The 133,736-nt window shown below is 36.1% G+C and overlaps 13 protein-coding genes across 23 annotated transcripts; 6 read left to right on the forward strand and 7 right to left on the reverse strand.

Annotated features, from left to right (window-relative positions):
• Positions 1–16,848: 16,848 nt before the first annotated feature.
• On the reverse strand, positions 16,849–23,293 carry LOC113781989 (membrane-bound transcription factor site-2 protease homolog). Its single transcript, XM_027327901.1, has 10 exons — positions 23,072–23,293; positions 22,870–22,935; positions 22,517–22,583; positions 22,243–22,341; positions 20,772–20,875; positions 19,833–19,980; positions 19,642–19,722; positions 19,101–19,559; positions 18,635–18,958; positions 16,849–17,094 (listed from the first exon to the last, which is right to left on the reverse strand). The coding sequence occupies exons 1-10, from the start codon at positions 23,170–23,172 to the stop codon at positions 16,936–16,938; spliced, it is 1,608 nt and encodes a 535-aa protein (XP_027183702.1). The 5' UTR covers positions 23,173–23,293; the 3' UTR covers positions 16,849–16,935.
• A 2,719-nt stretch (positions 23,294–26,012) lies between these two features.
• On the forward strand, positions 26,013–32,265 carry LOC113783406 (actin-related protein 2/3 complex subunit 2A). Of its 2 annotated transcripts, XR_003469905.1 has the most exons (11): positions 26,013–26,219; positions 27,836–27,902; positions 28,035–28,242; positions 28,936–29,105; positions 29,738–29,815; positions 30,306–30,438; positions 30,526–30,617; positions 31,411–31,467; positions 31,611–31,682; positions 31,784–32,111; positions 32,151–32,265. XR_003469905.1 is itself a non-coding variant. In XM_027329532.1 (10 exons), exons 1-10 carry the CDS (start codon positions 26,158–26,160, stop codon positions 31,823–31,825), a joined length of 981 nt encoding a protein of 326 aa, XP_027185333.1. In that variant the 5' UTR covers positions 26,013–26,157; the 3' UTR covers positions 31,826–32,116. The 2 variants fall into 2 exon arrangements, 1 of the variants encoding a protein (XP_027185333.1); XM_027329532.1 differs by lacking the exon at positions 32,151–32,265 and having other exon boundaries at positions 31,784–32,116.
• Positions 32,266–42,085: 9,820 nt separating this feature from the next.
• Positions 42,086–44,234, forward strand: LOC113782829 (glucuronokinase 1-like). The gene is made up of 2 exons (XM_027328759.1): positions 42,086–42,351; positions 42,864–44,234. Exon 2 carries the CDS (start codon positions 42,893–42,895, stop codon positions 43,964–43,966), a length of 1,074 nt encoding a protein of 357 aa, XP_027184560.1. The 5' UTR covers positions 42,086–42,351; positions 42,864–42,892; the 3' UTR covers positions 43,967–44,234.
• A 465-nt stretch (positions 44,235–44,699) lies between these two features.
• On the reverse strand, positions 44,700–51,869 carry LOC113783819 (putative protein TPRXL). Of its 2 annotated transcripts, none has more exons than XM_027330049.1 (5): positions 51,572–51,869; positions 49,720–50,316; positions 47,818–48,361; positions 47,534–47,611; positions 44,700–45,280 (listed from the first exon to the last, which is right to left on the reverse strand). In XM_027330049.1, exons 1-5 carry the CDS (start codon positions 51,580–51,582, stop codon positions 45,230–45,232), a joined length of 1,281 nt encoding a protein of 426 aa, XP_027185850.1. In that variant the 5' UTR covers positions 51,583–51,869; the 3' UTR covers positions 44,700–45,229. The 2 variants fall into 2 exon arrangements, with proteins under 2 accessions (XP_027185850.1, XP_027185849.1); XM_027330048.1 differs by having other exon boundaries at positions 44,700–45,283.
• Positions 51,870–57,110: 5,241 nt separating this feature from the next.
• On the reverse strand, positions 57,111–59,030 carry LOC113783110 (pentatricopeptide repeat-containing protein At2g01860). Its single transcript, XM_027329147.1, has one exon. The coding sequence runs from the start codon at positions 58,822–58,824 to the stop codon at positions 57,232–57,234; it is 1,593 nt and encodes a 530-aa protein (XP_027184948.1). The 5' UTR covers positions 58,825–59,030; the 3' UTR covers positions 57,111–57,231.
• A 748-nt stretch (positions 59,031–59,778) lies between these two features.
• On the reverse strand, positions 59,779–63,929 carry LOC113781966 (transcription initiation factor TFIID subunit 11). 3 transcript variants are annotated; one of them, XM_027327863.1, is made up of 6 exons: positions 63,845–63,929; positions 63,268–63,602; positions 62,002–62,089; positions 61,397–61,496; positions 61,050–61,212; positions 59,779–60,293 (listed from the first exon to the last, which is right to left on the reverse strand). In XM_027327863.1, exons 2-5 carry the CDS (start codon positions 63,591–63,593, stop codon positions 61,085–61,087), a joined length of 642 nt encoding a protein of 213 aa, XP_027183664.1. In that variant the 5' UTR covers positions 63,594–63,602; positions 63,845–63,929; the 3' UTR covers positions 59,779–60,293; positions 61,050–61,084. The 3 variants fall into 3 exon arrangements, with proteins under 3 accessions (XP_027183664.1, XP_027183665.1, XP_027183663.1); XM_027327864.1 differs by having other exon boundaries at positions 61,058–61,212; positions 63,806–63,919; XM_027327862.1 differs by having other exon boundaries at positions 63,806–63,919.
• A 6,035-nt stretch (positions 63,930–69,964) lies between these two features.
• On the forward strand, positions 69,965–74,466 carry LOC113782904 (leucine-rich repeat receptor-like serine/threonine-protein kinase BAM3). Its single transcript, XM_027328857.1, has 2 exons — positions 69,965–72,763; positions 73,597–74,466. The coding sequence occupies exons 1-2, from the start codon at positions 70,135–70,137 to the stop codon at positions 73,932–73,934; spliced, it is 2,967 nt and encodes a 988-aa protein (XP_027184658.1). The 5' UTR covers positions 69,965–70,134; the 3' UTR covers positions 73,935–74,466.
• A 1,222-nt stretch (positions 74,467–75,688) lies between these two features.
• LOC113782916 (methyltransferase N6AMT1) lies at positions 75,689–92,097 on the forward strand. 7 transcript variants are annotated; one of them, XM_027328882.1, is made up of 3 exons: positions 83,386–83,556; positions 85,602–85,817; positions 91,097–92,097. In XM_027328882.1, the coding sequence occupies exon 3, from the start codon at positions 91,167–91,169 to the stop codon at positions 91,932–91,934; it is 768 nt and encodes a 255-aa protein (XP_027184683.1). In that variant the 5' UTR covers positions 83,386–83,556; positions 85,602–85,817; positions 91,097–91,166; the 3' UTR covers positions 91,935–92,097. The 7 variants fall into 7 exon arrangements, with proteins under 7 accessions (XP_027184688.1, XP_027184683.1, XP_027184686.1 ...); XM_027328885.1 differs by having other exon boundaries at positions 91,110–92,097; XM_027328886.1 differs by having other exon boundaries at positions 91,158–92,097.
• LOC113782071 (uncharacterized RNA-binding protein C17H9.04c-like) lies at positions 77,034–78,347 on the reverse strand. The gene is made up of 4 exons (XM_027327982.1): positions 77,850–78,347; positions 77,687–77,753; positions 77,272–77,372; positions 77,034–77,198 (listed from the first exon to the last, which is right to left on the reverse strand). The coding sequence occupies exons 1-4, from the start codon at positions 78,345–78,347 to the stop codon at positions 77,034–77,036; spliced, it is 831 nt and encodes a 276-aa protein (XP_027183783.1).
• On the forward strand, positions 79,286–82,033 carry LOC113782072 (endoglucanase 24-like). Its single transcript, XM_027327983.1, has 6 exons — positions 79,286–79,514; positions 79,614–79,897; positions 80,049–80,486; positions 80,639–80,786; positions 81,229–81,395; positions 81,601–82,033. The coding sequence occupies exons 1-6, from the start codon at positions 79,286–79,288 to the stop codon at positions 81,931–81,933; spliced, it is 1,599 nt and encodes a 532-aa protein (XP_027183784.1). The 3' UTR covers positions 81,934–82,033.
• A 3,935-nt stretch (positions 92,098–96,032) lies between the features above and the next one.
• On the reverse strand, positions 96,033–97,882 carry LOC113783018 (plasma membrane-associated cation-binding protein 1). The gene is made up of 5 exons (XM_027329024.1): positions 97,740–97,882; positions 97,196–97,346; positions 96,974–97,063; positions 96,790–96,874; positions 96,033–96,683 (listed from the first exon to the last, which is right to left on the reverse strand). The coding sequence occupies exons 2-5, from the start codon at positions 97,310–97,312 to the stop codon at positions 96,325–96,327; spliced, it is 651 nt and encodes a 216-aa protein (XP_027184825.1). The 5' UTR covers positions 97,313–97,346; positions 97,740–97,882; the 3' UTR covers positions 96,033–96,324.
• Positions 97,883–104,462: 6,580 nt separating this feature from the next.
• Positions 104,463–111,260, reverse strand: LOC113783279 (DNA replication licensing factor MCM6). The gene is made up of 18 exons (XM_027329368.1): positions 111,121–111,260; positions 110,856–111,008; positions 110,329–110,454; positions 110,052–110,214; positions 109,451–109,644; positions 109,170–109,365; positions 108,978–109,052; positions 107,659–107,888; positions 107,438–107,552; positions 106,984–107,058; positions 106,738–106,878; positions 106,342–106,545; positions 106,101–106,262; positions 105,956–106,011; positions 105,722–105,867; positions 105,496–105,621; positions 105,188–105,318; positions 104,463–105,073 (listed from the first exon to the last, which is right to left on the reverse strand). Exons 1-18 carry the CDS (start codon positions 111,201–111,203, stop codon positions 104,936–104,938), a joined length of 2,514 nt encoding a protein of 837 aa, XP_027185169.1. The 5' UTR covers positions 111,204–111,260; the 3' UTR covers positions 104,463–104,935.
• Positions 111,261–119,172: 7,912 nt separating this feature from the next.
• LOC113782073 (probable purine permease 4) lies at positions 119,173–120,487 on the forward strand. The gene has a single exon (XM_027327984.1). It carries the CDS (start codon positions 119,173–119,175, stop codon positions 120,442–120,444), a length of 1,272 nt encoding a protein of 423 aa, XP_027183785.1. The 3' UTR covers positions 120,445–120,487.
• Positions 120,488–133,736: the final 13,249 nt, after the last annotated feature.

Raw genomic sequence — 133,736 nt, forward strand, 5'->3', positions numbered from 1 at the left:
TCCTCTCCATTTCATTCCCTCCCATACCTTCAATCCAAATGGTGACTTCAGACTTTTTGTTTCGTTCTATATTCAACAATTCAAGCAATCTTCACAACAGGAACGACATTATCCAAAAAAGAAAATTCCAAATTTCCAAGTTCTAAGAGCATAGAAAATAGTTAATACGTAATTATCAAAATCCTTTAGATTTGATTTGGTGGGATCCACAAGGTTGGAAGAGTGAAGGATTCGAAAACGAGACGTGGACTATGCACTTGATGATTTCCACGCATCCACCAACCGCCCTAAGATGCGTCATAATTCTCCCCTCCCGCCCCCTACATTTCCTTCATAATAGTTAACGACCAAGTAATCTTATACTAATAATAATTAAAAATATCGTCATTTTATTAGGCTGTACGTACTTAGCATATGCTCCATCTCTTGCTGGTTTATATGTGGCCCAATAGGAATTATTGAACACTTAACAACTTTTCTTGAAATAGATTTGTCATTTTGCAAACTAACTAGCTTCTTCTTGAGTACTAATATTGCAATTTTATAATAAGCCTCTACATTTTAAAAATGTTCTGGATGAGGAATACAAAAATTGAACCCTATCCATCTCTTAAGACGAATAGATCTTTTGGGGGTTAGTTACACCTAAAATTTCCTAAGTTTTTAACAAGTATACTCTAGATTTGGGCTTTTATGACTCAAATTTAGAGCTTAATGCTCGTTGCTTGCTAGGTATTGACTAATGAGTATCTTGGGTATCTTGAATAGGTCTCAAGTGTTAATTTTTTTTTAGTAAAGGTGAAACTATTTTGAAAACGCATTCGAACTGCAAGGAATGCAGTAAATGTAAGTGTGTATATTCACGTGATAATTAAGTAGTATAATTTAGACGTACTAACGACAGTTCTCGGCGCATCCGTTAGAAAAATTCGTTGTATAATAATACCTTAGGGTTAGCTTCAAGAAATTGGTTGTCCAAAAATAGCAAACAGTACAAAACTAAAATAAAGACAATGGAAATTAAATTGCATGTGCAAGATCCAACTGTTAAGCAACCAACTGTGGTCACTCAAAATCTTAACATGCAACCAACTTCTTTCGTCTTCGTTTTCCTATTATAATAGATTAGGGTTCTCATACATAGCTTAATGTATCACTACAATTAGATTGAATAAGTCTCATTTGACAAAATGCAGGCATGCTTTTGAATGTAATTAGTCATCACACTCTAGATTTGGCCGGCTTAATTGGCCAAGAAACATGCACATCTAGATATTCAAACATGAGATCCAATAATGCTCGTCTTAAGCAGATGTGGCAATGACTCAACTATGACTTGGATTAGCTCTTTTTCTAAGTCATCAGTCCAAACCTTCAAACTTTTCGTTATTGACTTTCAGGGTGATGCCCCAAAACCCCTGCCAATTCCAATTCTATTACTCCATAGCAGTCAACTGAAAAAGAATGTGATATAAATAAAAGAAGAATCAGAGCTGATTATATTAAATTCTGGTGGTCACCTGTGTTTGCCTAGGATGGAGGGTCACTGACATGCTGGCTGGTGACTCATTGCTCTCTCGTCTCCCACACACTGCAGGCATGATTTAACCAACATTGAAGCCATTCCTTTCGCAAGTTGACAACTGAGTTTGGTTTGGACTTTGGACTAGGCAAAGTAGAAACAAGTCACGCATTATCAGGAGAAAATTTTCTTGATGGAATCTAGAAGCTGATGGCATGCATGAAGGCGAATGAATGAAGAAGATGGAATCCATGAGCATGAAATTCTCTTGAATTTACTTTTTCCATTTCAGGGGTGTTGAGCCGAGCTTTTTGAAAGTTCACCAAAATGATGGATGACGTTGCTACCAAAATTATTTCATTGACTACAAGAACAACATTTTCATGTGGTAGCTAGGGCTGTTTCTTGTTAAGGAACAGCAAGGGAGATGTATTTAAATCCAAAATTCAAAAAAACACACACAAGCCAGCCCAAGTCAATCCGCATCTCACCGTAATTGAAGGTGTTTATTGTGTAGATTTGCTTTTGCTTTTGACTTCAAAATATCGAGCATGTTCCGATCAAAGATTATTCGAAAATATTTTTTGTATTGACAGTGTGTTTGGTGATGTTACGATGTATGTAAGATAAATAATCGATAAAATACAAAATGCGACCGGCAAATATGTAAGGAGAATATCGAGAAATTATTTGTGCAAAAAAATAGGTATTTTAATCATTTTGTTTTGTTATGTTGTATGTAGTATGCTTTATTAATTTGGACATCAACAAAACAGAAGAAGAAGGTCTCTTTAGCTGAAGTTGTTCACTCAAAAAAATCTCTTATCTAAGGTGCCTTTCTCGAATTTTCATGTAAAAGTAGCTCTAAAAACTCGCTTTTGAAGGGTCTTGCAACATCCTTCTTTAGAGATAAAATCCTCTCTTTTATTTGTATCTTTGATAGTCCCTCCAACATTTGTTTATTTACTTGCTCAAACAAAAATCAAGTATCCTTGCTAGCTATAAATATTACAATTTGCATTGCCCTCTAGTCATATAGTAATTAATTTGCATATCTGAATTTTCAACAATTCAACTAAGGTCCAATAAACTTTAATATTCACATTTAATTAATTTGCACCAGGAAAGTGGAACCAGGCAGCTTAGAGTTTTCACTTAAATGGTAAGTATGATTTGTATTTTTCTGAAACTATTTATGATTTCATTCTAAAAGCGAATAGGATGTGAAATCGATCACATCATATCATTTACATCCCCATCGGGAGGCAGTTTACCAGCACCACAGACCTGCTGCTATGGTGGATCACAAATAATATAGTACGTGCATACACCTGAGTTGATTGAAGGGAATTTAATGGTAGCAGAAGTGGGGTAACCTATCGCTTTATCTGCCCCAAAATGCATGTTCTTATCTTTCTTTTCTAGGCAGGTTTTAGTGGAGCATTCAGCAAAATGGTCGAGGTTGTAGAGAATTGCTTGAACTTGAAGCAAAAGAATTTAAAGTTAGATGCTAAAACGTGATAAAAATAAAATTTCAATATATAGATAAAATTACAAAAAGATACATTAGTTTTTTTTTATAACAAGAATGAATTAAATATAGAGCAGAGATGAGTTGAAGAGGTGATTTTTGGACGATCAAACCGAGTTGACCTAATACGTCATTTTCCTTAGCGAAGTGACTTTGTGATGTACTCTTCCTAATACACACATTAGACGGGGCTTTTTTCCCCTGGAATAACTTCGAAGATTAAGTTTAGTTTTCCGGTAAATGGGTAATGGGAATGGAAATAATAGAGTTCTTACTTTCGTTCCCCCTTTTTTTGAATGAGGAAGAGTGGTATTTATAGGGGATAAGTTGGAGGAAGAAATAATGGGCTCCAACTCCCTAGGACCTGGCAAGGATTGAGCGTGTCCAGTCTGATTTTACAGAACGGAGCAGTAGACAGGTCCCGTCAGATGTCTTGTCCGTCATGCAAGTGTCAGGTTCTCCGATAAGATCTCGGATGTCGTGTCAAGCACAGCATCAATCCGAGGTACCAATGGGTGTGGGAGTCATCTCAGTTACCCGCACACGAAGTCAAGCCGAGGTGACCAAAACTGGTGGCGACCCGTCCCAAATAATAAAGGATCAAGCTCGGTATGGCTGAGTCGGGATGGCCATCCTCACGAGTCATATGGAAAAGGAACAAAATTACTTCAGAGAATTGAATACAGTGCTGTGTTTGGATTGAGGGATTTGACGAAGAATCTGAAATCCTCTCAAATCCGTCTAATTGTTTAGATTATTTACAAGGCATTTAGATTTGTAAGTCACCAATTATTTTAGTATTTAAAATATATTTAGATTATTGGCAAATTATAATCCCAAATGCTTCTTAAACAATTCAAACAGCTATAGCGACTTGGGTGAATTTCAAATCCTTTGACAAATTCTTCAATCCAAACTAAGCCGAATTATTCATTTGATATCCTTTTCTTTAAAGAGTTCCTAAATACAAAAAAGAGAACAGCTAAATTATCTATTTTTTTATGTAAATGTGATACAAAAGGATCTCATGGACAAATATTACAATTAGTTCTTTCATTGACACTTCGTCTTTTCTTACAGAAATATAATTCATTTTGAAAGTACTTTTAAGTGAGAAACAACATAAGTTTAAGATTAGAAGGATTTTTGCATACTCTTTTAACAAATGGTGGACCCTGAAAGTTAATCGAAAAGCTAATCAAGGACCAACCCAGTGGGGAAAAATGAGGATTTGTCATGATTATCTGAGGGATAAATGTTTGAAACTTTTCAAAAGCAGTTTGTCGGAGGGAAAAGGAAGAGGGGAGGGGGGGGGGGGGGCGGGGAGGACGGAAGTTGTGAAAAACATTAAAGATTGCAGTCTCCTATTTCAAGAAACTGCTGCTATTAAAGTAGGGTACCGGTGGTTTATTTTGCTCGACAACATTTGGGACATCATTCTTTTAGGACCCAAACCCCATTATTTTAGTGCTCAGATGAAACCACGTTGTAGAGAGAAAGCCATTTTGCATAATCTCATGATCAAACCATCCAACCACCAACAGACCCTTCATTTTTTTAGTGCACACGTCATATTTGGTGGTCAAGAATTCAAAATTTTGCATTTCATCTAAAAAACAGGCCACTCAATATGAAAATCTAAAATATAGTGTATCACACGTACTTCCTAATTTTCCTTTTTCCTAGTTTAATTATATGGTAGCTTTTGTCTATACAGACCATTGTATTGGTGTATGTCATGTGTACGTGGAAATATGATCGTCATAAAATTCAGTTTGAAAATCCTATACTAAACGACGTACGAAAATATCATTGAAAGTAAAATATCAAGGAACAATCATATATGCATGGACTTAATGGACAAAAAGAAATAAGATAAATCCAAGAACAGGGACGAAGATCCTCCTAATCATCCTAATTATATATATCATGACAAATTTCAACGACTGTTTGCTTTCCATCTGAATTCTGAGTCGTTAAAGGTTTTAAGCATTGGAAAAGGTGATCGTGATATTACCACAAAGTGTTGAATCAAACAATACTTTTTTAACATTTGAACGCCTAGAAAATTATTTGTAAGTTTCTAGGCTATTTCACTGCTTAAAGATCGATTTTGGATAAAAAGGTGATCGTCAAGCAAAAGAAAACGAACACAGGCGATCGTCAATTTTATTAGTAGAAGTTTCCACACGTTCACATAGGCAAAGGCTTAAAGCGACCAACTGAATATCAACGGTTCATGCACACATCAACTTATTAGACAGCGGTTCGGCAAGCATCAACTATCAACTTATGTGGTTGTTTCTTGAAAAGGACCTACTCAGTAATTAACTTTTGATTTTCTCAATTGAACCCCTAAAGAATTGAATGTTGCTCTTTTCTAGTTCTAACCAGTCTTGCACCTATAGTGAAAGGACTTCATTACGAACTAATGTCATTCTCCTCCTCCTCCTTTCTCTTCTGGGTGATGATCCATCTAATTTCAATTCCTCATATTATTAATCGTTTGCAGCAACCCTAAAAGATGGCAAACTCGCAATCAACTTCTTCCCAAATTCACTCCAGTAAAAATTGGGGGACTCTTTAAACTCATCTACTGATGGAGTAATTATCTGAGGAAAAAAAAGAGTGGAGTAATTATCTCCTTGATCAAATGATATTGCGAAACGGTATTTGGAAGGACTGAAATAATCTGAATAGCAGTAGGTGTTTCTTTTTCGATTTCTTGTTGTTTTGTCAAAAATAGTTGTTGTCACTTCATAACTGATTATACGTGTTTAATTGTCAATCCATTCAGTGATATAAACTCGAAAATTTTCCGTGGTATCAAAACTTGCTAAATTTTTTGAAGAAACCTACCACTCTAAGCAATTATAAACTAAATTGAACGTCGTTCAATCGGTTAACTTTCATTTTCCATTGTTTTCCTGGTCACATCACGGCCACTTTTTCAATACTTGAAGGACCATATTGCAACAACCCAATAAGCTTCCAAAAGATTATATAAAATGACGGTGAAGTGCTAAGATGGCTGAAAACACCTGGTTTAGTTTCTTATCGTACAAGTATATTGAAAATGAGGACCTGAATTGACAATTTGATAAAATGGCCCCCCCGGCTGGAAATTAGGAGAATGGGACTTTTGGAAGCTTGTCCTTTAGTGCGGACACGGAACACCAAACACGAGAGCGAGGACCAGGACACGGTTATTGTCCGTTATAAGCAGTTTGCCACGTTAGGGACACGTGCTTTTCATACTTGTCGTCACCCCCACCTTGACCGTTGACCGTTTTATCCGTACAGCGTTTTGGTTTGGTGGTCCCGCGTTCTCGTTTTCCACAGTGGTAGTTTTTTTCTCCAATCTTCCTTGGCTAACTTCTCTTCTGCCGACAAATTTCTTTTATTATTCTTTTTATTATCTTAAACATTAAGCCCAAGGTTTTCCACTCCTGTAAGTAGAATTGAATGATGAATCAAATTATTCCATAATCAGATTCAGTTTAGTTTGATAAAATCTCGTTCGAACTTAATTCACCAACTATCAAATTCGATAAAATGTTCGTTTAAATTTGATTCGTTAAATAAATAAATTGAAATTAAATAACATTTTAAACTCATTAAAATAATCAAATAAGTTTGAATACCAGAGTGTTCGACTTGATTAGGGCCGTTTACATCTCTACGTAAAAGATACAACTGTGTCATATTAAATTTATTTCTTTGAAATAAATAACATATTTCTGATTTCTTCTGGATGTAAAGTTCCGTTCTTTTCTTAAGCAAGTAAAGTTTGGTCCTTAATTTAATTTGTTCAACAATAATTAATAGCAAACATAACCGGGGAAGGAATGGGTTGGTTTGGGGGAGGGACAGCAAGTGTGAAATTTTGAATTCGAGCTCTTCCATTTACGCAAAAAAAAAAAAAAAAAACCATTTAAATAGCAAACATAACCAACTCTTCAAATTGAAGTCGGCAGAAGTTAGTGGCCCGGCCGGGAAAAGGGGTCCTTATCATAGATTGGAAAGAAGAATGGACAGTCAAATTAGGTTTGCCAAAAACTCTAGTACAAAATGATCCGTAGCTAATCTGGTAACGTATTTCTGTGTTGTTTTTGTCTCTAAATTCTCGACGGCAGTTTATGGGGTGGTGACGTTAACAGTTACTTTCGGCTATTTAGGATAATTGATTCCTGGAAGATTCTTCAAATCCTTTTTTTTTTTTTGTTTCAAGATTAGATAGGTGGCAGGGGAAATTTTGGAGCTATTGAAGGCTTGAATTCAAGGATAGTCAAAGGGCAATCGAACCATTTGAACAACTCCAGCTTAATAACCAAACTTCTTTATCGTTTGCTTCAGAAGTTATGAGAAAATTCATTCCATTGAATTTCTTTTTCTTTTTTTTTTCCTCCCATCCCTCCCCAAATCCGTCCCAACCCCAACCGACAAGTCAGGATTTGAACATTGAACCTAGTAGCAGAAGAGAGATCTTAACAGTCCTCCCCTGACTATTGGAAGTTCCATTGAAGTTCATGTGGATGTTAGTTGTTGTAGAATTAGCCGTAAAGAATGGGATTTCAAGAATGCTACAAATCTACAATATAGCAGGATGAAAATTACAACCAAAGGATATGGTCACAATTTATGAATAGTAAGATAAGTTATATCTATGTGTACGTATCCCGTACCAGTTATGTATATTAGTGGATTATGAGCGTAAACTTGAAATCTTACCGTATAATAAAGCGTGAGCAGAGATTTGGTATTAACGAAAGTGTTAACATTTACCCTTCCGATATTTTTCATTATCTATCCACATCTTATTTGAAAAACCTTACGCTCCTACGTAACTATCACTAAACTAAACTTCCCGGTAGATTAATTGACACCCTCGAAAAATCTCTCTAACTAATTTTTTAGTCTAAGTATATATTATCTATTATTTGCTTTTTCCTAAAATATGCACCCACATTACATACAGTGTTTGCCCCACCCACTAGTTGCAAGAAAGTGTCAGGGTAATGTTTACACCAAATAATTGCATACATACAAGTGCTTTATTATTGTAGAGACATATGCATGTGTGCGCGTGTGGCGCCATAGCAATAGCAGCAGAAGTATAGATGCAGTAATAAAAGACTTGCCGTCTCATCAACGCCATGGCAGAAGTGATATAACCCTAATTTTTATGCTTGCATGGCAGAACTTCAACCCCCTGAATATATACCGAGCAACATTCGTTGTTTCAGTTTAAAAAAAATAAAATAAAAATCAGCAGGGTAAAAGCTGTCGACTAAAATGAAAAATCAGCAGGTGATCGATCTTCCATGAAAGCTGTCGAGTGTCGAGTGGCGACTGCTCCCACTTTTTTCCAAATCCTTGTACTGTTAAACATCGTGCAAGCAGCTCGACTGTTTAATCTCACTTGGATTCGATATATGAAAAGAGAATGCACGTGGCAGGGTAAAACAAAATAGAACAAAGACATTAAAACCAACAAAAACAAAAGTCCCCCAGTCACGAGCACCGTGATTATTTGCATCGGACAAAAAAGTGTATCTTATCTATCTGATTGTATTTTCAGGAAATAATTCATACCTGAAAGAAGATTGCTTAGTCAAAAGGGACATATATATACATGTATAGTACCATCTCGGTTGGTTTCGAGTTAATCATCCCGGGGAGTAATAAAAATGAATGGGTGATGAAAGTTCAATGTATCAGAATCTACAATCTCATAGAAAAATTTCAATCTTCTTGACCTTCTCGTAGAAAAGTTTGAATCTTCATGTGCCCTTCTTTTATGACTTGTCGAATTAGAGCAGTAATGTAGGATAGATGGCAGGAAGCAACATGACTAAATTGACTAGCAATAGTAAATGCGTCCTCTCCTGGGGAGGTTTGTTTGTCCCTTACTCAAGCTAGCGGCTAGCCCTTCAATTCTGATTGAACATATTATCAAAGAAAACGTCTGATATTTTCTTCAAGTGATTTCTTGAGCTGTGCACTACGATGGATTTGAATTTCAGAAAGTATATATCGTTTGCCTCAAGATTGTCGGAAAAATATTTCTTAACTTAAGCTAGCTACACTTGGCATGATAAGAAAGCAAAGCAGATGATATCTAAGGTAACAATAATGAGAAATCATATTGTCAAGAAATGGGAATAGATTTCAATTACTTAAACAATTCGGGTATGACGTGCCAAGATCCTAACATCAACTTGAGGGGTGGTCCAATCAGCTGGGACTGATACCTATTTGTGCAATTTTTCAACTTCCCTCTTGAGGGTCTAACATGAATAATCCGAAGACCAAGTCTTGGGGTGGTCCTGAACAAACTCAAAATGCCCTATTAGAGGTTCACCACATGGAGTGAAAAGGTACGTTAGATTGGTTGGATTGTCATTTTTTTTTTTTCTAAAAAAGTTTTAGATTTTTCGTGAACATATTTTCTAATTATCTTTATATGTCACATATATCACATCATTACAGTATATTTTTCTACAAAAAATCGAAAAAATATCAATCCAAACGAGAAAGTTTTTTAGAAAGGAGAAGTCACGCATAGCCTGAAACTGTCCATTTTTAATCTTTTGTACAGTATGTCAACGTGAATATTTTTTTACGCTAACAGATATAGATGCATACCACTTTGCGTAACGAGTGTATTTCAAAACTTAAATAACGATAATATGACATGTATTAAAACCCGCTAGTATGGTATAAAAAAGTTTGATCCTTTTATATAAGTAGATTATGTCAAGAATTAATACAAGCATATGCTCGCATTTACAGCAGAAATTCAGACACTTATAAGATTTTTATTAAAAGGAAGTGAGCTGGTTAGAGCTGATTACTCCAAAATTTCTCGTTGGGATCTTAGGGCTGTCATTATTTTATTCACGAAAGGACCAATAGTCGACTGTACTAACATGGAAAAGTATATCTGTATAACCACGTTACTAGTACTTCGACAACAAGATTAACGGTGATTCTAGAAGTGCATGAACGGAGGCTTTTTCTCGGTGTTTGGGTTTTGGAAGGGAGGGAAAAAAAAGACCAACTTAAAAACTCTCTTTGTTGAATATATTTTTTAGGGATGAAAAGGAAAAGAATCTGCTCGCGATCCAAGACATTGACTGATCAGTAACATGCAAGATCCTTCTTCCAATGCTGGAGCATGCATAATCAGTCCCGTAATTCGTGAATATCAATCTGAATCTCCGTGGTGCTCGGCTCAAAGATTTTCAGATAACAAGTTTTCAGCGACTTTTTACTGAGCAACTTTCCCACATTTATTGGTAGAATAAGCAAAACATATGGAAAAGATATCTAGAAACCAAGTGAAAGTTGTTGGGTTAATGGGGAAAAGATGAAAAAAAAAAAAAAGAAAGAAAAAAGATGCAAGCAAAAGGCTCGAGGTCGAAGGAGCTGCTAGCACTATTGCAATTCAAAGCATACTAGTACAGATCTCAGGGTACCATCCTTGTCTTCAAGAAAATAAAAGTTGAACTCAAATCTTATATATTTCACCTGGACGATGACGGGAAAACACTAGTGTCATGTGTACATTAGTTTATCAGAATTTAGCAAGCCTTTCTTCTTATGTTGTTATCTGTTTTAAACCACCGGAATAAATTGATGTTCTCCACTTTCTTCAAGTTATCTTTTCTTACTTTCAACGATTGGAGTTTTATGCTGTAGGGAGACTTTAGTCTAGTAATTAACGTTGAGAGTTCGAAAATTAGAGTCTTGAGCTCAAGCCCGTTTCTCCCTCTCCAATTCTAAAATCCCACGATCCCCTACTTTATAAAGCAAAAAAAAAAAAAAAAAAAAATTGGAGTCATATGCCTCTGGCTTATATGTCAAGATACATCATTGTCGTTGGCAAAAAGTGGCAGTGGCTAGCAGTACTTATTTAAAAGATTCAAAAGAAAGGAAGGATTTGTCATTGGTCCTGCTTTTCTTGCATGTGAGCGGCTATGGGATGGTCATGTTCCGCTGCTTCCGCACAGGCTGATTTCTTGAGCAGCAGGAGGTCAGGGACAGACACCTGTTGACAAATGATAAATGATCATGATCCCCTGCAATCCAAAGAAAAGCAAAGCAAAGCAAAAAATAAAAAAGTGCACGTACGTTGATTTTTCTGAAAAGTAAAAGAGCTTTTTTTTAGCGGTTTTGGTAGTTAATAACCACCGAAACTGGTGCCCACATGGTAGGAGCAACTTTACCCCCCCGCAAGCTCCTCTTTACTTTCACTAGCTCACTACTTCTGCAGCTAAATAGGAGGGGGAATTGATCGAGTCTTCGACTGATTAAACCGACCACTGGATTGAAGTGGCATTGCCTGAGAGCAATGGTCTGCTCTTTTCTTTACTTTATCAAGGCATGCAAATCTTTAATCTGCACATTGTGGATTTCTGGCCTATCAAAACTATTATCTTGATCGAATTGGACCGAAATTTGTATAGCATAAAGTGTAAAACCCCATGTGATGCCTCTGATCCAAAGTACTACTTCCCACTTGTCAATTCAGTCTCTTGCTTTAACTGGTACGTCATGATCGGACAAGGTCCCTAAAATTTTAGGTATCTTCTTCGCATATGGTAATTTGTACTCATAAAACTTATCTAGTTTGTTGGTGGCCTTGGATTCCAAGTTCCTTTTTCTCCAATAAAAAAAATTGCTGAGTGCCCAAATGTTTCTAACTGCTAGAAACTGTAGAATGGATGGAGAAAAAACCAAAAGATTGGAGGGAGAGGCGCCTGAAATTAAGGGCACAGCAAGCCATTTCTTGTACCATATATAGCAAGTACATCAGGGATCGATCTATGTCTGAACCAGGAATCCTAACGAGTTGTCCCACAAACTATCAGCCCAGAAGAAATGGTTGATGCATTAGGCTTGTTACCTAAACGTTTTGGTTTCTTATCTTTAGTAGCTTTTTTTTTTTTTTTTCCTTGAATGCGTGCTGGATCAAGGTGATAATAATTATGCAAGTTACAATCCCAGCCCTTAATTTAGTATAAGATAAGGGCATAAGAGACCACCAAATCTTGACAAAAGCAGAAACCTAGAGGTCGCATGTCATTTTTGTTATCCAATTACCTTACATTATTTATGAATTTATGCATAAATCACATCTAATCATGAATAATCTTTGTCGGTATATATACATATGGGGTAAATTTTCACCCCAACCAATTGCATTTGCATGGGGAGTAAGGACTACAATTTGCTCTAACAAGCCTTTGTATATCAGGAAGAGCGACCTAACTTGCATGTTCTAAATAAGCCAAAATAGTTCGACCAGCATGCCGAGTGATGAGTTAGGCACATATTCTCAGATAGATCAAAGCTCGAACAACACTTTGGTAATTGTTGAGAAACTTTGGTCAGGTTCATGTGGATGGCCAAATCGTCCACATTAATTCCTCTTTCAATTAGGACATTTAATCTAATCAAGAGTTTAAGTTTCTAGGCAACTCCAATCCTTACTAATTGATTTTGAGACGAAAGTTCAACTTCATCGTGCCGAATTTTTGAGTTCTATCGTTTTAGTCTAAAGCCATGTATGAGTAAAATTATCCTGAGGAAAGAAAAATGCCCAGAATTCCTAACTTCTCAAGAATTTCCACGAGCATCTTTTCTAACATCGATCCTGCAATTATCTCTTCCAACAACATGCTTTGAATGGAAGATTTTTGGCATCTTGAAGACTAGAAGTCAAGGAATCCAACTATCAAAACAGAAAGAAGTAGGTCAGTGGGGTAAAAGAGAGTCCAGTTTATGAATCATAACTTTGATGATGCTGCTTCGGTGGTGCTTCATGGGACTGGCTCTTGAATCTTGACTAAACGAGGGCCAGGTAAATTTGATGTTGATTTTATGGTGCTTAGTCAGCAACGACGCAGCTGATTGTTACACCTGCTGCTGTACAAGGCAGCCTTGGAGAGAAAAAATGGATGCCGTGTCCGACCATAATTTCTCATTTTTTTGTGAACTTTTTCTTATCAACAACAAACGATGGTCCTCCTTTCTTCCTTGCTTCTTCCTTGCTTCTTTCCTTTGTTCCTTTTATTGTTTGTTTCGTTTCCATGCACAATAATATCTTCTGTAATTAACCAACGCCATGTTATACAGTACTATCATGTCATCTACTGTGAGAGAATTGGTGTGTGTTTTTGGGAGTTGGTCGGTTCAACACCATAAGAAAAGAGACTTCATAACTACCATTACCTAACTCTCTTCCGACTGCAAACATTTGAGAAATTGAGTATGTGTTTGTGTGTCAGAAAATGGAGGCAAACCATGTGGGTACTAGATATCAATACCCCACCTCTTATTTTTGTCAATCTTGAGTGATGCTTCCATTGCTTTTATGATCTCATGCCTGTTTGCCAAAAAGAAAAAAAAAAATATATATATATATATATATATATATACTTGAAAAGAAAGCAATGATTCATCTGAGGAAGGTGGTGGGAATTATCCTAATTCAGTGAGAAATAATTGAAGATCATTATTAATTCAAGGGAACCAATTAAGACAAGAGCATCGGCCATTTTCCTCTATATTCGTTCGTTCGTTCGTGTTGATTTGGAAATGTTTTGGGAGGTTGAGAACTTGATTTAGCAAATTGATCGTACATTTAGCATTGGGAGTTTGGTAAAATCTCGATTCATTGTTCAGGAAATTTGCAAATTCATTGTTCAAGAAGAAGAAAGAAAGAAAGAAAGAAAGAAAATAAAAGAAAACCATTGTTCTTGTTAAAAATAATGAGGACAAGATTATCTCCCAAACCAACATCAAGATTTCTGCTGAGAAAGAATTTGTTTGACCCTATTTAGGCAAGGGAGATAATTCAATTTTGGCTAATCAAATCGACAAATTATCTTCGCACTAAACATGAAACCTAAAGATTTCTTTCTCCCACTGATATTTATTTAATCATGGCCCCCAAAATATTTTTGAACAAAAACGATACATTTCTGTTGCTTGTTTCTTACCAAAAAACAGAGCTGGTACAACCATATAACTCTCCTGAAATTTTGAAGAAAAAAAAAAACCCCATGTCTCTTTCCTAGAGATTTGATCATCATTTCAACCAATATATCCTAGATTGAATGATTAAGTTGAAGAACACATCCTAGTTTTGAGTCATCTGAGTCCTCCTCTGAACAAATTGGTGACTTGCCGACACCATACGTGGGCGATGATTTCACAACAAAAACAAATCCGACTACTCATCCTTCATATTTTCCTGTGCTAATAACCTCATTAATCTACAACACGTACGTACGTACGTGCGCGCGCGCACACATACACACACACACAAACAAAAAAAAAGACACAGTACGTAGCAAACAATTTCCTATCTGCGTCAATTGTCATTTCATCCATATTCCAAAGAGAATTAAAACCGAATAGGGATATAGTATTTGTTATCCCCAGCTGGGATTAGCCAATTGTATTTCGATGGTTTGTAGTTAGCAGATAAGGATTTGCGTAGCGTCCTAATTTGACCATTATCCATTCAAGGCAGCAACAAAAAAAAAAAATTGTAGCAGAGAATTTTGAACTCATGGGCTGCTGTATCCTGTGGAGCCAAATGGGATGATGTTTCTTGAATCCTCATTTCCACCGGCCTAAGATACTTTTTCTCCCTTCAGTCTCCATCTTCGTCTACCATTCATAGTACTACGTACTATTTTATATACATATAGTTTTGAAGCTTTTCATTAGTACCACATAAATCCAAACACATGCACACAATTTGTAATGATAAAAAAAAAGTTTTTTTTTTGAGCCCCGGCCCATAGTATACATAAACCAAAATATATTTGAGAGTCCAATGAAAGACAGATACATAGATATTGTCATTGTCCAAGGGATAATGTGTTCATCTATGCATAAAATCATAGGAAGAACAGATGTCTACCGTCAACAAAGATAACTGAATCAAAAAATATCTCGTGCGCAGGATTTACTGCCTCTTTTCAGGGTCATCGCTGATGAAAAGCAACCGCCAGAATCATGCTTTACGAGCTCGTAGAATTAGTAGGTGAGATGGTGATATGTGGCAAAAAAGAGAAATATTAATCGGCATGTTCGGATAGGTAATTACTTACACAAAAATTATTTACTTGTACCACAGACATTAACGAGGACGACGACGACGAAGATTACGTGACAAAATGAAAATTAAAAAGAAGCACCGACTTCTTGTTCTCAGGTATTGATCCACTCCCAGAATGCCCCGTGGCAATGCAGGGTTGACACCTGGCACAGTGTGCGCTCAACATTTGTGCACTTCCTAGGACATTTTTAGCCCTTTTATCAATTTCAACTGTAAAAGCCATCCATATCAAAAGTAGTTTAGATGTTGCTTCTCTTAAGGGTAGCCATTCGAACATACACAGGAGGACTCATTCCCAATTCCACTTCAATCTGACTAATTCTTAACATAATGAATGTGTCTGGATAGCTAAAGTTTTGCCAAATAACATTTCGCTTGCATCGTAAATACATTTTCAACACAATTTTTTTTATAATATTTTCAACCAATCTTTTATTTCACATACGTCAAATCACAAAAACGAAAAAGTGTTACAATAATCGTTTCAAATAACATCTCAAATAATCTCCTATCCAGACGACTCGACTCAAATTTACGTCCCGAGAAGATTACTTGTTGGACTTTCAGTTTTACTTTTCCAAGTTTTTTCCATGAAGATGACGTTGCAGCTAAAACACAGGGACATCCTACTTTGCATGCACCATGAGCGCTGTTCTTGTGCAGTCACCAAAGTCGGGGGGACGTTAGAGTTAGACAAGGAATGGACTTTCCAGCAATAGCTATCCGTGTTATCCATGTCTGCTGGAGGTTTGTTCATCATTTCTTAGGGGGGCAACTGACCCAGATTATAAGGTGGTTGTGCCTGTCTTTTCGTACAGTGGCCATGGCCGCGCAAGCCATACCAGGATAGATTCTGGGAATATTCATTAATTGATCAAAAATAGACCTTTGAACTTGGCCAATTTTGTGACCAACACCTTGATGTCCTATTCCGACTAAGACATATTTCCACCGCCCTTAACAGTGGGGGACCCTATGTTACGTAATGAATTGATAGATCCCGGGCATTCCTTGGGCCCAAATGACGCAAAACATACGAACAAACCACCAAGACTGAAGGTTTCTTTCTGGTTGCTGGACGGACTTTCTCAGAAATTTCATCTTGCTGCACCAGGATGGGATGTCCTGGCTAGAAGGGAATATTTTAAGCTAGCCCAAATAACTAATTACTTCAATCTCAAAGCAGTTCAGTAGACCCAAAAGTAACAGTCCGGCCACATCAATATGGGCTTGCATGTATCACTTCACTGGACTTATATAATTTTAGTTAGCCTTCAAATATGTAAACACCATACGAAATGGACACTAATTTATGGTACATGCAAATGAACGTATTGAAAAATTAGGAGTGTAAACGAGTTTAATCAAGTCAAACATTCTAATATTCAAATTTGTTTGATTATTTTAACGAGTTTGACATTTTGTTCAAGTTTGGCTTGTTTACCTACAGAACCAAATTTGAACGAGATTTTTTTATCAAGTTTGAATGTTATCAAATATAAAATGCTGTTCAAACTCAGTTTGACTAGTTAGCTGACTAAGTGTGAACGATCTCTTACCAAGCTGAATTTGATTCATGCATCGAGTAGTTTGATTCATCTTTCAATCCTATGAAAGACACAGGAAAGAACCGATTGATTGCCTATCGCCTCCAAATTCTCAAAATGAAAGATACTTGTATGCACGAGACTTTTAGAAGAGACATCAAAATCAGTGGCAAGGAGAGTTAAAAGGTTGATCAGTCTAGAATTTAACAATGAACATCCGCAAGAAAGTATGTATAGAAAGAATTGTCCCTCCAACTAGGACCCATTGAAGAACTTTTCTCCTTGCCCTTGGCCTCAAGAAATTGAAGTATTGCAGTATCACCTCTAAAATGCATTCACCATCAAGAAAATACACCTGAGATTGTAGGAGATGAGCATATCAAATTTCTACATCAAGATAATATGCCACAAAAGGTAGAATATGATTATATCAAGTTTCTCCATATGTGATACAAATCATGTTGTACATTAGAGAGGATGCCGCCTGAGGTGATACCATTTCATTCTTTGGAGCTAAACTTCATTATCTCAGCCCTGTTGGATTACTTACCATGATTTTGCTAATTCTATTTCAGATCAAAAAATTAATGAGGCTTTTATTACGTTACCATACATATAGAGGTCGATGTCTTGGAATTGACTTTGGAGTCCATAACTGAGAAATGAACTCCTCCTACTTCCCGGTTACCTTCCTCTTCTTCTTTTGCAATTCACACCAAATTCTCACACATCATCCAACAGCATTGGATGTAATCATCCCAAAGCATATGAAAATTCAGGCATACAACGATTCATCAATGCACCTCCAAAGCCGACGTATTTCAACCTATAAGCCTTCTTTCATTCCAATTCATGGGTTTAGACCAGCAAGGGTATGGCTATTGTGCCTACAGTACTTCACACATGAATTTGAAGTACGCTCCTGACCTCATATTCTTCACAACTTCCAAGTCCAACGAAAGGTCTGCAGTATTAGAAACTGTTTGTGTGGGAGGAAAAGATTGGTGTCAATGACTACTTAGTTATTGGGACCAGTTAAAGCGGACTTGTGACGTACCACATGGATGACGTGTGTGTTTGATCGTGACTCTGAGAATGTTGTTTGAAGTGCAGAAGAAGACAGAGAAATAAACAGGGGGAAGCAAAAAAGGAAAAGTGGATTTCTTAGAGATCGTTCTAAAAGTCAACCGTCGATTATATTAGGGAACCAAATAAAAGAATCAACATATCTCTAATTTGGTACGAAATAGTAAATTCATGTAAGTAGCCCCAGCCCTGTTTCATCATTTTTAAACTTTATTCTCAGCCAATTGAACCTTTAAACCAATATGGTACCAGTTATGAAGCATAATAAATTCATGAAAACACAACAATTCTTTTGATAAGAAACTGGAGCAAAAAAACAAAGGGGAAAAAAACAATAGAGTAAAACAGTACAGGTTTCAACAGAATGGAAAACTGACAGAAATCTTAACCTAAAATGGTATCTACCTTTATGTTTAAAGAAAATTTAGACCCTAAATTTCAGGAAAAGATGCTGAGGTGTAGCCTATTTATAATGGTATTCCTGTCTGATATTTTTGTCATTCTAAAAGCTGAAGTGCTTAAGCAGCCTAGCTGATTCACACCGCCCCTCACACAGCACACGAACCCTCAACAAAATTAGACCTCAAAGACTTACCCTAAAACACGAATAAGGGACTTAGTCAACTTATTAAAGCATCAGGCATCCCATTTCGATGCTAAATACTGCTAGGATAAGTTTTAACACCAGAGTCATTTACAAGGTCCAAAGCAATCTTGCATTCATGAGGTTTCCTATAAGCAACTTATCAGCAGAGAAGTAAAAACAAAAAGAGGAAAGTCCAATAAGTAATAAATTGCAGAAGACATACTGGTAAACTGTTGAGAAGAGCAAGACTGAGAGATACATGGAAGGCGCATATAAAGAGCTTTTCCAGCATATTTGGAAGAGATGCACCAACATCCATCAACCAACGAGGTTCATATGAAGTCAAATGAAGTGCATGTCCCAGGGTAATTAAATCACCCACAAACGTGAAACTTGAAACGCAGCTCGTTTCTCCAGAAACAGAATTCTCATATCTTGGAAGCCAATTTCTTGCAAGTTTCCGGCATCCAGGAGAAGCAGGCCTTGAATACGTTATTTCTACCCATGCTAGACCTGGCATCTGGACTGGAGCGAAGCAATATTCTTCCTGCATCCACTACCATCTTATCAGCCACATTGCAAGTGCCAAAAGAGAATACTTTTTATTCGGCGCATCTATGATATAGACACAAATCTTACTTTACTCATAATAATGTACCTACTCAGCATGCTAAAAATGAATTTCCTACCTCCAAACATGAGCATCTTCTTTGGTCGCTAAGGGTTCTCACTCCATCACCACATTTTCTTAGCTTTATAACATCCATAGGATTGAGGCAGTAAATGCTTTCACTTCCCCTAGCACGATTATCTTCAATGCTTACATTATCTAGCACTGCTGGATTTAAGCAAGGGCTAGCTGCAAGTGCAAAAAGTTCATCCGGACAACTTGTATAATTGCCTTCCAACTGAAGCTGCATACTGTTCCTAATCAGATAAGAGGGCACACAATACCCTATTCTGCCATTGATTTTCGTGAGGCCTTTGTATTCGCCAGAATTGTGTAAGTTTTCAAGCTGCCAATTTAAAAGAGCAACCTTCTCCTTCCACTGTTGTACATTATGAATGCGGGTGCCATCTAATGATATAATTAAGTCATGGGGAGAGAGATAACCAAACAATGGTGACATAGGAGACACATACAGGACCTGTTGCAAGATAAGAACTTGTTAGGCTATACACATCAAGAGTTTATAACAGATAACAAAACAGATATGTGCGCGAAGTTACCATGGGACTTTCACCGTGTATGTAAAATGGGTCCAAGATCGATGGCAGTAGAAACAAAACCAAGGCACAAACCACACAAAACTGCAGGAAGTTCAATAAATCAGTTCAAAGTAAGTGGTGGATATTAGCACAAACATGAATGACTAAACGTCAGAGAAATTGAAAGAATTTTAATTACATCCAGAACCTACAGTGGCATTATGCCAAATTCCAGCACAATATATACGAAGGGCAGCATTTCTTGGTAATGCCTGCAAGCACTCCTCATTTAAAGCCACCAGAGCTCCTGGAAACAACACCGCTAGAAAGACAGCAATATACTCCATCTGTATACCCTCACTGCTTCACCCATAAGTGGCACCTACAGCAACATATTGTGAGATCATATCAATTATAATAATCTGACTATATTCTAATTTCTCTTGGACAAGGTACACAAGTAAAGCAACTAGGACATGTTGCTAATCTCCTGTAAAATGAGGAGCCTAACTGCAAAAACTATGAAGTCAGCAAGAAGCTAGTCCAATCATGCAGTAAAAGCAAGTCAGGGATGAGGTACATACATAATTAAAATCCGGTCTATTTTAAACTATGGTAAAGTATAGCCAACAAGAAGCTATAATATTTTATAACACACAAAGTTCAAGTTCAAACTGTTCTTATAGATTTAAAATCCCATACTAATTAGATAAAGGCACTAGTATCCATCATGAAGCATCTAACATTAACAAGAAGCAGCCTTCCTAGTTTAACTTATCACTCAGCATCTCATGGAAGAGGAAAGGGGATGATATTTGGCATGTATACCTGATCGTTTAGTCAAAAATACCTGCTTAGGACATTGACATCATTAACATTATTTACTAAATGACAGAAAGGTCAGATCATCTGCCGCGCTTATCCCATTGAGTTAGCAAATAAAAGCATTTCTTTCAAAACAGCATAAACCAGCAGGTGCCCAGTTGATCCACGTGAGCTGGTATTCATAAATATGGTTTCACATACCACAAAGAGAGGTAACATTGACATGACAGAGTGTACTTAAAAATCATTGAATCAAACAAAATATATAGGCAACATCATGCATGATATCACATTGACCCACAGAAAAGAGTGAAGAACATCTTAACCTTGCAGCAGCAAGAGCATGCCCAACTTCATGGATGAATACAGACAGAATGGAGGACAGAAAGATGTATCCAATATCAGGAAGTGACATGATTAGACCGGAAATCTGCAGAAAAAACACAAGATTAAAATGCTTTCAAAATCTGAAACTGACAGGCAAAATAAATTAGTCTCAAAATGCTTGTTCAAAATGTGGTAGTTGGTCTACAAATCAGGTGTGTATGTCCGAAAGTGATTTGGAATTATTTAAATAAATTAAGAGCTGAATACATACAAACAGTGTTCATAAGGTTGTATTTAAGCAGAAGCCCAGCTTTAATCATTTAGATCTCATCTATTTTAGCTAAAGCTTTTGTTCACCTCAACCATTATTAGACAAAAAGATAAGCTTAGCTTACTCAACACATAGAGATAATGAAATGAAATAGCTTGAGGACAATACAAATTTTAGTTAGTGAAATAAAATCTGTTTCACTTATATGTTTACTTTTCTTTGCTATAAGCACAGATTAATGGATCTATTCATCTATCAAAACGAACTCCCCACACGAACTATTCTACTATTGGACTATTTAATTAACCACAACATTTCCAGCTCAAACTGGAAAAAACAAGTTGAACATTTGACTTTTTGGTTGTCTGCATTCTGTTCATTTAGCAAAAAGTTTTCAGAATTAGCTTGAATACAGATCATTTATCTAAAACGCTACGAAAAGAACAAGGAAGCACGTTGAACATAAGTTGTTTGATAACAGGTTTTAATCAATTTTAGCTGCACATTATAAATAACATGGAGTCTATGGTTCTTATAGAATTAGAAATGAACTGTCGCATTTCTAATACACAGACACAGAAGACATAAAGAAAATTGAGGATAACAATCATGTTGGTTTGGATACTCAATGTTGAAAGATGATTTCAGGTGTCCAACTCTATGAAGAAGATCTCAGTAAGTCTAGAAACCAGTGTATTTACAAAAAGCCCAAGTCTTTAGTAAAAGCAGGAGACTATTATCACCTTGCCCTAATAGTGAAGAATAACAAGATGCACCTAACTAAATTAATGTACAATAAAGGATACAAATAGCTGGACAAACAAGAAAACAATATGGTTCTCAGTAATAGTTTTGGGCACCAATGCCACTATAGATCCAAAAACAACTTAACCAACAGCAATGTATCAGACAGCAATAGGCTGCTAGAATATTCCATTACCAAAGTTGTATTTATAGTGAGTCAAAACCCCAAATGTTATTCATTAACGTACTAAATCAGGAACCAAGAACTGCAGAAATAGACAAATTCCATAAAGCTAGGTACCAGCACAGAAGATACAAGCAGCTGCACAGCTATAAGATCTAGATCATTTTATTAAAAGTGAATCTTTCCTTGGGGCTGGTCCTAACAAAAACTTATCAGTAAATTTCATGGATGCCTAACTAACTTGAATGACATGGCACACTTGAACACTAACCGAAGAGGAAAACCCAAATAATGATCCGTTGAAAAGACTGATCATCCCATCATTCCCTTTATACAGATGGATAGCTCCTCCAAATTCCCATAGAAGAATCTGCCTCACAACACACAGAAAACAAGAAAATCAAGTCATTTGCATATCACAGAATTTGATATAGTACCAGGAAGCACCATTTCATGTCATCTTTACGATAGCAGTCCTTTTTACGTTTTTCATGACTTCCACGGACCAATTCCATAGTGACAAAATTTCTGGCGCAGTGACTAACCAAAATTACTCCAAGCAATGCAGTAAGACTAAACCCGAGGCCCACCGAAAACCAAACTCTCAAACACCTAAAACAGAAACGATTGTAAATAAATAAGCAAAGGAAAAAAAACAATCTTGTCTCCAAAAAAAAAATGTCAAAGTTCGTAAAAATGGAAAAAAGGAAAAAAAATCTAAAGTGACTAAGTCAATCTGCCACATAAGTTTCTGATGCAGGCAATAAAGCTCTCAAGCAGTTCTGCAGCATATCTTTCAACAATGTACGTTTAGTCTTTCACGATTCCCTTACAAAAAAAGCTTGGAGAAATTCCTTCTTTTTGCGTGTGCGTGTGTGTGTGTGATAAAAAGGCAAACCTGGAATGACGACGACCATATCGATATAGAGGTTCATTCAAGACAGATGTTTTGAAGTCGCAGTACCTGTATTACACATAGTTGTCAAGTATTTGTCATCTGTACGTGATATAGAATTCCATTGAATTCAAGCACAACCCAGAATTCTTTTAAATTCAAGGAAAGGTTTTGATCGATTTTAATATGAGAGAGATGAGCATACCAACAAGAAACAGCGTTTGTAAGGCGAGTGAGTCGAAGTGGCAGAAGGGTCTGACTGCTTTGGCTGCCTCTCCCAAATCTTCTTATGCGTCTGCCTTCCATCACACCTAACAAATCACTTGCTCAACTCTGTGATTCCAAATCTTCAAGAAATGATTCAGGAGGGTAGAAAAATGGATTTAGGGAGTCCATAGGCTCCAAGATTTTTGTAGAATTTCACAGCAGTAAGAAGGAAAGGCAGCATAACCCATTTTGTCAATTGAGCCCCCTACAAAGACCAATATCTCAATTTAGTCATCTTGGACTTGGACTTGGTTGCAAACAACAAGAGGGTTTTGGGTTTACCAGTTTTATCAGTCTTTGAGCTTTTTCATTTTTTTTAGTAATTTATTTTTTAAAAAATTGGTTTATTAATTATTTATTACTTCTCTGTTGTTTTTTTTTTATTTGGTGTTTATCCTTAAACTTTGTCATGTTATTTATGGAAGAAGTGGAATCTTGGGTAAATTATGTTACATTTTGCAGCAATTAGATTATATATGTTGCTACATCATGTTTATCTTAGTTAATTTGCTACTATAAAATAAAACTACCAAATATATGTCAAAAAAATAACAAATATTCATTGTGTATTGCAATAAATTTTTAAAAATGTAAGACATACCAATACTTTTCACAAGACAATGATGCTATTTTGTCGAAAAAAAATTATAGTTATTGTTACAATAAAAGGATATTATCTCTAAAAGAAAGGAAGAGTGTTTCTTGAAAAAAAAAAAAAGAAAAAGCAAAAAATGCTTGTTTTATTAATAAAGGCTAGAGCATAAGAAACAAAATGGTATTAGGTGAGGTGATGATAGTTGATACTTTAAACATAGAAATTCATATTCCAAGTATCTCAATACCCGTACAAAAATGATCAATATTAAACAAGTTACTCTAATAATTTTATTAGCCTAATTTCACTTTGCATCGTTGAACTTGTATCACTATTTTATTTTGTACCTTAAATTTCAATTTTAGATATTTTACATTCTAAAGTATCAAGGTTATTCAATTTAAATTCAATCAATGACTACTTTCGCAAAATTAATGAGTATACCTGACAATTGAGTGGGTTTGGTTGTTTATATTGAGTTTTCATTTAAATTGGTTATACCCAACTTGTTCAATTTTAGATTGGGTTAATTTTGGATTGTATCATATTCGGTCATCTCAAACTCATGACCCAAATATGACCTAACATATTAATTAATACATTTTGATACATAAACTTTCTCGCATACATTTTAACAGATAAAAAGATTTTGTTCACACACATAAATGTATTGTAAATTATAACACCTTATTTACACTTTATTTACACACGCTAACTTGCTTGCATCATTAACACATTTTCCAATCACCTTTTTATCTCATATACATCATATTAAAAAAGTGCAACAGTATTTTTTTTTACAAAATTATCTCAAATAATTTACTATCCAAATACACTCATATTTTTACACACTAACACACTTTCACATGCACAAACACCCACTCACTTCTTAAGTTCCTTAGAAATACATCATAAATAGAGTAATATTTTATATTGCTTGTATTGTGAATTTTAGATAATAAATTGTACATTTAAATAGATTAGCTAAAAAAATTTGTTTTACTTTATACTTTTTAATACTAGTAATTGATTGAAACTTATTTTTTGTCATAACTTATTAACACTTTTACTATTCATATATGTTTTATTGTAAGTTTTAATATTCTATGTATTTAAATTATTGAATGCTAGATTATATTATGCTTGAAAATGTAAGTAATAGACATATAATTTGTTGTATTATAACATTGATGAGGAATTATTAACGATGAAATAAAACAAGTTAGAGAAAAGTAAAAGAATGTAATTAGAACAAATTTAAAACTCTATTCTATGTACACGAAATATTAACAAACAGAAATAAGTAGTAACCTGAGAACAACCACAAAAAAAAGGGAGAGGAAAACAACATACTCTTAAAATGCATAATAAATTATTATAAAAGTTGAGCAAGTTTAACTATTGTTATAAAAGTAAAATAACTATGAGTTTTATTTCAAGTTTCTTTTTTTCTTTTAAATAAAAATTTAAAAAACTGATTGAAAACATATATATGAGAATTTTAAATGCAAATTGGTCAATGAATTATTAACACATGTCAAAATGCAAGTGATTGGGCATATGTGTATTTACTTTCAAGTAAGTTGGGTATTGGGTGCCTACATAAAAAACCCAATCCGCCCAATGAATAGGTTGGATCTTTCTTACACAATCCAACAAAATCCATAACCCAATTGATCCAACCCATCATTTTAAATTAATGAACGGGTTGGGCAGATTGTTGGATTTTGCGCTTTTTTGCCCGCTCTAGTAATGAGATAAACAGTTATGAAAATTAATGACAATGTATCTTTTTGTTTTAACTACTATCCCTTAGTTTTTTTTATTACTGTTAGCATATTATCCCTCGATGTATAAGGTCTCAATTACTATTATTGTTAGCAAAATTAATGAAATAAAAGTTGATGTAAATTAATGATAATATATTATTTTATTTTTAATAAATTATTTTACTATGTCTTATCTATCATCTATTATGCTATGGTCAAGATTTAGTCACATTACTTGTCAAATAGACTCAAACAAAGAAAAAAGAATGTTGTAGCTAAACCTTAATGAGACGTTTAAAAAAAAAATCCATAAATTGAGTCCAGTAACTAATTACTGCAACAAAACAATTACTAATAACTTACAAAAACTTTTATAAAAGGGCAAGAAGCTCAAAAAGTAATTGAAATGAACTTGAGGGAGCCCGGTGTAATTTGATTAAAGAAAGTAAGCGGTAAAGTTAGGATAAACAGTCTAAAACGGTAGCTCTGGAATCTGGGCGTTTTAAGTCCTTCATCTTAGATCACACGGCGTTGGATCCTTCCCAGAAGAATTTCCTTTAGCCTGATAAGACCCACGATCTTGACAATCATCAGTTTCCCAGAACAAGAATAACAGCATTTGAAGGTGACAGAAAAGAAAAGACTGCAAGCCTACCACCCATGATACTCTTGCAGTCCCCTTCCAAGTATCTCTTACAGATCTTGACTACTCGCCTTGAAAAGTACGCTCTCTCATTTTTCTCTTCCCAATTGTGCTTCCCTTCAAATTTTTCCTTCTGGGGTCTTTGTTTTCTTGTCTATTTAGCAATTTTGAATGGTATCTGTTAAATTCAACTGTTCAATTTTATGTGACTGCGATAAAGTTTTGTTCTTTTCGTTTTGTTGGTCTTTTTTTCGTGGCTTTGGTAAAGGAAAGTGTACAAGAAATGAAGTATGTTTTTCCAAGCCATTTTGTATGGCTTTCATGGTTAGGACAAATTGTAAAGCTTCAAACTTGAGTAGTTTGAGGTTTGTTTAAACCAGAAAAAGTGGGCATTTTGCTGTGATGCTTAACACTCAGGTGATTCTTCCTCTTCTTCTTCTTTTTTTTTTGGGTTTTGCAAATGTCGCCTGGAAATGGGTCGAAAAACCTCAATTCATCGACATTACACAGGAAACTATCGTGTTTATGCTTTTCTTAGATATGGGATGAAGGGAATAGGTATAAAGTTTATCTTTTAGGTAAATAGTGGCTGAAATATTGCTGTCGCAGACATTTAAAGTTATGAGACTTGGTATTGCTTTATGAATATTTAGGTTCTGATTGGAACTTTTCAAGTTTTCTTCAAGTGGTATTGCCTATATTTTAATTGGCATTTTCCTTTTCCTTACCAACCAAAAGATCTATTACACTCAAGAATCAAAAGGGTGGTATAAATATTAGTCATTTCCAAATTTATGAGCTGAATTTTGTGAATGATATGACAAAAATTATTAAAAGGCCAACTGCACTTGCTACCAAATGGGGACTCTGATGCTGGTAACATGTTTTGTTTAAGAACGTTGATTGCTCTTTGTTGAAGTTCATGCCTTTGGAGAAGCTGCAAGCATTTGATACCACAATCAAACTATTCCCTTCTCTTTGCTTCTGTTGGGAAGGAAACAATCAGCCTCTGTTAAGCTTTTAAAGACTGGGAATTCATTTAGGTTGTTGAACCTTTTATTTGTTTGTTGTTACCAAAATGCTATGGATGATTAAATCAAGATATTGTCTCTGGCAATGAAACGTCAATGCTGTTCTGAGACCAACATGTCTACTGATTATCATATCGTCTATGTTCTGAATTATGCATTGTCATAATAATTTCGTATTGGAAACTGTGGCCAAAATTATTTATGCGATTGTGAAACTCATTGACCCTTCAAAAGCATTTTACTCTCTGATGTTGTTCTCGTTTGGTTTGAAAATGCACCAAAATGTAATCCTTTCTTTGGCATGGAGAGCACAATCTTTTCTTATGCAGTATTTTCTTTTTCTTCATATCTGGCTTTGATAGAACATGCATGCAACCAAACCATAATATGATTTACCAGAAAACTAACTTCTGGGTGCCTCTGATGACTGATGATAAATGTAAAGAGATTCAAATGCTTCATTTCTTAATATAAGGACTAAAGGAAGATTCTTCAAATACTTGAATAATGATTTAATCTCTTTGTATGTACTGATGGATTGGTTATAAACTATTTGTAACTTTCCTGTTACGGACAATGATACTTTGAGGATTTAATTAAAAGGAGATGACCAATCTTTTAATCTTATGATGAAAATTGACAAAACATACCTGCTTGATTGCAGTCTTGACAAAGGAGTTGAGCTGGATTCCTATTGGATTGAATTCAATGATGTCCGTTACCATGTTCAGGTATTATTGGCATCTTAGTCAAGTTCTTGGTAAATGGGCAGCCATTAGATACAGATCGGCTGACATGCTTCCTCCCAAATAAGTGTTACTGAATGATTAATTTACATGTTTGATGACCAAAATATTTTTCAGGCCTCTATGAAAAATCCCAATCTTCTCTTTTTATCGGTGAGTTTACCTCCACCACCTCCCGAAACAGTATCCTTTGGTGGGCTACCTCCAGGTGCCATAGAAGCTATAAAAGCAGCATATGGAGTGGTTGCACAAATTCTTGATCCTCCAAGAGATGGATTCAGTCTCACATTGAAATTGAACTTGTCAAAACTTCCTCCAGATGAAGGTTCAACGCGTTTTCTTTAAGGTCATTATGATCTTGCCATGGTTGTGCTGAAAGAGATAGGATTTTTTCTCGGATGCCTTCATCTGTGGTTATTTGCTTTATTAGCTTTTGTCTTTGAAAAACAATGGCTTTTCATGTTATTTGTACCATGTTACTGCCCAATTGTTATTTTTGGATGTATGTATTCTTTTGTCCTTTGTCCTTGAGTCAAAGATCTTTTTTAGGTACAATATGTGGTCATGGAATTAGGTGCTCTCTGGGTAGTTAATGAAATGACGTAAAGCTTTGAGAGTCCGTCATCCTTTTGGCTTGGAATTAGTTAATGTATAATGCATTGTTGAATTATCTTCCCTAGAATTGTCAAATATGTACAAACTGAGCATGATTTTTACAGTATTAGAGTTTCTAAGAGTTCTCTAAGCATTTTTTATATGATCTAGATTTATTAGTTCTTTGAGCATCTACAAACAACTCTAAACATGCTTTGCTACTGATATTGGACATAAATTGCCATAAGCTCAAGTTGCATTTGCTTGCGTGTTTGTGGCTTCAACTGTAGTAGCTCAGTTTTCACTTCAATTGTCCTCCAAGGCTGTTGCTCTCAGTTTCCTTCTCAAGTTCCTGCAGTAAAGAATCCATCCATATAATACTTCTTGTGGTCTTTCTCTGAAGTGTTTCCTGGAACTATTACAGAGCATAAACATGGGGTTTTGACGAAGATTGCATCTGTGAGGGAAGTGGTATTGGGTGCCCCGTTAAGAGTATTTCTTAAACAGCTTGCTTCTAGGACAGTTGCTTCTGACATTGACAAGGTTGTTGCTCTGGTGCATCGGCCCATGGAATCCTTTTTTCTCATCCCTCAGGTAAATCTGTCATAGAGTTCATCTTCTGTTGACTCTCTTGCAAAATTCTATTGGATTGGATAATCTATTTTAATCTGAGCTTATCTAATATAAACATTGGTTGGCTTGTGACTGAATAACCCTCATTCCATCTTCTCTGTGAATGGTTTTCATATCCATGATTGTAGAAGTGCATATACTTTGGTCTTTTCCAGGTATTTGCAAGTCATTTCATCCCCTAAGCTAATTATGGATACTAATTTGTGTACTGGAGCACGAGGGAAGAAATCACACTTTGATTCATTTAGGCTGAACTGATAGCAAAACCTTGTGAAATTGCTGATTTTTGCAAGTACTTTGGTTCTTAAGAGAACTGATTGAAGAAATAATCTCAATAAAGTATGGAATGAAATCAAAATGTTAAGAATCACATATGGCGCCTTATTACTAAAGTTATTTTAGTTGATTATTCTTCTTATCTTCCTTTCTAATATTCAAATACAATTGAGTTTCTTCCTTCTGATCTAATACCATTTTTCTTGCATCACTTAGCTTGGAATACTTGTAATAAGTCAAGTTCTCAAAATCACTGTGACTCTTTGGGGTCAAGTATGCATATAGGGTTCTGAATGTTTTAGTACACTTGTCTGCAGGTGGAAAAGGTCACTGTGGTATTTCCTATGAGATTCAAAGATTCTATAGATATTCTTCTGGCAACTTCTTTCCTAAAGGTAATGTTACACTTTTGACTGGATTCTAAGTACTTATTTAGTTGGTTTCCATTTTTGTAAGCAAAAATGCTTGAAAAGGTGCCAAGAAATGCTAGAAGTCTGTTGGGCATTTTTTTTGGTGTTGGTTGTTTATGATAAAGGAAAAAGGACCTGGGAAATTAAGTTGCAGTTCTGAGTTCTATACCGTTTCACTTTAACTGTGGATATATGGATGTGAGGTCACAAAATTTGGTTTCTGATCTGTTTTTGCTCTTTGAGTTTCAGAGATGATGCAATCAATAGGGGCTTTGAAACTAATAGAGTTGGATCGAGTTGAAACACTTCATTTAATTGCCATTAAGAGAACATACTACGATTGGTTTCTATCTTGAACTGGCTAATTTATTGCACTGTCTTCATCTTTGTGTGAACTTGCTTTAGTTTGCATTGTTTGGTTTTCTTTTTCCAGTGCAGGGGTAGTTTTTTCAGCGTTCTTTTTGTCATATTTCAGGAATTTGTAGATGCTAGGCGTACTGCTGGTCTCAACAATGCCCCTCCTTGTTCGTGGTCTCCATCTCCTCCCCCCGAACTGAAGGGAGCTCCTCCAGAAGCATTATCATCAAATGCTGGATTTGTTAGTTTTGGTAGCAGCAGAATTTTACATCAGTCCCTTCCTCCATTAGAAAATTTCCACTTTCTCCTTGACCACTTTGACTTTTAACTCACTGCAGTAATTTTCCCTCGTCATGTGGAAGGCAGAAAATTGGATAGAACCGTTTGGAGTCTATCAACATTTCATGCATATGTGAGTTATCATGTTAAGGTAAGACTCTCAGTACATAATCTGATGCCTGATTGTTTACAAACTCATTTTTTTAACCCTTTCCCTTGTCAATGTACATTTTTGCTCAATTTGAATAAGTGAAGATCTGATGGGAACATGGGGAATGTAACTTAGAATTTTCATGCCTGAGGTTGAATGCACTTGACTAAGACGAAAACTTTTCATTCGCAGAAGTTGTACTTCGTGTTGTCAGTTTTCCTTTTTGTTTAGCCAAAATTTTGCGAGTTTGTTTTGCAGTGTCAAGTATTTGTACTCAGTTTTTTAATGTAAAACAAGGTGTTAACTTTGTGTCTGAACTCCTGAGAAATGGCTGCAAATGAATGAAGAAGATGTGAAACGTCTGGACTAAATGCATTGATGGAGAGTATCAAGCATCTAGCTATCTCAGTCAAAATATGAATTCTTTTAACATGAAACGTCGGTGTACTGTTTCTCTTTGTGGAGTGGGTAGAGGGGTGGGGGTTAGATGAGGTGGTGACACATTGTTCTGTGGAGCAGGGGAAGAATTAGAGTTATAGCTAAAACCATTTGGATGCCATTTAACTAATTTTGATGATTTTATTGTGTAAGCTTCATCAAATGAGAACCTTTTTTCATATCCTTTGGACAACGTGGCTTGTCCTTTGGTAGTGATGAGCTCTTAGTTGACTCATACAGTATTTAACATCAATTAATTCCTGTAGGTTTGATTCATAGATTGACTTCTGTGTACTGATTTTTATAGTTGTTGACTGTGAGAACTCAATTTTACATAATAATTCTCTGTTGGCAGTGCTCAGAAGGTTTCATGCATACACGGATGAGACGTCGGGTAGAGTCCCTAATACAGGTAAAATAATTTCTAGTTCTTCTTTTATGTGGTGTTTGTTAAATCTACTTTCTGTTTTGTGCACTTTGCTGTTTCAGTTCTTAAATTCTTAGAAAAAGAACAAGTAAACCAAGTGGTAACAACATGAATATGTTCTGCCCCAGGCCTTGGATGGTGCCAAACCAGATTATGAGAAGGCAGTGAAAGCTACACAAAACAGATCTTTTAAGCGATTGGTGCGCCATCAAGATATATCTTTGGAACTTTTAATATGTTTATTCCCTTGTTTTTTTAACCCTGACCGGTTTCTATTCTTTCCTGCTCGGGTCCTCTGTAGAGCCTCAAGGATGGAAGGAGCAGTTTGAAATCATTTAGCTGAGAATGCAGGATGTACTCGCTGATACCGTGAAAGGCTTGCACTAGTAACTGTGTTCTGCTTCACTCAGGGAGAATTTAGCTGGCGCCTGGCAACAACGAGGAGCCCTCCTATGGTGTATATTTTGAAATCTTCCTCTGCGTTTATTTGCTTATCAGCAAACCAGAGCCTTGTAATCTATTATGTTCTGCATTTCTGGGCAGCAGCAGCAGCAGAAAGCATAGTGGTTTTGTACTTTGTAGGGATCATATTTTATATCATTCATGTTAAGATAAAGATTTTGAGCCAGGTTCAGTCTGTAATTTTTTTTTTTTTTTTTGTCAAAAAGGTTCAGTCTGTAATTCATGATGCATAGATATTTCATTTGGTAAGTGCATAATTTTGGTTGAATGAGTAAATTGCTGCACCACCACAGAAACCCGATGCAGAGAGAGGTGCCAGTTTCTGGGCTGTCTCGAGAGCTTGGATACCTTTTTAAGAGATTAATCATGTAACAAGAAAACCAAGAAAACTTGAGGCCATTGTAGCTCAACAGAGATTTGCAGGATGAGTTGAACCCTGTTCCAAATGACTGTACATGCGAAATGCATTCTTGTGAGTTGTGATCCATCCATCTTTTGCATCACCAAATAAGTGATTATTAGAACAAGGAAGAGAAAGAATTAAAAGTTTCCGAGGCCATTTTGGATCACCCGTCTTTAGCCATTATTTTCTGGACACGAGGTAATATTTGTATTCAAGAAAATTTCTTGGAAAGTAAATAGTTCACCAAAGCAGTAAAGAAAACAATTGACAAATTGCAATTAGCATGATATTTCAAGGAAGATAATTTCAAGTAATTTAAACTTGTTTTTTAAAACCCTTTTGTCTTAGGCATAACAATAATATAATCTTTCCCCTGATGATGCTAAAAGAAGAATTTACATAAAAACAAAAGGGTAGCTATTATTCAAAGGAAAACAAATAAAAAAAAAAAATATTTAAAACCAACATACCCAGCCTAGTGCCTCTACTTACATTTAAAAAACTCTCACTCCAAGCAAGCATAGAGTTGAAAAATAAATCAAATTACTTAAATAGTTGAATCGAGTTCATTTCAATTTGGTTATTTGACTAATCAAGTCAAATACGATTCGAATTTGGTTCATTAACTAATCAAATTAAATTTAAATAGTATTTTATATTCGATAACTTTTAAATTTTATACAAATCTTATTCAAGTTTGATTTGACGAAAATTTTTTATTTTATTTTATAGGATTTAAATACTAAAATGTTCACTTTAATCAGTCTCGTTTATACACTCTAAATAGGCGTTGGAGGTTCAAAAAATCCAAAATAAACTAAAGTTAGAAAAGGGTGCCCTTAAAACCAAAAGATTCTCGAGACAAAACAGTGAAACATGAAAGCTGTGTACTGCACAAAATACCAACTTCAGTTAAAGAAGCTAAAATCCTTGAATCTTAACCAAATCCAAGCATCTGAACCAGTTTTCCAAGAATAAATTTTGTGGGTTGCAACAACTTTTGCCTCTCATGTCTCGCTTCAAACCAAGATTACCATTTGCTCACGACCCAGGTTAGTCTTGAACCCCCGTTTCATACTACCGGATTTATCATCGTTACTTAAATTATTATAACTTATTTACCATTGAACGTTATGCACCTCTATTTCTTGTGTTTCTCAATGTAAAATGCCTGTTAATGTTTGATGTTCTGGGTTTTTTTTCATTCCATGTTCTTTTTTACCGGTTTTCTGTTCATTGTTTTTTCTATCCATAAACTCGCATACAAGAATTAACTATTACATCTTTCTTTTCTAAGCTATGGATTCGTCAAATTATGCGGGGCTTTTCGGAAAATGCACCTATTTAGTCTTATTTTATCTTTGGAATCAATGCTTAATGTATTAGATATTTGGCTTATTGATGATGTCGAAAAGAGCTCAAACAGATAACTGATTGGAGGGTCCATAAAGATGTAATTATGTGACTATAAGTAAATATTTATTAGTTGGAGGTTGCAGTCGCATATGGGAGGATGAATTTCAAATTTTGGTGAAACTGCAGAAATCATTGGATTTAGAATAATGGTGGAAAGGTTGAGTAAAGAACTCCCATAGAAGAACTGTGTAACAAAAGCTCTAACTTGACATAAATATAATTGAATTTTGCAGCAGCTAGTCTCACTTCCTGTATTTTGTCTAAGAATAAATTTTCTCAAAGAGGGAAGCAAAATGGAATGTGTTTTTAAAATTTTGTCCTGATGAAGTTTATGGACATTTTGACTAATTTAACCGTGATTTCAACCAAGTGATAGAGAAAGTTTAACTACCCTGATAAATATATGAGATAAGTTTTCATACAATATGCTAATGGATGTTCCTTGCTTGTAATTTGAAAAAAGTAACCCGTCTGAATCCTAATGATTTGCTTGTAATTCAAGACAGATACACATCTAAGTCCTAATGAATATATTGAGTTTCTTCGATTCAAGTAAATGGAAGCTTGCTCTATTTTTCCCTTTTTTACTTGGGCTGATTCATATTTATGCTGAAGCACAATCTAGATCCATAAAATTCTTCTTATGAGGAAAAAATTATGTTATTGAGAAGAGGTGAATACAATAGGCAAAACACTTAATCCGGAGATGCATACACGCAGATAGGAACATAATATACTAACGCACAATTAGTGATACATATCTAAATATTTATTTGGATTTAGACCCCAAAAGCCCCTACTGCTTGATTTTTCTAATACCTCATTTGAGCTATTTTGTGAATTTCTTATCAGCTTTTTCATTGATGTGGCAAAATATACATGGCATGCCTATACCAAAATCAGCTTTATGGTTCATTTATGATCACCTAATAGGAATAAGTAGCACTTCCTTCTTTATGATTTCCCATCCAATAGCACTCCTAATAGAGAAAGTACCACCTTTTCCTGTCAACATTCAGCTACTTAATTGTGGAAGTATCTTGACATATTTATTCTTGGGAATAACAAGAATAAACTTGAGTGGAGCTGACTTTCTCTTATCAATAATCAGAGGTCTAGTAAACAAAAGCATCAAGTGAACGTTAGTGACTGTTCTAGTTGGTGCCTTGCCAAATTGTCAGATTATCTGTCTTTCCATAGGTAAGCTAGTTAAATATATCCCTGCCCTCCCGTCCACAGCACCTCAGTTTCCTTCAAGTTTTGTCAATGACAATTAAGATCCTGTTGATCAATAGCCCCCCAAAAAAAATTTTTTTTTGCTGCCAGAGAATAGAAAATTAGTTTGATTTTATGCTATCTAAATTAACAACTACAGACTTCTGAATTCAAATAGCTGAAAATATCAGACTTCATGGACATGGCTTCAAGGTACATCAAATAGTTTAAATTGATCAGCCACCTTAGATCTGCTCAGGCAGAATCACGTCTGTGATTCCGATTCTGCTACAGAGCTTGCAGTTGCTCCTACATTGTTTCCTTGATCAGCTCTTATCAATCCTCCAGCGCCAGATGATCCTGGACATCTTTTCCACATCACATCTGTCTTTGATGTGCCTAGACCTGCTGGTGAGAAAAACAAAGTCACTAGTAAGTCTATTCAGTCAATTTCGGCCCTGTTTCCTTTCCCATCAAAAGAATAGTTGAAAATATCTCAGTAAAAGCTTTGCATACTTTGTTGAGTGCCTTCCTTTGGTGTCAATGCTAAATTATTGGTCTATTTGAGTCTCATCAGTGAGCATAATCTGTTGGAGGCCTTACTTTGGTATCGATGCTAAACCATTGGCCTTATTTTGGTGTTGACGCTGAACCATTGTTCTATGAGAGTCTCATCAGTGAGACCTTGCGCACAATTCTGTAGACAAAGGGAAACTATGGTTTTGGGACATCTCTTAGGACAGAAGTTGGAGTGCTATCAACATATCACAGATAGGGATAACAGCAATCCCACTTTTAGGGCATTAGGTCAAACTGGAAGGATAACTTCCAATGTTACAGTCAGTTTCTTCCTCAGCAGTTTATATTTGATCTATTTGAGGAGTTCTGTGAGATTCTTTTCACTGCTGGAGGCTGCCCAACATAAGCTGTTAGCAACTAGTGCGGTTAAGCAGCAGAGGCAGCCTTAATTCCTCAAGTATGTCATCTTCCTGACGAAGATTGAAATCTTCAGTTCTCCATTGTCCTTCACCATCCAGTCACTACTCTAGCAAGCATATTCATGTTTGCATGTTCATCTCTATAATCTAAAGTCCTTTTGCAAGTCACAAGGGTTCTAATTTTCCTGCAATCCCTTAATCATATACAGTCTGTATATTTTCTCTTAATGACTATTTCACGGTATATGCCTGTTCTTTCCAATGAGAGTCCTGTTAGCTATGAATTTAAAATGATAAATATTCTTGTATAAGGGTTCTAACATATCTTTTGAGTATCAAGTCTTTATCAAGGAACATTGTACATTCTGCCCATGAAGTTTCTTTTTGTCCTTGAACAAATTTTACCAAAAATGTGATCATTCCACTCTAGCATTATCAACTTTGTCAGTAATTGCTTCAGACAGGGTATCCCCACACAACCTAAGTCTTGGCCACTGCACACTTAAAACCACTTACAGTATGACAAAAGTCAAATGCTTACCAAAAAGAAATATAAGTAGGTAAAATCAAATGAAAATTGTTCAAGGGATTATTACCTATGATGTTCACTAGCATTGCGAAGTTATTTAATTCAATCGCAAATAGGTCGGTAATTATGGATTTCTGGAGCAACATGTTCCATCCTGAACTCTCCCGAGCTCTATTTGGTACTGTACTTGGATTAGTAGTCATGACTGTGTTGTTTGACCATGTGCATCCCAGACCATTAAATTCCAGGCCCAACAGACCACACTGATTGATAGTTTCTGAGAAAGTTCTTCTTCTTGCACTACCACCAGGTCTCTGATCATCACTGGCACAATGCGTCAGCTTTCCTCCTGCAAGTGTCCAAGGGTGACCAGTTTGCTCCAAAAGAAACTTCAGTTTACCCCATAGCTGCTCCCTGTTAGTGGGACTGGGGCTTCCGTAAACTATAGTAGAGACCCAAGCTGGAAAATCAGGCTTAGAAATGATTGCTGCTACAGATTGCATATTTGACTCAACAATTGTAATCCCAACTCTATTAGGGTTCCAAAGTAGCCAAACTCCACCTGCCTGCTGCTGTGCTTCCACAAATTCAGCTCTTGTAAGGCCAAATTGGTTGAAGAAGTTCCTTAGACTAAAGCTTTGAACACGAGGCTCCAGTATTGCTACCACTTCAGCTGAATGCAATCTATGACTCTCTCTCATGCATCTTGTGAAATCATCATCTCCGGCTCCCAAGCAATTATATAACAAGATCTTCATTGATGGGTTATCGATGTGTACAGGTAGATTGCCGTGAGGCTCCCAACCCAACATTTCAATTACCTGCTGTCTTTGCTCTTCCCTAGGGGTCGTTGATTCTATACTCACTGAATGCATATCTCTTGTAATCATGTCAATTGACCTTGAAATAATGGTCAATCTGACCTCCCTAATTAACCAAAGGACTTTGAATAGCCAGATGCTTTCAACATCTGATGGTATCAGCATCTGCATTCCGTCGCCTCGAAACTCTGTTATGTGGAGCGGATCCATGATGTTAATGTTTCTTAGTAGAGTTGAATGTCAGTTTTGACCAAAAATTTAGATCTCAGGCACCTAAAAAATGTAACAATGGGGCTCAAAAAGTTTGTGATTTTAGATTTTCTCAATCTGAAAATTAGAGGTGATTATAATTAATGGCTTATCATCAGATACTGAACCACAAATGCCTTGTGTTTGAGAATATTGTACCTGTTGTGTTTCTCCACACCCACACAGCTCTGACGCCAGAAAAGAAATTGGTGATGCAGGTGTGGCAAATAGGAAAATTAATAAGAGCAGGCAATGCGTTGGCAGTATTAATGAGGATTCTTTTATCGTACCTAGAGGGTGTTGCTTCCAGGAACTCTCACAGAGAAATCTTGCTTCTGATTATGTGTTGGTGATATTGATGCGGATCTTTTTTTTTTTTTTTTGGGTACCGAGAGGGTGTAGCTTCCAGTAACTTTCATTTATGAAAATAATTTCATACACTGGTGGAACTTTTTTTTGGGCTTTTGGGGGGAGGGGCAGCAGCCCCCCAAGAATTTTATAAATTCTTTTGATGTAATAGGTATTTTGGCTTAAGAAGTTTTCTTGGTTTAAGTTTCTTCCCCCCAAAATTTCTTCTGATAAAGCTCCCCCAAATTGCAGTACTGGTACGATAATAGTTGCCCAAGTTCAAATCGCAACTATGTACTAAATTTAGACTTATGTATCAAATAATGTAGTTTGTACTCTCAGGTTTAGCTATCCGTTTGATCTACTATTTTATAGTCTGTAACTAAATTATATAGGATCCTTGTTCTTACTCTTGCCGTGTCTATTTCAGCTATGGAGCAAGCATTCTTGACAATGAAACTCCTTAGAAACTCCATGGTGAAACAAAATGGGAGATGACCTTCTTGCAGGTTCCTTGATTAATTTAGTAGAAAAGGGATTTGCTAGAAGTTTCGGTTCAGATTCTATCATGAATGCTCTTGATTCTGAGAAAGAGTGACATGCACAATTTAGAATGCCTTGCGCTTGATAGATTCTAAGAAAGTAAGTTGCTATCTATTTATAATGCCTTAAAACTTCTCAAAGTTCGAAGTTGTAAGTTCTACAAAAACTTTCAATTTAGAAGTTTTGGTACAGATTCTATCATGAATGCTTTTGATTCTAAGAAAGAATGACATGCACAATTTAGAATGCCTTGCATTTGATAGATTCTAAGAAAGTAATTTGATCCCCACTTTGCAGGATAGAACTTATGTGATTTCAAATATCATGCAATATTTGATTAACTTTTTGAGAATTTATGTGTTTATGAATTACATGCTTTGCTTTCTATTAATTCTTTAATAATTTACTGTGGCTCGCTTTAGACACTATTGTCATACGTAACACCCGGCCCCCCAAAAAAGAAAGTCCAAACCCTGGTTTTGCTAGTGATTTCATTGAAGGGTCAACAAATCATCTGTCTTGTTTATCTGAGGCAATATTTGAGAGTTCTCATACTCAATAGTGTCGTTTCAAGTGATTTCAAGTTACTGACCTTATATTTTGCATGTGGTAAGTCCGTATCAAGCATTACATTGCTCACATTTTTTGCTTCTTCTGTAGGCTCAAGGGATGACAATTGGACAATCCTAACCAATTTTTGCATAGAACCACCTTAAGTATGTAAATCATCGTAAGTTATAGACACCTTATAGGCTAAAGATTTTTATGGGTGAGCAATTCATTTTGTGGAACATAGAGTGGTATGTTATAGACATACTATGCATCAAAGATGCTTCATGGATGAGCGTGCCATTTTGTGGAGAATCTGGATGATGATGATACAAGGATATATACCTTTTTCCATTAAATATTGATCAGTCCTAGTTCAAATTGGAATACTTATTTGCTTGTCAAATTTGTTAATTCCCAACTAGCAAAACACTTTGGGGAGGTCAACAATCAAAGATTTATTGAAACTGGTAGGTGAGGATCACTATAAATGTTTAGAGCTGGGTGTTTTATTTGGCAATATGTGCATTTGATTACAATTTGCACTTCATTTTTGTTTATGTTTCATTGATCTGCACCATAGTTTATAGTTCCAGTATGATATGTCAAGGGGAATAAACTACGGGGGGATTTTAAACAGGTCTATCGAAGGTGGAAAACCGTGCGTGTGCAAAAGTTTTTTTATCATACTGTCATACTTTTTACAGCCGGACTTGATGTAATTTATGATGCTTTGAACCTTGATATTCACTTAGAATCACCTCAAATAGACTATTAGTTACCATACTACCATATAGGCACGGATTTTGGGAACCAAGAAGAGAATGGCCATCCTCCTCTTTATTGCTTGTTCACGTTAATCCTCCAGTTATGAACTCTCTACCGTAAGGTGACATCGTTATGTTATCAAATTTCTTCCACCATTTGATGCTTAGAAAGTATTCTTTTGACGTGGGCTATTCTTGATCAGTGGTTATAATCCTGGAATGCTGTTTCCTCACCATTCCACCAAGGTAGAATGTCATCTTTTGAGGCAATGCAGGTACATTAGTGTGCAGTTTTTGGAGTTGTAGCTGAGACCTCAAAGCCATAAAGGTGGCCATTTTGGTTCAAGGATTGCAAGCTCTAGGTGCAGCTTTCACATGTAGATCTGGTGTCCAGCTTTCTTCTTCCTTTTTGCTTGCCTTTGACCTTTTAATCTAATATTTGATGTATGAGAGTGATGTAATCACTTTGATTTGTGTTTGGATTGCATTTTTCTGGATTTTTTGTAGAAAAATTACTGTAGCGATTTGATGTATGTGAGATAAAAAGGTAATAGAGAAATGTGTTCACGAAAACGTAACAATTTTTCAACATCCAATGTAGAGGTAGGCTCTTTATTGTTTCATCCAATTGCCTTGAATTGTTGCATGACAGCCCATTTTTTTGGCTTTTCTGAGAAGATGTTCTTGAACCTCCACTTTGTATGCCTTTGTCTGCTGGTTCTCTCTTTAACTCCTCTTTCACCGTTTCTAATTCTCTCATGACCAGAACCAGATGCCTATACTGAATCAGAACAAAAGTTTGCCCTCCAAAGGTTCACTAAAGATGTCATATTCATGTTGTCTTTCGTAATCAATAATGTTTTCCGTTACATTTGGGCTAAACTGACTATTGATGAAACTACTGCATTCTCCTTTTTTTTTTTTTTATTTCCTTCTTTTTAATGCTTCCCTAAGTTAGATTTTTGCAAATTATAGCTCTGCTGAGATATTTTTTTATTCTTAACATTCAACATAATAATGCAAGTTTAGGTTAAAATCCTAGAACGTAGAGGTTCTGGATTCTAATCCCTCTGTTCTCCTTCCCCATTTCTTAAATCCATTCCATCCCCTGTTAGAATTTTTTAAAAAAATATATATAAAAGTATAATAAGTTTAACTAAGCCAATTGGTTTGTTGTGATGCTAAATATGAATCAATAATTCAATATAAATATCCCCTAAAGCTAAATTGGTAGATTGTCTTGCTGCCAACCACTTCAAAATTTACATTGATACCAAATTGACTTAAAAATTGCAGTTAATTCAAGTGCTTGTAAATTATATCCGGTTACAATATTGGAATTCATCCTAAAAGTTTGTCCATCATTCACTTTTCTTCCTACTCCTACCACACGTTTTTTTGCTGTCACTGCATGAAAACTTTCCCCAGTTTTAAGGCTTTTTCTCAACTTTTAAGTCTCAAAAATTTCTACTTGAAACTCCAATTCAGTTAAAGATAAAGATACCCAAAACAAATATACCTCTATACCATTTCAAGGATAAATTATAGAAAACCTCCCTAAACTATCTCTCTCTTCTATTTTGGCCCCCACCCTTAGTCCCCTGTTCTTTGCTTTGCCTATTCTTTCAAATGTACTACAAACCTTTTTTTTTCACTTCTCTTTTTTGAACCTTCCACCCTTCTCCATACTTTTAGAATTTTTTCCAATTATTAGGTCCAAGATTCGAACCTTAGACCTGACAGTAAAGAAAGAAAATTCTAAGAGCCCTCTGCTGATCACTGCGTACAATTCTTTAGTTATTCGTTATATAATTAAAAATAATTAGTTCCTAATTGTCCCTAAGTTTGAAACCATCTAGATTAATATCTCCATTGCCCTTCCTTTGGAGAAACTCAACACACTTGCTTTTACCACCCCCAACAGAGTTTGGTCTAGGTTGAGCACAAAGATTTGCTACACTGATGTCTAATTCTAATAATTTTTATGTTTTAGCTTTTAGTAACTCATGCTACCTCCTTTCAACCAATAGTCAATTTTTTCCCTCTCAAAAGAAGTTTTTTCTAGTGTAAAAATATTAAATTTTTTGTAGATAAGATAATATCATTGTTGACAATTCATATTGAAAAATTGAGAGTGTGAGAAAGTATGATATCACTAGTCATTAATTACCACATAATGATGGTTTAGCCAGCCATATATTTTCTCCTATACTTGAGTTGATGATGGATCATTGGTAATTTTGGTACTACTAATACAATAATACTTAAATTTGCCAAGTGCTGCAGATTGACCGTTTAATATTTTTCCCATAATTGATTAACACAATACTCCATTTTCCAACGTGAGTCATACGTGGACTGCTCACGTTAATTTCCACTTGCATTCCTAGGTTTCTACGTTTCCTTCTAATTTCCATTTTCTTTAATTCATTTTATATTTCCCCATTCCGGCGGGTTCCCTCGCCGACGGGCGGCTGCTAAGCAGCCAGCCATAACACTAGCTGGGAATAGGATTACTGTTTCTACCGTCACATTCTTGCTGCAAATCTCCCAACCAACCCATCGTTACCGGAGACCAGAATAAGATCTTGTTGGCGTGACAGCCTTCTCTAGTCTGGCAAACAAGAAGGTAATTCTGATTCATCAGTTTAGTAACTTTTCCATGTTGGGATTTTCCATTTTCTTGTCAAATTTGTTAATTCTTTATTACCATGACCAGTTTTATCTTAACTGCTTAGGACCCTCCATAGTTCACCTAAATTGTAGCTTGATGCTTATCTAGTACTCTTTAATATGTAGATTTGGTTCTGCCAGGCAATGATGATTTTTTAACTTTTAAGGAAACCAACCATTGGAGGTAGGAAGCCCATGAATGGGAAATATTTTTTCTTACTGTTTTCTCTGATGGTATTATTCAAGATTGTTAGGTACCCCGATGCACTAAATAAATGATTGAGAAGAAAACAGTTCAGCATCTTCCTTTTCCACTTGCTCAGATTAGTGATGCTATTGAAAAAGTTTCTAAAGTTAGCAGCATTGATGATTATCTCATTTCTCTGACAGTTTTCAAGATATGATTACCTACATTGTTCTTATTGTCTAATTGGTTCATTGTATATATTTGCTATAACATTTCTGCAGTGCTAGTTTGCAAAATTGTGTTGTTGAGAATGGCCGGAGAGAATGGCAATGTGATAGAGCACAAGGCGTATGCCAGGGTGGGATTGCTGGGAAATCCTAGCGATGTTTATTATGGGCGAACCATTTCTTTCAGCCTTGGCAACTTCTGGGCTTCAGTGCGTTTGCAACCTTCTAAAGAGCTTGTTATTGTGCCACACCCTACTCATGATTTGGTCCAATTTGAGTCCCTCTCTCACATGGTGAATCGGTTGCAAGCTGAAGGGTATTATGGAGGGGTTCGTTTGCTTATGGCCATATGCAAAGTTTTTCACAACTACTGCAGGGATGAGAATATCAGTTTACGCGAAGGAAATTTTACCCTGTCATATGATACCAATATACCTCGCCAGACAGGGCTATCGGGGTCTAGTGCCATCGTCTGTGCTGCTCTTAGCTGCTTTTTGGATTTCTATAATGTGAGGCATTTGATTAAGGTTGAGGTTAGGCCCAACCTTATTCTTAATGCCGAGAAGGAACTTGGCATTGTTGCTGGTCTCCAGGACAGGGTGGCACAGGTGTACGGGGGGCTTGTTTACATGGATTTCAGCAAAAAGTACATGGAAGAATTGGGGCATGGAAATTATACGCCTATGGATATTACTATTCTTCCCCCTCTTTATCTTGTCTATGCCGAGAATCCGAGTGATTCTGGAAAGGTGCACAGTGCAGTTAGGCAGAGATGGTTAGATGGTGATGAGTTCATTATATCGTCAATGGATGAGGTAGCTAATATTGCTTTGGAAGGGAGGGCTGCATTGCTTGCAAAGGACTATGGCAAGTTGGTGACTCTCATGAACCGTAATTTTGATCTGCGAAGGAGCATGTTTGGCGACAATGCACTTGGTGCTCTTAATATTAAGATGATTGAAGTGGCACGAAGGGTTGGTGCTGCATCAAAATTCACTGGGAGTGGAGGTGCTGCCGTGGTTTTCTGTCCTGACGGACCTTCACAAGTAGAGCTTCTGGAGGATGCATATCACAAGGCTGGTTTTGTCATTGAACCAGTTAAGTTTATTCCTTCTCTTTTAAATGATATCGATCTCAAGTCTATATCTTCAAAATAAACCTGCAGAAGTAGGGATGTTACTTTCCATTATGTTCCATAAAAGCTTATACAGCCCAGAGCAAGCTGGGATTTTTCCAGTTTCTAGTGAACATTTATACGTCTTTGAATCTCTGTCTGTTGCCATTGTCGAAAAAGGAAAAACATATCTTATCTTCGGGGAAATCTGGATTACTATTCTAAATTTCTAAGTGCTCTGTATTTTGGCAAATTACAAATGTTAGGATACTACATGTAGCATTTACAGTCACTTATATGATTTTTTGCTCCCTTTCTTTTCCCTTCTTTTAATGTGGGTGAACCAAGGATGGAGGGTGATAGTGGTTGTTGGGCTACTCAGAAATGAGATCCCTCCCTCTTAACTAGGACGCCAAAAGATGAAGTTACTGATGGTAAGCCAGCATCAGTCACCAACTTCTGGAGCGAGTGGCATTTGGCCTTTAATAATAAATGACATAGCTTAGTTACTTTGTCGCCACCAAATGCTTCTAGCTGTTCTCCTATTTGACCGTGATCAAAAGTCTTTCTGGAGGGGATTGGCACTCTGCCTTGCTTTGACCATGGATTTTAAGTTGCTGGTATGTGATTGTGCAGATTTCAACCGTGGTTTGAAGTACCAAATATCTTCTGCCACTTTGGACCATCACCCATACCTTAAAGGCTTAAACTTTGGTTATGAACATATCGAGTTATTAGTGTGCGTAAGAGGTATACTGAACCAAGGATAATTGCAATAAAGATGAAAGTTAATCTCGTTTTAAAATGTGAAAGAACCAATAAAATGGGGTAGAGTCTTTAGATAGAAAGAACCAATTCTAAGGGTACATAGAAACCAAGATAAGAAGAAATAAGGCAAGGCAGCTGATTTGTACAGAAACAAATTAAGAGTGTTTGATGATGGTGACAACAAAACCGAAATAGCTGGCTTATATTCCCCCCTGGGACCATGCTCTGGTAGTTATAGGGTAGCTGGCCAAATGAGTTAGGTAGCAAAATCGGCCGTAGAATAGAGTATATCAATACAAGTGATCATCAAGAACAAGAATTTGGTGAAGTCCAGGGTGGAAATCTCTGATCCGAGCTCATTGGTCTGCATCCATCAAATCCTGGTATTGTCTGCCTGCTGATGGGAGGAATCCCAGCAGCCAAGGAATGTATGGTGAGCTATTCCAACATTGGCTCGGCAAGCAGAGGCAAAAATGTGATGAGGTTGGAGACTCTTGACTTGGCATTCATCATCTCCATTGATGTTTAAAGAAATTTTTCATTCGGAATCGCTTTCCAGGCTCTCCATTCCTTTCAGTCCCCTTCGCTTCTGCTGCAAGGTAGATGCAAGTTAGATGGATCAACAACAAATCATGTTTGAGATATTATTGCTTTTTCCATTCAAAAGAAACTATAAACCTTTCTAATGGAAATGGGGAAAATTCACCTAACATACCATATTCGTACACAATACCCTCCCTTATATTTATATATTTTCCCTATCTAATCTACCAATCCACTCTTGTATTTATTTATTTTCTCTAATTTATCTTACATTTTTAAATATATAACACCTGAAATATATTTTAACACGTGCTCCCCCCCCCCCCCCCGGTTAGATAGACCCCCATTTCATATTATCTGCTGATTTATTTTTCTCTTTAAAAAAGAAGGTTAAAAGAAAACAATGATTTCTTTTTTTGGATTAGTAAAAGTTGATGTGCTTTCGGATCAAGGCATATCTTTAAAATCATATTTACTAACGCAATCCTCACATTAATACTAAAATGATCACGTCTATTAATGCAATCCTCACATTAACAATAAAATTAAAAAAAAATGCCTTTTTATAGGAAATGATCCATCAAAACCAAACCCTGTGAGCCGTCTAAAGTAGTGCTGCAAACCGAAAAATGATTGGACAACGTTCGCTAGACTAGTCCAAGGGCTAGACGGGCCAAGCCTTAATTCCATTTAGGTAGGGTCACGTGCATATCCCAATTCCTAACAATTAGAGAAAACCCAAGTAGTCAGTCTCCATCAGCGTCCAGATTAGCCGTACTACCCTTGTTTACTTTTTAGGTCTAACTTAAAATCCACGAGAAAAGAAACGGGGACTCGGTCTCATTCGTCATAATGGGTAGCTCCCGCACATGGGCCCAATCCAACTAATGAATAAGTATGTGGAATTAATTACTAAACATTTTTTCTATATAGCCTTAAAGACACCTCGGGCCCACGAGGCTTAAAACATTAACTGTTGACCAGTTACTATTGATTAAAAAATCTAGAGTCTCTCTTAAATAAAAAATTTATAATCGTTTGAATTGCCATTTTTCTCTAAAAAATTTTTGCATTTTCGATGAACATATTTTTCAATTACCTTTCCTATCTCATATACAACAACAAATCAATATACTAACACATTTTTCTACAACTCCTCCAAAAAATAGCAATCCAAACAGAATTAAGAAATGGAGCTTAAATTGTGCTCAATAAGTGATTATCAACCAATTAAAAGTTTGTGCTCATTTTGGTTCAAGAATCCAATCTCTTGATGATTAGTGAGTGAACAATAAACCATTTATTTAATTGAAGGTGTATAAATTATTCTTAATAAACGATTCAATTGAAGGATAAGTTTTCTTGTTATAGATAATTACGTGCTTGTTAGCAATTGGCGTGTATCACTCTACTCCATTGGTTCACAACACTATGTTATGGTTTTACACACCAAAAAAAAAAAAAAAGGAAAAAACCACTGTTTTGTCAAAAAAAAAAATTTTTTTTTGGGAGTTAGAATATAATTCCAAGATAAGCGGATAAAATTTCTCTGTTCTAATCGATTCCACATGTCATAAGATTAAAATTTGGCACTTGATCATTATGTATAATTCCAAAAAAAAACATTTTGTGTATTCAATCTAATTTTATCACATAAAAGATTTGATTGATTCCAACCTTTAAAAAAAATACTACGAAATTTGCCCAGAAAACAAACATCTGACTCTCCTAAGGCGCGTGACACGACGTACATTGATTCCTTCAAAACTTCATGGACGCCATTTTGTTCAATTCCAACCAACCAGCCATTCTCCCTGACTCCTTATTTTAATCACCAATCAACTATTATTGATGAATAGCCCATTTAAAAATTATGGGTTAAAAACAAGAAAAAAAAAATTTATGGGTTAATTCTTTAAATTGATTTAGTTGACAATGATGACATCCACTTTAAATTTACAAATTTTTTTTAACTTTTTTTTAATAGAGGAAGGATGAGATTTAAGATGTGAGAAGGAAGCACGATTAGAATTCAAAAACTCTACGTTCACAATCCGCTACTTTCTACTTTCTACTTGCTAAGTGTCCGAGCGGGCGCGTGTATGTATATGTATATATACATATACATATATATATATACATACATACATATATATATATATATATATTATTTTTGGGTAGGAAAGCAAACAAGGCTGCTGAGTTAGTCTGTTGACCACACCTAGGTTAACAATAGATAAATAATAATAAACAACAAATAAACTAAGGAAGAAACGTGAAGGAATCAAGAATTTATTACCTTTCTGGGGCACTTTTTCTCCCTAACTTCATATCGACCTCTGGTCAGGTCAGAAAGCCACATCCCAGGAAAACAATACTGCCATGCCATCAAAGGAGAAAAAAAAAATTGCATTTTCATTAGAAAAGAAGTGTGTTTTTTTGGGGGTGATTGAGAACATTCATCAATACAATTAATCACTACTACTATAGGAGACTTAAGTGGAAGAAAAAAGATAAAACTGGCAGCTTAAGTGGAATATTTGCTTATTGAATGGAAGAGAATGATAAGAAAGATTATAATACCTGGAGTATTCTATCAATAGTTTTGGGCCTTTTTTTGGGTCTCTGAGGAAGCTTGGTCCCTTTCATTGCTAGAAAATCCTCCTCTTTTTCCTTTCTTGAAAGTGGAATGTAAATCCTAGGCCACTCATTCACCTCACTGCCACCGCCATTATTCAACCTTTCTCCTCCTCCTCCTGCTGCCGCCGTGATTTTCGCCGTCCGAAGAGCATTGGTATTGTCATGGTTGTTATCATCATTGATGCTGCAACCACCAGCTTGACGTGGAGGAGAGACAATACGATTTACGTCTCCGACAGCAACAGCAGCAGCAGCAGCAGCTGCTTCTTGATTTTGTTCCTCTTGCTGTGCTGCTGCTACGGAGCAGGCATTCATCTTCTCATCCCTGGCCGAAGCAGAAGACAGACAAGGGGTCTTTTTATCAAGCGAAGGAGACCTTTTCCCTCCTCTAGATCTAGATGCAACAGCCCTGCTGCCACCGCCACCACCACTACCGGTTGGCGGAGACTTGCTGCCAACAAGTCCCGATCGCTCTTCCATATTCCGCCTGTTCATGGCCCAAAAGTCACAAAGAGGTTTTTGTTTTGTTTATAGAGTCGAGCAAGACAGGTGATGACACTTGTTGATTTTGGTTGGTTGAAAAAAAAAAAAACCAATCAAAAGAATCTCAATCAAGGAGTCTGCTACTACAGATCAGAAAAGAAAAGCAAAGGAGAGTTGTGTACTCACAATATATATTGTAAGTAGTACTTTATTACGTTTAGGGGTGTTGCAGATAGATAAATCAAGGGCAGGGCAGGGCAGGGCAGACAACAGAAAGTACACTCTTTTAATCCCCACCTAAAAAGAAGAAAAGCACATACAAACCATCCAGAACAGATACACTACTCATATTCAAAGCAGGTACTTGCTGCCATCATAACACCATGGAGCCAAAAAAACCCATCAAGAATTTATGCACAAGAATTTGAAGTTGAATGGTAACAATAGTAAGAAATCTTGAAAATCAATTTTAGAAAAATGCAAAACCAGGGATGAAACTAGTACTACTATTGAGTAAAACTGCTCAGTGGTAACAATATATATATATATAAATAAATGTCCACCCACAAGTCTGCAGAGAGAAGCATCAAGAAATTCATATTCATATTCATGGATTATCGCCTAAGACTTGGTTGTTTTATTGTACTGTCTAACCCAAGAAAGGGGAAGACCGGGTAATCAAGGTCTTGGTTTTGGACTTTGGACGCGCACAGCTTGACGTATGACTACTTGACAGATTGATCAAATCAAATGAATAGGGGATTCTGCATCCACTTTTTAAAGGGTAGAACAGGTAATCAATCAAAAAGAAAGAAAGAAAGGAAAAATAAAATAAAAAAAGTCTTTTGCCTCATCAATTTGGCCGGATTTAGTGCATCCAACGAGGTCAGAGGCTTTAAGTAAGTAGATCAACCACAATACTTCCATATAGTACTAGAAAACAACAACTACTACTTCTTTAACGAATACTTGAGAAACAATAATAATCTTAGCCCCAGCTCCAGCGTATGTACCCCTCACACCATGCATAGCCACACAAATGGGGAAAAAATATATGTGGAAGAAGAAAAGAAAGCAAGAGCCTTTTTCTTTCTCTTTTTTTTTTTTGGCCGACCCAAGAAATTTTTTTTGAAATTTACCATTCCAAAGTGGAAGAGTTCAAGCCAAAATGACGGGGGCAGAAAAGCAATTCAAAATGCAAAGTTTCCTCTGGTTGCTTGTGAGATCTGATTCTTCTTCTAAACACGGCAGGTAGAATTGGAAAAATTGAATGCCTGATAGTAGTAAAAGGTTAAGCAGTCAAAACAGTAAAACTGCAGCCCCCAAGCCCCACCTAAAGAATTGCAGAGAGAAGGTGGTTACCTGACAGGAGAAGGGCTTGTGTTTTTGGATGAAGTTTTGTGGTTTGATCCTCTGGAAATCCCATTGGAAGAAGGGAGTGAAGGTGGAGGCATAGTATTTGCGTTTGAATTTGGGGAAGATGATGAGTGAGGAGGCACCAATCTCCTTTGGAGCTTGGTGGACTGAATAGTTGATGTTGATGAAGATGTGTCATCTGTCAATGCCATGCCTCTAGAGCACCTAGACCTCTTTCTATGCCCCCACTGCAGAAAAGTATTATTATCATTCCCACCACCCCCAACCACTCCATTGCTGTCAAGATTTTGATGATTCCTGCTGTTACTAGCAGTTGGTGGAGAATTAGGAACTTCAGCTTCATCACCGCCAATTGCACTACCATTTCCATTGCCAATATGGTGGTCTTGAGAGGCCTTAGATGGAGATCTAAATCTTGTTAGGCCCTTGCCTTCAAAGTTGGAGCTTGTTTTTGTTGTGATATGGCCATTGCTTTCCGCTCTGTCCTCGTCTTCCTTGCTAGTTTTCCAGCTCGGAGTTGAAGTTGAGTGTGTTCTTCTTCCATTGCTCAATGGTAGACTATCTGGGATGACCCTCTGATACCTGTGATAACCATTTTTAGCTCAGGTTCAAAAGAACAATCTTTGATGGACAAAAAGCAGATCATACATACGAATGCATCACCAGCAACCAAAACTAACATACACAGGAAAACCAAAACAGAAAGAGTGAAGAAACACAAGAATAAGATCTCAGGTAACAAACGAGATTGCCTCAAAACAGATTTACGATTACAGTATGAAAAGTAACCTGCTTTTCAAGATTTTCTTTCCTTCTTTACATTCAGAAATGGTCTATATTCTTACCAACTCAGAGTTCATAACTCAGCACCAGAGCCACAAGGGAAGTGGAAAAGATACCAGAAACAGAATTTCCCTCAAGGAACGGATCATCACATCCAACTCCTTAGCATGGAAAAAAGAATACCATAAAAATATGGCATCTTTGACAATCAACAAAGACTGTTCTTCAAACACAGAGGTACGAGGAGGTAGAGCAGAGGAAGAAGTAGTCTTTCAGAAAAACAGAGGCCTAACCAGTAACCGGTGTAGGGAATATGAAGGGACGCGGACAGCACATCCAGCAAAACAGAAACAAAAACCCAACGATTGAAATTGAAGGAGTAAGAAAACAAAGCAAACTAGGCCTAAAACTCCCAAACCCATATCTCTGAGACCAATTCTTGATGAACTCTAATCAAATTCATCCTTAATTCTGAACCAGAATCCACAGGCTTTCAGGTCACCTACATTTCCATCGAAGAAACATAGTGCTCTGCAGCCGACTAAGATTTATATGCACCGTTCTAAGAGACTCATGTTCTCCAAAAAAGAAAAAACCCTTTTCGTTCATGATCTGCTAAACACGATCTCCAAGTGAAAATATAAACCAAAATAAGCAAATCAGGGAATAGTCCCTTTGCAAGAAGCGTTTCAAGGTATTTCTCAACTCAAAGCAAAAAGGGATCTTTGGCATTGTCCAATCAAGAAGCTGCTACTGTGAAGAAGATGATGATTGGTTACACTGATATAGCTCTGCCTCTCATCTCAAATAGAGACAGAGGAAGGAGATAGGAGAGAAAGGACCCATTGATGGATTAATTGGCTAGACAGATTAACAGTAACCGATCTCAAGACTCAAACTTGAAGAAAGAACATCCACAAACAACGGCCAAAACAGATGATTTTCTCACATTCAAGAACACAAAAGGCACAGCTGAGAGAGTTCATTGTAATTCCCATCAAAGCATACACGAAAACAGGGAGAAAGAGAATTGGAATATGGGATTTGTTCCCACCTCATGATCATGTACACACAGACAAGAGAAACCCACAAAACACAATACAATCCAGCTGCTTCAGTTGGTGAAACCGATTGACTTTATTCTGTTTTAGAATCTAGAAAGAATCCAGCATTAGTCCCCAGTACAGAATAGAGTTGGAAGAGGAAGGAAGGATGGTTTTTGTAGTACTTAATTCTCTCCAATGGTGTGTGGTTCACTCCTCTTCATGATATCACAAGAATCGAGAGAAAGAAAGTACAGAGGAAGCCAAGAGAAAGAAGAGTGGGGAAGAGAAGACAAAGAAGCGAGAGAGAAAGAGAGCTGCAGCAGGAGAGGGAGGAAAGGGTACAATATCAAAATATGGGTTGAAAAATATACACTTAAAATACACTTAAGTTGGTTTTAAGTGATTTCTCTATATTACCCTCTTCTACCCTATTTTTTTTTCCTTTTTCCGTTGGATTAAATATGGCAATTGAGGCCAGTACCCGTGAGATCTAATGGAATGAGGCAAAATTGGTGAAAAATTTTCTCCTATTAAAAATGGGTGGGGTTGGGGAGGGGGGGGGGGGGTGGCATACACCTGCATCCCAGCCTCGTCTCACCATCCATTAAAAAAATTATATATATAATTTAATTAATTATAAATTTATTATTATAAATTTATATTATTTAAAATAGTTACTGTAGCACTTTTTATGATGTGATGTATGTGAGATAAAAAGTAATTGGAAATATAAAAAGGTGAATTGGAAAATGTGTTTATGATGCAAACAAAATATTATTTGGGATAATTTGGCAATCCAAACACACTAATTGGGAATATTATTAGTTTTAAATACTACATAATGTGTATTAGTATATATAATAAAATTAATGTTATCAATTATATTAATAATTATACATATTTACTAATTAAAATATTAATTAGTTATGCTAATTTTACTGATACTTTTATACTAAATTCCTAATCACACTTAATACAATAACATCCTTTTTTTTTCAAAAAAAAAAATCACAACAATGACTTGGTGATTGTATTTGTCTCAAAAGTAAAAACTTGACTATTTTAATTATATTTATCTCGTCATGTTGAATTGTATTAAGATAATTTTATTTTGATTATGAATTTTAATTATGAAATTATAATAGATAATAATTTGACAATGCCTTGATATTTAAATATTTGATTAATGACTAAAATTTAATTATAATATAATTATAGAATAAATTTTTATTAGCTCGCGCAGAAGAAGCAGGGCGAGGGGAGCAAGAGGTGGGGGCGGGTCCCTACCCTCTTCAACCCCGCCCCGTTTTCATATTCCATTCCACCCTTTGGCCCTTTGCTTATGTTTGTGTGTGTGACATTCAATTCTCTTTTTCTTTTTTTTTTTCTTGTTTTATTTTTTTGACTAGGATGTTGCACCTTTATATTTTGAGCATGCACCAGTTCAATTCGTGGTTTGAAGATACACGGTACTAATGAATCACTCCAATTAGATGAGCACACCAAGTTCACTTGTTTTGGAGAATTTTTTTTAAAAATATTCTCCATACACATTTTTTTTTAATCACGTTATTATCTCACATATATCATATCACTACAGTATTATTTATTTATTTATAAAACTCACAAAAAGTTCTAAAAAATGCAACCGAAACAGGTTGTTCAAGATAACATATAAAGACTCCTTTCTTGTAGGCGAGCTTTGGCCATTTGGGATTGCTTTTTTCTTTCATTCTTTTGTGATTTATTTTCTTTTTGTTCATTTTTCATTTGAGTGCAATCAATGGAGAAAGGAAGATGATGTGTTTTCATTAGGGTAAGGCTCATTTTTATTATTTTGTTTTAAATTTTCTAACCATTTCGCATTTTTTATTTTGATGAATAGGTCAACATGTAAGAATCATATTCATCCAAGAGTATCTTGTCATCAAATTTGCATGAAATGATTTGGATGGAACAAAATGAGTTAAAATTTATGGAAAAAGATGGTCTGGTGGTTGAGGTTGCTGAAGATGGAGCCTTAGGTCCTGGTTCGAACCTTACTGCCAGCAAATTGTAGAGGGTGGAGAATAGCCTGCGGGGTCCACTCCCTGCGGGACACCCCTTAAAAAAATAATTAAAAAAAAACACAAAACTTGCTTAATTAACTACATTTGATGTATGTTATTTACAAAAAAAAAAAAAAGAAGTAATGACGTATATCCATGGTCCACATAGAATGTGATTACGATATCCATTGGTCCACTTAGAAATGTTTGCTTGCAACGTAAATTGGAGATAGGATAGATGACACCACTGCCATTGTGAATTAATTATCTCTCCGTTTTCCTTTTCTCGTCATGTCTGACTTAAGTCTCATTTTATTGTTGATATGTCAAGAAATTTCAACGAAAATCACAATATAAAAATCCATTTGGATTGGTCTATTTTTGAAAAAAAAAAGATTTTCAATTACAAACAAAAACATCTTATGTATATAATGTATCAAATATTTCAAAAAACATTTATAGTAAAGTTTTTTATATACAGTGTTACAGTACAATATTTTTAAAACACCCTCAAAAACAGCTAATCCAAATTTTCATATACACTGCTACAGTAAAGTATTTCCCTCAATTTTAATTTTAGTATTGTGACATATCTGGTTTAATTTGACGCCATTTTATATCTGGGTCTTCCCCCCCCCCCCCCCCCCCTCCCCTTTTTTTTTTTTTTTGGTATAGTCTTCTGGGGTCTTTCGCGGAAATGAAGAGGATGTTTCTTTCTCAGCCTCAAAGAATTCCTCGTGTATCTTCTTTCTTTATAAGAAATCAAAGCAAATATTCATCACTAATGAGATTCAATGGCATGACAAGCTAAGCTAAAGAAAAGCTTTATTACAAGTTACGTTCTTGGCATTTTATCTGGACATCTTTTTATCTGGACATCTTTCCCTTGGCAATTTCAGTTAGCCGGAATCTCTCTTCCTCAGCCTCAATTTGGCTCCCCCTTATGCTCCTCTCATATTCTAACCAAAATAGTGAAGAAATTGCAGTTTTTAGTCCAAGATATCAGATATTTTTAACCACCTAAAACCTCTTCTTCTCGAACTTCCTCTTCTTTTTTGTCAGTATCACAATTATAATTTTCAATTAATTTTTTATTTTTCTAAAACCTTTTTATCTCACATATGTCACGTCGTGAAAAGTGTCATAATAATTATTGCAAATAATCTCCTATCCAAACACACTCATTTTCGGCTTAATATCGGCCGAATTCCCGCCTTTGAAGCTGAACCTCCCTGAGTTGTAACACCATATAAATTCGGCTTTAAAGGCTTTCAATCTTTGCCCTTATATGTAATGCAGCCAATGTATTGCTACTGCATCTGAAAGGTTTGTAGTATGAGGTTGAGGCCGATTTCCTATCGAAATTCACTCCTTCCTCACTTTCGTATCTGTTGACCATTTTCTGTCGTTAGAGGCCCAACTTCTTTCCTTAACCATCCTCAGCACTGTTATGGTAGTATGCATTTTCTTGCCGTCAAGAATTCTAGACCTAATAAAATAGGAAAGTCAAGGCCAACCAAAAGAAAGATTAAGACATCAGCCTGATTGACTAGCTTGCCGGAGAAAAGTCTTCTTGCTGTCGATTTAAACACTCTTTCAAGCGAAGTATTTGGTTTTATATTATTGTCGTGGCCTATCAAGCAATAAAGGAAAGCTGAATCTTTCTCTAGCCAATGCATTTTTCAGCACAACTTGGAAAGGAACTGCTGAAGATAGTGCAAGCACAGATGCCATCCCTCAGGACAGTGGTTGAACTTAAAAAAGGGTGACTTGAGGAGTTACCTAAAGAAAAACCGCAGCAGCATCCAGGGAGCACAGCCATAACTTTATTCAGTTGAGGAAATTGCACCTGAAATGAGCTTTCTACCTGTTTAAATTGGCTTGGAAAGTCATTAATCGCTGCACTCTTCCATGGTGAAGCTAATTGTGGACTTCCAATCTCATCAAACTGTAGTTCTTATGGGTGAAACGAAAGCAGAAGTAAGAATTATTGACATAGCACAAAAAAAAATTAACCTTTTGCACCATTTTTAGCTTAAAGACATATGGAATATTTTCCTGTTAAAGAGCAACAAAAGCACAAGGTGTAATATTGAGAAAGCTCCTTGAGTGTGCAATTCAATAGGAAAGCTCGGATTGAATTGAAGCCTGTGGCATTTATCAGATTACAAATATCTCAGACAGCAGACGTGGCATATGAAATTGAGGGAGCTACAAATCAACGTATATAGCTTTAGTATACAACCAGAGCTAATGCTAGAGTCATCCAGTTTCCAAGACAAAGCAGAATATGATGGAAAGATTAGTCAAAACTTTACATGGCTTCATACACAGAATCTAAATACTTGGTAGCATCTAAATCTAATCCAGTCATGGATTTGAGAAAAGAGCATTAAAAGTATGTAGAGAAAAGGAAGGCCAAGGAAGACCATGTAGAAAGCTGAAAGAAAAACCCCAAGAGAGCAAGGTCAGCTTCATTCAGAACAAACTGTAGCTTGATGATCTAACAGCCTAACAGAATGTATCTGCGACAACAAAGACACCCAGAAGCCACAAGTGTGCACTTGCTCATAAACACAAGGCATGAAATTTATCTTGCTATATTAACTAACCAATTGCTTTACCTTTCCTCTCTTTTTTTTCCTTTTTCCGAATATTTGCAGTACCTCACTGTTGAGTCAATAAAAATTTAAAGGAAATTATGTATAATACTATTTTTCTTCTATCAAACTTCACTTTAAAACATCAAAACTGGCTGAGTTATTCCGGTAGTTGAAATATTTGTCTTTTTCATTTACATTAAAGTACTATTAGGTTTTTTATTATATGACTTCAAACAAAAGTGTCATGCGAATTACAGCAAGAGAAGTATAGTTATAAGATTATGAATTTATTCTAGAACTAAAAGAAAATAAGATTCACTAGATTTCTAAGGGCCTAGAATTGAACAAAGAGTATACCACCTATAAATAGATTGGCCATAAGAAACAGAAGATGCTGAGCCTTTTAAGATGCTTGGCTGGGATCCTAGGGACACATATCTAGTCACTCTACCATGTCAATGAAGAAAATTCTTAGCCTTTTTTGCCAATACAGAACTCAAAGAATGCACGTTGTGCTTCTAGTCTACAAAAGATGGATGTCATAGAGGTATTTCCTACTTTTCCTGTGACACATTTATATCCACAGCTTTCTGAAAATGAACGACAAATATCCTGTTGAGGTATCATGACAGACTGGCTTTAGCAAGTTGAATGCAATATGAACAATGACCATGAGAAGCTACTTTGCATCAATTGCAGTTCCCTTTCAAGACACTGTAGAAGATGCAGAGCAAAGACATCTTTAAACCATATTAAGTGGCAAAGGTAATGAAGGGAAAAGAAAAAGAAACAAGTATGGAAACACAGGAATAACAACAACTAAAAATCCTAATTAGAAGGGCAAAAGAAGAAATTCCATCAGCTAACTAGAAGGTTGACTAAATTGAATATCTGGATAAATTCAACTGAGATGGTCAAGGCTCAGAATATCATACTTTCAACAGAGTGCATACAGATCAAAATGAGCCGTCAGATAGAAGCAACAAAAATGAAATAGACAACAAAAGTTACCCTAATTCATTTATCCAGTTCAAACAATTGTGATATTATTTGCTCATCCAGTTTGAACCCCACCAACTCTGCTTCCCTGCAGACCTCCTTACACTTGGCTATTCTACCAGAAGACAAATAGATTTGAATTATGCAGTGGTACACATCAAAAGTTGGAGAAAAACCTGCCTCTTTAAGTTTTGCGAAATAGCGTACAGCCCTAGGGAGATCATCCAAAGCAACAAAAAGCCTTATTACTACTCTATAAGCAGGAAGATCAAAGAGGCAGTTTGTAGTTTCCATCTCCCAAACAACATCCAATGCCTCTCTATATCTCTTCTCAGAATAGCGACTATGAGTGACTGTAGTATACATGACTACACTTGGAACACGACCAGACATCTTGAACCAATCATAAAGCCCCTCCACAATGTGGAACTTCCCAAGCCTTACACAAACTTTCATGATTGCAGTACAGTCTTGTGGAGTCAAATTCAGATCCTCTCTTGCAGCAAGCTCTTCAAGTAAGCTTAAGACTAATACTTCTTTATCCGGATTCTTCCCTAGCTCCAAAATTAACTTAGCATATACTCCTGAGTCCAACATTCTTTTACTATCTCTAGCAGCTGAGAGAAGCTTCCACGCGATATTCAAACTTCCACCTTTAATAAAGCCCTTTACCATCGCTTCATATACATTCCGGCTGACCATGCTGATAAATTTAACGTCATCAAATTTGAAAGGCATTTTCAACTCATGTGATCTAGCCAAGACCTCAACAGTGGAAGCAAGAATCCTGTCATCTGGATACAAATGTGGCTGTTTCTGAGTCCAACAAAACACAAGTAAAGCTTTTTCAGGACAACTCATATGGCCTAGCTCACGAACTGTTATGGACAAGGACCCTTTACGAAGAAACCGAGCCCACTTATTTAGAACCAGCGACACATTTTTCTCCTTGGGAGGGAGGTCTTTAATCTCCTTAGCTAAACCAACCAAAAAAGTTGGATTCCTGTACAACTGATTCGACACTGACTGCCTAGATATAGCAACTGATTTTCTTGAAAATTTCTTCTGGTTTGGAAGGCCTAAAGCTCTGTTCTTGCAGGGAAGTGGCAGCGGTAAAGGCCTTTGTCTATTCAAATTTCCAGGCTTCTGAGGTATCCTCCCCCGGAAAAGTGAGGAGATTGCCTCAATCTCATCTTGGTCCCACATAATTTCACCATTTTCATCATGACTAACGTAACTTCCTTCTTCCTTCTCTTCATCATCAACTACAAGATCATCAAAGTTGTCATCATCTGTAAAGATGTCATTGGTAGAAGAGCCAGGCATATTCCTCTGGGCAACCGTGTCAAGACCGAGAAGGCTGGGGTCTGGGGGGAGCTTAGGTCGGCGTGGATTATGCAGGTTCTTGGGAAGTTTCCTGTAATACAGTTTGGTATTCCTACTAGCACAAGAGTGTGCCATTAAATTCATGTTTCTTCCAGTATTATAACTGCTTGGGATGAACAGACTTGAACTAGCTCCATATAGAATTCTGCTACTTGTTATTGTAGCTTCAGAGAGTGGGTATGGACCCAGTGAGCCAAGAAAGCTCCTCTGCTCCATAAGTGCCATAATAATTAAATTCAGAATCTTCTGTTAAACATTTCGTCGAACAGCTTATGGGTCCGAGTATAGTTGTTAAAGATTGAGCGAGAATGTGGCAGGATTGTCAGAATATTCCCAGTTTACCGCTGCTCCTCCTTTGTGTAGACAGTGATGTTGACCGCATTGCGTAAATAGAACTAATTCATGTATTCAGACACAAAGTAAACCAAAAAAGAGAAAGGAAGTGACCCCCAATTAAATAGGGGCCTTCTTCTTTAAAAGCAAAAAAAAGAAGCCACAAATGGGTTCCGGACCTTCCGGTGGGGTCAGATTCGGACCGGAAATATCAGCCATTTTGGATTTTGAAATTTTTTTATCTTAAACCCTCACTTGTTATCAAAGGTCGTGGTTCAATAGCTGCCATTCGGGCAACAACGATTTGAATTGAAGTTTTCTAAAGAAAATTTTTTATGTTTTTCTTGATCACATTTTCGAATTATCTTTTTACTTAATATACATTAAATCATTATAATATATTTTTTACAAGAAATTCAAAAAATAATAATTTAAACAAGATCTATATAAAATAAAAGTCTGTCTAACAGGCATTTATTAGACACTCGTCCAAATACTCTCTTTTTTTTTGTCGCAACACTCGTTCTAAATACGCTCATTCAGATATAAATAGACACTGTTAAAATACATTTCAAGTTTTATATTTTTAAAAATTTAAGATTAACTAAAAAACATAAATAAATATAAAAAAGGGTAGATAAAATTAAATAAAAAATATATAAATACAAAGAGAGATAATAATTATTAATATCTGCATATATATATATATATATATATATAATAGGTGAAGTGAATTTTAAATGTTTTAACGAATGTTCAATGGACTCCTTTAGAAAAACCCGTAAAAAAAAAAATCGTTTGTGTACATTTATAGTTGCTTGGAATACCAGATTAAACTGCATCAAGTTAGAAATTGACTGCCCACTCCAATCGGTGAGCTTATAAATCATAATCGTGAATATAGTATTGATTCCCAAACTAACACTCTCAATCATGTGGATGATGATCTGTAGCTACACAACCATGAAATCACTAGGCAATCCTTCAATAGTCAAGTGGAAGAGTTTTGAGCTTAATCAGCTTACGTGCAAGAGTACCTTTGCAAGATATACAACACCCAAATCACTAGCCTACCCTTTAATAGACAACTCACCAAGACGGGTGAACTACACCATCCAAATTCTAAACTTGTAAAGTTTGGACATAATTGCAATTCGAGATCTTAACTCTCTGGCCGTGCAATGCCGGATGGATGACTGATAATGGTAACTCACGCTCAATTCCTCCAGTAAATCTCTGCAGCAAGAGTCTTCTTCATTGGAGGAAAGCATAATCCTTTGTATCCACATAAACCATCTTATCATTACATCTTTTTTTCAGTTCTCCGGGTATGCTTGGGCTTATAGGCTATAGCGACCCTTCTGTAGACCAAAAAAAGTGATTTTTTGCGTCAAAGTGCAACAGCAGATAATTGTCATTGAAATGGACAAAAGAAAATATTTCCAATAATTAGACCTTCAAATAACAGTTAGGCATTTTCATGAGTTGTCAATACAACTTTTACTGGTTCCTATTACTAACCTCGGCTCCATCACCAACGTTCCCCCGAATAAAGTGCATGTAAAAAAATTACAATGTTATCTCATTTCTCAATGGAATCTATAATAGCAAAAACCTAAACATTCTGACAGACGTGCAGCTGCAAATCAGGACAGAAGAAGCTTTACAAGAGCTTATAATAAGACCACAAGCCACACTAGTCTATCATAATCCAGTTTGCTCTCTTGCACAAGGATCAAAGGTTCAAGTACATTAGGCTGAAATTTAGAATCCTCGATCCCTTATTTTACTCAAATGCATATAAGATATCAGGGGAAGGATCAACAGGCACTCAATCTAAAAAGAACATAAAGAACATAATGGTACAGCAACAATGAAGTCCGTGTATCTTCCTTGAACCATACATAATTTTCAAACACAGCAGGAAATGCATTGACGGCAGAAACAAAGCTAAAATCCAGGCATTTCACAGATATTGCAGACTAATGCAAAAAGTTAGCATGCTTTGCCAATATTGTCACCCAGTAAAGAAACAATAAGCAGAAGAACATTTTCTTACAATGCAGAAGAAACAAATTTCAAAACAAACCAGCAGCAGATGGAGGAGAATTCAACACCTGCATACATGATGGAATCTTGCTTCCAGATTTGTCTAGCGAAAAAGCCTGGGTACTGATCTTCTTGGAACCTTGCCTTCAAGTTTCAGTCTTCTAAATGCTTCCCTGATGTGGCAAGGCCTAATTGGCCCTCTCTCTTTTCTCTCTGTCATTACTATTCTGGCTGCAAGTTGTAGGCATCATAGTATCACGTTAAAGAAATTCTAGCACTTTCCACCGCTATACTTTTTGAAGAATCCACAATAGAAAAGAATTAGATCTTTTCCCTGTGGCTTCCAACTGTCAAGAGACAAAAATTGCAAACTGACAAATGAATTTAAGACTCAGCTCGTAAATTGCCCATGTACCTGTTTCAACAAGCTCCCCAACAAACATTTTTGCTATACCAGATACTACAATTGTCATAGGAACAGAAATTTTTGAACTTCCAGTGATGCTCGTTAGCAACTGCAATGACAAAATGACAATATAAACGAACAACAGTACAAAACAATGTTATGATGCAAAAAGGATGTAGAGGAATAAATATGCCAGTGATCGTTTCATAATGCCCAAGAAATAAGACATGTAAGCTACATAAACAGGTATGTGGCCAGCGTAGTCTCAGGTGTGCATGTCACCAACAGGTTCTGCCAGCTAATTTTCCCTCGTATTTTCTGTATGTTATCGACTGAAAGTTTGAATAAATCACTTCTCAAACTAGTTGGAGGGAATATTTGAAATATGACCACTAGGCTAACATTTCACATGCCCAGATAAATTTAGAATAAGAAACTATGAGACCACAGAAAGATCAGTACAAGTTAAAAAACAGTAAGAGAGAACAATCCTTTGCAGAAGATAACGATGAAAAAACAAAATGAAAGACCAACGATAATTCAGATACTGTGTACAGCAGGATGTATTGATGTGGGGAGAGGGGAAAAAGGGCTTTCTAGTTGTTATAGCGTACCCGCTTCATGTTGGCTTTCTGAAATCCTGATCTTCGAAATGATTCATATCTATTCATTTGCCCATCAGTGAACTGTGATAAGATGGTCCTATAAACACAGGATGCGTTAAAATGGAGAAAAAGAAATAGAAAAAAAATTACAGAAAAATCATAAACACTCTTTCTCTTAGAGCTAATACAAATAATTGAATGCTGTTCACATTTCAAAGAAATCTATTCTGCGTTTTGTTGCTTTCCCAGAATCAAAACACATTGCAATCATTTCCTAAGAGTATATATCAAAAACATTTCTGTTACTCGGTTGACGAAGAACACAAGAATAACAACTTGAGCCAATTTACTTTCTCAAATCAATGAAATGGCGGGTACATAAAATGCACTTTTATTTTTTTTTTTTTGGTTTTCTTGGGAGGTACCTTTTTTTTTTTTTTTTTGAGTTTCAGATTGCAGGATGAAACATAATTACCAACTTTAAGTATAAAATATTTTTAAAACTTGAAGACTGAAATAGTTACATCTCCTCAGCAGCACTATTTATACATCAAAGTCCCAAATGGCATATTGCAAATAACAAGCCATCATCAGCCAGGTGTTGAGAGCTACAATTCCTTGGAAGGAATTTAATTATAAAAGGGATTTTATCAAGCACAGACTAAACATTAAACAACTAAAAATGACTTCTTTGTCCTTACTAGGTAACATGTGATTGCTGAGAATACATGAAATGGTAATTCACATTAAACTTTCCTTTGGTTTAACTCAAATTTCTGTCATTCTCCCATCTTTTTTTCCCCCTTTTTAGTAGATATATATATTTTACCTATCCTGCAACAGGAGTGACCTTATGGCCTAAAAAATAGATTCTATAACTTTGAAGAGTAACAGGCAATATTATGAACAAAAAGAGAAACGGTAAATTCGTCGCCTTTCCTTACCAGAACTCACGCTCCAATCATGTTATCACCCTATCTTCTTTTCCATTTCCCATAAGTAGTTGGTGTCTTTTTTTTCCCCCTTTTTTCTCAAACATCACACAATTTTCTTTTCTAAACCACGTTATTGTTTCCTAAAATCATGATGCAAATACAATGTTCTTGAAATGAAATGAGTAAAAGTCGTGTATGTGATGTAAATGCACTTCAATCATCTGGCAAATGCCATAGACTATAACAATACACGGAAAGATATTTTGGTGCAATAATTTTCTTAGCATTAGGAATAAATTTAAGGGAAACAAACATATTAACGATCCAACATAAGACTTACTGCATTTTGGCCATTTTATCAGGGTCACCACTGGGAGGGAACTTGCCAAGCTCAATTTCCATGTTGTCTTCATCTTCCTCCTCATCTTCTTCTTTGGACTTGACAATTGGACCAGCAGCTCCAATTGAAATCGCCGCACCAGTGGTGGTTGAAGGCAATGAAGGTGGAACGCTTGTACCAACGTCATCTCCTTGACCACTAGCTGCTGCTGCTGCTGGGGTTTGTGTTTCATTCTCATCAGCGGCAATAGGTGATTCAGGTGGTGATTCTTCTTGCTCCTCGAATGCAACTTCAAAGGGATCCTTTGATTGCTTCATTGTCTGCATTTGTTACTTCTGCTCGATGTTTCAAAAAACATGTTTATCAATTTCTAGGATAAAGAATCCTTCTTCCCAAATAAACCCCAAAAATCATTTTTTTTAAAAAAACCCTAGCTCCGGAGAATCTCAGAGAATAAATTCCATAAATGTTCATGATTTGTGCAGGAAAAGAAAATTTAAAGTAGTGAACCGCGAAAAGGAAATTTATTTGGTCTTACTATGACGTCGCCGTCGGAAAGGTGGTTGTGGTGGCGTACCTGCTGCAGCCGCCGGCGATTGTGAATTGCACGGAGATCTAGTAGGGCTTTTAAGGGCGAGAGAGCAGGATTGGGAACGGGTAATGGAACGATGAAATTTTATAGGATGGGCTTTCCTGTCAATCTTTCCTCTTAATTGTATTATTTTTGAAATTCCAACTACAAGCTGAGACAGCACTTGAAGGCGTGCGATATGATGCCAGTTGAAGTTGCGTCTTTAAAGTCCTTTTAGGAGAAGGATATACGTCTCTTTGGAGGCGTGATCTTAGTAAAATCGAATTTACGCCTTTAAAATTCACCAAAAGGGAAAAGCACGCCTGTAGTTCTTTCTTTTTCTCCATCGTTAGCCATTATGGGGGTGATAAATATTAGGGGTGTAATCGAGCCGAGTCGAGCTCGAGTATTGCTATACACCAAAGCTCATATACACCAAAGCTCGAGCTCGACTCGACTCATATACACCAAAGCTCGAGCTCGACTCGAGCTCGAGCGAGCCCAAAAAATCGATACTCGAGACTCGACTCGAAAAATTTCCTTTAGGCTCGAGGCTTGAAAATTTTTTTTATTTTAGGTCTTTTTATAATTATGTTATTACTTTTTTGCCATTATAGGATTTTATTATAAAGAAGGATATATTGTAAATTTCATATAACTTATACCCATAATGGTCATTTTATAATTATAATACATATATATTATTTAAATTATAAATATATTATTTAAATAACTCCGGCTCGTCGAACTACTCGACTCGACTCGAGCTGGGCTATTTCGACTCGAAACTCGACTCGATTTTCATTCGAGTTACTCGAAACTCGACCGAGCTACTCGCGAGTAGCTCGGCTCGCGTACATCCCTAGTGATAATAAATACCTTTTTTTTAGGGTTAATTACATTTACCTCCCCTGAGGTTTGACCATATTACCAATCAATCCCTGTAATTTGTCCAAATAACGGTCTCACCCTTTGAATGATCAAACATTTAACAAAAACCCCCTTAATGCCAAAAATGCCCTTATTGAGGCCATGTTGCATTAAAAAAAGAACATATTTTTATTTATTAACCTTCAAGTAATCCAAAAAAATAGAAAAACGTTTTTGCTTATTATTTTATAAAAATCATATCTTTGCTTCCATAAATAGTTTTGAATCAATAATTATTTTAAATCTTAAAAATGAATATTAAAAATTAGATAAATTGAAAGAAAAATAAAAAAAGAAGAAATTATTTTAATTCCTGGAGTATGGTTCAAGAAATTATTAATTACACGAAATTAATGGGTTTGGATTGAGGTTTCGAGAGTTCGAGTCAGAATCGGGTCGAACCCGAAAAGAAAACAGGTCGATTTCGGGTCAACCCATGGGTGACCTGATATGACCCGATATGACCCGTTTACGAATTAAAAATAATTTAATAAACATAAAAATTATTTTATCTAACTAAACTAAGTTATTCTTTTTTTTCAAAGGCATTAATTACTTAATCCTAAATGAATTTATTTAACTTGTGTGAAGTTGAAATTATTATATTTGGACAAATAATATATTATATTATTTTTTACTTATATACTATTTTAATTTATTTTATATTTGGTTTGGGATAAAACACTTTTATGGTGTTTAATTTATTTTAGATTTGGTTTGGAATTATTTATTTAAATTTTTATTAATTGATTATGTAATTAATTTTGTGAGAAATTAATTTTATTAGAAATTATTGTGATAAATTAATAAATTAAAATTAAATTTCGGGTCATTTCGGGTCGACCCGCCAACTCGAAATTTTCGGGTTCGTATCCTGTTCCCCGTTTCGGGTTGGCGGGTCATTTCAAGTCAGCGGGTTTTCTGTTATACCCGGGTCTCAACCCGACCCGCCAACCCAAACTCGACCCGATTGCCACCCCTACAATATTCTTGGGGTTGTTCTTTCAATTAATATTTTTAATTGTTTCATCTTTTTTTTTTTGGGTTCTAGATCAATTTGTGTTCTTTTCATAAGGATAATTGGGATTGGTTATACTAGGATCAAGCTCCAAGTAGTGCTCAACCCAACATTTTTTCAAGTTGCTTAATAGGTGTGAAAACACACAATGACAATGCCGCCACTTAGTGCAGATGGTTCTTACAGTGTATATGTATCAGAAGGCAAGTGAAGAACCTTCCATGGCAATTCCTTGATAACCACTCCAGTGATCAATTTGACATTATCAAGTTGTTGGGATAATAGTTCATCCACTTTTCTCTCAAAGAGGAAGGTCATGGTGTCTCTCTTGAATAGGAAGACCTTTTGAGAAGAGAAGAAAAAGGAAGGCCATGGTCTCTCTCCCCCCAAATAGGAGGACCTTGTGAGAATTAAAAAAGAATTTAAAAAAACATGTAGACACCAATTAAGGTATACAAGTGGAACACTTGATCAGTGTTTTAAGAACCGGATCAAATCGACTACCAATCAAATTGTGAATTGGCCATGATATTGGTTCGATTCTATAAGAAACCCAAGAAATTTTTTTAAAAAAATCAGTCAAAATCTATCAAAATTGGTGAACCGAAATAAATCGGTTAAATTAGTCAAGTCCAGTTTTTGAGTTTTGACTTGGGACTTGGACTTTTTTAATGAGTAGTTCTTTTTTTTTTTTGGATTCTATCAAGCCCCAATATCTACAACTTAGTTGATTGATGGGCCATTTTTTCCCACAATTAAAAAAAAAACCTTAGTCAGCCCAACTTAAAAACAAAATGATTAATCCAACTAAAAACTAAAGAAACTCTCAATTCCTTTTCTCCTTTAAAAATCTTCACTTTTAAAAGCCACTTTACAAGCTCCGCTCATCTCTTTTCTTTTTTTCCTTTTCTCTTTTCTTTTCTATCTTTTCTTTTACATTATTGATGGTCAAAACAATAATGAAGTTGAACTTAGCAGATAAAGAAGCACACTTGTTTTTCCTTTCCTGTTCTATCTTTTGTTTTCATATTCATGATTTTTCTACATTTTTTGGAGTTAATTTTACAAATCCTATCAAATTTATTTTTGAATTGGGAAAGTTAAACTCTTCTTTGTTTAATTTAAGATATTGGATAGATTTGTTCATAATTTTTTTTGATTCTTTATTTTTTTTATAAAATCCTTTTATTTTATTTGGTGGATGAATTAGAAGGTATTATAGATCAATAAATCTTCTCCTAAAGATGTTACAAAATTTAAGATTTTCGTGTTGATTTTATACATTTCTACTTATTTGTTATATTTATTTTTAAAAATTAAAAAAAGCAATGAACCAGAGTTGAACAGGTTCAATATTCACCCGACCACTTTACCGGTTCAATTACCTGTCTGTCCGAGTTTCAAAACATTGCACTTGGAGGCCCAAGCTGGAATAGGTTAGTTTTGAACAGTGGAACATCATCTCGGTTTTGCGTGCGAACCAATCCACAAATCACACCGAACTTAATCAAATCAGGACGTAGATATACTTTAAGGTCCAGCAATAATTTTGATGAATGTAAAAGAGGGCTGCAGGCATTCTTAATCTTGCATCACCGGTCAATTTCAGAAGAAAAATTTGGATAACAGCAAAGTCACTTCCTTTTTTAATGTGACTTCACTTGTTTTTGCCTGCGTATTATTATACACATATGCCTGCATAGATAATGTCAGAATTAAGTTTGTTGAAGCTTCACAATCACTTAGCTATGGAGATTCTGGACCCTCCAATATTTGTAACGGGTTTGAGGAGACCCCAGCAAACAAGCACACAGGTGAAATTTCATTGGTTATGTATCAAAAGATGAAAAGCGACACTTTAAAGTAACTTTTGCATGGCTAGCAGAATGAATCTTGGCAAATCTGCAGCTTATGCATATATTAATCCTTCTAGGAACTCGCATTATCCTCAAGGTTACGTGCAGAATTGAGATTAAGGAAAAATTTAAGCATATAATATGGGAGCATGAATTCAAAGAGAATTTTAAAATTGTTGAAATTTATTAGCACTCCTGATCAATTTGCAATCTACACAGCTTCAAGGGTATAGTGTAGTTTATTAACCTGTGTTTTAACACTTTTTCATATAATTATCAAGTAGTTTTAAAAGCTATATATAACTCCTCATAATTTGGACTAAAGCGTTATCGTAACTTAAATCGATCTGCTGCTGCGATGGAATTAGTTCAAATGTCAAGATTCCATTGAAAAATAGGGGCATGAAAATGTTCAGTGGATCCTTGGCCCAAAAAGATAGTTTTCATACCTCATGCCATGCTGCTTCTTATTTTACTTCTTCTTCTTCTTCTTCCTTTTTTTTGTCATTTGATCTCTACGTACCTTATCATACTTTAACTAAAGAAACATTTTCTGGCACACAAAGCTGCAAAGCTCCACCATTTGAATACCATCCAGTCAAATGGAAGCAACTTGGGCATGTTTTGACACTGCAACAAATCTTTGCTGGGCAGATAATGACTGACTCTATCCAAATCTTTCCCACTATTAGCTCGCTAAACAAGGCCATACACAAAATTTTATGATCGAGCTTGGCCCTCCAAGCAGCTTGTGGGTTTTGTGACACCTTTGTGAATTGTGAGTGGAGAATATGATCATATGACATGACCATATATATATATATCAAATCGAAAAAAAGAAGATTCCATTTATAATAATAAAACTACGTACCTTTCCATGAACAGTCATCATGCATCATAATGCATAGCTGTTAGTATCATAGCTACACAAACAGGCCTGGCCGGGGTGCGTGTTGTATGTGCAGGAGAAAGCATCCTTATCAGGATGCAAGATTGAGTGCATTGGTCTACTGCACGCATTGAGATATATTGAATATGTTCCCTCTTGGTCCCTTTTGCTTGGCTCAATTTTTTTTCTGCTACATTTGGTCCTTCATTATTTGTATAAAAGTCTGCTGCCCACTTTCTTTGCTTTGATTGCAAGAACACATATTTTTTGATTTAATGGAGGGTCAAACTCAGCTTGAATCATCACACATGAGATGATCATGATCATGATCATGGGTGGAAGAAGCCCTCTACTCTAACCCCCCCCCCCCCCCCAAAAAAAAAAAAACCCACATTGTGCCTACTTGCCTAGCAATCACTTATAAACATTATGGATTATTTGGCTCATAGAATTGAAGGGTTTCGACTGATTTTTGTTCAAAGTTAGAATCTATTTGTTGGTTCATTTGAACTTTTCTGACAAAAACTACCTGTTATGGTGGAGGGATAGACTCGGACTACTGTCGGTTTTATTAGAAAAGCTCACTTAATTTGGTATTTTTTTTTTCACGTGATGGAGCTATTAAGATGATAAGACTATGGATTAATCATTCTGAAACCAAAAAGAGAGATTCGAATCAAAACACAACACAGTTAAGTTCATAAAACAGCATATGAGCCCCATAAGGCTGATTCTTTTTTGACTTTCCCTCAGCCGTTTAAAGTCATTGACCAAATAAAATACAGGTTAACTGTCATTTTCCTTTCCCTCTTTGGTTTTGAGTGCTTGATTGAGAAAGAGGCAGTAAAGGGAAGAGAGGGAGAGAGGGGTGAAACTTTTTAAAGCATTGATTCATGCAAACTTTAAAATGAGAGCAAAGCTTTTGCTTTTCTTGGGAGTGGTCTAAAGTTTGAGAGGCGGGCTCCCTAAATTGCCAGGTTTGCTTTCCATGCCTATGTAACAAAGGAGCACTAGGGTCCCATATCCAAGGTACTCTCACATAGAAAGAAGAAAACAATGTATAAAACAAAAGAATTTTATACAGAATTTTGCGAGCCCTAAGTAGATTTTATTCCTAACAAGTTTAAAATGACAGATTGACTGTGTTTTGCATCTTCACCAATGTTTCAAGGCAAAGCAAAAGGATCATATATTATACGGGTATTAGGCTACATGTAACAAAAAATGACAAAGAAAAAGGCATTCACAGTCACAAAATACTGCATCTTTAATTGATCAAATCAAACGGCCGACTGCCTAACAGGAAGATGCATCTTTATTCTTGAACTTTGCTTTTGCTTTTCTTGATAAAGTTAAAGATGATGAATCCACAATATACAGGGAAAGAAATTCCAGTGAATCGCTCAAAGTTAAATCCAAATAGCATCCAAGGACCTCCACTCCATACTCCATGCTCCATATTTGAACCTCCCCTCTCTCTATTTGTTTCACTCGTTCATCATAAAAATCTTTTGAAACCAATGGTTTATTCATATGCTGTTCTTGAAAAGGTTGGAATCAGCTAAGTAGCTAAAACTCGATTTTTCCCACATATCAGCTACGAATGGCAACTCTCAATCTTGTGATCAGACTAGCCATCTTCCCTTCTCTTCTCCTAGCCTTCCTTACTACTACTGCTACGTTGAGTCATGCATCACATAATTTGTTTCTCAGAAGGCAGGCGTCAGTTCTTGTTTCTGTCAAACAAAAGTTCCAGACTTCAAGCCCTTCTCTGGATAGTTGGAATATGTCAAACTACATGTTCCTCTGTATGTGGAATGGCATCACATGTGATGAAAATAGATTAGTAGTTTCATTAGACATATCCAATTTAAACCTCTCAGGCTCTCTCTCACCTGCAATAACTGAACTTCGATCCCTCATAAACATTTCAGTTGCTGGCAACAGCTTCTTTGGAGTTTTCTTGCCCGAAATTCACAAATTTGAAAATCTGCGAATTCTCAATCTTTCCAACAATGTTTTTAGTGGAAATTTGAGCTGGGAATTTTCCCACTTGCAGGAACTTGAAGTTCTGGATGGGTATAACAACAACTTCTCAGGTCCACTTCCATTTGGTATTTCTCAACTTCAGAAGCTGCAGTACTTGAACTTGGGTGGAAATTACTTTTCAGGGCAAATACCAGCTAGCTATGGAGGCCTAAACCAGCTCAATTTTCTATCCCTGGCAGGGAATGATTTGAGTGGTTTTATTCCTGGTGAATTTGGTAATCTTACCAGTCTACAGTGGCTCTACTTGGGATATTTCAATACGTTTGATGGGGGAATTCCGTCAGAGCTTGGCAAGCTGATCAACTTAGTCCATTTGGATCTTGCAAATTGTGGCTTGGTGGGTCCAATTCCAGCAGAATTAGGCCATCTGAAAATGTTGGACACTCTTTTCTTGCAAACCAATCAGCTTAGTGGTTCAATTCCTCATCAGCTTGGGAATTTAGCTAGCTTGAAATCTCTTGATCTTTCAAATAATGTTCTCACAGGAGAGATTCCAGCTGAGCTTTCCCCACTACAAGAGCTCACCCTCTTGAACTTATTCATGAACAGACTTCATGGTGAAATACCTCAGTTCGTTGAAGAGTTGCCTCAGTTGGAAGTGTTGAAACTTTGGCAAAATAACTTCACAGGATCTATTCCTCAAAAGCTGGGACAGAGTGGTAAGCTAATTGAACTTGACTTTTCAACTAACAAGCTCACAGGATTGGTACCAAGTACTCTGTGCTCTGGTAGGAGGTTGAGAATCTTAATTTTGCTCAACAATTTTCTTCTTGGTCCTTTACCTGATGATCTTGGCCGTTGCAAATCACTTTCTAGAGTCAGGCTGGGGCAAAATTTTTTGAGTGGGTCAATCCCACGTGGATTTCTTTACTTGCCTGATCTATCACTAATGGAACTGCAGAACAATCTACTTGCTGGACAACTTGAAGAAACGAATACCCAGGTGTCTACAAAACTTGAGGGCCTCAACCTATCCAACAATCGGTTATCTGGCCCTCTTCCCACATCCATTGGAAAATTCTCTGGTCTGAAGATTCTTCTTCTAAACGGTAACCATTTCTCAGGCAATATACCGTCCGAAATTGGGAGTCTTGGTAACATGTTGAGGTTAGACATGAGTAAAAACAACTTCTCTGGCAACATTCCACCAGAAATTGGTAAATGTCTCTCTCTCACTTACTTAGACCTGAGCCAAAATCAACTTTCAGGTCCGATTCCTGTTCAAATTGCTCAAATTCATATCTTGAATTACTTCAACATCTCCTGGAACCATTTGAGCCAGAAACTTCCGAAGGAAATTGGTTCCATCAAAAGCCTGACTTCTGCTGACTTTTCCCACAATAACTTTAGTGGTTCAATACCTGAAACTGGACAATATTCAGTTTTCAACTCCACCGCTTATGTTGACAATCCTGATCTTTGTGGATCCTACTCGAATCCTTGCAACTATTCTACCGCTGCAGAGTTAGCGCACAACTACCAAGGTGATGGCAAATCAAAGGTCCCAGCCAAGTACAAGCTCATATTCGCATTGGGACTCCTAGTTTGTTCGCTAATTTTTGCTGTTCTGGCAATAATTAAGACCAGAAATGCAAGAAAACACTCAAAGTCCTGGAAGCTGACAGCATTTCAAAAGCTAGAATTTGGAAGCGAGGACATATTAGAGTGCTTGAAAGAGCACAATATCATTGGCAGAGGTGGAGCAGGGATAGTGTATAAAGGTACAATGCCAAATGGAGAGGAAGTAGCAGTGAAAAGGTTGGGAATAAGCAAAGGGTCTCATGATCATGGCCTATCGGCAGAAATTCAAACACTGGGGAGGATCAGACATCGTTACATCGTCCGGTTGCTGGCATTTTGTTCGAATAAAGAGACAAACTTGCTTGTCTATGAATATATGCCAAATGGAAGCTTAGGTGAAGTTCTTCATGGAAAGACTGGAATATATCTGCAGTGGGATACGAGGCTAAAAATAGCTATGGAAGCTGCGAAAGGCCTTTGTTACCTACACCATGATTGTTCCCCTCTAATTATTCACCGTGATGTGAAGTCCAACAACATCCTGCTTAATTCTAATTTTGAGGCTCATGTAGCAGATTTTGGTCTAGCAAAGTTCTTGCAAGATAATGGAACATCAGAGTCCATGTCTGCAATTGCAGGCTCCTACGGCTACATTGCTCCAGGTATTTTCTTTAATTCATTATCAAATGTCATCAATCTAAATTTCAGCATTTAAGCATCACTCACAGAAACTTCAGATCCTTGTTCTTTTAGTCTTTTTATTTCATAATATCATCAAGATCTAGTCTTTTTTCTAAAAATCTAGTTCTCCTCTGAACCGAAAGCTATAACACCTTATTTGATATTCCCTCTTTTACTCATAATTCCATAGTATATTATCCATGGACGATATATACTTACCTTTGGACCACAGTAGTGTGCATAGGAGTGGATTCCAAGAAAAGCAAGATTACCACAGTAGTGTGCACAGGAGTGGATTCCAAGAAAAGCAAGATTACCACTGACTTAAAGGAAAATTCTTCCATAGCTTTTATCCTGCTCCTGATTCTTGAAAACCTCTAATGTGAATTCATTCAGGTACCGAAGACAAAGAAGCAAGTTTTCTACTTTAAACTGAACAACCATGAAAATGTACAAGAATCCAAAGTATTCCTCCTTCGGAATCCCAACTTCGGAATCCTAATTGGGATCTAAGCTTTCACTTTCTCCAAGACCCATAAAGAGAAAGATAAAAAGAAATACAGACAATCACCTTTCCCTTTATGAAACACATGCCGTCACTTTCATCCACTGATGGTTGAAATTCCATGCTTTTCAGTGTAAGAGAATAGTGACTCAGGCATATTGTAAAAGACTGGTGCTACCCTTTATACATTTGCATGTTGAATTTCCTTTCGCTATTGAAATTTTTTAACTTTCTGCGAATTATACTTCCTGATTTTTGCGTATATTACTACTAACTGGTTGGCCTTTATTTGTTCCTTTCACCTAACAGAGTATGCTTACACCTTGAAAGTTGATGAAAAGAGTGATGTTTATAGCTTTGGAGTGGTACTTTTGGAGCTTATAACAGGTAGAAGGCCCGTTGGCAACTTTGGCGAAGAAGGTTTAGATATCGTTCAGTGGGCAAATATTCAGACAAATTGGAGCAAAGAAGGGGTGGTGAAGATCCTAGATGAAAGGCTTAAAAATGTTCCCCTTAATGAAGCAATGCAGGTCTTCTTTGTTGCAATGCTGTGTGTTCAAGAACATAGCATTGAGCGGCCGACCATGCGAGAACTAGTCCAAATGCTTGCTCAGGCTAAACAACCTAACACATTTCACATGCAATGATTTTGTTTAAGCAAAGTGGGATCATCTTAAATTCACAATAATAGTAGCAAGCAAGCATTAAAATGCTGTAATTTTTCTCATGCAATCTTGTTCCTAGGCCGATCAATGGAGTTAGTTGTAGCATGTGAAATCGTGAATTGAAGCAAGATCTGCTCTGCTGGTTGCAGATTTGAAGGGGTAATATTGGTTATTTGTAGAGATGTAAACAGTGAAAGTGAAGCTGATGGCAAGACTGAAATTCAGACTACATCATTGAGTTATGATTTTTATGGTCAGAAGAGAAAAATGATGTGAGAGTGAGAGGTCAAGTTTTCTTAGTTTCTGAAATTTGTCCATTGTTGTACTTTTTCTATAAACCACCACCACTTTGGACGCACTTAGCTTGTTCAATAGCAGCAGTCAGAAAAAACCTTAGAAATAGAGCATCTGTACTAAATCTTTGCATCCTTCCCATAAAATGCTGCACTAAATCTGCCCCTTGTGCAGCTTGTATTATGCACCATAACTTTATAAGCACTTTTCTTGGAAACTATTTCACTTGAATGCCCTTCTTAGATAATTAGATATAACTACATGTGAATTTACAAGACTTTGAATTACCTATGACCTAATTCAAATTTCCACTAAATTAGTTGCCCTAACTCTTAACCGTGATGACAATAGCTAAACCTAAACCTGAACCAAAAATGTTGTTGGGTTTAACCTACACCTAAATTTTCATCCCACAACAAAAGGTTGGTTTAATAATTATTGCATCAAAAACCCACAAAGATTTGAAAATTGGGGCCTCACCTGCTCTTTGTATTTTAAAGATGGGTTATTCTATCCTATACTAATATTTAAATTTTGTAGGAAAAAAAATACTTGAATTTTATAATGTATGTATCCTCTATTTTGTAGGGAAAAAAAATACTTGAAGTTTTATTGGGGCCAAACTCAGCCATAAGGATTTGCTCATTTTTGTTAAGGCTTGTTGTGGTGGGATTTTGAGTCCTTCTCCAGCCATTATCATTTAATAGGCTATGTATAATTGTATATAAAATCCTCCCTCCTACAATGTTTACCTTCCAAATTAAATAACATGGCTTGATAGGTCATACGTAACTTGCCTTGGCCTTGGAACCAAATAGCCTTTACCTCCCTACAATATTTACCTACCAAATTAAACCTCCCCTAAGGTTTGTTCATATTACGAAATAAATCTTGTAGTTTGATTAAAAAAGCTCTTGCGCCGTTGTTAGTAATGGATCCTTGACTCCGTTAATAGATGTTGTGAAATGACGAAAAAGCCCTAGTTCTAAAGATTTGAAAAAATAAAATTTAAAATTCAATAAAGAGAATATTTTAGCCAAAAAGAAAGAAAAGTCTTTATTTGGATTGTGAGTTTTCACAAAAAATTTGGAATATTTTCTCTACATATTTCAAAATTATTTTTTCACTTCACATGCATTATATTGACAAATAAAAAAGTGAGAAACAGCGAGAAACTAGTCCAACATAAGACAAAGATATAGAAAATTGGAGCAGAAAGATGAGAAAAAAAATGGTGAAACACATGAAAAAACATTGAAGAAAGAGATAAAAGAATAACAAGACCAAGTACTATAAAAAAAAAGGGTGCAAGGAAAATGATACAAAGAAAAAAGAAAGAGTAAAAAGCGTTACTCTGTTATATCAAAAATAGGAAAGGAAAGAGTTGGTCATCATCTTCCATAGACGGGTAGTCTCTTTTTCTTTTCTTCAAAACCATATCTAGATTCAGCAAAAATATGTTTAAATAACTTTCCCAACATAGGAGCTCATGTATGAATCAATCCAATTACATTTATCTAGATAATTTTGTTATGGAATTTTGAGCCTGACGGATCTTTTTTAGTTTGGCCAAACTTGAGGGCCTGATTCGTTATTTGATCAAACCTCAGGGAGGATAAATGTAATTAACCCTATTTTAAGCGAACTGAACGAAGGCACCCACTCCAACCCCATCGCCGCTGCTTGCTGACCAACTCGGCCAACCACTTCCCTTCCCTGGCTCCACCCATTTTCAGTCTCCTCCGCCGCTGAGCCGCCGAGCCCCTCTCCTTCTCCGTTTGACTGGAACCCAAGGCCGATAGAACGAGCGAACTCGCCAATCTACAGGTAAAATTGACTTCTTCTCCTTGCACCAATGTATTTCGACTCTGAGTTTGTCATTCGTTCATTCTTGCCTTAAAAACGATTAAATAAAAAGAAGTTAAATTTATTGATTAAAAGGGACATCACATCTATACATCTCTTCTCATTTTCCTTACACAAGTTGATATCTTCCTCAAGGGTCACAATATTGACTATCAACGTATTGCCTTGAGTTTTGTAGTACTAGTGTTACACTTTCTGCTGATAAAGTGGCTGTCATTCTAACACTCTTTAGGAGCATAAGCAGATAGATATGCAGGGCTATGTAAAGTGCTGATGTTGAATTTCAATGAGTGACTAGCATATCTAATATTGTGGGATGGCCTCAGAGACTCCTTTGGTTTGGTACTTGGTACTAGATTGAAAGTTGCTTGTAAATGATTGAAAGTTATGTCCTGAAGTTAGAGATCTCTGTTATGGTGTAGTCTACAAGGAAGGCACTTCTTTCGAACATTTCTTGTGACCATTTTCTGAACTTCCAAGTGATTTTTTTCTCCTCCTCATTATTGACTCAAGTCGGTCTTTAGTCCTTTGGGGGTCAAACACCAAAGAAAAGATTAAGAGCCAAGATACAATATGCTTAATGCTCCATACAAGAATCTGTTTGTTGCTCAGAAAAAAATGTTTGATTCATAGAGAAAAGCCACAACTGGGTCTGTTTTACATATTTAAATCTGATTCTCCAAGTCAGAAGACAGACGAGCACAGAAGGTAGCTTGACCAATACTTGCTTTCATTTTGGAATCTTTGACTGTTCAAAGAAAGGCAGGACAGAACAATGAAAGGTAATGACATAATAGTGAGGAACAAGAGAAAGTTAAGCATATATAACCACATCCCAGATGAATATAACACATCCAGGAAAAAAAAAAATTCCTTTGCCAACTTCCACATAATATGAACAAAGCACCAAAGAAGCGATCATTACCCTTTGCCAAGAAGAGTAGGAGCTGCTGGTACATGTGGTACATGCAGATTAAATTGCAAATTTGGACCCAAAGCTGAACTTGCACTTGGAAAGGTCGAGTAAATGAGAGATGGTTGACTGCCACTAGGACCGACAACAGATTCAGGTCCTGAATATGTAGGCTGCAACCCATAAACAGCAAATCAGATTTATAGAAATAAAAGAAGGTCAAAGCTACAATTTAGAATCAAATACACAATCTGAAACCCCATAAAGAAATTGGTGTCCAGCGTTCAGTCTCTTGCTATCCCATTCGTGAACAAGTTCTTCAGAAGCTAGTCTTTTTGTTCCATGAGCTTCCATGAAATAGCATAGCAAAGATCAATTACAGACTCAAACTCAAAGATCAATTACAGACTCAAACTATCTGATTAAGGAACATAAACGTTGCAAACTTTCATTCCATTGGAGCCTCCCAAAATGATAAGCAAACAATACAGCTCCCCCCAACCACTGCCCCCCCTTCCCTCCCCAAAAAAATAAAAGGAGGACCTGTTATGGAAATGGTGGAAAAGAAGGCCACAATTAAAGAAAACAAAGAAATAAACATTCACGTCCGTATGTGAATGTTTAAGAGACTTAGTACATAAAAAAAGACAAATCCACGAACCTGTAATTGCTGTACTGACAAAAGAAGAAGGTGCAGCTTCTGGCATTGGAGTGTTGCATTTTTTGCACTACAGGACAACTTCACAAAATTCAGATGTGTGATCTATGTCACTTCATCTGGAAGAACAAGTTTAAATATTAAAACATTTTCTGATTTGTCAGACCTGTGCACGAGAAGAATAGTTGTGAAAGCCACAGCTGCAGATCCAGTCACCACTGCGCCAGCTTTTTGGAGCAGAAACTAGTTGATTAGCTTGGCTAGCATGCAGAACACCAGAAGTATTCATCCCATTCACCGGCCAAGTAGCAGCTGGTTGAAGACCAAATTTATCAGTCCCAGCAAAAGGCCAGTTAGAGCTCAAAGGCAGTGACTGCTGGAGAGATCCATTCCCCAACAATCCGTTGTTTATCCTTTGATCGAGTCCTCCTTGTGCCCTGGCAAAATAAATTGGATAAGTTGGGACAGAAGCTCCAGGGATTGCCATAGCTGGCATTGCTGCTATCTCCTTTGGTTGCCCGCTTTTTTTGCACTTTTCTCTTGGTGCATAATTGTTGTTAGTGCAACCTATCGATCCATTGTCATACACACGCACCCAGAATGCAGCCACGAAGTGGAAATATTTCAAGAAACGCAAGCCAACCGCGATTGCATACAAAATCATCATCCAAAAACTTTAAAAATTCACAACCTAACTGAACTAGTGTTTGTTGCTAAAGACAAAAAAAATTATGCGACCCAGTGATGAAAAAAATTATGCGACCCAGTGATGGTTAATTTTGGTAGTAGCACTCATCAATTGGGAGATGGGATCAAAATGGCAGACAAATCCTACCTACGTGGAATTACAATTTTTATTTTAAGTGGATGGGTTGATTTCCAGCATCCAACAATGCAAGTTGTTTGTGTTGGTTGACCAAATTAATCAAATGCTCCAGGCTTTAATAACTTAGCTTCAAGAGAAGTATTCTATTTTCTTTATGGATGATGCATGTCTAAAGGTTACATCTTATGAACGCAAAAATATTCTGATTAAAGCAGATTGTTTTTTGAGAAACTTTTGAGCGTAGCCAATCCATCTTATCATGCTCATAAATATTCTCGCCGTGAGAAGGACTGCTTTGAGAGCTATAGCTATGAAAGCAACTCACCAAGAGTGCAGCTGAACTGAGCTAATAATCATTGACATAGTACCATTACTAGCAACTTATGTATGAGTTATGAGGGTATCTGTTTTCATTTTTATTATGATTATTTTTTAAGGATGGTATCAATAGATTGGGATGCCCTTTATCACCTTATGCATAGAGACAATCTGGATAAGTACTGTATTCCTCCCTAGAGCAGTCCGCTTTTGTCCTAGTGCAAAAAAGGGATCAACCACCGGCACGGAATTCATATTTAATCTGATCAATCCTTGTGGCACATATATCTTAGAAGAGACTCATGAAATCAACCATTTTTTTACTCAGTCCAAGATTGATTAATTCAAACTTCTGATCATAATCATGGTTGCTTTGATATGAACTTCCCCTCCAGGATATATATATATATATATATGTGACACGCAAAGGAAAGTTGCAGGTAGTTGAGATTGAATGAATGGAAGCAAAATCACCAGATTCACCAACGAAGTCCAAAGGATGGAGCTGGATGCTGCTCGTGATTTTTTTTGCAGCCCTTGTCTTGCTCGCCTGTGCATTTACGCTATGGTATGATGTTCACAGATCGAGGCGTTCTCAACACCGTCCTGCTAGACCACCAAGAGTAGTTGATGAAAAATATGCTAATGCTCTCGGGGTTGCTATGCAATTCTTTGAGGTTCAAAAATGTACTATGAGCTAAGTTGATTTTGCTTTGCCCATCACTCGTGCATGTATTTTTGTATTCGCTTGTTATTGTTTTATTTATGTTTAAATTTTTAATGCAGCTGGTAAATTGGTGGATAATAAGATAGCCTGGAGGGGAGATTCAGGTTTGCAAGATGGACGAGAAGAAAATCTTGATTTATCAAAAGGGATGTATGATGCTGGGGATGACATGAAATTTGGATTTCCGATGGCATTTACTGCAACAATGTTGTCGTGGGCCATTTTGGAATATGGACAACATATGCAAGAAATGAAACAGTTGAAAAATGCTCAAGATTCCCTGAAGTGGATAACTGATTATCTCATAAATGCGCATCCTTCTGACAATGTGCTATTCATCCAGGTTTGTTAATTCAGTTCTGAAGTTGGCTTGTCACTCTGCTGATGAAAATATTATTGTTGTAATCCCTGATAAGTCTTGTTCTGCCTTTAGTTTCCATTATGTCAAGCATGAATGGAATGTTAACTCTGAATGCTGTAAATGACAATAAAAGGTTGGTGATCCTGAGGTGGATCACAACTGCTGGGAGAGGCCAGAAGCCATTACAGAAGCACGGCCACTCATACAAGTGAACATTTCATATCCAGGAACTGAGGTTGCAGCAGAAACCGCAGCGGCTATGGCATCTGCCTCGTTAGTGTTCAAGTCTATCAACAAGACCTACTCACAAATGTTGCTGAAGCATGCTCAGCAATTGTTCAGTTTCGCAGATACTTACCGAGGTTCTTACAGTATCAGCATCCCCCAAGTACAAAAGTATTACAATTCATCAGGATATGGTGATGAACTCCTGTGGGCGGCTGCTTGGCTTTATCATGCTACTGGAGACCAGTCATACCTTAAATATACTACTGGTGCAAATGGAAACTCTTTTGCTAATTGGGGAAATCCGACATGGTTTTCCTGGGATAACAAGTTGGCTGGAGTTCAGGTATAGAAAGTTTAAAAGTGAAATAATTAAGCTACAGTCTATAGTCGTGGTGCAATATTAATAGTTAATCTGTAGCTTTGTCTTGGTTATCTATAAGATAACCATGACCTCGTGGGTTGGAAATGATTTGACTAGATTTTAGTGCAATTCAGGTTCTTCTATCCAGGGTAAGCTTCTTTGGTTCAGCCGATACCTCTGATGCTGAAAATCTCGGCCTTCAGAAGTACAGGAGAACTGCTGATGCTCTTCTGTGTAGCCTTCTCCCCTATTCCTCATTGGCAACACCTAATAGAACAGAAGGTGATACTCTGTCTACTAATTGAGCAACTTTAATCCTTAATCTGCGCCTAAATCTTATGAAAAGCGATACAATAAGTCGTTCGAAACCTATCTGGTTGTAATGATCATTGAGTGAAGGCTTCTTTGTTTAACTTTGTAGCCAAGCAAGAAGAGAATGAATGAATTGTTAGAAAGCCAGCAAAAAGATATCTTTAAAGGGCAGTTTTTTACACTTTAGGATGAATTTTCATGATGCAGATGAATGTTCCGTAGCAACTAGCAACAATATTTCTGGTATCTCTACCAATTTTAACCATCATGGGGTAATCCAGGTGAATGCCACCTATATAAATGACATGAGTATGTACTAGGGCTCAAATTAAACTTGCATCACAAACACTGGCCACCTTCTCAGGTGTATGATTAAGCAGCTGTGAAACTTCATCAATTTTTACGCATGTAGGTGGGCTGATATGGGTGACAGAATGGAACGCTTTACAATACTCTGTTGCCTCGGCATTTTTGGCGGTTCTTTATAGCGATTACATGTTCTGGTCCGGTACACCAACCCTGTATTGCAATGGAGACCAATACGAGCCAATGGACCTGCGAAGTTTTGCAATTTCACAGGTACTTCTTTCTTTAATCACAGTATCTAAGAACTGATTTAGCTGCATTAATTGGCCACATCGAGTAGCTCTAGAAAGGGTGGTCCCAGTTAAATTACTTCTAAAGTCTCTCAAGAACCAAAGTCTTGTTGCATGACACGCCAAGATCATGATTCTAGATTTTCCCATTTCCTATTGTAATCTTGTTTTCAATCAACTTAATTCAGGCAAATTATGTTCTGGGAAGTAATCCAATGAAGATGAGCTACCTCGTTGGATATAGCAGTGACTACCCCAAGTATGTACATCACAGGGGAGCTTCAATTCCGGCAGATGCTAATACAGGTTGCAAGGATGGGTTCAAGTGGCTTCGTTCACCATCTCCAAATCCAAACATAGCAACTGGAGCTCTTGTTGGTGGACCATTTCTCAATGACACCTACATTGATTCCAGGAACAATTCTATCCAAGCAGAACCGACCACTTATAACAATGCCTTCATTGTTGGTCTTCTATCTGGCCTTCTCACCGCCTCTCCAAAACTTCCATCTTTCACATAGGAGAATACCAGTCTTGTCAATAAACTGTGCAGTAACATGTAAATGTGAAAGACGAGATTGAAGGGTATATAAACTGTACAGATATACCTGCATAATCATATATTACCTTCTTTTCTTTTTTTTTTTTTGGGACACAGTGGGTATCCGGGATTCAACGGAGTAATGTTCCGGGGCCGAATAATCCTACTGCGCTTGTGCCCCCACCCCCAGAAGACACAAGACGGTAACAAGAGTCGAACCGCGACCACCCGATGCCAGGACCTGAAGAGGTTTCCCCCAGCACCAGCCGAGCCAACCCCAGAGGTGCATAATCATATATTACCTAGAATCTTGCAGATTTGCTACTGAATTTGTCCTCTGATGCCCATAATATATCAGAAACCTCTGGTCCGACTTGCCTGTCAAGATTAAAGACTTGATTGCTGATGATGATGGTGCTTAGATGTACCAATTTGGCGACAGTGCAAGGACAGCCTAAATGAGGTGTCACCAAATGATGAACAATTTGCAATAAACACGAAAACCTTCATCCATTAAAAGCCAAAACGACAGAAGAAACATTAAGAAAAGGATCGTAGAGTAAAATTTGCAAATTCATAAACAAGACGACCTAATATCTCAATCATTACGCATATTTTGATAATGGCAGCTTCCCGTTTTGTTTTGTAGATGATTACGTACACATAATGAAACTATTCATATCTAACACATCCATCTCCCTTTGGCGAGCCTGGTCAGTTTCTATAAGATAATTATTGTGAAAAGGACTGCCTTTCATTTACGTCATCAATAATCAAAACTAGCATCTGCCATACTTTGTTCTATAGATGTCAATTGGCAAAATTTTCTGCCCATGGTGTTATAATATAACAACAAAATTTAATGTTAGTCTGGATCAACTGTGTGACAAATTCAACTATTGATGGTTGACCGATCTGATGCTGTTAATTGAATAAATAAAAATCTTACGTCCACGATCTTATTTGAATTATAATTAGCACATCGTCATTGATCAAAAACCAAAAAATTTCTCCAATATCAAATTTATTTAACCCATTTTGTATCACTCAAATGTTAGACAGGAATGCTATAACCTACACTTGATTAATAGAAATAAGATACTAGATTCAGTAGTATTAGTTTATGCGATCACTTGATCATGCAAAATTTCACCCAAATCAAGAGAATTGGTTTACAATACGGTCTATCAATTAGATGTGGAGGGAGGAAAACTTATGAATTGGAGTTTAACGTGTTAAGTATCACAAGCACAATAATTTGTACGTGCTTAATAAATTATTACAGTGAAATAGTACACTGTTTTTAGAAATTAGCAAACTTCTAGGGGTCAAAAAGAAATAGCCTTCGTACCATTATTTTAATCAAAGCAATTATATAGTAGCGTAAAAATTATCCGATACACAGAACAGAGAGTAAAGTGGAGAAGTAATGCCACCGACAAACCCTGCGTTGGTTGGGCCTCTCCCTTAATTCCTTTTCACCTTAAAACCTTTCTTCAGACAACGCGTGTTGGACCAACGTCATCATCGTCCACCACCACCCTCCTCATCTCTCCTCTCTCTAAACATTTTCCGTGCTCCCCCATTTCCCTCAAAATCAAAGGTGCTATACTCCTCTGGATTTTTATTTGATCTCTCTCTCTCTCTCTCTCTCTCTCTCTTTGAGTTTTTTTTAATTAATTTATAATTGTCATTTGCCTGTGATACTGGCCCTTTTAATCTTTTGGTAAATTGGGTTTTTTTTTAAAAAATTTCCTTTTCTTGTTTCGCGTAATAGTTGTGATTCGCGTAATGCCACAAAAGATTTTGGCCACCTGAGGCATTAGGGGTTAATTAAGAGAGGATTAACCATTTTGTACGTCTTAGATTATTGGGGATTCATTTCATGTAATGCTGTTGTATTTCTCTGCTAAAGTTGGGATTTTTCTCTCAGGGTTGTGTTAGTTTAACTATTGAGCTTTAGAAATTGATTAGCTTTTTTATGTTCTAAGAAGATTTGGTGAAGATTGATCTGTGGACCATATTTCAGAATCTGGGGTTCAAATTTTTCTCACTTTAGTGCTGTGGCGATCCTGGTGTTGCCAGTGTAGCTAAAGCTTAACAGCATAGTGTAATTTTAATATGCTGGAATGGGAAAAAACCACGAAAGCTTTCCTTTTGGTGGGTTTGTTAAACATATGTTCTTATTTTACTAGCTTACTATCCAAATCTTTGTCAGGTTACTGAATTTGCTTTCTAAAAATATTCTCTTTTTCTGTTCTTTTTTTTTTCTCAAAGGATAGTGATGCACTTTCATTTCCTAGTTCTGCTATTATGTAAAGGAGTCTTTAATATGAGTCCAAGGTTCATTGCTCCTTTGGCATTGATGATTATTTTTTTACATGTACTGATCACTGATGTTTCATTTCATTGAGAAAAAGCATTAGAATTGGATATGGAATTTGGGCTTTGAACTTAGTAGCGGACAAATCATATACAAATGGCAAACAGTCTTTTGGCTGTTTATGTGATTTTGAGAGACGAACATGTGTACTTGCATACATAGTTACCGGGCTTCTATTTTGTAGGAAAAAAAAATACTTGAATTTTATAATGTATGTATCCTCTATTTTGTAGGGAAAAAAAAATACTTGAAGTTTTATTGAAGCCAAACTCAGCCATAAGGATTTGCTCATTTTTGTAAGGCTTGTTGTGGTGGGATTTTGAGTCCTTCTACAGCCATTATCATTTAATAGGCTATGTATAATTGTATATAAAATCCTCCCTCCTACAATGTATACCTTCCAAATAACATGGCTTGGTAGCTTATACGTAACTTGCCTTGGCCTTGGAATCAAATAGCCTTTACCTCCCTACAATATTTACCTACCAAACTAAACCTCCCCTCAGGTTTGTTCATATTACGAAATAAATCTTGTAGTTTGATTAAAAGACTCTTACGCCGTTGTTAGTAATGGATCCTTGACTCCGTTAATAGATGTTGTGAAATGATGAAAGAGCCCTAGTTCTAAAGATTTAAAATAATAAAATTTAAAATTCAATAAAAAGAATATTTTAGCCAGAAAAAAAAAGAAAAGTATTTATTTGAATTGTGAGTTTTCACAAAAATTTTGGAATATTTTCTCTACATATTTCTAAATTATTTTTTTACTACATATGCATCATATCGCCAAATAAAAAGTGAGAAACAGTGAGAAACTATCCAACATAAGACAAAGACACAGAAAATTGGAGCAGAAAGATGATTAAAAAAAAGAAAAAAATGGTGAAAACACATGAAAAAACATTGAAGAAAGAGATAAAAAGAATAACAAGACCAAGTACTATAAAAAAAAATGGGTGTAAGGAAAATTATACAAAAAATTAAAAAAGAAAGAGTAAAAAGCGTTGATTTGTTATACCAAAAATAGGAAAGGAAAGTGTTGGTCATCATCTTCCATAGACGGGCAGTCTCTTTTTCTTTTCTTCAAAACCATATCTAGATTCAGCAAAAATAAGTTTAAATAACTTTCCCAACATAGTAGCTCATGTATGAATCAATCCAATTACATTTATCTAGATAATTTTGTTATGGAATTTTGAGCCTGACGGATCTTTTTTAGTTTGGCCAAACTTGAGGGCCTGATTCGTTATTTGGTCAAACCTCAGGGAGGATAAATGTAATTAACCCTATTTTAAGCGAACTGAATGAAGTCACCCACTCCAACCCCATCGGCCCTGCTTGCTGACCAACTCGGCCAACCACTTCCCTCCCTGGCTCCACCCATTTTCAGTCTCCTCCGCCGCTGAGCCGCCGAGCCCCTCTCCTTCTCCGTTTGACTGGAACCCAAGGCCGATAGAACGAGCAAACTCGCCAATCTACAGGTAAAATTGACTTCTTCTCCTTGCACCAATGTATTTCGACTCTGAGTTTGTCATTCGTTCATTCTTGCCTTAAAAACGATTAAATAAAAAGACGTTAAATTTATTGATTAAAAGGGACATCACATCTATATATCTCTTCTCATTTTCCTTACACAAGTTGATATCTTCCTCAAGGGTCACAATATTGACTATCAACGTATTGCCTTGAGTTTTGTAGTACTACTGTTACACTTTCTGCTGATAAAAGATTGTCCTAGTAGGTAGATTATATGCTGTTATTGTTATCCAATATACTTGTTGTTAGTAATGCAGCCAAGGGTCAGGTAGCTATATTTTGCTCATTATTTGTGAGCCCTAGTGAAATATTCATTCTGTAGATTATTAACATGAGGTTTAGAAAGATATAGCGGCTGTCATTCTAACACTCTTTAGGAGCATAAGTAGATAGATATGCACGGCTATGTAAAGTGCAGATGTTGAATTTCAATGAATGACTACCATATCTAATATTGTGGGATGGCCTCAGAGACTCCTTTGGTTGGTACTAGATTGAAAGTTGCTTGTAAGTGATTGAAAATGATTGAAAGTTATGTCCTGAAATTAGAGATCTCTTTTATGGTGTAGTCTACAAGGATGGCACTTCTTTCGAACATTTCTTGTGACCATTTTCTGAACTTCAAGTGATTTTTTTCTCCTTCTCATTATTGACTCAAGTCGGTCTTTAGTCCTTTGGGCTTGAATTGCTAGTTTATGCAATTAGGTTTCTAGTTAGACTTTCGAGCAATATACGAATACTGTGTTTCTGTTCTGTTTCCATATTCTGCATTCCCAATTTATGTACAAGAATATGTAGTAAACCTTCTTTTTGTGTAATCTTATTAAATCATATCTGGGTTTTCTCTGCAATTCAATGATTTAGCTGAAAATCAGGTTCATGGCTGTGCTTTTTTCCTGAAACCACTACTACTATGTGCACGTTGTGGGAGATTGACCTGAATATTGAGGTTACTTCTGTGAGTATATCACATAGTTATTTCCTTATGATTGTGTATGGTTCTGCGGTATGGTCTTTTATCGATGTGAAAATCTTCGAAAGATGTTAGAACCTTTCGATGTGAAGATATAATTGTTCTTTACCATTTGAGAATTAGCATCACGTGAACCTTCATTTTCGTGGAGTTACATTACTGCAAATCTGTAACTCATTTAATTGGTGGACTTGCATGTACCGTTCTCCATCGTACTGACTCCACTAACCATGTAGTTTGGCCTGTTTATACCACGTGGTTCACATGCTGGAAGGTAAGGCAAAGACTGCTACAAGACATCTCCTCTAGCATCTTCATTGGGTGGAAAGGTATCAAACACTTAAGGTATGCCACACGGTCGTACCATGTGGTACTCCAGTATTGATCACTCTATATCAAATAAGTAAGGTGGTCCTCCTTGTCTGGTGGGTACTAGATACTAGATAAGGAGGACCCACATTACTTACTTGGTGACGAGTGATTGGTAGTGTTGTACCATATTTTAGTGTCAATGTGGCCTAACTTGAGTACCCAATACCTTGGCACGAGGAAAAAAATTTAGTATATGCATATTAGGAGTGACATTAGCTTATGATGTGGCATACAACTTTGCTTGTTTGATAATGTAATATAGAATGGGCTGTGTTTGTTTGAACTCATAAGCCTTTTATGAACTCCCTTAAAGTTGAAATTGTATAACTTAATTAAGAGATATTAAACATGGATGGGGCCCAATTCAATAGCAGTCCCTACTTACATGCAAAGTTGAGTGTCACATCATCAGCTTATGTTGCATCACATGTGCATACCGTATTTTCTCTCGTTATTTTTTATGTAAGAAACATTCAATAGAAACTAGGGTGAACAAGTTGAGTTGCTTCAGCTACTCAGGCTGGTTAATTAGGCTTACATGAACTTATAGTTGTGCTTGAGCTACTGATCAGTTCTTTGATCAAGTTGGAGCTCCTTAATAAGTAACTTGCAAAGCTTATAAGCCTCAAATTGTCGGTTTTTATAGTCAAAGTCTCCTGCAATATAACGGCACTCGTTGAGCTGCATGTTAGCCGTGCTGAACTCTGCTATCAAGTTTAGCTTGTATGATGTCTGGGTCAAGCTCCAGCTTGACTTGCCTACAGTTCAAGGTTCATTTAGGTAGTCCTGCTTTGCAGGAAGATTTCTGTCATTGGAGCTCAATCAGCTGGGATCATCAAAACTTCTTGCCAAGCTTGAGTTTGATGGTAGCCTAGAACTCAAGTTTGTTACAATTTAGTAATTATCAAAATTTGGAATCACCACCCGTTTCTTTTGGCAGAAAAACAGCAAATTAGTAATACGAGTTAAAAATGTATCGCAAGTACTTATTTTTTAACCATTAGAAGCTTCGAATCACTACAAGTCATTTGACATTCTTTCAGAATATTTTACACTAAAGCGGAGGATTTGTCTTGCCTTAACTGCCAAATGGAAAGGAAAAAATGTTACCACATGAAGCGTGTTGTTGTCTTCTTCCATTCTCACCTCATAAATCTTGAATTGAATAACTAAATCGTATCCAAAGGGAGTTTTTTTCCATTCTACTCTTGTTCATTGCCCAATCTGGTTTCAAGGGACGATTTTGAAAAATTCAAGGTCCAACTCATTGATGCAACGTACTTCCCTGTTACTTTTTGGGAAGAATATATGGAAGAAACATACCTTTATAAGAATCAGCAATGTACATAGAAACTAAATATGTCATTTATCAAGCTTTTTTTGTCTAATTGTTGAAACACATTAAATGATTTAGTGATAAATCAAGTTCAAATTAGATAATCAAATTTAGACACACTAAGAAAACTGTAAGATGATGTCAAGCAGAAATTCTTCAGGAATAGTTATTTATTAAGAAATTGTTTGCTTGTAGGATGCAGTGTATGAGAGTCAGATAAATATCGAACAATGTCAAAGTCAAAACTTCAATCTTCCTTGAAAGTTCTAAAACCAAATTCACAAGTATAAAGATAGACTGTTCCTTATCCCTCATTTTCTTATGAAAATTATATCTTATATGAGAATCTGGTGGTGAAAGAAGCTGTCAGCTTTGTTTTACTCTTAGCTGATGTGATGATTAGTCAGATCTGGCATGTCCATGGGATTTGACTTCTGAGCATAAATAGCTTTACCACTGAAGCAGACCATGTAGTGTTCTGCATATTATCAATTATCACAATTTTGCATAAGCATACAGGATGACAGCTGATATTGCCACTGCTCTAATTTTAATGCCACAGAACATTTTGTTTAAGTACCAAATTTGCCCTTGAGAGTCAATACCAGAATTTAGCAAGTTTTGCATGGGACCCACACATGTTTAACACCTCTGAGTCATCCCTCAAATCTTAATATCTCTTGTACTCAACTTCGACTCTGAACAAGATTGGCGTCTGGAAGTTGGAACAGAGATTGGAGGCCTCAACTTCATTTGCCGTTTTCCCTTAATTTCTCTTGGCACCCAAAAAAGATGGTAGTGAGGATTTATCATCATGCTATCACCACCAGCACAAAAGGCACATCTTCTTACAATATCTCATTCACAGCTTTAGTTCATGTATTGTAAGTGAATCCACCTTCACAGTAAAAGATTTCTTCAAAAACTATGCCCTATTATCTGCCTCTGTGAAAAAAAAAAAATTTTGATGGTCAGGCCATGGTCTGACAATCAAAAGTAACAGAGGCCGAAGTTTGCTTGGTGGCATACCGAGGCTGCCTGAATTCAAGAACATGTCACTGCTCTTTCTCTTTTCCTCAGATAATTTAAAAGTTAAACATAAAGACTTAAGTATAATTCTAAACCTTGACTAATAGGGAATAACTCAAGAATCCGAACAGAAATGATGAAACAAAATAGAAGGACAGAAAATAAAATCAGGTTAAGTCGATTTTTACTTTGTTGACATCCAGACTGAGTCTTCTCTAGTGGCTAAGGTTGAGGCCTTAAGGATTAGAGGTCTTGAGTTCAAATTCCCTGCCCCTCCCCACTTCTTAAATCCCAACCCTCGTCAACCAAAAAAAAAAAAAACTTGAGTGTTCAAAAATGCAGAGTCTTGTAAAAGTATTTGAACATCTCCACAAGCTCTTCAGCCCAAATCAACGGCACCGGATTTAAGCCCCAACTGCTTTTTCATGTGCCTTTTGTTATTTGGTGGACTTTCGGATGGGATCCTGGGACGGAGAGAGGCATAGTCAGAGTCCAGAGGACTAATAGAACCAAATCTCTGGTGGGTCCTATATGTAACTTGCTAAATTATGCCCGTTGACTACTAAGGACAAATATGTCATTTGGACAAAATATGCTGGGGCATTAAAATCTCTGCTGTGGCATTATCATCTCTGCTATGCATAACTTTTTCTTATGTCGGAACTTTAATAATCGTTGCTAGTGGCTTGTAGTAAAAAAGCAGAAGTAAGTAATAAATTCAGCTCAGCTGGGGACAAAAATTGGTAATACCTTGATTACAACAGTGAAACAGAGAGTAGAGGCAACCCCAGGAGAGGCTGACGAGTCAAAATAGGCAATTGTAACTGGATGGTAGATTGAAGAGGCGATAGTGGCTAGGAGCAACTGGAGAAGATGGCAAGGGGAAGAACCTAGGGTTATCCTGCTTCATTTAGTAGATTAATAACTTTCTATGTCCAACCTCCACCTCAGCTGGTTATATAAACCAGCTTTGTTTGATTTTCTTCAGCCTAATTATAGAGCTGTTCAAGAATAGCTTGGTTTTAGAATTAGCACCCAAGACAGAGACGAATATGTATGCTTAATATAGTTGTTTACAATAGTCAATTTTTCAAATAAGTAATAACAATGGTGTCAGGTAATTGCTTCAATACATATCTATGTATGATGATTTTTTCTTGAATTATGATGATTTTTTCTTGAATTGTTGTTTCTTAACTGCAAAAAGTTTAGAGTGGCAAAAAATATTATGGAAATGGAAGTCTTAGTTGCCTTCAGATAAATTGAATTTTTATGTGATTCTGTTACTTAATTTTATTATATTTGGAGTCGTTCCCTTCTTCTTCTTCTTCTTTTATTTATTCATTCATTTTTTTGAAGCTGTTACGTCAGATAAATTGTATTTCTATGTGATTCTGTAACTGAAGTTTATTGTATTTGCTGTTATTCCTTTTTCTCTTTCTTTTTCTTTTTTATCATGCGTTCCTTTTTTCTATTGCTCCTATTCCTGTACCAAATTCCTGACTTGTTCGCAGGTTTTGTGTTAAGGTACCCACTCTATTGTGAAGTCCAAACAAATTTGATATATTTTTGCAGAATTGATGAATGATGTCCTATAGAATTGCTCAAATACGTCTTGTAAATTCACATCCTGAAGTCTATGATCCCTGTGATGACTCATTTGCACTAGTTGATGCACTTCTAGCTGATCGAACAAACTTGCTTGAGCATCGTCCAATTTTTTGCTTGGAAATCGGTTGTGGTAGTGGATATGTGATTACTTCCCTTGCACTTTTGCTTGGGGGTGATGTCTGTGGATCCTACTTTATTGCAACAGACATTAACCCTCATGCTTTGGATGTGACAAGTGATACATTGAAAGCACATGGAGTTCATGCTGAATTGGTAAATACCGATGTTGCAGCGGGTCTGGAGGGGCGATTGATGGGATTGGTAGATGTTATGGTTGTTAACCCACCTTATGTGCCAACACCTGAAGAAGAAGTGGGTTGTGATGGGATTACTTCTGCATGGGCTGGAGGAGAAAATGGACGGAGTGTTATTGATAAGATATTGCCCATTGCAGACAGGCTTTTGTCTGATAAGGGTTGGTTATATATGGTTACCCTCACTGCGAATGACCCTTCTGATATATGCCTTCAGATGAAAAAGAAAGGTTATGCTGCTCGTATCGTGTTGCAGAGATCAACAGAAGAAGAGAGTCTCCATGTTATTAAATTTTGGCGAGATCCAAATAGCAAATTGGAGGCAAACGAAGCGAAGGTGTTGAATCATGGTACTGCTATTGGATCATTTATTTCTCAATTTTCTCAAGTATCACTCTGGAAAATTAGAAATAGCACAAACAACTAATAGTAAACCTTGAAGTTGGAAAGTTATTATCCACATCATCTAATTCTGGTGTCTTTATTCCTTGCTTTGAAAGTCATATCCAAATGATCAAGCTGAGGGTCCTCTTGAGGCCAGTGTAAAACTGTTGGAAATTTCAATATAAGCTACAGGATGCTTAATCATTTTGAGGCTGCCCGTTTACTTTTTTAAGTGCTTTGAATGTCACTGATTAAGTATTTTGGTTTAATTGAGTGGCAAAATCTACTCATCTTCTACACCTACTTGTTAATAACAGAAGTCAACGACTTTGTTAATGGTTTGCTTCTTGACTTGTAACTAAACACTTTTTGATGCTGAGTGGCTGAGGTAAATCTTTTGGTTTGGTTCTAGGATATTAATAATTTAAGGTGCTAATTTGAGTGCAATGGTGCATTGAGAGAATCATAAAAGCCTGTTGAAAGATGAGCCTTCTGCATGCTCATAGACCTTGTAAAGAGATAAATTTAGTGTAACTAGTCGGAATAGCTTCATATGACAGCATTGTTTTCCGAATATGTACTAGGAGTTCTCTACTGGTTGTTCACTTGACCCTTGGATAGTTCATGTGTTATAGAACAAAGATAAAGCCCAAGATTTCCTGAATTCCAGTTTAACTTCAGGAACTTGGATGAATTACAGGGTAGAAGATCATAGATCATCAGATATTTGGCATGGACTCTGTATAGTTATAATGTTCTTTCCATGTATAATTCGTGTATTTGGAAGTTGGATGGTATTAGAAACTACAAGTAACATTATTGTGTATTTTGGCGTTCTTGATGATTGATGGGCATGGTTGAGACATACAGCACTATGAATGTTCTTTGTTGATTTTTGTTGTTTGAATTTATTTGGAATGTACTACAGCTCAGAAATGTTGAATGGATGAGAAGTCTGGCTTGTAGTCTTTGTTGAATTCCTCCTCTCTTTGACGGGCTACCTTGTGATCCTGTTGAATTAACTTCAGTGTCTGAAATCAGCAGAAAAAGGACAAAAAGGAAATAATTGTAACCACCTGCTGTAGCCCCTCACTCGTCTTCTTTTCTCCTTTGAGAATTATTTCTAAGCTTGAGATATTAGACTCTTAACATTTTCTGAAGTCAAATAAAGTTCTCTTGCAAGAGTTAATTGTTTTGTTGAAGTGATTCCAAATTCTTACTAACTCAAGGATTTCACTGTTCTTCATGAAGTTAATTGGCATGAGGAGATTGCCAGTTTTCTGAACATATTCAGTCTTCTTATTAGTCCCTTGAGCTATGCATACTTTCAAGTTTTGCCTCTCACATTTCAGCTTTTAGATTGTCCCTTGTGCAAGTGTTGGTCTTACTTCTATCTTCGTAGATGTCCTAAAAAAGTATGATTATGTACCTAATATATAAGGGATTAAGTTTGTAAAAAGCATTTTAGAAAGATTGAATAAAGATGGATTGTCAAGGACTGCAAGTGGGGCTTGACTAATGGCCAGGGAAGCCCTTATAATCTCCTGCTAAATTTCCTAACCATGGTGGCATCATGAATGAATAATGATGAATAGAGATCAGTTGTACATCCTTTTTGCTGTATTCTGAAATTTTGGTTTAAACAGCATTAGAGAGAAACTATATGTGAATTGTGTGGTCGAGGTTTCTAACCGATTTGAGAATGAAACGTACCTTTCTTGAACCTTAAAAAAAAAAGTACAAATAAGAAACAAAATAAGGCCAATGATCTGAATTTTTATTTTTATTTTTTTTGTAGTAAAAAGTTTGGGTGAGTTCGACTCCGGTCACTATTACGAATTAAGACATATTTCGAGAACCATAGATTCCTTACAAAGATTTTTGCAAATCGTCCATCAATACAACCGTTACATCGACAGCGGAAACACAGACGCGACATATACACAGAATGAATGGCCTTCCTTGCCAACTAAGTTGAGCCAACATGTGTTGGCGACATTGATCTTAATGAGTTGCGTGTATACATATAGGAATTTTGGACATCTATGAGGTGAAAGCTATTGTGACTAATATATTAGATATGACTAGGGAATTAAAAGGATGAATCAGAAAATTTTAGGTCTTTTCAAGAAAATTAGCCTGGTTAACACTAGTATCATATCATCATGATGATCTCAACTCAAGTACCAACATGATTAATATTAGTACTGATGATATATAGATGAATTGTAATCATAGTTTGTAAAGGTAAATCCTGATCAACTGCTGCTTCCTATTGCAACAAAACATGCTCTTCTTTAAACTGAGCTTGATAATCTAAGTACTGTAATTTATTATTTATGTATGGTCTTCAATTGATGAGCACTTCCATGTGTTGCTTGCAAGAAAACGCGTTTGGTGTTTGAATTGGTGCTTCTCATGCAAAGCAACCCCACCACAGTCCATTGGCTTTTTTATGATTCTACATTTAAAGGAGGACAATGGATCCTTTCTGCATTTATGAGGGACATAATCCTTTCCAATTTGATATTTGTGCGTTTCTTTTAAGAAAAAAAAAATGTGGAATTAGATACTTCTTAAGCTTTCAAATGATTAGACGTCTAGGGAATATGGTTGGCATATCCTGTCTATTCTTATATCTAGTAAATAGTTTTGGCAAATGTTATTTTCTGGAATTTTTATAAGTAATATATATATATATTGTGATGATTTGATGTATGTAAAGAAAAAATGTAATTGAGAAATGTAATCACGAAAGTTATAAAAATCTTTTCTTTTAATCTTTTTCATTTGTATCATATGATTTTCAGTTAATAGATTATATGATAAAAGAGATAGTTAGAGTGCTATTATATAAAAGTGAAGTGCCAATACTATTTCTTGTAGTTTTTCATGACAACTTAATGTAGTACCTAAGTTATAAACTTATAATAATCAACAATTCATTAATGTATATAAGAGTTAATATAAGGCTTGATTCAGTAAATAGGTTGAAATATGAACCGTACTACTCAATACTCAAACCGAGCTTGATTCAGTAAGAGTTCATTCGAATTGGTTCACCAACTAATTAAACCAAATTTAAACAGTAATTTGTGTTTGATAAATTTTCAAACTTGATTTTTTTAATTTTTTAGTATTTTCTTGTGAATATTAATTGGTACACTTGAATTATATTTGATCTACGCAGATAATCATATTTATTGCCCTTCTTTACATTTCAATGTTTTGTCATTTAACGTCGATTTTCCTCAGGCTTTTGTTGACCAATGTCACTTGTAAAACAAACCCAATTTATTGGTTAATACTTATTTATTTTTGGTCCCTTTAGTATTCAATTGTTTTTGTTCATTGATTAATCAAAAATTAATTATTCTCTCTCATCAAGTTAAATTCTTTTATTTATTTATTTATTTATTTTGTCTCTCTTTTAACAACTTTTATCTCTTCATCTGTATATTTTCTTTGACCATTTAAAGTAACTAAATTTATAAACAATTTCTATAGTTGATAGATTGGCAAATATAATAATCCACCGCCAGGTTAGACAATGAATATTCATCCAATTTATTTGTATAATTTTGCAAGAAAACTAATCCATTCTTTCGTACAAACATCCAAGCAATTAGGGTTTTCACGATTGTTGGTTTTAATCTCATCATGATATACTGTACGCACCAGGACAATTGATATAGATACTTTTACAAATTGGTGGATTTAATCATACATTACGAATAGGAGTAAGTTAGACTAATTGTTGACGTCTGATAAAAAAAATCGCACCATATGCTATATGCCCCATCACAACAGATGTTGACACTGCGCTGCTATATATTATCGTTGTAGTAAGTAGGGAAAACATATGTGGCTGGCTCCTGAATCAAGAACCAGATCATGTGATTGAAATATGAATATCCATCGTGTGCTTACTGCTTAGGACTGCTGCCATTGTGCTATCTGCTCCCATGTGTTTTTGTTCATTAGTATTATTGTTGTGGGGAAGAGGCCAGAGAGGGAGGAGGGAGTATGCACTAGACTAACAGTTTACTTCCAAAACATGACCATTTTGCATAAACAATCTGGTGAATTTTATTTTTTTTCATCTACTAGTAAATAATTGCGAAGCAGTAAAAACTAATAATGCAGCAAATGAAAACCCTGAATCATACAACGATGAAAAACCCATAAAAGAACAGAATGCTTTGGATTAAGATTACAAAGGGGAAGAAAGAAAGGGTAGGACTAGGACTAGGGAAGAAGAAATAAAGAATAACAAATCAAAGTTTTGTGTCTTCTTCTTTACACAGTTCATATAAATTAAAAAAAAAAAAAAAAAAACCAACTTAAAAATCCAAACTCTCTCTCAGTTTTTTAAGTTCATTCATCTACTACCCCACTTGAATTCACCATCACCCATCATCATATAATTCCAATCAAGCCTTTGGTGGCTCAGCTGCTGGTGCCGGTGCCGGTGCTGGTGCTGCTTCTGGTGCTGCTTCTTCCACCTTGGCTTCTTTGGCCGGAGGAGCCTCAGCTGGTGCTTCAACCTTCTCTACTACGGCCTCAGTCACCACTTCCTCTTTCTTCTCAGCTTCAACTACTATCTCCTTCTCCTTAACCTCACTTGATTCTGCGGTGGTTTCTGCTGCCGCAGCTGGTGCCTCCTCCTCTTTCTTCACCTCCTCTGGGATACATGTGGATACCTTCTCAAACAAAAAGGTTATTGGCCCTGATAAATATGATGGCCCGACCTTTGTTGCTCCCTCTGAAACTGTCTTTGCTCCAGGGAATTCTTTGACCCCACCAAACAAAACAAAAAAAAAAAATTCAACTTGGATAAAAATTAGATAACAATAATTGGTTTTTTTTTTTTATATAAAATATTAAAACATGCATACCAATCTTGACAAGCTCATCCAAGAACTTCTGAACAGCAGCAGAGTGCTTCTTCAAGCCAGCCTCCTTAGGTTCTTTAATCAAAGCCTGTTTATTTATTTATTGGTTATTGATTTTTGATGGGCTTTAATCAAACAAATAGATGGAATATTATCTGTATAAAATTTTGGCAGAAATTTCACTGACCTTGACTTCAGATGGTGAAGCTTCATAGACCTCAACAACTTTAGCTTCGAGCTCAGTTTTTTTCCCTTCAAACTCAGTAGTGTATTGCTCCTGAATTAATATATAAGTGAGACAAAAAGCACAATTTAGTAGCTTACTAGTATAACAGACTCTGGCAGAGAAAGGAAACTGAGAAACAAAAGTACAACCAACACTAGAAAGCAGTAAAAACTGAAAACGTACCTTAGATTCCTCGAAAGCTTTGATAACTTCAGCAGCAGCAGCCTTTTTAGTGCCGTTCTTCTCAAAAACTTTCTTGATTTTTGGTAGCACCTTCTCTTTCCAGGAGCTGATCCCCATGATATCTAGCTGACTTCAGTAACTACCCAAAAATCTACACAACAAACAAAGAATCGTCATGAAAATTATGTATACGTACAAAATAAACAAATAAGCGAAATTCTTTACATACTTACAACTATGCATGATGGTGACTGAAGACAAAAACCAAAAGAATCCTAGGTACAAAAAAAAAATGAAAGAAAAGAAAACTAGTAGTAACTTATCAATCCTATGAAGCCACCACCAAAAATAAAATTATATCTTCTTCACAATCAGAGGTACAAAAAAAAGGAAGAAGATGAAGAAGAAGAAAGCAATCAATAAATATTCACACAAGGATATGTACAGTAGTAACATATACTACTACAAGGAAAAAAGAACAGAACGAATTCAAAAAGAATTTAAGCCAAAAAGAAGAAAGAATCTGTGTCTTTCATTCACTTACATGAATGAATCTTTGTCTCTCTTTGTTGAGCTTCTTGGTGGTGGCGGTGGTGGTGGTGTTTCTCTCTCTCCTAATCAAGCTTATCCAAGTCACCTCAATAGCAGCAGTTTGAAACCAACCGTGCTTCCAAATCAAGGCAAATATAAGGCTTTGGAAGCCTTATGCGTGTCAGCAACATATACCCTTATTTTATTTTATGTTTTCTTGAAGAAAGATAAAAAACTATTGGCCTTTCTAGTTGGATTGTATTTTTACCATGCCCACGGTTTCACTCATGGCAAGCCAACCTCCTTCCTTGGTGCTACTCCTCCAACAATGACACTTTGGTACCCTTGATGTCGGTTTACAAAACTTGGTCATGGACTTGATATACTCGAATTAGAGCGGTTGAACCATACAAGAAATGATAATTGAGGAGAATTGATTTAAGTACCATTTAATTTTGGTCATCTTGTGAGACTCGAATTTGATTGGTTAAAACCATGAAAGAATTGATATTTGAGTATATATAATTGATTTAACAATTAATTTTGTTCTTACTAAACTTCTGCTACAACTCGAATATTAAGTTTATGAAAATTAATCATCTTATTGGGCTCGAATTGTATTGGCTGAACTATAAAGGAAATGATAATTGAGTAGAATTGGTTTAATATTTGAGTTTGTTGATACTGAAACTTGCACAAATCAAATATTAAGTGAAAGGATGTAACAAAAGCTGCGACCAAAGATGTTTAACCGTTTCCTTATTTTGTTCTTGCAATTTTTTTCATTTATGTAACTTTCAATCGTGTCGAATGAAAAACTCACTACTGTTTATATTAGGCCAAAACAGTTGAACTAAATGAATATCGATCCAAAATACAACATACTAGAAAAATCCCTAAAAATCATGAAACCAAAAAGACGAAAAAGATTGGTATATTCTTGTATTTCCTTCAAAACATTACAAACCGATAATGCTAAATTGGTTTAATACTTCAATCGGCACTCCGAGCCTAGTACATGGTAATTTAACCACCAAATGACACAGGAAACCGTGCGAGGGCAAATCCGTCCTTTAGCATAATTATACTATCCTACTTGCCCCACAAGTTAAGCTGTACTTCGAATTAATGAAACAGATTCCGCCAGGTAACAAAATGATCTTTAGGGCGTCGAGCTGGTAAATAAATGGCCATCCATAGGGGTAGAAAAGTAAATCGACAAGGGAAGTGACAGCTGGCAAATAAGTCACTCAAAGGTGGCAATTTCACAGGTGGGACCCATCACAGCCCGATGGTGATCTGTAACCAACGTTTCTTTCTCGCTTTGAGCTACAGCCTACACGACTTCTCACGTGGCTTCGCTGGTTCTCCAATCACGCCGTCGGGGACTCCACTTATTCAAATGCCCTCAATCAATGGGACAATTTGCAAGAATGCCATTCTCTCATCATAGTTTGAGCAAGGTTACCGGACTATTGTTTTTCGTTTTAATAGTTTCTATAAGAAGGAAATATTTCTAATCAACCAATTTAATAATACATTCAAGCAAATCGTCATGGAATGTAAAAATTATTCAAAAAATAATTAATGGACGTTTGAATCTTATGGGCGTCCCAGATTGGAAATAATCAATCTTTCCATCATGCAATCGATCTATAACAATTATCGTAACAATTATCATGTGTAACAATATCGTAACAATTATGCGATCTATCTGTAACAATTATCCTATATATATATATATATATATATGATTTTTCTTACTATACCCGTTGGACACTCATTAATACAATGAAAATTCACCTACCTACTATATATATATATACAATATAATTATTATTCTCCCTTACATTTACATACTTTCTTTATTTAATCTTATCCACCCTTCCCTTGCATTTATATACATCAAAATTTGTAGACTACAATCAAGATTTTGAAATCAACTCATTAAATTTTGGGAATCAAAATAAATGGAAAATCTACAAAAAGGGAATTGAGAGTTTGGAAATAATTTAAATTTTTCTTTTTCTTTTGGATGGAAGTAAAGTAATTCCTGTTTGGTGGTATTGAAAACTTGTTTTTCCATATTAGCCAACACTACTGTAAATTGTAAAGCAAACCTCATTATTCATTTTTCATAATCAACAGTGGGAATAATGAGACAAATTAGTCTTAATGAAATATGATTTCATTTATATTCAAAAGATGAATCTTGTTAATCATTCGAGTTATAGCGTGTAAGTCACATGTGCTGATAATAATTTTGAGTGTTGGTTTGGACAAAACACAAGAGTTGGAGACAAGGAACATGGATTTGTTAATTTGTGGGGTTTAGGGTTGAGGAAGCAGTGTGTATAAGGATACCCCAAATTTAAAGAGCTCTGGGAATATTTGATTTTCTGTTCTGTCAGATTAGTGGTTGACAACAACTTGGATTTATGTGTTTAATTGATTCAAAGAAAAAGGTTTTGCATATTAATTTCTTTGTTGAGGCCAGCACGTAAAAGAAAATATTCCTTAGTCCAAGCATGGAAAAGACATTTGCAAATAATAACAAAAAAAATGAAATAAATGAGCTTTATTCATTGACACATGAAAGGAGCGGAGTACTCTTGGTCTGCCTTCTCTATCTATTAGTACTAAAATGGATGGAAACATTTTCTTGTCCATTTTCTTGAAGTTGGAAACTATGACTTTATATTCTTTTTTTTTCTAAACAGTAACTATGACTCGAATTTAATTCTTCAAATATGGCGTTGCTTGCTCTCAATTTAGTTTCAAGATTAAATGACACTCTTAGATAAACTTGATTGGTGACTACTGACAAGTATCGCTTGCTTATCTGAAAAGGTCAAATCCCAAATGTGTTTCATTGAATTGGTGACAATCAAAAGTGAAGTACAATAGTTTGGTACATAAAATTCCAGTTCTTGTGCTAATTGGCTTATATAAAGTTGCATTTGAGAATCCATCAAGTAGTTTTGGCCATTAGAATTAGGATGCTTAATTAACAAATATAGCTATAATCATCAAGACAGCTACTAGAATGGAAAGTAACAAGGAAATGCATTAAATTCACCCGTTTGGATTGCAATTTTTAGGAGTTTTGGTAGAAAAATGCACTGTAACGATTTGATGTATATGAGATAAAAAGGTGATTGAAAATTTGTTCACGAAAAACGTAAAAAATTTTCTACCAAAAATCACAATCCAAACATTAGAGGGCCTGTCTGCCAGTTTCTCAAGAACTCCTATTAAATCCAACTTTGTTAAACATTAGATTGCATCAACAAGATATTGACCAACTATAATTCATATTACTGTGAAAGAATTATTTTCCTTGCAAGGAATTTGAACAGAAACTTCAACTTTCAATGAACAATATGATTATGTCAAATTGGAACGAAAGTCAATCAAGTTTATCCCCAAAAAAAAAGGGAAAAAAAAAAAGAAGTTAGGTGATATGCAAAGAAATTTAGTCAAACGATTTGCCTGATTAGTGTAGCCTAACTAGCAAGATTTATGTGTTTCTTATGACAATCTCTACCACCTTTTCATTTTTCCTTCAACAAGTTTGGCTACAATAATGTGCAGAAGGTAATTTCTCGAGTTGTTTTATGGTTGAAATAGTTTTACTTTCCATCTGTTTCATACCTTTTAGGAAATAGTAACATGGACTCTCTCTTTTTTTCCCCTTTTAAATCCTTGTATGGGGACCAAAAAAAAAAAAAAGAATACCTTTTGCACATGTTTAATATCATTATATGCAGCTCCTCTTCCGACCAAAAGAAAGAAACTTGCTAATATAGGCATTAATAAAATCATATGTATTCGGGGAGAGCTCACAGAAGTGTACTTTAGAGGGTAGCTTTGCAGTTCTATAAAATCTTATGGGAAGCAGGCAAAACCTTTGTTACATTGTAGCTAAAAGTTCAAAACAATCTAATCAGAAATTTTGGGTTTAGGGTTTGCCCCATTAAAGCCATCCCTGCTTCATCTATAATAATATTGTAAATTTCTTCTTAATTTTGGGTTAAATAGTGATGACATTAACATGTTTAGTGGTACCAAGAGGATTATCATTAAATATATGTACTTTTAAATGTTTATAGAATTGTCTCCTCCATCTCCCTATAAATGCTTAAAAATACGTCATATCAAAAGTGTATTAATACTGGATACGGGTGTTAGTAAAATATTATACAGCTATTATCAAACCCTATGAGATCAACCCTGGTTGTAATTCAACAGTATAAGTCCCTATCTAATACCCCATCAATGACTTAATCGAGTGTATAATTGGATTGAAAAGCTGCTTTAGAATAGAGCTGGTCAATTGGAGTTTTTGTTTGTTTGGAAAAAAAATTCTCTCCCTTGACCTAGTTTTGAATATGTGTAAAGACCCTTTAGATTATCCTCTCTCAGCCCCACCGAGTTGTCAAGGAACTTTTTGTTTTGAGAAGACCCGTTGTATATAGACCTTTGCCACTAGAGCTCAAAGATTAAAATCATGAAGATTTCAAAAAGATCAAAGTTCCATTAGAGGCGATCTTTACTAAACTCCAAACCATTTTTCAAGATCTCATTGCAATATTGCACTAAACTTTGCTTCATCGATCTGCATCCAGAATTTTCAGGCGAAATTTATTTATTTATTTATTTTTATTGGTAACACAAATGGACAAGGGGCTAAAGATGGTCTATATCCAAACTAGGATGACATCGAAAGTGAAAGGAGACTTGTGCTGATCAAATCAAACTAAAATGCCTGGATACAAATATAAAACGCAGTTTGATTTCCTCTTAAAACATTCAAGCTTGGCAAACTGTTTATTTGATGGAGAAATTGTCATAAGTTTTGTGGTATCTTGTCAATAGGTTTCATGTATGGACAAGGATGGATTGGTTGAGGGAATCCCACAAAAATCATAGTAGTCATCTTAAACAATAAGCTCCATGTATGGACAAGGATGGATTGGTTGAGGGCATCCCACAAAAAAATCATAGTCATCTTAAACAACTGGTTGGGATGAAATTATCTTGCATATTTATAGGTACACATATCATGGTGTCCTCGTCTATCTTCCTTCTCTAACAATTGATAATAACCAAAAAAAAAGATGACGTATTTGGCTTTAGAGTGGGGAATTGTCTCGGAAAAGGATTACTAATTAATGGATGATGGCCCCTTTGTTGTCTTCTTGGAAATGAAAGTGATTTTCAATCTTTCACCTCAATTCCTTAAAAAAAAGGGTAAACAACAAAAAAGCCCCCTGTGGTTAAGCAATCATACATAAAAACCCCCTGTGGTTTCATATCATACCAGTCGATACCCCGTGGTTTGAATTAACCTGAAAAGTGGACGGAAATCGTCAAATATTCGGCAATTTAACAAATTTACATGCAAGCTTTGAAACCCGCTTGCGGGTTTCAGGCTATTTAACAAATTACTTAAAAAAAAAAAAATATTTACATGCAAGCTGCGTTGAGTTGCACATGCCCATCGGAGGGCCCTAGGATGCCCAGCAAACCTCCCCTCTCATCCTCACCCTTCAGGTAAGGGTTTGAGAGTATGTGTTTGATATAAATAGAACAGAAACACAGCTTTTAGTCATTTTACATAAGGGGGAAACCCGCAAGCGGGTTTCAGGCAGGCTATTTAACAAATTACTTAAAAAATTTTAAAAAAAAAAAATTTTACATGCAAGCTGCGTTGAGTTGCACATGCCCATCGGAGGGCCCTAGGATGCCCAACAAACCTCCCCTCTCATCCTCACCCTTCAGGTGAGGGTTTGAGAGTATGTGTTTGATATAAATAGAACAGAAACGCAGCTTTTAGTCATTTTACATAAGGGGGAAACCCGCAAGCGGGTTTCAGGCTATTTAACAAATTACTTAAAAAAAAAAAATTTTCACTTATATCAAAAGGGTATTTTCGTCTATTCACTCAACTCCGTCTGTTTTGCCGATTTCCGTCCACTTTTCAGATTAATTCAAACCACGGGGTATCGACTGGTATGATATGAAACCACAGGGGGCTTTTATGTATGATTGCTTAACCACAGGGGACTTTTTTGTTGTTTACCCTAAAAAAAATAAAGCCCAAAAAGAAGTTCAACCTATCTCAAGCTGGCTGGCCATTTTTTGACATCCCATACCTAGCCATCGTACCGCAAAGTCATTGAATCCTTTAGATCCGATTTATTTCGGTTTGGTGAATTAAGAAAAGTTGAGAATAAATACTAAATTGGAGTTTAATAAATAATTAGAGTGGAGGAAAATATAAATTTTCTCTTTTTAATTACATAAAGTTTTCGATTAATTTTTTATCCACTAATAGTCTAGTGTAAAAGGAAATGTACCCAACTTATAGCAATATAATAAAAATTGGAACAGAACGTGACATAAGAAACGGAATAAAAAATCGGTTGCGCTCGAATTTAGATTACGCCTTATTACAGTAATACCCAACTATTACGGTCAAAATAAGAAAAATAAATCTGCTGTAAAAGTAGTTCTACAAACCGAACTCTTAATTCAGTTCGCCATCGTACAACAAAAGGATCTACACTCCCATAATGCTATTTTGATCTGATCAATTGCTCTGAGATTCAGATCCTTTTTTTCCCTTTCCTTTCTTGAACTAGACAAAGGAGAAAGAAAGAAAGAAAAAAGAAACTCGATTCTCACAATTTAAGTTACATTACAGCGAGCTAGCTCAAAGGAAGTTGCGGGGTAATCAACAGAACAGTTGGATTGAAAGGCAGAGTATCGGAGAGTTGAGTATGAAGTAGTACATGATCATCCAATAAAAATAAAAATGTAGAGAAAACAAAGGGTATCCTAATGTAAAAACAAACTTTTCTTCCTGAACCTAGAAAAAAAAAAATTGAAGTTTGTTTTCTACATAAAGTGACATTGCTGCTTCTTGCAAACTCTTTACTCTGATTAAATGAAAAATGTCTCAGCCTACTAATAAAAATGGCATACAATAAAAACTAATTTTGACAACTCCTAACCAATCCCGATCCATCCTCTTTTTCCAACCTTTTTAATGGTTTACAAGCACCTCAATGAGGTTAGGAGGTTGGGAGGTCAAATCCTTTGCGAGAGAGTCATACCATAAACACAATCTTGGCGCAGGCAGCTCGAGAGTTAATGGTCCGGGTTGCACTAGTCCAACTTGACACGCCGGCAAAATGCCTCCTATCAATCTATAACATAATTAGGTGCCACTGCCAAAATTCTGTCGTTTCTTGATACTGGTGCTGACCGCCCTTCACCCTCTCCTGCTGCTTGTGTACCATCATCCACCACTATCAAATGTCCTTCCCGTCGAATCAGACTCTGTACCAAAAGGAGTTAGTTAACTTTGGCATGGTTTTACTTCAGCTATAATGTGAAATTAACACGGGGTAAAAACTTCATGCAGATCAAAGCATCCTGTATTTGAATTTGTACCTCTATAATTGCTTTGAGTTTTGTAACTTCAGCAGCTGCCTCTTCCATAGAGCTGTAACTATTTTTCTCGTTCTGCTGTCCTACATACCACTGTATCAAATCCCTCTGCCTCATTCCAGCCAAACCAGTACCTGAAAACCATAACCAAGGATTGAGCATTCCAGATACCAAATTTTTTCAGGACATAATATGCAGAAAGTTGGATTTGACCCTATCATTAGTTCGCCAATTTGGAGCTTTCTTGAATTTGTCCAGGAAAGTTTCACATGGTCACTGAATGTCTTCATGAGATAAGAGTACGGATTTACCTTCTTGTAATACAGTCTCTTCATGCTGCCTGAGACGAACGATAAGGGCACGAGTAACCCTTTGAAAATACTCGTCAGTCATGACGAGTTTCTTTCCTTGCCTATTTCCTGCCCCTGCTCCACTTTCTGCAAAGTCATAATCAAATTAAATCTATAGATGACAAACAAGTACCAAAATAGCTTTACAAGAAATTTACATCATAATAAAACCATAACGTTCACTGACCTGCGTTACCTTGACCTGGCTCAATTGAGGCACCGTCGGCATGGGCTTCTTCTTGGCCAGTACCACCATCTCCATGATCTCCACCATCAGCATCATCACGATTTTCTTCTTGGAACTCAGACAGGTCAATCTCACTTGACTCCACACTGCATGACACGCAGGCTAATCAATCAATAAACTCTGTTTGTCTTATATGTCATCTGACCTGTTGGATAAACTTTGACATTTCCTTGCCTGATTACTGATGTTTTTAGCAGCCTCACAGCGATGCGTACATGGCGCGGTTGCACCTATTACCATCATCCATGTCCCACAGAAGTTAGAAGCCTTAAAGAAAGAAATTGGAAAAAAAAAAATCTTCACAGAACTAATAAGGCACCTGAGTGTCCAAATGACTCCTAGCAATTGCCTCGGAAAGCCTGATCAGTGCCTCAAGCTGCCTCACTGTCATGCGATAAGCGACTCTACTTCCAGGAGCAGTATCACCTCTACGCAGAGAAACATAAGATTCCACCAAAAGCTGCCTAGCTTCAGCACTCAGCTGCATGGTATCAAACGCCATTAAGCAAACAATGGATAACCATAATACCAGTTAAAATATCACATTCTCATTACACAACCTTTGGTTTCAGAGTCTTTGCATATGCAATGTAGCGTTTCAGTTGGGCAGTTGTAAATGCAGGAGACAGGGCATCTTCCCGCTTTTGATGAACTCTGACAATATGATGGGCAATGTGGTAATCTGTTTGATCATCTGGATCATCGATCATAACATATACCAAATCAAATCTTGAGAGAATAGCAGGAGGAAGAGCCACATTATACTGCAGCAGAAGGCAAAACCATAAATGGTTAGATCATTGATCATAACACATACCAAATCAAATCTTGGAAGAATTAGCAGGTGGAAGAGCAGCATCACACTGCAGCGGGAGGCAAAATCATCAATAATTAAATAACTTGGTCGGTTTGAGTTCAACACGTGGCATTAGCACTCAGAAGACTTAGATGCTCACCTTTAGAGGTTTAGATTTGTCATACCGCCCACCATTGGGGTTGGCTGCAGCTAATATTGATGTTCGAGCATTCAAGGTTGCTTGTATCCCAGCTTTTGTTATGCTTATAGTCTGTTGCTCCATTGCTTCATGGATGGCAACCTTGACATTTTCAAGTTTACCAGTATTATAGGATGCAAACCATATGAACTCCGAGGTGGGAAAAGATGGAGAAAAGTAATGCAAATGGTATTAAACCATAATCACCTGATCTCTTATATCCATCTTGTCAAATTCATCAATGCAACAGATGCCATTATCAGCCAGCATCAGTGCACCGGCCTGAAATAATATGGAAAATATTTACCAAGAGAATCAGAATGAGTAGTAACAAGCAAATCACGATGCAATCATAATGAAACTTCTATTTTCCCAAAAGGTAAGTTCTCCCTCCTTTTATCATTACTAACTGGGGAGACAAATAGTAGTAATTACAAGTTTCTCTTTATACAAGACATTTCATGCATCTAACCAGATTTTAGAAATAGAAAAAGAGAAGTATGCTTAATAGAAGGAAAGAGATTAAGGTATTTGTGAGTTTGTGTATGTACATGTGCAAGAATATCATCCTCTGGATGCATTAAACAGCAGAGATGCCAAACTGATAATATTCTATATTATGTGCAGCAGTCTTAACAGAATGATCCAAATGGTATATTACCTCAATGCAAAATTCACCAGTCTCGGGTTCTTTGGCCACTGTTGCAGTCAATCCAGCAGCTGATGAGGATTTCCCAGATGTATAGACTGATCTTGGAACTAGACTTGAAGTATACCTTCAGAGCAAATAGAACTGGTAGGTTTAGTAGATTTTTGGACATTAGGATGACTTGAAGCTTAATAGAAACAGGAAGGAACAACAAACAGTGGAAAACCAATTACTTGAGGAACTGAGATTTTGCACAGCTGGGATCCCCAACTATACAAACATTGATGTCTCCTCTGAGGTTGATCCCTTCATGGGTTAACTTGTGTACACCACCCAAAAGCATAAGGAGGATGGCTCGTTTGATATCTTGGTGACCAAAAACAGTTGGTGCAATGCTGTCCACAAGCTTATTAAAGAAGTCAGGAGTGTTCCTCATTGTTTGGATCTCATCTAGCTCTTCTGTCTGTCAGGAAATCAGTTGAAGCACAGCAGCATTATGGTTATGTACAGAAGCAAACTCAAAAAGAACCTTTTTGCAACAAAAAGAAAAAAAACTATAATTTAGTGCAAAAGTCTAAATTAAAGCAGACTGTTCATCTCCCCAGAGAACGATACAATTAGACAAAAGATGGTGCAATACAGCTGTTAGTGACCATCAGGAGGTACCAACGGTTCATGCTCTTTAGATCCATTTACAATAAACAACCTGCTCTTTATGACTAGATAGCTAAAAAAAATATTTTGTTAATATATTTTTTTTTTTGGTTGCCTGCCACGGTATCCAGGACAAAGCCCTGACTAATCCGTTGGTCGACCCAAGTCGCACACCTGGCTGTGGTAGGTGAGTCTCCCAACAAGGATAACTGCGTACGCCAGGTTTCGAACCCGAGACCTACTTAAGCGGAACCAAGCTGCTTACCACTTGTCATTGTCACTTGACCCAACCCTGGTTGTTAATATTTTTTAACATGCACATGAAAGAGAATTTTTGTAATATTTTTTAACATAAATTTATTATAGACAAAAAATATTTTTGTAATATTTTTCTAATGAAGCCAACAAATGCCAACAGTTTCTTTTTTGAGATTTTTTCCACTTAACGGCTGTGTGCTGGTCACATGACTATTTCCCGTCTAAATAGATTGATTTGCTGTTTTTAGACTAAATGTGTCCATAAATTTTGGGGACGAATTTTGTTCCTAACCGAAAGTTTACGGACGAGAAGTGGAATCTTCCCTTCATTTTGGCAATGACATTCCAATCATCCATTTTGCAATTGCATAATAGAGGTGAAAGCATGTTTGCTTTCAACTGCTTTTACCAGCAGAGAGAGCTGAAGCAGATCAAGGTATATTAAATGTAAGATAAAATATAGGTGACCCACAAGGATATATCAGTATATCATTTTAGTTAAATGTCTCGGGAAAACAGAATTCTACAGTTTGCCAATGATAAGAGGGTTTGTTGAGCCAAATCCCTGCAACCATGATTAATTTCAGCCAGCATTACCATGCAAAAACTAAAAGTACTAATCATGAACAGCTAGATGTACCATAAACTGCTGATAATCATCTTCATCATTGTCCCTCCTATTTCTGATGTCACTGTCCCTTCTTCCATCACATATCTAAGCCACAATGCAGAAAATATCAAATAAATGTGAAAAGAAAAAGAAAATGAGAAATTGGAAACCTTGAACTTGGATGCAACTAAAAACTTAAATAAGGCAGGGGGAGGCACTAACCTGTACAGAATTGGCTATGAAGGCAAGGCGATAGGACAGGTCTCTTACACCCAATGCACGAAGACCCCTAACGCCTTCCTGACCAGCAGTGACACCCTTGCGCTGAGGTGCTTCTCTCCTGCACTCGGATCTCTCCCCTGGAGAGGCTAGTGCAAGTACGTCAGGTATGACAACAACAGTGCCAGTAAAAACAACCCTGCAACGAAAAAGAATGAAAATCAAAGATTTCAAGCAGATTAACTCTGGTTTAATACAGAGATTTCTTATGGGGATTTACTTACGTGTCACCAGCCCTAGCTTGTTCAACAATATCATGACGTAAAATGATATCAAGGGATCTTGGAAGGGAACCTGCAGGTATCTCTTTAGAGGTTTCCTGCATGCGGACCCTCTGCCAATCCGCAAATTTGCTATCTTGCCTTAGCAATGCCCACTTTGTTCTGTTTTGGCATGTTGCATTCACACAGATAATAGGCTGCGAATCCAAAACAAATAGAGAAACTTCAAAATGACTCAAAATATGAGTTTTAAATTGAAAACTTTAGCGTGAATTTGAGCCTATAAGTAGATGTGATTTCCCAATGGTCCAATTCTGGTAGCCAACTATACCATCAACCAGCAAAACTGATACTGTGCATATAGTAATCATATTGCTATTAACCAGAAAAAGAAATCCAAATAGAATTGAATTTGACATAATTTAGGTGCTACTGGGAGATAAAGCAGTAAAATGCATTGCAACCATCACAAATTGCAGGAAATGTGAAGATAATTTGCTTTTTTTTTTGTAAGCTACTGAGATTGCATTGCATTGCAGGCATCAATATTTCTCCTAATCTGTTGTATATGCTTGAGTCTCTACAATAAAGTGTAATTGCAAACCTCGGTATATTTAAATTGCTGTTCAACATTCTTGACAACATTTCCGCAATCTAAGCACTTAAAAGTGCCCTGTAAAAGCTCTGGCCGGACCTCACTGGTCCGCGTCACTACTCCAGTCACTGAAACCAGCTTCCCTACTTCTGATGTTGTCAATTCCCTCAATCTGCAATTTCAAGTTTTCATGGAAGTTGAGTTAAAATCAACCAAAAATAGTGATATATTCAAATTAACTACCTTGAAGCCAGTAAAAACTTCAATCACAACTCTGATTCCATACCTTTTAACCAAGGGAAGATTATAGAAGGCCACATTGATGTCCTTGTTAGGATTATCATCAGTTATGAAGGTAGGCTTCTGTTCCATAACAAACCTCTTGCATGCATTCTTCAAGTAAGGCTCGAACCTAGAATTTCCCAGAATATTAATATACCATCAAACATCCGACAGCCAAAAACTAAAGTTACAACTATTCATGCATTTTGTATAGCTCTTCAAAATTCTACTAATATGTTAAGTCAAAATTAAGATACTCTTATAAATAGCACAACATCTTGGCATCCATGTACCACATCTAAGCACCATAAAGTTATGCTTCTAAAGTATTAAGCTCAATTAGCTAAACAGAAGTAATTTAATCATATTTAAAACTCGTATCATACAAAAATAAAAAATAAAAAAAGAACTAAGATTCTGACACTTTTAGTAAAATCTCTTGAGCTTATTGTACATCATGCTGTAAAGGTACTACCTTTGCCATCCAACAATTAGTGCAAATACTTGACACTGAAAACGCAACAAAATTACCTTAAGAATTCATCAGAAATGGCCTTTTGAAGAACTTCATTGAAGCGCATGACGTGAGAGAAGTCAATAAACATTGTATTCGACTCATTCGGCCTCATCGCTTCGATCTCCGCCTCGTAGAACGGCTCCCGAGCATTTCCTTCTGCCCTAAAACTGAAAGATACCAAAAAAAAAATCATTACAAATCAGCTCAGATCAGACTGGTCAAAAATTAATAATAGATGCGAATCCGCGAAATACATATGAAAAATCTAAGAAGCTTTACCTCTTGAGAAATTCTAGGAAAATGTTTTCGACGCGGACGGCTTTCTCGTCCACAAAGTATCCACCGCCGCCGTAGCTTTCCATCTCGTATATGCCGGATCGACAGGGACGGTTTCCTAGGGAGAGGCTGTTTCAGCCGGCTTTTTGGAAGACGAGGAGGGACGGGTTGATGGGCAACTGGGAAGGGATCAATGGAATTGTCGGTTGATTTTGGCGGGAAGAAAAGGAGGGAATGTGGGGATTTCCCGCCAATTGATCAGTGTATCAGTGTGGACTGCGGAGCGGGCATTAGTCATAACTTTGGGCTGGTTAGTCTACCGTGGGCTGAAGAGAGGTTGGACCTGGGCTTTCAGATTGACATCATTGATTATCACCGCTTTTTGTGTTTTTTTTTCTTTTTTTTTTTTTTGAGAAATAAGTGGTTTTCTAGTAAATGAGAGGTCTTGAATCTCGAATCTCTTCTATCTTACAACCCAATCCAACCCTCTCCTCTTGAGAAATAAGTATAGGAATATCTTACTTGTGAATTTCTTACATTTTTCTCTGATCAAAACTTGAGAAATTTTGATATTTGAAGAATAGCCTTATGGGATTTTAAAATTTTTTAACAAAATGTGTTTTTCTCTATCATAGAATTTATGAGATTTTGCTTGGCTAATATATATATATATATATATATATGAACACAAGAAATTATTTTTGCAAATGTCACTTCAAATCATAGTCATATTTTGCAGCATAAAATTTTGTTTGGATTGTTTGCCAATAATCAATCCTTGTTTCATGGGTGATATTTACATTTACTTCCATATATAGATACAAAAATCTTTTTACTAGTCTTCGAAATACAACTATAAAAGTAAAACTGTCTTGATATTCGACAATGACAAGTTACATTTACTTCCATATATAGATACCAAAATCTTTTTACTAGTCTTTGAAATAAAACTATAAAAGTAAAACTGTCTTGATATTCGACAATGACAGGATTTTCAAGTAACTGATTTTCTTGTATTTTGCTCTTAATTACATTGTGATGGTGAGCGTGACAATGATATTACAACCATACGTTTTGCTACAATCAATTTCTAAGGAAAATCAATCCACAAAATATATGATGAATGGAGAAAAGGGATACCAATGGAGGTTTTTAGTGCAACTTACCTTTCATTCTTTTGTGTTTGGCAAAATTTAATACGTCTACATAACTTCAAGGACTTGGAAATTCAGACGTTCAATTCACGCCCTTTATTAGTAAAAATTTTAAGTATTGTAACTTGTTTAATACTTATAGTATAAGTTGTTCTTCTACGAAATGTGTGAATTTAGTCCATTCCTTTCAAAAATAAAATATATAAAAACTTCAAGATTTATCCTCTAGTAATGTTTTATGTATTCAACTTTGGCAGATATTTGCAATAACTATTAGGATGAGGTTCAATTGCTGCATGGAGGGTTGTGCTGGCAATGCATGAGTCTGCAAGGTTGCCACTGGCTGTGCTATAGAACATAGATTAGCTTAGGACTTAGCAGCAGCTGTGTCTCCCTGTTCATCTCCTTTGGATGGTTACGTGACTAAACAATAATTACTACTTTCCTTCCGTCCTGTGGAAAGTATGATACTTTTCATTATAGAATGTATTAAAATATTTATCATTTTATTAAAGTCAAAATTACCGATGACATTGAAAACAAATTCACTGATATCACCATCAAATCACTAGTTTTAAAAGGTTGAAATCTCGAGATGTGACCAATAATTTGAAAGGAAAGATAATGAAGCTCCAACAATTGTATTGAATGGTGTAACGTTGGTTGAACAAAGTTGTACCTTGTATTGAATGGTGTAACGTTGGTTGAACAAAGTTGTACCTTATTGTGTATTAATTTGAAAACCCGTGCTATAGTTTGGGATGTATAACACATAAAAATTTAATAAACAATAGTTTGACCTATGAAATATCAAACAAATTTTAGCTACCCCTTCCTGCTTCTGCCTTTATAAATCCCAACAATTGTATTGAATGGTGTAACGTTGGTTGAACAAAGTTGTACCTTATTGTGTATTAATTTGAAAACCCGTGCTATAGTTTGGGATGTATAACACATAAAAATTTAATAAACAATAGTTTGACCTATGAAATATCAAACAAATTTTAGCTACCCCTTCCTGCTTCTGCCTTTATAAATCCCATACTTTTCTTGCCGAAAAAAATTTAAAACAAAAAATAATTTTTGGCTACCATCTATCCAGTATAAACATGCATTACCAAAAAAAAAGTGGCATAACACATAAAACATGTCATATTAAATTGTAATAGATCTAAAACCAAATTATATTTGCTAAATGCCAATTCACTTCTCAACCATCATGTCCAACATTCAGAAAATTCAAAAAGTATTTCCCAAAACGTTAAATTCATTTCTTAATCATCATATCCATTACATTTGGCATAAAATTCATACAATATCAGTTTTCTTTCAAGAAGAATAAAAATAATTATCAAGGTTCTATTTTATATATTTTTAATTTTTAATTTCAAAATTTTTGTTTGTTTATTTAGCCTAAAAACATTTGATAGTCCATGATTTTAAAATTTTCAACCTGGCCTCATATTTGTAAACCAATAATGTAATGCTTTTAATTATAAGCAACTTAAGAAATAGAACATTTCGTGAATAGAGGTGAGTAAACTTCTTAATCAAGGTATAAAGTATGACAAATAGAAGCATGCACAGTACCTAGCAAAATTGATAAAATTATGTTTATAGTTTAATTTTCATAAAAAAATATGTGTCATCAATGCACTATAATGTATAAAAATTAAATTTATCGCAACTTTTTTTTACTCTCTCCATCCCTTTCCATGCCCTTCCCATCCCTGAAATTTATCAAAACTAATTACATAGATAAACTTCAAGATTGCCACAAATTCTTAAGAAAAAATACTATTTATAATCTTGTATTGGTATTTCACTTGACATAAGAATAAGAATCACATTCTTCTTTTAGTGAAAAACTTTTTTTTTGTTTACTATTCTCTATCACAAATAACCTTTTTAGATAAAAATGGTAAAAGGTTCAATCTATTTTTTGTGCAACCAAATTTAGGCCATTGGTTCATTACATTTTTACATTCGTATTTTGAATGGATATTACATATGTTTCTTCCAATTGCAAAATCAAAAAATTGCACAATTGTTATTTCATTTACTAAATTTATTAATGATTTTTAACCTAATAATTGGTTAAGTTATTTTCAATCATAATAGTTTAAAATGTTGTTTCATTTTTAATTATTATTATTTCACGTACTTTTCTCTTAGTGTGAGTGGATGGTTCGAACCCGAGATCTCTATTAGTTTAAAGTGTATAGAGATGGAAATGTAATATGTAAAATCCAAGATTTGTCTAAATAATCTCATATTGGAAAACACAAATAATAAATAAAGAAACCAAAGTATATCTTGGAGATAAAGAAAAAAGAACTTACAAAAGTAATTTAGATTAGTATAACACATAACCAAAAATATATGTGGATCAAAAAACTCCTTTTTTTTCTCTCAAATGTTAAAGTCATGTGTATCATCAAGGTGTTAAGATTTGAAATAATTTAAATTTAGAAATGATGAGAATATAGTCTCCAATCAAGATTTTGAAATTAACTCATTACATTTTAGGAATTAAAATAAATAAAAAATCTATAAAAAATGAATTGAGAATATAGTCTACAATTAAGATTTTGAAATTAACTCATTACATTTTAGGAATTAAAATAAATAAAAAATCTATAAAAAAGGAATTGAGAGCTTGGGAAGAATTTAAATTTCGAAATGATGAGAATATAGTTTACAATCAAGACTTTGAAATCAATCCATTACATTTTAGGAATTAAAATAAATAGACAATCTACAAAAATGGAACTGAGAGGTTGGAAATAATTTAAGTTTTGAAATGATGAGAATATAGACTACAATCAAGATTTTGAAATCAACTCATTAAATTTTGGAAAGAAAAATAAATAGAAAATCTACAAAAAAGGAATTGAGAGTTTGGAAATAATTTAAATTTTGAAATGATGAGAATGTAGTCTAGCAGCAAGATTTTGAAATCAATTCATTACATTTTAGGAATCAAAATAAATAGAAAATCTAAAAAAAGGGAATTTAGAGTTTGGAAATAATTTAATTTTGAAATGATAAGAATATAGTGTATAATCAAATTTTGAAATCAGCTCATTACATTTTGAGAATTAAGATAAATAGAAAATCTGCAAAAAAAAAAAAAAGGAATTAAGAGTTTAAAGATCTGGAATGGGTTCTAACCAAAAAATCCTTCTGTAATTTATATAGATATAGATTATTTGTAATCTATTAGTATTAGGATGAGGTTTAATTACTGCAGGGACGGTTGTGCTGGCAATGCATGTCTCTGCGAGGTTGCCACTTGCTGTGCTATAGGACATAGATTAGCTTAGAACTTTGCAGCAGCTTAATATCCCTGTTCATCTCTTTTGGATGGTTATGTGACTAAACAATAAATACTACTACTCCTTTCCTTTCTCCCTTCCTTCCTTCCATCCATTGAAAGTACTACATTTTTCATTTTATAACATACCAAAATATTTTTCATTTATGAAAGTCAAATTTACTTGTAATTTTGAAAACAAATTCGTTAACATCACCATCAAATCACTATTTTTAAAACGTTGAAATCTTGAGATGCGACGAACAATTTGAGACGAAGGATAACGAGGCTCCAACAATTGTACTGAATGGTGCAACGCTGCTGCTCGAACAAAGTTGTATCCTATTATGTATTATTTGTATGACAGAGAGTCAATCAGTAAGACTCGCACGAACAATAACTGAACATCGTACCTCTATTATGAATTATACCAAAAATTAAAAATGAATTATAATTTGTTCAAACTGTATTTCATCGTTTTCGAGGAAACAGCAGCAATAATCAACTGGAAAATTAATTTCAGTCTATCCATATAGGTCTTATTTATTTACCTGTCAGCATCTATTATCTAGGATTGACTTTGCTGCTTTCCTTATCTATTTAATCAATTAGACGTTGACTGGTCTTTTTAGGAAGATAACATGCGTGGCAGTGTGTCTACTTCTTTTTATCCACACATGCTGACTAAGACATTTTCCTATGATGCAGGTAGCATTAGTGGTCAGTTTTACTGCTGATGAATAGTTTAGCAGTCTCGCAAATAATTCAGATTTTCATCTAATTTGATCCACTTAATTTTATGTTGCTCTATAATTGAGTTTTGCCGGCAGCCAATCAAATGCAATGAGCCAGTGACTTCGAAATGGAAATTTTGTTGTAATTTGTTTCATTATTGATGTGGTCGAGATGAAAGAAGCTGTCATAGTTGTAGTTAATACTATAATGGTTTGTTTTGTATTTATTTGTGAATGGACAAGTTACCAAAGAATAGAGACACACATAATCATCGTCTTATTTAGCCTAATCCAAGGCAGTACGAACAGCACAAAATGTTCATCTTCATTAAGTTAGATCCTATTAGTGAAAATGATCTTGATGAGTCCAACTGTATTACTGATAGATTTGAACAATATGGTGCAGGATTTGAAATTAATAGGCTCCTTTCTACAACCCTGAGTAGTAAAAAAGTCATACACTAGTCACTTTCTTTCTGCCACTGGCCATTTGGTTCAGTCGTCATCCCTTTCTTTGGGATGCTGGAGGTCAGGGGTTCAACCCCTGCTTCCCACAACTTGCCACCCTACGTGGCTGGTCTTTGCCCCCACGGGGTAATTCGAGCGGTCCGCTCCCCCTTCTTAGGGTATGGCGACCTTCCTGACTTGTCCAGGTTCGAGTCCCGCTGTTAACGTGTTCGGTGTGGAGTGGGGTCTCCTCTCCCGGACCGCAGGGAATTAGTCGGCCCGTAAGGATTGACCCGGACACCCCTGTGTCGAAAAAAAAAAAAAAAAAAAACCTAGTCACTTTCTTTCTGATAGATTTTACCATAAGAAAGGTACTAGCACGAATTTAATGCAGTAATGTCAAGAACCCTGAGTAGTAAAAAAGACATAGACATTCTTTCCTTATCTTTTTTTTTTTCGGATAGTTTAGAGTTTGGGTGGGTTTAGTTCCGATCACCGTTACGGGTTATGACATATCTTCGGAATCATAGGCAATTTATATGAATTCTTACAAATTGCTAATCAATATAATTTTCATACTAATAATAAAATTCAAATACACGATATTTTGTGAGGATTTGACAGACCGTTACCAATTAAGTCTAACTTGTGGTTATCTTAGACTTTGACATCAATCACTTTTGTTTGTATGAAGTATGAAGACCTGCATAGAGATGAAGAGAAGCAACGTAGACAAAAGTCCACTATACATGGATTGAGCAACTATGTAATTATTAAAAGGCAATTGTATGGTGTGATTCATAATGTATTAAATTCGGATTTTAATGATGAGATTATTGATTGCGGAACATAATTTTTAAATAATGATAAATTGCGTTATGTCTTTTTTAAATTCAGGGAAATGTTACTGATACTTTACTTTTTGTTAATCACATTTTTACTATAATTTTATTACGTGATTTTTATATACTAAACTATATGATAAAACAAATAGTGAAAAAAAAAAAAGCGAAGTGCGAATAATATATTTTTTCTTATTTTAATATCTACATTTGTTATGTCAGCGTAAACGTGTATGGTGATGGTGCCTACAATGTACAGTGCATTTAAGGCTTGACAATTGTATAAGTTGAAATCCACTGTCCATCCTACAAACCACAAATGCTACAGTCTCAATCTTGAATATTTCTCACACTTGGAATTGAACCAGCTGTCTCTCATTTTCATTTTGTTGGTGAGTCATAAAAGATGTCAAGATGACACTGAAATTAGATGCTAGAGGTGAAATTAGCAGCAGAAGGAGACGAAATAGTCAATGCAGCCGTTACGAATTTACTTATCATCTGAAACGCTTCCATATTTTTATCTGTACCTTTCAATCTCTGACTCCAAATCCTACCGAACGCCATCTGCCTATTTGGAAACGCCGCATTAAACAATCATGCCCACGAAGTGAAATGAAATGAAACCTCCACAAATCAAATATGACTCCTTCCATCAAAGAATTATGTTAAACGCTAGTCGTGTCATATAAAAAATGGTAGCTAGTGCTACTAAATCACGACTCAATCAATCAAAGATATCAATCTTGTCAATTTAGATGTGTCAACCCTCAATTAAGTATTACTGCTTCATTAAGGAAAAGATGCAACATAATCTAATCTTTAAGTAAACATCATGTCCCCAACCCCAAAGTAAAACGAGGCTTTTCACAAATTGAATATGACTAGTTTCATCAAGAATTGTGTCTGGAATGCACATTATTTACATCTTATTTACACTCACTGACTTGCTTGCATCATCAATATATTTTTTAATCATTTTTTATCTCATATACATCACATCAAAAAAATGCTGCAGTATTTTTTCACAAAATTATCTCAAATAATTTACTATCCAAACACAGTACTATTTTTTGCTTATTACGGTTCATTTTATCATAAAAATGGTAGCTAGTACTACTAAATCAATCTAATGTATAAATCAAGTGTAGTATCTGTTCTTATCTAAGAAATAAATCGAGTCAATTTAGAGTTCATGTCAATCCTCAATTAAGTACTATGTGATGTAAATGCTATATATATATATATACACACACACAGAGGGGCTCTGATTCACAATCATTGAATCCTCAATTAGCCTCTTGGCTAACAGCCGAAAGCTTTTCACTTTGTAATACTCACATCCTACTAAAGATAATCAAATCTTGAATTCTTGATAAAGACACAACTATTCTCTCCTTTCTCCGTTGTCTCTAAAGTCCACCACTTTATATAGTGTGAACCCCAGAGATCAGAATAGAACTAGAAGCATCAGATCATATCCTCAGGACGACATCATCCATCCGCATTAAAACTCATATTCGTCTCCGCCGTTTCAACCTCACTTTTTTCATTCGATCCAAATGGCCTTTTCACTCCCATCATCACAGCCACAGCTATCACCACCGCAGCCACCGCCACCACAACCACTACTACCAGAACCAACCATCACCATCACCACCACAATCACCCCCACCCCACTGAATCAAGAAGCACAAGAAGACAAAACCGAATTCATGCACAAAAGCACAAACAACAGACGTTACATACAGCTGCTAGCCATCAACTACTTCTGTCTCTTTGTTGGCTCCGTTTCATCAGCACTCCTCTCCAAATTCTACTTCAACCACAAGGGCGGAAGCCGGTGGGTTTCCACATGGGTTCAGTCCGCCGGCTTTCCGCTGCTCCTCCTCCCCATTTACCTCCCCTATTACCTCTTCAAATGCACGGACAGACGGCCCTTTTCCCGGTTCACGCCGAAACTTTTGTCACTGTCCGTAATCATTGGATTTCTGTTGGGCATCAACAACTTACTTTTCTCGTGGGGAAATTCATATCTACCCGTCTCAACCTCTTCCTTGCTTCTCTCCTCCCAGCTTGCCTTCACTCTCATTCTCGCCGTAATCATCGTAAAACAGAAGATCACCTTCTGTAACCTTAACTGCGTCGTCCTTTTAACTCTGAGTTCAGTTCTGTTAGCCCTCGGATCAAAGCATGACAAAGCACAAGGTTTAACCAAAGCAAAATATTTCATAGGGTTCTTTTCAACCATCGGGGCCGGGCTATTATTCGCTCTTTATTTACCAGTAATGGAGAAAATTTATCGACAAGTTTACTGCTACGCTATGGTGATGGAAATGCAAATGATTATGGAAATCGCGGCGACGGCTCTGGCAACGATAGGGATGGCGGCTGATGGGGGATTTTCCGAAATGAAAAATGAGAGTTTTAAGGTTTTTGATCTGGGGCCGAGAGCTTACTGGCTGACGGTGTCTTTTAACATTGTAACGTGGCAGTTGTGTTTCATGGGGACGGCGGGGATGGTGTTCTTGACAACGTCGTTGACAGGGGGGATTTGCATGACTGCCCTTTTGTCCATGAATGTTTTGGGGGGTGTTTTGGTGTACCGGGATCAGTTTAGTGGGATGAAAGCTGTATCTACATTGATGTGTGTTTGGGCGTTTTCATCCTATGTGTACGGGATGTATATGAAGATGGAGGAAGAGAAGGAAAGGGTGAGAGAGAATGAGAAGATTTGTGGTCATCATCATCATCGTCATCATCATGATCATAATGATGATAATCATCATCAAGGGTTCTTGGAGATGGCTGAGATTGTTTCGCAGGGCGGCTGATGGGAATCATGGGATGATGAGTAGTAATGATTTTCTTGTAGCTAGGCAGTGTTGTATTGAAGGCTCTAGACTTAAGTGCATGTAATTATCATGGAGAAAAATGTTAGTGGTAAATGACAGTACCATTAATTACTCAAGCCTAGAAGAGCAACTATTGTATCTAGTCTTTGCAGTTTGAGACGTGGTACAATTATTATCCTTTGATCAGTAAATGTTGCAATTAGTAGATTATTGCTATTTATCTTCTCATCATTTGATCAGAACTAGTTCTTCTTCATTCCAAAGAAATTTAAAGAATGAATGAGTAGAAATGTTCAATCGAACTTCTAATTTCGAACCATTTACTGCAACCTTGGAGATTTCGAGTATTGCAACTTTAATAAGGCTGCATAATAAACTGTACTTTTCTTTCCATCATACTGAACTGATATATGCAATTGTTGAATAATATTAGTACTACACACATGTAGACATATGTGTATATAACAATTCAATTCAATGTACTTGTACTATCTAAGTATTTAGAAACAAAAAATGCAGGATAATCAAGTACAAAGCCGCCCCTCGAGGTCAGCTCAGTCGGTGAATCCTCGGGGGTATTTCTCGTGGAGCGCGGTTCGAGTCTGGCTTCACATATCGCCTGGGTGCTCTTGGGGGGCGGGGTACTCCAGGTCCAGGGAGATAAGTCTGGCAAAACTGGGATACTTCCTGGGTTGACAAAAAAAAAAGAAAGTACAAAGTCAATTGCGTATGTTTGTTGGTGTATCATTTGAAGATAACTTCAACATTTTAAAGGGTGAAAAAATAACTTTAAATATCTAATCTATAGTTAAGATTGTAATGACTATGTCATAAATTTGCAGTTGAATCTCGGCAGCTTGTTCATTACATGGACAGCTTTTGATGCAATTCATCTTATGTGACACGTCTATGTACATCTGATTTAAGAATTGAACCCCACAACCGCAAAGAAAAAGAAAGAAGAAAATTGCCATTTAAAAGGCCAGTTTTGCATAAAATGCAAAGTTTTTGTAATTAGTGATAATAGGAATGGGAAGTTGACTTTTTTACAGGGAAAAAAAATGGCACAAATGATATAGTACATTTGTGTGTGAACCTACGTATCCTCGAAAATTTTGATCCATTTGTTTATGAACATACTGAGAGGACTTTTGATCAATTTTGCTATTAGTAGAGCATAGATCTAATGGAAATCTTGCAAAGCTTTCTTTAATAAAGCGCTGAGCTCTTTAATGCCTTTAATTTATTGAATCCAGCACATCTTGATTGGAATAAGCAACTTGTATTTGTTGAATCGTAATTATATGTGTCTTCTTTTATCTTTACTTTCACTTTTGTCAGTGTGTTATGAGATTGCATAGATCACCTTCCACAAATGCACAACCACTTCTCTCAGTTAAAAAAATCAGATTAATTTTTTATGCACCAACATACATACAGTGTAATGATTTTTTTACACTAGTAGCTATGGATGTATGAGATATGTGCGTGACTTGAATTTCGAATTTGAATTCATATTGTGTAATATGATTTAAGCCTGTTAGTGTTAAAAAAAATTTGTGTACGCTGACAATTTATAAAAACTATACCCTACAAAATTATGCTTTCGCCAACTCGGTTTGAAAACTTTAACCTCTAGTTCCAAGTACATTAGGCTCCATGAATTTTAGTGTAACAATTTTAGTTTGCATGTGAGAGTGAAGACAATTTTTTGTTGGAAACAATTCTTGGTAGTTAGCAGTGTAGGTAATGCATCACTAATGTACTTTTTGGGTCAACACATGAGTAATGCTTAGATTTACACTAGTCGTGATTGTAAAACCAATCATACTTATGCAGTTAATTTTAATTTGACTTTCACAGCACAAAGAAGCCATTTGAATTTCCTTTTATCTCAAGAAGTTAGCATAATTATAAAGTGTGTAAACAAGCACTAAACAAAAAATTAAGGTGAAGAGTCCTCCCATTACTTAATTAATTAGCATTAGCTTTTTCCACCTTCACCTGCCCCCAACTAAAGAAGGGACAAAAATAAAAAGAAAAAGAAAAAAGGTTCAAAATGATGCTCTCCCAAATCGACATAAAATTGTTCTGTGCCGGTTCAAAACATCCCACAAGTCAAAGGAATGAAGATTCGACCGTCTTTATTGAGAAATGTTTCTTTCCAATTTTTTTCTAGTCCAAGGGAAAAGAAAATGAATTGGTATAACTGTACCATTTTTTGGTCAGTTTAGTTGAAAAAAGGTGGACAATGAAAATGATATACAGTTAGGCTGATAATATGAGCTTTCTTTAATATGATTCAAGTCATGCATTGACTGACATAAAGGTTTGGTAAAACTTGACATTTATTGGCTTAATTAGCTGCTAGTGATTTTCGTGGATCTAATCTAACATGTGAATTTGGTTGTTCCCTCTCTAAAAAGTTGAAACTTAATTAATAACAAGCCTAACTAATCGACAAAAATAAAGTGATTTTTCCCTCAACTTTTCATGACAAATATATAAATCCACAGATCTATACATCTATATATTAATTTCGTCTCCAAACTTCAATGATTAATTAACAATAACTTGGATATTATTGACAAAATTAACAAGGACATAGAATCTAATTATGTTTCTCTAATTAAGCATCGAGGAAGGAAGAGAGAGAGAGACGAGACAAGCGAAGGTTGAACACAGCATAATTTATGAGCACAAGTCAATCTTATTTAGCTAATCTTTATCTTGTCAGGAGCAAAAAGTATGATTAGGCACTTGTTGATTTGTTAATTTGAAAAATGGAGAAGAAAACTCCTCAAATAATTATCAATCTAAACAGTGCTAATTAATTATGGAACAAGACAGCATGATAGGTACTTAAGACCAACAGTTCTATTCTTAATTCCACTTTAACCACTCTAATCATTTTATAAGGAATTTCTACAACAATTGCCATCATAAATGTTTTCTTCTACAATAGCTACACAAGAGAAATAGACCCAACAATAGGAATATACCAATACCTATTTTACCGTCTTTGTAGACAAACCACTTGTGATATGTTTGCAGAAATGCTTATCCTTTTCCTTTCCTTTTCTGCATGCAAAACAAAGTCATATGTAGTACTACTTCCACCACAATAAACAATAACATAAGTTTAGAAAGAGGGTTTTTTTTTTTACCTTTTTTCCTTTCTACAATAGGGTTTCTATCAACTTCCACCCAAACAAATGAATGATGGTTGAGCTAAGCCGCCAGTAACATGGATTATGGGGAGTGATTGCCTTGTCGATTTCATAGATGTCTTTTTGAAGTGAGAACTCACATCTCCAAAAATCATACTTTTGTTTCTCATAGGCTTTAAATAACTTTTCAATACGAGCGGTCGGCCAAATAAGAAAGTCCCAGAAACTAAAAGACATAATTATTAGTGCAAAGATTTAGATGAAAGCACAATCATTTGAGCTAGAAAAGCTTTTAGTTATAGTGGCTAACCCAACATTTTGTTTTTATTGAAATTTCCAATTAGTCCCACTTTGTACTTCTCCCTCGAGCAAAACAAATTTGGATCATGCACCTATCAATGGAATTATCTCTTCATCAAAGTATTGAAATTTAATCTTCAATCAGCAGTGGAAGAATTAATTGGGTTCTAAGTATATATGGTGCCTGTGGAACTAAAAAAATCTTTTGTGCTACTCCATAATATATAGCTACTACTATATACGAGAGTCATGTGTTTAATTATTTTAGAATTATTTTTTTATTGCTTGTCAATGAGAAGAACTATCCAATGACCAATATTACGTACAAATTAACTACAGAAATTATAACTAAAGGATGCTCGTGGATGTTGTGATATAAAAACTCAGCCCTACAAAATTTATTTATTTTGCATGTAGGGTCGTCTAAAAAGTGAATCTTAAGATTTGACATGTCTAAGAACAATAGCAAATAAATTGATTATTTCCATAAAAAAAAAAAAAGAGCTTGTATACATCATAGTGCACTAGCTTATAAGTTAATAGGGTTTGGATTAATCACTGCACACACAGGTTATCAAACCACTATAAGATGAGCCAGTGATCTTTTCTGGCTTTCAATATTATACCCTATATATCTTTCCTCAATTCCTATCTTGGGTGTTGAGGTTTTTGTGTGGGAGCAGTAGATCGAAGAGTGGGCATGCTATGTTCTTTAATGATGACTGAAGAAAGCAATTAAGACCAATAACATCCAAAAGATTAAACTTAGTGCACATTGATTTATTAACGTTCAAATTTCAATCAACAATTGTGGCGTATATTTATGTGGTACCCCTTTTTCCCTATTTGAGTTCTCTCTTTTATTTCCTTTTACATATTGCTTTTTCTGCATTAAAGGGATTCCTTTTGAATTACATGCCCTTCTTGTGATCATTGTGTTCACGATCTCAATGCCTAGCCAAAAGGAAAAATAATTACACATTATAGCTAAAGACTCAGTCTCGATCGTGTGCAATATTACCTTTAGGAAAGACTTGTTATAGCAATTTTGTATCATGCCACATATTAAAGAAATCCCTTGAAGCCTTATTCAGTCATGATCATATGCAAAAGTTTTGTGTATCATCGGATGAAATTGCTTCAAACTGATTGTAGATAGAGCATAAATTGTTGATGAATAGAGATGCTCAATTACAATCTCAAGGAATAGCTATATGTTTCATTGGGGGAAATAGCTTTTCTATGAAATGTTTTTTTTTAACTAGAAAGTGGAACAAATTTAGCTATTCCTCGTGGCACAAGGATACAACTTTCCAACCGAAAAAGAGCAAACGAGAAATAATGGATAGGGTTTAATCATTATCGGAGCCACTACAGGCACTTAGACATCTACATATGAACCTTCTCATGACCATCAGAAAATTGACATCCACATATATATATATATAACCAGATACTCATAGTCAACTGATTATATAACCAGAAAATTGACATCCACTACTGTGGGTAGATTCGACTTGATAATTAATCTGATCACACTATTAAATGTATAATATGGTGCTCATATCTCCCGTAATAGGGGTTTTATTTATCTTGTATCTGATATAACCAGATTTTCCATACGGAAATTTTTTGGAGACCTGAACTAAAGAGGGGGAAAAAAACCCAGATTTTTCATATACTTCAAGGACAGAAAAAAGTGTAAATATTCAAAAAACACTACAAGTTTGGCGTTGCAAGCATTCAACTATGTGACTAAGTGGAATTAAACTATTAAGTATCTGAACGTTGTACGTGAGATAAAAAAAGGTGGTTGAAAATTGCGTTTATAATGCAAATTGAATAATATTTGACTTTTTTTTTTCTTTTTTAACAAGTCATGCTAACCAAATGGAAATGGTCATAAACTGAACAAAGAAATCATTTGACAGAAAACTACACATATCGGAAGAAAAACACTTCTGAAAATGCAGCTTCATGCAGTTGCAGGAGTGTAGATGGTGCTTATGAAATCTGAATATCGACCGGCAAACAATTTTGGCGTGTGGACGTAGCTCCAAAAAAGAATGGTGGCATGAGTTTGTATGTACATTTGAAAGCAGAATATAGACAACCTTCCTATTAAAGATAGCAAGTGCAGCTAAGCAGTACCCTATTCGTCCCGAGAGGTCCTTTCCCTAACAAGATGCTACTAACCTTTCTTGGGGGTTTCAACTAGTTTTCAATGCCCAGTTGGCCACCTAAATAAAGAATGGATGCTGTAGTTTTTTGGCCAGGAATTGCTTCCAAATACAATTCTCTCTTGAAATTTGGCTTCTCATTATTCATTAATTCCCACTTTATAGTTTATGCTCCAAGATTGTGGAGACAAAAACCGTGGGTATGCTTGCAGCAGCTTTGTTGAAAAATTGTAAAGGATGAAGAAAAAAGTAGGAATTATGCATTTGCTGCTTTCATATCTGGTGATATTCTATACACGTTTTGGCAGGTATCCCTCCTCCTCCCAAAAAAAGGGTTTTTTTTTTTGAGATATCATATACTACTTTTAGCTGTGTGGACTTGACAAAAAGATTCTTAAGTATGATCTCGAGTGCTCAAATTCGCTAGTTTAAATTAAAAAGACAATAAGTATATGTATGAAAATAATTTTAGGTGCTTAAGGGGATTAAATGTATTGGATTAGAATGCTCATTTTAAATTTTTATTATTATTTTGTATAGGATCTCATATACCATGCATGAACTTATTCTGACAAAAGAGATTATTTGAAAAAAAAAAAAAGAAAAAAAAGAGTCATAGGAGCATTAATTTTTGACACGAAAAAATCATAGTAATCATGGGCCTGGAAAAGGTCAATTGGGTCTTGATTGTCTGTTGGATCTTTAACAGCCCAGAAAACAATTCCACACGAAGGCCGACATCTGAGCCCAAGAGCTGTAAGACGTTTGGGATGTGTCAACTGAGAAAGATGTTGGGAATTAGAAATGACACAGCTATGCAATCTTGTTGAAACTAGGCTGACGTATAACAATCAATGCAGTTTTTTTTTTTTTTTGGCCTTAAATAGGTTATTTCTTTTAAATTTTCTAATTATTAGTTTTCTCCACAAAAAAAAAGGCTAATCACTAATTTTTCAGCCCCATTTGGGGTTGCGGCGCTTTTGGTTAAAAAGTACTTTTAGGTGCTAAAACTACTTTTAAAGTGTTTGGTGAACATCATCCCGCAAAATTAGGAGTAGAGCTTTTGGTATTAAAAGTACTTTTAGCAAAAACTCAAATTTGGTGCTTTTAGAGTAACTTTTGTGATTTAAAAAATAAGACATCAAATTTAATTATCTTATCCTATATTATGAACCAAATAAAAAGATAAGCAATTTTAAAAATTTTCAAATTACACATTATCCAATATAATAAATACTTATTGAATTATGTCTCCAAATAATATATTTAAAAGCACTTAAATAGTTAAAAAGTACTTTTATTAAAAACTGTATTTAGAGAAGTATTTTTCAATAAGTTACCGCAATCTCAAATGGGCCTTCATCTTTTTAATTCTCCTATTTCATAGAATAAGATCAATGTAGCTCTACAAAAACTCTTCAAACGGCAATCATCTTCTATAGCAACTATGGAACTCCCATATGCCGTCTACCTTTTACATCCTAGAAAAAGTTGAGAAGGTGTATATTGGCAAATAGTCTCACACATTCTTGCTAAAATAGTGTGGATATTCATGTTAAAATAGTATACCCAAAATTGAAATTCAATATACCTCTGCCATATCATTCAATAACTTAAACTTCTAAAAAAAATTATCCAAAGACTGATATCATATCCAATGTGAATTGATACTCATGAGTGTTATATATATATATACCTTTTGTAAACCTAATCTTCTTGAACCTATTTAGTTTAAGTAGTGCTACATTTACGTTGTTTTCAATTAAGAAAAAAGAGTCTTTATAGCAAAGCCAAGTGCAACAGAAAAAAGTTGCTCCCTCGGGCTCAGCAGCCTTGTTGAAGAAGAGTTGTGGCAAACATGACTCAAAATAAAGATCCGAATTCTGAACAAGAAGAAGATATCTTAAGAAGAGGGCAGAAGAAATTTAAACGGCAATTTGCAGGGGAGCTAGTGGCAAATTGCAATACATATGCCGATGGGGAGAGTGATCCAATGGATGTCATATGCAAAGCCTCAATCCAGGAACAAGGTTCTGGGGGGGAGGGGAAGTCATTCTTGAAAACACTCAAAGGAGGGAAGTCATCAGGGGAGTTCTACGATGGGGAAGGAGAAGATGTGGATTTTGATGTGGATCCACAATTTTTGGATCTTGATTTGAAGAAAGATGATGAAATCAGGGAATCAAAATTTCCTAGAGTTGATTCCAAGCAGGAAGAAATCCTAAAATTCTAGAGGCCATGGAGGAGGAGTCTTCTAATTAAAGTTTTAGGGCGACGAGTAGGCTTTAAAGTGTTAAAAAACTGGTTGAGGGAAGTGTGGGCGTTGCAAGAAGATTTCAAATTACTAGATCTGGAGAATGGATTCTTCCTTTCCCGTTTCAGGAACAAAGCCGGTTACCAGCGAGTGCTAGAAGAGAGGCCATGGACAGTACAAAGGGCACTATATAACTATTAGCAAATGGAGACCCGGATTTCAACCAACGAATGCAGACATCAAAACCACGTTAGTATGGGTTAGACTTCCTGGCTTACTAGTTGAGTATTATGGTGAGACATTCTTATTACGGATAGGTAATGCGCTTGGAAAAGCTATAAAGGTGGACCATCAGACCATATCTACTACAAGAGGCAAATATGCGTGGCTGTACGTAGAAGTAGACTTGAAGCAGGCACTAGTGCCATTTGTCTATGTAGACAGAGAGCTCCAGGTAGTGGAGTATAAGAGGCTAGAAGCAATTTGTTTTGAATGCAGTAGATATGGACACGTAGCAATTAACTGTCACAGGGAAAAGGAGGATTCTGGTGAAACCTCGGAGGAGAGAAGGAGGGAAAGAGAAAAGAAGGAGCAGGAAGCAGAAAGCAAGTCTTACGAGCAATGGATGGTAGCAAACAAGAGTAGGCCAAGAGTTGACAACAGGTTTAAGATGGGGACAGCCCAGCCGATACCAGGTGCAAACTATCAACAGGAAGTACAACCGCATGATGAATTTAACGGGGACCTAAATAGGAAGGGAAAGAGTCCAACAGAGGACGTGGGACCAAATATAGTGGCATTGGCAAATGTGCAAGGGAATATAGGTTCCAGATTTGGAGTGCTTAACGAAATAGTAGAGGAGGACATCAACCAAGATGGAATGGATTCAAGGGAACAACTTAAGGAGAAGCTTATCAATGTGCCAAGCCCTTCGCATGGAATAGTTTTCAAGCGTGTCAAGAAGAATGTTGGAGGAGTGAAAGGAAAGGATAACCAGCCTAACTGTTCTGGTAAAAAGATGCATAGCGGTCAGCAAACTATCATGAAGGTTAGGCTCCAAAAAATTAGCAAAGCACTTGCTCCCCAAAAGGCTGCATTTTTGAAGAAAGGAGAAGAACCCACCAAAGGGAGTCTGAAAGTAGGAGACATTTCGAGGGAGCATCAACTTCTCAACCGCGTGTAATACTAAGGGATCCAATGGAGTACGAAGATATACTTGACCGATCGGGAGAAGTAGAGAGAGACACATGAGTAGAGGATGTAGATCTGGGAGACCTTTCAAAAGATTCATTAGAAGAAGAGATGTAGGATTCATTTGAAAGAGTTAGCGCCTCCATATCGTTACTGGAAGAAGCAATAAACTTGGGTAGTGAAAGCCAAGAAGCAGGGGCAGAAGACGTTGGGATGGGATAGGCTAAGCAAGCCGACGGAGAGGAGGGATACCAAGTCAATTAATAATTGTTATGGTTAGTTTAAAAATCTTGACTTGAAACTACAGGGGAGCAGCAAATCGACAGTTTTGGAGGAATCTGAAAGACTTGCATCTTTAGCATAGACATGAGATTTTAGTTCTGATGGAAACTAGAACACGTAGTGAGAAGGTTGAAAGGATACTGAGCAGTTTCAGTTATGATAGGAAAAATTGTGTGGAAGCAGAGGGTTTCTCTGGGGGCATATGGATGTTTTGGAGTAGCTTTGAAGTAGAAATAAAGATTTTGAGTACCAACTGACAGTTTATACTTGCAGTGGTAAAGTGTAACTCTGGACAGGAGTGGCTATTATCCACAGTGTATGCCTCACCAGAAGAAAAAAGCTACGTAAAGAACTATGAAAATATTTTAAGTTAATAGGGTCTCGGATTAAATTTCCATGGCTCATTATTGGAGATCTTAATGAAGTGGTGAGTGCATAGGAAAAAAGAGATGGACGGCTGTTCAAGAGAAAGCATGAAAACAGTCCCATAGATTGCATCCGTAGTTAGGAATTAATTGACCTGGGGTTCAGTGGCCCAACTTTGACATGGAATAACCTCAGGGGAGGAGGGGCAAGGGTAAAGAAGAGACTAGATAGAGGCACATGTAATGACACGTGGAGAACTCTTTTTCCAGAAGCAGCTGTCACATACCTTACCTGAGTGCATTCGGATCACCATCTTCTGTTACTAGAGTTGGATGTTAGAGGAAATGGAAGAAAAGAGCATAAATCTTTTCGATTTGAATTGGCCTGGATAAACCACGAAGGGTTCATGAAGGAAGTAGAACAAACCTGGAGGAAGAATGAGGACTTATTGAAAAGTCTGGACACATTTGTTGAAAGGCTCAGGAAATGGAATAAGAAAGTATTCAGAAATATTTTTCAGTAGAAAAGGAGATGTTTGGCGAGATTAGGCGGCATTCAACGAGCACTGGAGCGAAGGGATTCATTTTATCTGGAGAAGTTGGAGACGGAACTAGTGAGGGAAAACAACGAAATACTAGAACAGGAGGAAATATTTTGGTATCAAAGTCTTGCATTACCTAGCTGAAGTGTAGGGACAAGAATACTAGATTTTTTCACTTGTTTGCTATTATTAAAAGGAATAAAGGTACAATACTCAGTTTGAAAGATAGGGAAGGCACATGACAAAACGATAAAGAGCATTGTGGTGGATCATTTTAAGGAGCTTTATAGTAAGGAGAGTGACCCTATGTTGTGTACTGGATGGGTGAATGGTTTTAAAATTATCTCTAATAGGCAGAAGAGTGTTTTATTACATACAGTGAGTGAACAAGAAGTAGAGAGGACCTTATTTCATATGAAGGGATGCAAAGCACTATGACCAGATGGCGTATGCGCGGCCTTCTACCAAAGATGTTGGCTATAAGTTGGAACTTCTTTAGTGCGATGGGTCTAGGATGTTTCAGTAAAAAGGAGTTACCAACAGGGGTGAATATCACACTCATTTCTCTTATACCAAAGGTGAAAAACCCTGAAACAGTGGCCCATTTGAGACCAATATCTCTTTGTAATGTGGACTACAAAATAGTGTCAAAGATTATTGTTGAAAGATTGAGGCACTTACTTAAGGAGCTGGTGGGGCCGAAACATGCCAGCTTCATTCCTGGGCGTCAAACGAGTGATAATATCATCGCCCAAGAGCTTTTGCACACAATGAGGAGGATGCGCGGGAGGAAAGAGGCCATGATTGTTAAGGTGGATTTGGAGAAGGCTTACGACAGGATTAGGTGGGATTTCCTTCAACAAACGCTGGAAATGGCAGGGTTTCCACTGGACCTTATTAAGCTGGTAATGAATTGTGTTCAAGTAGATGCAACATCTATTCTAGGGAATGGGAAAAATCAAAAGTGTTTACTTCATCTAGAGGATTGAGACAAGGGGATCATCTCTCACCTTACTTATTTGTATTGTGTATATAAAGGTTGAGCCATATGATATCCCAACCGGCAAAGGAGAGGAAATGGAACGGAATTAGAACTTCAAGAAATGGGCCAAGGATCACGCATCTATTATTTGAGGACGACCTCCTTTTATGTGCAGAGGCCACTCCAGAGCAAAGCTAGGTCATCTGCACTATTATGACTGATTTCTGTAGTATTTCTGGGTAAAAGATCAACATATCGAAAACAAAATTCTGCTCACAAAATGTGGGACGAAGTGTAAGGAGGGAGATAAGCAAGATAGTTGGGGTGGAGGAAACTAAAAACTTGGTAAATATCTCGGTATTCCACTCGTGCATTTAAGAATTAGTAAGAGCACATATATTCCAATGTTGGATTTGATACGGGCCAAACTTGCGGAATGGAAAAGGAGAAATTTATCATTTGCAGGAAGGACAACTCTAATAAAGTCAGTGCTTACAGCAATTCCTACTTATCACATGCAGACTACAATGATTCCTTTTTCAGTCTTGGAGGAAGTAGAGAAGTATGCAAGGAGTTTCCTTTGGGGAGATAGTGAGGATAGTAGAAAAATCCAACATGTCAACTGGAACACTGTAACACAAGCAAAAAAATGAAAGGGAATCGGAATTAGAAAACTCAAAAAAGTGAATAAGGCACTATTGGCCAAGTTTGCCTGAAAATTATCTAGAGACAATCAGTCACTTTGGAGAAAAGTGATTGAGGGGAAATACTTTAAGGGGTCAACAGGAATTCATTCATCAGCCAAAACTGGAGACTCCCATTTGTGGAAAAGTATTGTCAAAGGTTATGATCTACTAGAGAAGGGAGTCCAATAGAAGATAGGGAATGGAGAAACAGTGCAATTTTAGAAGGATAAATGGGTAGGAGAAACAACACTTGTGGAGGAAACAGAGAAAGAGATATCGGAGGAGGAGGTAGAGCAGAAAGTGGCAGAATATTGGAAATCAAGTGACTGGGATATAGGGATGCTACAAGAACTGTTAACTCCTGAACAAGTTCTTAAGATAAGCAACTACTATATTTTTCCAGGAATAGAAAATCCAGACACCCTTTGTTGGAAACCCAAAGCTAATGGGCTCTTCACAACTAAATCAGCGTATGAGCTGGATTGGGAAGAAGAGGAACTGCACGAAAAAGCATTAGGGTGGGAGAAACTTTGGAAAATGAAGGGATCGGGGAGATGGCAGTTCCTCCTATGGCTTGTAAGGCAGGAAAAACTCTTGACGCAGGAAGAGAAAACAAAGAGAAGGATAAGTCCCGTTGCTCAATGTTCAATTTGTAAGATATATATTGAGTCAACTTTGCATGCAATTCGGGATTGTAAATAGATATGCAATATTTGGGGGAAGTTCGTAAGACCAAACAGATGGGAGTAGTTCTTGAATAAGCCTTTGTAACAGTGGCTGGACTGGAATTTAAAGGATGGAAGGATTGGGGTAGGAGGGTTGACAGAGTGGCAAGTGACATTCCAACATATAGTCTACATCGCATGGGCTACCAGAAACACCTTTTGTGCTACAGGAGATGCAACTAAAATAAAGGTTGATCATAAAGCCATTTGTGCGAGGGTAGAACAAGTGAAAGCTGCATTGTTCAGGAAGGAAGTGCCACAACAAGGGAGGTGAAACATGTTAAATGGGAAAGACCTCCAAAGGATTGGTGAAAGATGAATGTGAACGGAGCAGCAAGTAAAGGGATGTGGAGAGCGGGGGTAAGAGGGGTTCTTAGGGATAACTGAGATCGATGGGAGTCTGAATTTGTAATGAGTGTGGGTTTTGCAGATAATATATCAGCAGAGTTATGGGGACTGCTTAAGGGATTAGAGCTGGTGATAGGGTGTTACTTGTTGGTTATTTTATTGTTAATTTTCCCCTTTATCCGTGCCAAATATTGTTTTAATTATTAATATTTACTTATATTTGGTATTGGACTCAATTTCAGGAAG

The sequence above is a fragment of the Coffea eugenioides genome, chromosome 9 (assembly GCF_003713205.1).
Source record: "Coffea eugenioides isolate CCC68of chromosome 9, Ceug_1.0, whole genome shotgun sequence".
In the NCBI taxonomy this organism is placed as follows: domain Eukaryota; kingdom Viridiplantae; phylum Streptophyta; class Magnoliopsida; order Gentianales; family Rubiaceae; genus Coffea; species Coffea eugenioides.

What these genes read in the sequence shown, in the direction of transcription:
- LOC113781989 (XM_027327901.1), bottom strand. Translation starts at nt 23,172, where the DNA reads ATGGAAGGCAGACGCATAAGAAGATTTGGGAGAGGCAGCCAAAGCAGT. An exon ending in TATGGTCGTCGTCATTCCAG is followed by an intron (nt 22,584 to 22,869) that starts GTTTGCCTTTTT and finishes TTTCTGTTTTAG; the next exon opens with GTGTTTGAGAGTTTGGTTTT. An exon ending in CATGCTCTTGCTGCTGCAAG is followed by an intron (nt 19,981 to 20,771) that starts GTTAAGATGTTC and finishes TGGGTGAAGCAG; the next exon opens with TGAGGGTATACAGATGGAGT.
- LOC113783406 (XM_027329532.1), top strand. Translation starts at nt 26,158, where the DNA reads ATGATACTCTTGCAGTCCCCTTCCAAGTATCTCTTACAGATCTTGACT. An exon ending in AAAACTTCCTCCAGATGAAG is followed by an intron (nt 28,243 to 28,935) that starts GTTCAACGCGTT and finishes GAACTATTACAG; the next exon opens with AGCATAAACATGGGGTTTTG. An exon ending in GGGTAGAGTCCCTAATACAG is followed by an intron (nt 31,468 to 31,610) that starts GTAAAATAATTT and finishes GTTCTGCCCCAG; the next exon opens with GCCTTGGATGGTGCCAAACC.
- LOC113782829 (XM_027328759.1), top strand. Translation starts at nt 42,893, where the DNA reads ATGGCCGGAGAGAATGGCAATGTGATAGAGCACAAGGCGTATGCCAGG.
- LOC113783819 (XM_027330048.1), bottom strand. An exon ending in ACAAGCCCTTCTCCTGTCAG is followed by an intron (nt 48,362 to 49,719) that starts GTAACCACCTTC and finishes GGCCATGAACAG; the next exon opens with GCGGAATATGGAAGAGCGAT. An exon ending in CTATTGATAGAATACTCCAG is followed by an intron (nt 47,612 to 47,817) that starts GTATTATAATCT and finishes ATGGCATGGCAG; the next exon opens with TATTGTTTTCCTGGGATGTG.
- LOC113783110 (XM_027329147.1), bottom strand. Translation starts at nt 58,824, where the DNA reads ATGGCACTTATGGAGCAGAGGAGCTTTCTTGGCTCACTGGGTCCATAC.
- LOC113781966 (XM_027327863.1), bottom strand. Translation starts at nt 63,593, where the DNA reads ATGCAGACAATGAAGCAATCAAAGGATCCCTTTGAAGTTGCATTCGAG. An exon ending in AGAAAGCCAACATGAAGCGG is followed by an intron (nt 61,497 to 62,001) that starts GTACGCTATAAC and finishes TTGTCATTGCAG; the next exon opens with TTGCTAACGAGCATCACTGG. An exon ending in TGGGGAGCTTGTTGAAACAG is followed by an intron (nt 61,213 to 61,396) that starts GTACATGGGCAA and finishes TACAACTTGCAG; the next exon opens with CCAGAATAGTAATGACAGAG.
- LOC113782904 (XM_027328857.1), top strand. Translation starts at nt 70,135, where the DNA reads ATGGCAACTCTCAATCTTGTGATCAGACTAGCCATCTTCCCTTCTCTT. An exon ending in CTACGGCTACATTGCTCCAG is followed by an intron (nt 72,764 to 73,596) that starts GTATTTTCTTTA and finishes TTCACCTAACAG; the next exon opens with AGTATGCTTACACCTTGAAA.
- LOC113782071 (XM_027327982.1), bottom strand. Translation starts at nt 78,347, where the DNA reads ATGATTTTGTATGCAATCGCGGTTGGCTTGCGTTTCTTGAAATATTTC. An exon ending in ACTATTCTTCTCGTGCACAG is followed by an intron (nt 77,754 to 77,849) that starts GTCTGACAAATC and finishes GTTGTCCTGTAG; the next exon opens with TGCAAAAAATGCAACACTCC. An exon ending in TGTCAGTACAGCAATTACAG is followed by an intron (nt 77,373 to 77,686) that starts GTTCGTGGATTT and finishes ATTTCATGGAAG; the next exon opens with CTCATGGAACAAAAAGACTA.
- LOC113782072 (XM_027327983.1), top strand. Translation starts at nt 79,286, where the DNA reads ATGGAAGCAAAATCACCAGATTCACCAACGAAGTCCAAAGGATGGAGC. An exon ending in ACAATGTGCTATTCATCCAG is followed by an intron (nt 79,898 to 80,048) that starts GTTTGTTAATTC and finishes TGACAATAAAAG; the next exon opens with GTTGGTGATCCTGAGGTGGA. An exon ending in ACAAGTTGGCTGGAGTTCAG is followed by an intron (nt 80,487 to 80,638) that starts GTATAGAAAGTT and finishes AGTGCAATTCAG; the next exon opens with GTTCTTCTATCCAGGGTAAG.
- LOC113782916 (XM_027328887.1), top strand. Translation starts at nt 91,167, where the DNA reads ATGATGTCCTATAGAATTGCTCAAATACGTCTTGTAAATTCACATCCT.
- LOC113783018 (XM_027329024.1), bottom strand. Translation starts at nt 97,312, where the DNA reads ATGGGGATCAGCTCCTGGAAAGAGAAGGTGCTACCAAAAATCAAGAAA. An exon ending in AAGCTTTCGAGGAATCTAAG is followed by an intron (nt 97,064 to 97,195) that starts GTACGTTTTCAG and finishes ATATTAATTCAG; the next exon opens with GAGCAATACACTACTGAGTT. An exon ending in GGATGAGCTTGTCAAGATTG is followed by an intron (nt 96,684 to 96,789) that starts GTATGCATGTTT and finishes GTGGGGTCAAAG; the next exon opens with AATTCCCTGGAGCAAAGACA.
- LOC113783279 (XM_027329368.1), bottom strand. Translation starts at nt 111,203, where the DNA reads ATGGAAAGCTACGGCGGCGGTGGATACTTTGTGGACGAGAAAGCCGTC. An exon ending in TTCCTAGAATTTCTCAAGAG is followed by an intron (nt 111,009 to 111,120) that starts GTAAAGCTTCTT and finishes GGTATCTTTCAG; the next exon opens with TTTTAGGGCAGAAGGAAATG. An exon ending in AGAGACTGTATTACAAGAAG is followed by an intron (nt 105,319 to 105,495) that starts GTAAATCCGTAC and finishes TATGGTTTTCAG; the next exon opens with GTACTGGTTTGGCTGGAATG.
- LOC113782073 (XM_027327984.1), top strand. Translation starts at nt 119,173, where the DNA reads ATGGCCTTTTCACTCCCATCATCACAGCCACAGCTATCACCACCGCAG.